Source organism: Brachyistius frenatus, unplaced genomic scaffold (assembly GCF_029030835.1).
Source record: "Brachyistius frenatus isolate BFR_SWC_R1_liver_20210118 unplaced genomic scaffold, ASM2903083v1 Contig_52, whole genome shotgun sequence".
NCBI lineage: Eukaryota > Metazoa > Chordata > Actinopteri > Embiotocidae > Brachyistius > Brachyistius frenatus.
Genome location: NW_027210651.1, coordinates 553,865 through 693,945, shown reverse-complemented (window position 1 = coordinate 693,945; position 140,081 = coordinate 553,865). Strand labels below are relative to the sequence as shown.

At 41.8% G+C, this 140,081-nt stretch overlaps 11 protein-coding genes and 1 pseudogene across 17 annotated transcripts in view; 3 read left to right on the top strand and 9 right to left on the bottom strand.

Annotated features, from left to right (window-relative positions):
* Positions 1-24,712: 24,712 nt before the first annotated feature.
* On the bottom strand, positions 24,713-25,760 carry LOC138624551 (uncharacterized; annotated as a pseudogene).
* Positions 25,761-44,124: 18,364 nt separating this feature from the next.
* On the bottom strand, positions 44,125-53,294 carry cp (ceruloplasmin). Of its 2 annotated transcripts, XM_069704724.1 has the most exons (24): positions 53,006-53,294; positions 52,340-52,584; positions 52,042-52,254; positions 51,783-51,956; positions 51,528-51,619; positions 50,852-51,014; positions 50,624-50,762; positions 50,383-50,522; positions 49,757-49,897; positions 49,596-49,640; positions 49,149-49,363; positions 48,509-48,659; positions 48,066-48,278; positions 47,051-47,255; positions 46,701-46,840; positions 46,475-46,603; positions 45,999-46,105; positions 45,856-45,911; positions 45,636-45,707; positions 45,287-45,378; positions 45,048-45,187; positions 44,875-44,931; positions 44,408-44,513; positions 44,125-44,319 (listed from the first exon to the last, which is right to left on the bottom strand). In XM_069704724.1, exons 1-24 carry the CDS (start codon positions 53,164-53,166, stop codon positions 44,294-44,296), a joined length of 3,222 nt encoding a protein of 1,073 aa, XP_069560825.1. In that variant the 5' UTR covers positions 53,167-53,294; the 3' UTR covers positions 44,125-44,293. The 2 variants fall into 2 exon arrangements, with proteins under 2 accessions (XP_069560825.1, XP_069560824.1); XM_069704723.1 differs by lacking the exon at positions 49,596-49,640.
* Positions 53,295-54,602: 1,308 nt separating this feature from the next.
* tm4sf18 (transmembrane 4 L six family member 18) lies at positions 54,603-65,083 on the bottom strand. Of its 2 annotated transcripts, XM_069704725.1 has the most exons (6): positions 64,989-65,083; positions 64,375-64,476; positions 62,620-62,839; positions 57,933-58,001; positions 57,179-57,321; positions 54,603-55,983 (listed from the first exon to the last, which is right to left on the bottom strand). In XM_069704725.1, the coding sequence occupies exons 3-6, from the start codon at positions 62,797-62,799 to the stop codon at positions 55,785-55,787; spliced, it is 591 nt and encodes a 196-aa protein (XP_069560826.1). In that variant the 5' UTR covers positions 62,800-62,839; positions 64,375-64,476; positions 64,989-65,083; the 3' UTR covers positions 54,603-55,784. The 2 variants fall into 2 exon arrangements, with proteins under 2 accessions (XP_069560826.1, XP_069560827.1); XM_069704726.1 differs by lacking the exon at positions 64,375-64,476 and having other exon boundaries at positions 64,989-65,069.
* A 114-nt stretch (positions 65,084-65,197) lies between these two features.
* LOC138624550 (glutathione hydrolase-like YwrD proenzyme) lies at positions 65,198-75,401 on the bottom strand. Of its 2 annotated transcripts, none has more exons than XM_069704854.1 (12): positions 75,234-75,401; positions 74,198-74,351; positions 73,962-74,115; positions 72,836-73,042; positions 71,136-71,288; positions 70,949-71,039; positions 70,229-70,400; positions 69,137-69,293; positions 68,049-68,231; positions 67,333-67,417; positions 66,888-66,983; positions 65,198-66,415 (listed from the first exon to the last, which is right to left on the bottom strand). In XM_069704854.1, the coding sequence occupies exons 1-12, from the start codon at positions 75,331-75,333 to the stop codon at positions 66,270-66,272; spliced, it is 1,698 nt and encodes a 565-aa protein (XP_069560955.1). In that variant the 5' UTR covers positions 75,334-75,401; the 3' UTR covers positions 65,198-66,269. The 2 variants fall into 2 exon arrangements, with proteins under 2 accessions (XP_069560955.1, XP_069560957.1); XM_069704856.1 differs by having other exon boundaries at positions 69,137-69,224.
* A 1,719-nt stretch (positions 75,402-77,120) lies between these two features.
* On the top strand, positions 77,121-82,151 carry tm4sf4 (transmembrane 4 L six family member 4). The gene is made up of 5 exons (XM_069704853.1): positions 77,121-77,543; positions 78,262-78,351; positions 80,129-80,277; positions 80,489-80,675; positions 81,338-82,151. The coding sequence occupies exons 1-5, from the start codon at positions 77,373-77,375 to the stop codon at positions 81,353-81,355; spliced, it is 615 nt and encodes a 204-aa protein (XP_069560954.1). The 5' UTR covers positions 77,121-77,372; the 3' UTR covers positions 81,356-82,151.
* Positions 82,152-83,132: 981 nt separating this feature from the next.
* Positions 83,133-85,164, top strand: LOC138624547 (transmembrane protein 69-like). 2 transcript variants are annotated; one of them, XM_069704851.1, is made up of 3 exons: positions 83,133-83,265; positions 83,948-83,992; positions 84,089-85,164. In XM_069704851.1, exons 2-3 carry the CDS (start codon positions 83,948-83,950, stop codon positions 84,863-84,865), a joined length of 822 nt encoding a protein of 273 aa, XP_069560952.1. In that variant the 5' UTR covers positions 83,133-83,265; the 3' UTR covers positions 84,866-85,164. The 2 variants fall into 2 exon arrangements, with proteins under 2 accessions (XP_069560952.1, XP_069560953.1); XM_069704852.1 differs by lacking the exon at positions 83,133-83,265 and adding an exon at positions 83,625-83,645.
* A 655-nt stretch (positions 85,165-85,819) lies between these two features.
* Positions 85,820-96,823, bottom strand: slc25a24 (solute carrier family 25 member 24). The gene is made up of 10 exons (XM_069704758.1): positions 96,350-96,823; positions 93,658-93,784; positions 93,439-93,526; positions 91,635-91,746; positions 89,169-89,327; positions 88,823-88,975; positions 88,507-88,614; positions 87,540-87,707; positions 87,222-87,372; positions 85,820-86,981 (listed from the first exon to the last, which is right to left on the bottom strand). The coding sequence occupies exons 1-10, from the start codon at positions 96,527-96,529 to the stop codon at positions 86,800-86,802; spliced, it is 1,428 nt and encodes a 475-aa protein (XP_069560859.1). The 5' UTR covers positions 96,530-96,823; the 3' UTR covers positions 85,820-86,799.
* A 1,951-nt stretch (positions 96,824-98,774) lies between these two features.
* fam102bb (family with sequence similarity 102 member Bb) lies at positions 98,775-113,718 on the top strand. Of its 3 annotated transcripts, none has more exons than XM_069704721.1 (11): positions 98,776-99,021; positions 102,352-102,472; positions 103,217-103,246; positions 103,670-103,786; positions 104,185-104,231; positions 105,128-105,222; positions 108,326-108,427; positions 109,418-109,652; positions 110,584-110,720; positions 111,625-111,694; positions 112,148-113,718. In XM_069704721.1, exons 1-11 carry the CDS (start codon positions 98,876-98,878, stop codon positions 112,188-112,190), a joined length of 1,143 nt encoding a protein of 380 aa, XP_069560822.1. In that variant the 5' UTR covers positions 98,776-98,875; the 3' UTR covers positions 112,191-113,718. The 3 variants fall into 3 exon arrangements, with proteins under 3 accessions (XP_069560821.1, XP_069560822.1, XP_069560820.1); XM_069704719.1 differs by having other exon boundaries at positions 108,275-108,427; XM_069704720.1 differs by lacking the exon at positions 103,217-103,246 and having other exon boundaries at positions 98,775-99,021; positions 108,275-108,427.
* Positions 113,719-115,406: 1,688 nt separating this feature from the next.
* Positions 115,407-119,471, bottom strand: henmt1 (HEN methyltransferase 1). Its single transcript, XM_069704848.1, has 9 exons — positions 119,388-119,471; positions 119,009-119,121; positions 118,416-118,550; positions 118,101-118,283; positions 117,665-117,839; positions 117,289-117,535; positions 117,022-117,157; positions 116,257-116,414; positions 115,407-115,522 (listed from the first exon to the last, which is right to left on the bottom strand). Exons 1-9 carry the CDS (start codon positions 119,469-119,471, stop codon positions 115,407-115,409), a joined length of 1,347 nt encoding a protein of 448 aa, XP_069560949.1.
* A 1,804-nt stretch (positions 119,472-121,275) lies between these two features.
* LOC138624546 (fibronectin type III domain-containing protein 7-like) lies at positions 121,276-127,722 on the bottom strand. The gene is made up of 13 exons (XM_069704850.1): positions 127,626-127,722; positions 127,088-127,348; positions 126,729-126,986; positions 126,243-126,506; positions 125,881-126,141; positions 125,066-125,326; positions 124,299-124,565; positions 123,720-123,977; positions 123,337-123,597; positions 122,862-123,149; positions 122,365-122,592; positions 121,686-121,751; positions 121,276-121,595 (listed from the first exon to the last, which is right to left on the bottom strand). The coding sequence occupies exons 1-13, from the start codon at positions 127,711-127,713 to the stop codon at positions 121,333-121,335; spliced, it is 3,024 nt and encodes a 1,007-aa protein (XP_069560951.1). The 5' UTR covers positions 127,714-127,722; the 3' UTR covers positions 121,276-121,332.
* Positions 127,723-128,687: 965 nt separating this feature from the next.
* On the bottom strand, positions 128,688-134,285 carry LOC138624543 (fibronectin type III domain-containing protein 7-like). The gene is made up of 12 exons (XM_069704847.1): positions 134,144-134,285; positions 133,555-133,815; positions 132,948-133,208; positions 132,616-132,876; positions 131,768-132,025; positions 131,412-131,672; positions 130,974-131,023; positions 130,603-130,813; positions 129,845-130,105; positions 129,141-129,401; positions 128,797-129,057; positions 128,688-128,713 (listed from the first exon to the last, which is right to left on the bottom strand). Exons 1-12 carry the CDS (start codon positions 134,283-134,285, stop codon positions 128,688-128,690), a joined length of 2,514 nt encoding a protein of 837 aa, XP_069560948.1.
* A 1,375-nt stretch (positions 134,286-135,660) lies between these two features.
* LOC138624542 (fibronectin type III domain-containing protein 7-like) overlaps positions 135,661-140,081 on the bottom strand; it is a 4,434-nt gene continuing 13 nt past the window's right edge. Inside the window, exons 1-6 of the mRNA XM_069704846.1 lie at positions 139,813-140,081; positions 139,264-139,524; positions 138,269-138,538; positions 137,326-137,589; positions 136,919-137,179; positions 135,661-136,010 (exon numbers count right to left, since the gene is read on the bottom strand). The exon at positions 139,813-140,081 is cut by the window's right edge and continues 13 nt beyond it. Of these exons, the coding sequence (XP_069560947.1) occupies positions 135,661-136,010; positions 136,919-137,179; positions 137,326-137,589; positions 138,269-138,538; positions 139,264-139,524; positions 139,813-139,903 (1,497 nt within the window). The 5' untranslated portion in view covers positions 139,904-140,081. The remainder of the gene's footprint in view (positions 136,011-136,918; positions 137,180-137,325; positions 137,590-138,268; positions 138,539-139,263; positions 139,525-139,812) is intronic.

The following is a 140,081-nucleotide window of genomic DNA, read 5'->3' as shown; positions in this document are numbered from 1 at the left end:
CTTTATTATTCCCTCATCTACATTCTCACCTACCACCCACTCTGTTCTACATAAAGCTGAAATGTGGCGATATGTGCAGGTTTCGCATAAAAATGAACACAATTCAAACTGTAAGGCATGCAAGTGTCACTAATGGTGTTTCAATACCCTTTGCATTAGCCTAATATGGAAGCCCCTGACCGATGTAACTATAATTTTGCCAATTGTAAAGCAATAAAAAAAAAACAGAAGCTTTTGCTGTTTACCGATTTCTCCCACTGCTTTATAACAGCCCACTGACAAGAAGTAAAAACACATTATTAACACAATGCAATCATCCTTTTTCGTTATGTAAAACCATGTAAATTATTGGTTTTTTTTTGCGTTATTTGTTATATAGTCATTGTGCAGTAGACCAAATAACTACTCTTAATGTCTGTTGAGCATTATGGTTATTGGATGAATTATTGGCAGAACTGTCAAATGATTTCCCTGAATGCAATCTCGACTGGCAATAATGACAAGCTACCTAAACAGACAAGTCTGTTGTTGATTTGTATTTAAGTGACAATCAGTGAACTAAGTTAGTTGCAATGTCAAAAAGAACGTGCTACCAAGTAGTCTGGTAGCATTAACGATTGACCTTAAAGTTGAATTCTCCTCACTTTTTGTGTCAGGGAATGTAAACGACTGTAATACAATACATATTGTACAAACATGTTCTCTTTTTCACTGCACGAGGATTGTGAAGCTTTTTGTCATGTCCACGGAAACAACGGCTAAGGCTCAGGCCGAGCTGGAAGAACCGTTTTACAAGACAGGACCTCACTCATTCTAGTGAAAGTTGTTCAGTGGTACATATTGTAAAATATACAACTCTTCCTCCGTGAGGTCCCCGGATGTTCTGAATTCTTCCACTATCCCAACATCGAGACACAGCTCAGCGCTGTTCCTGAGAGCTTGGTGAAAATGTTGATTCAAGATGGGTTTGTATTTCCGTTTTTCTGCGAGCCCACATATCGACAGTTATGTGGTGTTAGTTTTTTTTAGACATCTGCCCCCTTTACAATATTAACATTTAGAAGGATATACTGTAAGTTTGCATTTCATCCGGAAAGTTAAAAAACCTAAAGTGAGACTGACGAGTTTCGAAACAGACTGTCTGTTATTATTTTACTTCAGGAATCGCTGGCTGCTTGTGCATTCAAACTGTGTCGTTTGGCGAGCATTAGCTTTAGCATTAACTTTGTCTCTTTAATGGGTCCAGTTGTGGTAATTTCTAGAATCATGACTCAGCAGCTGGTTGTTACTTGTCCATCTGCTGGAAGTGAAGTAACATAACAAACTACCTGCCCACAGAGACATTAAAGTACTGTACAAGAGGAATCCCCACCTCCTATTGAGAACTAATGGACTATCAATGCAGAAAAAAAATAAGACTTTCATTTCTTCTTTCTGAAAATTACAGTTTTTACCAAGTAAAAGTTTCATCATAAGATTTTAGTCTTCATCGATTGAGTGTGTGAATGTGTGCGTGATAAATGGTTCCCAATGAATCAACCTCCAGAGACTTACTGACATACAGCGATGCTGCTCGCCAACCTTTAATGATTTTACTCCAGACTCAGCGGGGTGATGGTGGATGAGGAATGTGAATGACGGCACTCGTTTAAACTTCATTATGCAGATTACTTCAATTTTGTGAGGCAGAGCGCGACCTCTGACCCTGTCTTACCTGTGGGATACAGGGGGAAAGGTGCCAGCGATGAGCAGCAGTTAAAGACATGCTTCCTGCAGGCTCCCTTGAGGGCTTCTCTGATCTCGTTTCCTCGTTCTCATGTGGCCGCAATGGTATAAAAAAAAAAGGATGTAAGAAGTGGTATTAATGGTTGCATGAATCATTATGTTAGTGGGGAAGTTACTGTTGGCAAGATATCACAATATTGACTAACATCATAGCAAGAGTGAGTTTAGAAGTGAGTTTTGAGAGTGGAACAGTGGCCTATGGTGTTTTGCATTTTCAAGAACGAAACACAGTCACTACAAAGCATACAAACCACAATACACACATGCAGTAAATATCTAATCTACTGAATTCTTCACGAAAGAGAAATTTTCTTTTAAACTATATGTAAATGCTCTCTAAAGCCCAACCCGTTCTATAACAGGAAGAGTGGTTTACATCCATCCTAGCTGCTCTGTAAAACTGTACTTAAACACAGCAGGTAATCAAATGAATTCATATTCTGTCTCACAATATGCATGACTTAAGTTAGTTAATAATAGAGAGCAATCACAGTGTAAATACACATAAAATCTTAACACATACATACATACATTAATGCATGCAAGCATCCAAACAGTTTTTAGGGCAAAATATGGATGAAAATGTTGTTTCCCAAAATTCCTCTGCAGAATAATCCACGTCTCCACTGTCTATGCGTTTGATCAATGTGCCTTATGCTTTCGTCCAGTTGTCAATACATGACCAAACACACTGGCTCTCTACACATTACCCCCTTTGACGAATTCATAGTTATCCTTGCAAAACAATTTGGGACTCTAACACTAGATACGTGGATGGATAGAGAAAGTTCACTTTGTTATTTTCAAATGGATCGCTGAGATTTTATATTAAAAAATATAACGTGATCACCACATCAAGCCACCACAGGTGTTGCAGTGTGAAAACAGAAAAGTCTCACGTGGATAATTATTTTGTTTTTGTTTTTTCCTCCAGAAGGCTCGACTTGCCTGACGAAGACAACACAGAACTGATTCACCGTTGCTTTGGGGAGGGAACTGTAGCTTTTGGTGGACGTATGAGAGACAGGGAGGATGAAATGAATGTGCACCATGTAAATCCATCACAATGACAGGCTTGAAATAGACTTCCTGTCCAATAAGTCAGGAGAAATTAGAAACTCAGAATTGGTAAAAAAAAATTTAAAAAAAAAAAAAAAGATATCATTGTGCACATTACTTAATCATGTGATTTATTTGTCATGTTTCTGTTTGAAATAAATATTGAAGGAGATTTCCCTTTTTTTCCACTAGATATGCTAAATATTAAGAAGTAGCCTCTAACAGCTTAGCAGAACAGGACTACTTGGTATAATTGGGTTGAGCATTCAGACCTGTGAGGTTTTCTCAGGGTACACTGCCTTTTGCTCTTGTAGACTCAAACATGGTGAAGAACAATGTTTTTTCATATGAGAGGTTAGTGTACTGCAGTGCTCCCATCTCTGTCATGGTACACTTGTTCCTTCTCTTATATTTTCATTGATGTTTACAGATCTTGTCATTCACCAATTTCCCACCTTTGCCTGTCACCTGACCCTGCTCACCTGTCTTTCAGTACTCTAGTTGTCCCACGGTGTACTGCATATACGTCGGGTTGCATCATTCACCAGCCACATTGTCTTTGTTTGCCCCTTTACGAACTTTAACTCTGCTTATTTCTTGGCATCTGTTTTATCCCTGCTCAGGCTTGTTTGGACCGGTGGTGACAAGGGTCAATGGAAAAATGTTTTGTGGCTACAGAAAGAGGAAAATAAAAACAGAGGGTGAGCAGGGCAGAGTGTAGTGATGAGTCCCTGCAGAGAGGTCGAATTGTAAGGCTCAAGGGGAGAACTGTGGCTCAAGATGAAATAGGGACTTGGGGAGAAACCTGTGAAAGTGCAGAGGTTGTGTGAGTAAAGAAAAGGCTCTTCAGGAGCCTCAGGCTGAGCAGCAAAGGTGCACAAGAGTGCAAAAGTTAACGTGCGAGTTTGGGCTGGGAGAGAAGAGATGCTGGATTCAGGCCAGGAGTTGGAGATAGTGTGTGGTGTGGGACAAGACTCAAAATGAGCTGTCAGGACCTGTCTCCTGCTGTAACAGTTCCATCTTTTGTTTGGTTCTCTGGACTTTTGCAAATATCATCAAACAAAGTCGAGTTTCGAGATTTATACAGAGCACAACTTTGTGGACATGTTGAGTTTTATCTTTTAAGACATCAGGAATAACTTAATTTGTGATTTCTATACAAAAGGAATGCAACAACAGATCTCAGTATATTTTATGGCCTTTTGACACTTCATTTTATTTACTTCGCTTCATTTCTGTCCATCTCTACAAGCTTAGATATTGGTTCACCAACTTTTAAAGGCAGTGTGAGAAAGCTACATTTCAATAAATTAAGTATGGGTTACATTTAACTGGAAAAAAAAAAAAAAAAAAAACTGTTAATGAGGAGTTGGTCCACCACAAGCCTCCAGAACAAAATCATGTTCCTCCTCCCTTTATTATGAAAATACAAAATAGATATCCCACACAAATTTCCACATCCTTCCTTGATGCTCAGATATTTGTAGAGGTTTTCCACAGACATCTGCCATCATAATAGATCTACCTAAAAACTCTTACATAAAATAATTTAATTAATTTATACAGTCATGGATTTAAGACTCCATTAAATGTTCATTAAATCAACAGTAGATGATAGGGTACATGCCAATTTTGGTACTAACAGCACTAACAAAACCAATCATCATAATTCAGGCATTGTTAATTCTTGAAACAAGAGGTGTTTGTACTCATCGCTATTAACAGGTACCACCTGCCTCAGTCAACTCCTGCAGAGCACCTGTGGGCGTCCTCAGAGGGGACGGCTGGTGTTTTTCTTAAAAAACAAAAACACAAAACACAAAGGGATCATTTTCATCGGTTTTGAGTGTTTCAATTCCGGCGTCAGAAGGGAAAATCTACAATAATGGGCTTCATACTCATAATGTTAGCAGTTTGATATCTGTAATAATACAAAAACTTTTAATTGTGAACACAATTGAGTTTCAGAAAAAGTATCTTAACAGGATTTATAATGACTGCAGCGTCTCCCTCATCAAGATCAATTAAGTCAATTGCAATTGTTTTTCACATTTGGTATATTTGCTTGTAATTTTTTTTCAAAATCAGTCATTTAGAAAAAACTGTTTTGCACGTGTTGTAGGGGGAACTGCTCCGCCTGAAGGTAGTTTTTACCTTAAGTGAGCCTGATTAGATCTTAATGAGCACCAGGTGTAACTCATTCAGGCTTCTCTCTATATACGCCTGGCAAAACTGCAGACGAGTTGGACAATGCTCATCCTGAGTTATAGCAGCCCTTGTGTGTGTGTGTGTGTGTGTGTGTGTGTGTGTGTGTGTGTGTGTGTGTGTGTGTGTGTGTGTGTGTGTGTGTGTGTGTGTGTGTGTGTGTGTGTGTGTGTGTGTGTGTGTGTGTGTGTGTGTGTGTGTGTGTGTGTGTGTGAGAGAGAGAGACTTTGGGGTCCTTCAGGGGTTGCACTACCACCACCACACCATCTGGGTTGTTTTCACTGTTTGCGATGACTGCCTCTTCCTACTCTATGTGAGAGCTGGTTTAGTGTGCCTGTTCACAAGCTGGGACCTTGTATGCAGAGTGACCACCTTTTCTGTACTGGGTGGCTGAGTGTCCCACCCCACCCCCACAGGGTATATTCACACAAGAATGAGAATATCTGCAAAACTTGTGTTTTTATCAAATAGAAAAAAAAAACTTGATTCAGAACAAATGTTGAGGATTATCCTCTCGAGCAGATTCATTTTAAAGGGTGATACGACAGCTTCAAAATGGCCTGAAGGTGTGCAACTACCAGCATTTTCATGAATCAAAGTGGGCAGCTGACACCATAAAGAAGATCTGAAGGAAAGATGCAAAACAGATGAAAAATATTACCATCAAACATTTTATCAAAACCTACACTTTAAATAAATTAAGTGAGTTGACAAAGTGCTTCTAGAATTTGAAGCCTGTGGTTCCAACTAAGTGCACTGCTTCGCACAAATTTGCAAAGTCTGTAGCCACTTTGTGCCTTGCAACCAGTTGCTATAGCCTGAGCCCAGCAGACGTGTTCCAGGTGCTCATCATCTGCATTAGCAGAATGAAGCATAACATTTGAAATCTATAATGCACAGCATACGACACAGCAGTTCTCAGAGTTGACAAACTGGAGAATACGGCTGCATCCTGAGAATTACTCACAGAGACAGATGAAAACACAAAAGCCAGTTGGAATAGATGTATTATAAATTGTGCTGTCAAACACTGAGCCACATATATAAATGAGATACCTTTGATTGATTGCAATCACACAAAAGGAGGCACGTACAAAAATAAAATGTGCGCGCATACACACAGGGAGTCATACATACATATATGTGTATATACACACTCATTTTTCTCAAAAGATATACAGACCTGTCAAAGTTGTTGATATGGCTTTTCTACCCACTGCCTGTAAGAGTAATGACTGGGCTGAAACACTTTTCCTGGAATCCACAGATACCTATACACACACTGCTCATCCTCTTGCCTTCATATGCTGTTCATCCTTTTTCTTCCCTGCTGAAGATTTCTGGATTATTTCCTCCACAGAGTCTAATAATGTCTGCCTGCAGAAGAAAGAAAAGTTGGCTCATCTGTTTGTGTGATTTGATACTCTTTTTTTTTTTTTTTATATGTAAGTGAACTGAAGAAAACAATCAAATGAAAGCAAAGTACAGTTTCAGTGCTGGCCTGATGAACCAAATCTCAACCAACAGATTTCATTTGCCTCTGATATTCAGACTGAATCCCCATTATTTTAGATCTAAAAAAAAAATCACCGACTGGTTTATCATATTTAGGAGATACAGAAACTGCAAATGTTGATTCTATGAACATTTTGGTCAACTTTTATTAAGGTAATTACAGTAACATATCGTTAAAAAAATGCTGATCTTCATTTCACTATTTATTATTTTATTGTCGGTGTGCACTCAAAGCTGCATGGCCATCGAGCCTCTCAATTCCTTATGCCAAATCAAGATGTATTCCCATCTTAATTGGGAATTTAAATAAGATAAACTAACGCACAATTTTTGCACTGATTGAAAATGGACCCATGGGAGACTTACCTGAACCCTAATGTACAACATTTTAGGGGAAATAATCCAACGGGGACCCGACAGATAACTCACACTCTACTGCAAAAACAAAAAAATGTCTAAAGATGAGGCATACTTTGACGTACCATGTGATTAAAGTTGATATCATATGTGGTCCCCATAAATTTAATTGAAAACAGTTTAATTTAAGTCTGGGTTAATACTGCTTTTTTTTTTTTTTTTTTTTTTTTTTTTTTTTTTTTAAAGATATCCCTGCAGAAAGAGCTAAGTCTGAATGAGCTCGGGTCAAAAGAGAAAAAAAAAAAGAGAAACACACTAAAACGACAAAGTTAAATGATGTTAGTCAAGACAGAGGTACCTTGTCCCATAAACTGGAGTAAGCCTGCAGGCAGCCGATTATACCTGTGCATCTTAACGAAAGCAACTGCTGACTGTGTATTTCACAAACAGAAAACTTTTAGAGCCATTTATTGTTCAACCCCTTTCTGTCTGAACCAGCTACAGGGAAACCTTAACTCTCAGATTTACAAGGGAATAAAGCTAAAAAAAAAAAATCTTTGCCCGACCATGATCCCAGAAATGCTTCTTCTTGTCAGTATTTATTGTGTAAAATACACCTACAGTGTATTGGTTCAAATAAAATATGACATCCAACACAACTCCTGCTCTGTGCGCTGAGATGGTCAAGATCGTGCTTGCACTGAGACATGCAACTCAAGTGTGACCATTGCAAGATTGATACATGGGAGCAAGAAGAGTTAGAGATTACCTTTTAAAGTGGAAATTTAACAGCACTGCGGCATTGAGGAGGAAGACTCAGTTTCTCCCTCAATGCCTGCTTTAATGACGGCAAGGAACTCAGTCTGGGGCGCAAAATAAAACACTGGGATTGACTCAGGAGTACTCCCTGTTGAGATATAAGTCAACTCTTCAGTTGTAAAATATACTTAAATCCACAGGTAAAGCAAGATCAAAACCATCTTCCTGGTGTGAAGCACAGCATAGTATTCCTGTGTGCCGTCTTTTAAAATGCTGTTGAAATGGTGTAAAGAAAATGAGTATTTCTAAAGTTATACACCAGGAACTTGTATTGGTCTCAGTGTTGGAATAGTAAAAAAAAAAAAAACTTGTGTTTGAGCTATAAAAAACAATGAACAATATAGGTGTTTCTTGATTACTTTTTAATCCAGGAATTCAAAGTTTATTGAATATCACAGATGCTGGCTCTGAGCGGAGGAGGATAAAGGTTAGAAAAACTAAATTCAATTTAATCGGCGGCGATGAAGAAGGAACACATTTTGTTGCAATTATGCTTATATTTTGAATTATATATAGATTTCTCAGAAGAGATTTTTCTGAGAGAAAAGCCTCAATAATACAATAAACTTGTATAAAGTATGTCACAATATTTGATGGGTGGGATTGGGATTGAATGCGATCGGGAGTGGTGGGATCGGGAGTGGGTGGGAATGGGAGGGAGTGGGATCAGGGCTGGGAATGGGCGATCGTGGGACAGCAATGGCCAAAATACCCAACAGTAATTTTCCTACTGCTAATTTGACTGTAATGTCACATGTAGCGTCATGCTAACTCTTCTTAGCTGTCCCCTGTCTCCTTAGATTTACAGAGCATGAATGTGTTTTGAGTATTATATTAAGCACTGATTGATGTCTTGTCAGCCAGACTATCTTGATAGCCTATTAGCAATATTAGTTTCTGAGAGTTTTAATTTATGGATTCTATGACGAATGAATTATAGATACAGTTAAAATATGTGAGTAAATATTCAGTGACAAAAGCAACATCAATAAACACACTTCCTGTTGCCCAGGTTTTAATTTCCTTGTTCTTCCCTCTACAGTCACTTCTCGTGAGGAGGAATTGTACAGTTTTGTGAATATTTAGTAGAGTAAGTAATGTTTAGAAAAGGGATAATAATTTATGAAGGCAACAAGGCTAACTGGCAGGATTGCTGACTGAATTCTGTGACATCCAGGTGTCAGTTAGGGGGCAGCTTTTGGCAAGAAACTTCTGAGAGAGCAGGTGGACTCGGTCTGTCTGGACGGTTCCTGTCTCCCCGAGGAGGGCTTTTCGAACAGGTGGTTGCCTGGGTGGAAAAGGTTGGTGACAGCCCTTGCCGCCCTTTTCTTCCCCACCAATGGCATTAAACCCGCCAGTGAGTGGCTGCTGACAGCTTATGACCTGCTCAGCAGTGCAGACAACACTCTGCAGCTCGCCATCGGGCCAGAGGTGGCCTGCTGATTGATAGGTCTGGAGGGCATCTGAACATCTCAACTAATTATGATTAATGCCTCCGTGTCTGGTGGATCACAAACTGCAGATGCGTGAAATTAACTTTAATTACTCGGTTTGTACAGTTCAGTTGTTTTTGTTTTGTTTTGCTCTGATAGAACACCGACTGAGCTACTCTGTGGATGAGCTAAATACATCAACCGTTTCAAAATGGCTCATGGTGTGCATTTAAATGCACTATGTAAATGATATATAGATGCATGGTTCTGTATTTGTGTTTATTTATTTATTTGACAGGGACAGTGCATATTAATGAACATTGCTGTAAATATATTGGGCCAAAAAGGCTCATTTTCATCAGGTGTCCCTGGCCTAAACATAAAAGCATAAAACAAACAAAAAACAGTGAAGATTAAAAACACCATTATTGAAATCTGGTGCAAGCAACGATTCATGAAAGGACATTAATAAAATTGAAATGTTGCATGAGAGAATAATATCATTAATATTGATACAGCTAAAATGACATGACTACATTAAGCAAATACAGCTAAAGCATGCTTATAAAAGCAAATAGTTAATAGGGCAAGAGTCTACGTTCAGCAGTAACAACCTAAAGTTGGTAGAAGTGAGCAGGCGGTAGTATGCAAAAACATAGCATGCAACAGGACAACATGAAGCAGCATTAAGCAAATATACAGTGCAGTAAAAAGGCATTTGGAAAAATAAGGAAGCAATGCACACATAGGTACATAAGAAACAACACATGAATCACACACAGAGCTATACAAGCAAGTACAGTAGTTTCAGAGACAGATTCCCAGACAGACTGACATAAACAAGGTGGGTGCAGTGGAGAGGAAGATATTTTTTTAGTACTGACAGATTTGACCATCAATGAGCCACTGTTTTAAAATGAAAACTACATGACTGATAGGTGTTGATTTCATGTGTTTGAATAGTTTCACTCTGGTAGCTTATGACAGAAAAGAACGACTGACTCAAGTTTTAATTTCATGCATGTTTTCAGTTGTTATAAACGATGGCAAATGAACACCACAAATAAAAGTGTATTTCATATATTTTTCAACGTTAAATATTTTGTCACCTTTCTTGAGATTGCTGTAAAAACGTGAGCAGAGAAGACTATATCTGTCTGTTGGATGTAGATGTTGAACGCTGCTCACAAATCCTCACCACTATTTTTTACCAAGAGGATTCCTGTTGTGTTTCCAGAAACGTTCTGTCCTCAGCTGGCTCATCTGTGTGTAAAAAGCCCTCACTTGTGGTTGTCTATAACTACTAACAGCCCTATCTTATAGACGTGCTCCCCGATGTGAACATGATAAATACTCTTTTAAAGCCGCATTAAACTGCATCATTTCATGCTGGCTAGCTCAAAGTTGCATATATCACACTTAATGGAGTCATAAGATTCTATGCAATATTCATGAGCTCCTCTCACATTCAGGCACCGTTACCAAGATACACTGAACAACTTTTCAAATATCTGCTTTCTCACTCTCTCTCACTCTCTCTCTCTCTCTCTTTTATTTTGGGTGATCAGAAAATCATCATGCGTGGATGATGACCAATCACTGATCCTTCATCGTAGATTTACATTCATAATGAAAGCTCAGGAAGATACAGAGTGATTAGGTAAATTAGGTAAATATATTTATACAAACAGGTCTTTCAGATTCTTTGTTTCTATTGCAGGGATTTTTTTTGTGTGCTATTTTTCCTTTGTTTATTGATATTGATTCTGCAATAGAAATTATTAAACACAGCTTGGATTTGCATTTTGTAATCAAATTCATGTCACTCATGAAGCCGTTCAGCGAGGAGACCCATTATGTTTCAGTTTTTATCCGGAGTTAATCCCCGTGGGAGGTACATTTTCTAGATCATGTCAGGTCCCTGGTTAATTCTGGCCCATTGCGAATAGTGAATTTTCCATGAAGCCAAACACGAATGCCTCTGTGTGAATGCACCACCACTTCCTGTAAGAGATGAAAATCCAAAAATAAGGCAATGCATATATTTCTGCTGGAGCATAATTAGGTCTGTTAATACTTTTACCCCTGATTTAAATCAAATGGATAATACTGCATATAAATCCAATTCAAATAACTAAGAAGCATGTTAATGTCAGGCATAAAATAGTTTATTTCCTATCTACTATGACTGACTGTAAAACTGACTACGGCCACTATTTATGGCCATTCTCTATTATATTCCACCTGGGTTTTACATAGCTCTGCATACACCCAACTATGCTCACCATAATACATTTCAGCCTCCGGAATTTATGTTCTCCTCTGCTTGACTTTATATAAACATATTTCAGGGAGTTATGGGGCCCCACCTTATGAGAGGAGAGGTGCATTGTGGGGAAGTGTGAGCATTGTTTACTATTGTGCTTGATGTGCTCAAAGCCCAAAGTCCCATGGAAAAGTCGCAGTAGTAACAAAAGTAATTTACAGTGATGAAGAACACTCTCTTGGTTAATGTTTTGGAATAAATGCTTCAAGGCAACGGTGTGGACCATTTGTGAAGGTAATCTGTAGATTTATGGACTGTTACTGAAGTTGAAGGCCTTCTCTTTAAGGGTTATTGTAGTGCTACATCAGGTGAAGTTAGTGTCAGCCATCTGGACCTTGGAGCTTATTCAAATAGATTCTTGTTTTTATGAACTTTAGTTAGGAGACTATGCTTTCCACTATGCTTTGCCTGTTTCAATTTTACTACATGCACTATGTCAGGGAGGACTCTGTAGTCTACTGTGAGATTTGTCAGCACGTTTTCAATGTCTATCAATTGGCTTTGCTCACGTATCCCTTTTTACATTAAACTGAAAAACAATTTAGCTTATACCTGATTAAAAGTGTTCCTTTTCAGTAGCTAAACAAGATCAACAAAAGTTTATTAAGACAGTTAACTAAGGCAAAATGTTATCCTCAAAACTAAGTGAAAAGTTGAAAGTACATTGGGCTGTTGTAAGTTCACTGGGTTGACCAAACTTGGTTTTCATATAACCCTATCACCAGAAAAGAACGTGAACTCATGAGGGTTCTGCAAAAACCCTGGAGAACTGTATTATGTTACATACCAAACTTGGGAAAATTCTTGGTTTCCACAAGAAAAGTTGTGCATGGCAACGATGGTAAAGTTAACTTAAGGAAGGTCATGGCTGTGCTAATAAATTCTGGCCAATGTATGGTGAAAATCAGGCCAAAAAACACCAGGTAAATTTAAGAAAAAAATGGCGGTTATAGTTCATAAAAAAAGATAAGGTTAACCACAGGTTTGTGTCAAGACACAAATTCTGGACTCTAATATCAAAGTCAGCTGTGTGCTCCATGCCCATCCACCATCATGTCAAAAAAAAAAGGACACACTACTTTCTGAATTGGCATTACAGGACAATACTCCTAACTATACTGAGCGGTTTTTTTTTTTATAGGATTTGAACAAAGCACTTCAGTCTTCGCTGTGATTTTAGTCTGGAAACCCTGTTCACATGAAGGTTTGTTCAGTCGCTTTAAAAGGTGGACCAATCAGTCAGGGTGCCAAGTGACAGTGAAGTAGTTCTAACTAGTAGCAATGGTAAAACCTCAGCACACAACGTAGGGTGTGTGGTGGTCAATGCCGATGAGTAAATTTTAAAACTCTTGGAGCAGCCTTTAACCTGAGGTCTACGACCATTAGGATGCAATGACTGGAAACAATCCTCAATCAAGTGTATTCAGACCCATATATTATCATGGTAAATTACAATCTGGCATTACAATGCATAGTTCCTGATTATCTTTAGAAAACTGAACAGAATTAAATATTCCTCCCATTTCTGCAGAAAATTAAAAAAATTAAACATATTCATATATATGTAAAATAAATTTGGTGAAAATATGAATCCCATTCAAGAGCCCTCTTCATTTTCCACTCAGCATCAGGGAATGCTTGATAAGCATATATAATTTTGGATTATGCTTCTTGCTCAGTGCTTCTATTGACATCCTGATTCAGTTAAATTGTTAATAGGATGCACGTTATTTCTTTCCACTGAGTGTTCATTTTTGTTCAAAACATGTGTTTAACATCTCTCAATAGATTTTCCCTGTAACTAAATAGATTGAATTTGAATTTGATCTTCGATACAAACAAGTTGAAGTCATCGAAAAGAATGGCATTCAGTTTATTGCATGGATTTATTTTCTAACAGAGAATAAGTGTGCTTCCTGTTAACCTGATATAGATTTAAATTAAAACTTCATTGCAGTTTTAATCTCGAAGATCGAAGTAGATATACGCACAAAATCAATCATGCAGTAGTGCAGGTCAACCACATTACATGCAGAAAACAATGTAATTATAGGATGTAAAGATCCAGGTATATAGTTTTATATTTTCAAGTATGGTACAGACAAAACAACTAGAAAATATGCAGGTCAGGGTGTCAATATTAAATATTTTTTTCCACATTTATCAACCCGGTGCTTGTGTTCAACTGGACATGACTTATTGTTGTGTCCACGAGTCCTCAGTATGCCCTTGTAATTCAGAGCACCATCATACAAGATAAGAAATGACCCTCAAAAGCACAGATAAACTCACTGTGGTCAGGCAGATTAATCAGCGGCTTCTCCAGAAAGCTCTGATAAAAGTGAAAACACCAGAGCTCAGGAACAGTTGTCTGAACAGACAGACTGGCGGCATGAAGGAGCTCACATATTATATTATCATAATTGGGCAACAAATCCTTTGACTTCCCAGCATGGATTTATCTGACTTCTTTGCTGTTTTACTAGCTTTTCATCTCCAATTAGGCTTTTATTTAATTTAAATTAGTCCCAGGGAGATCAAAAAAGCTGAAGCAAGGAATACCTGGCATAGACTGCAGTAGAAGCGAGGTTAAGCATGCCTGTGATTAAGTGCGATTACAGACTTTTTGGCGCTTATTCTCTCCAAAGTAAAGCTTCATATCCTGAGAAGGACCTATATCTGACAGAACACCAGAAATGTATGAGGGAAACGGCTTTTGTTCTGCGTTACAGCCCTTAATTTGTTTTTATCTAAACTGAAACACATAAACCATATTTCCCCCAACAGCAGTACAGGTCAGGGTCAGATATTGATCAGCTTCCCAAGAACTGGTGAGGATCCAGTATTTGTTTGCAAACCTTCAGTCGAGCCAATATGAAAGGGGAAAATATTAATGCACACTAATGATTGACTCATACATAAATTATTAGTTTGTACCCTGAAATTAGTCACAGTTCATTTACAGATGAACAGTAGCTGTTCATCGAGCACTTCTGTAGCCTGGTAATACCAACAGTGACGTCACCCAATGGTTTGTGAGCTGCCGTTATGAAGCCTCGAGTTCGGATTTTGGCCGTCGCCATCTTGCTAGTTCAGAGAGGTTTGGAGCCAGAAGTGACCATATTTGGACAATCTGATGGGGAGCGAGCGGTGGATCTGACTCGACCTGATTGGAAACCCAAGGACACAATGCTGCGCTCACCTATAGTGGAAACCTGACTGCACCACAGGCCTGTAAATTTAATAAATGCACCTCCAAAAACATGGTTTATTGAGGCTTAATTCTAATTAACGATGGGATTATTTTCAGATGGACCGCCAGAAAACGAATAAGGAGTGACTTTAGCTAGCAACACCATGATAGATTGTGGAATAAATCGATTGACTTTGTATTTCATGGCTAGCACTTCTGTCACCACAAATGACGGTTAGAAAGTGGAGAATGGGCTTTCTCATTGCGATGATCCCACAGAGAATAATTATCCAAATCTGCAGCTTCCCCATTTTCATTCACCGTCACAACTCTCACCATGTAAATGCAGCAAACAGCGAAAAGAAAACAAAGGTAGTAACAGACTGATTAGGTGTTAAGCAGGTGGAATAAAAAGTGGAGGATCTAGCAGCTAAAGAGACAAGATCAACTCAACAGATGATGATGGTATGCTACAGTTCACAGCTTGTTTCTGCTGATTTGTTTGCTCAACTCTCAAATTATAAAACTATGGTCAAAAATACCACATTTCCGCGTGAATGAGGGAACAAGGAGAAACGGAAAAACTGCTTTCTTTATCTTCTTTTTGTTATTGTTTCAGCACTTCTTTGTTTGTGATGCATCTTCGGAAGCAGGAAATTATTAAAATGATCAACATCAGTGATACCTGCGAAGCTCCCAGAGTATGTTGCATCATTTTCATATTTATGCTCAGCTGAAACTATCCAGGAGAGAACGATCTGTATATGGTGGGACTTTAGGCTCCTTTGAAAAGTGAAAATATCTGACAGTGTTTAGGGAGAAAGACTACATCTGGCTCACTTCTCCCCAGACTCTCATTTAGTGCAGCATGCACACACACGCACACACACACACGCACGCACACACACATATACACAAAGGAGTTTGGTTTTATCCCTCCTAGGGAGTAATTAGAGGTTGGCTTGGCCCATGCTGGAGCCCCCTCTCCACTCCCCATCACACACACCTACACAGCAGCAGCAGACTGCACAGCACTCGATTGTTGCTGAACAAATCACTGCAGTATTTAAAGGGGAACTTGGCAGTATAAGATCCTAACAGGAGAGCTCAGGATAAAAGATCAGCTACCCAACGGGCAGTCCCATATTGCCAGTCATCTCTTTTGGTCCCTTCAGTAATACAGAGCCGGGAGAGAGAGAAGCAAGGCATTGTGGACAGAGAAGAATATCCCTTAATATACTCTTTTTAATGGTCAATTCGGATGCACATTGTTCTGGTAAAGCGTTCTGATTTGGTTAAGAACATTCCCCGGAGAAACTACGGATCATTAATGCTCCTTTACGGGGACACATCTGTCTTAATTTACCTCCTGGTTCCTCATAATATTGACAAATTTTTATTTTGGTCCTGAGGATTATAGATGTGACCTTAACCTCACGATCCAATCACAATCCCATGACCCGACGTTACCTGTCAATGACAGCTTGAATAATTACCATTACACAATATCAATGTGGCCAACAGATACTTTTATAAACATAAATAATACCGGCGTTAAGCACACTGGTCAACACCCAAGGGCGCAACAATTCTGTAGCCATATGTTTTACCGATCTAGTATAATCTATAGGAAAAGATCTCTGCATTTGAATACAGCATCTGTAGGAAATGGGAGAAGATCTTGATACCGGAGGCATTTTGATTTCCATTCGTAGACCATGTTTTGTTGACCAATCACATTTCAGCATTTTTTTTGGTACCATGCACACTGCATATAAAGTGGACGTAGCTATTGTGTCTGCAAAGTGAGGCCAATGCAGTAGCACCTTAAACTGCAATACCAGTGGTTGGTTCCAAAAATGCTCTGGCTCAATAGACTCCCATTCAGCTTCTCTCATGAAATGCAAAGTCAATAAATTGTTTTCACGATCGATAATGGTGTCATTCACTGAAGTCACACCTTCTTATTAGTTTTCTGATAATCCATCTGAAAATAATCCCACCATTATTAGATATTGGGCCTTAAAAGCGGCATTTTTGGTGGCATGTCTGTTTGATTGACAGGCCTGTGGTGCAGTCAGGTTTCCGCTGCAGGTGGGTAGGGCATAGTGTCCTTGGGTTCCCAATCAGATTGAATCAGATCCACTGCTCGCTCCTCCCCAGCTCATCCAAATTTGGTCACTTTTAGCTCCAAAATAGTAGGATAACGACGGCCAAAGTGCCGAACTCGAAGCTTCAGAATAGCAGCTCACAAACCAGCGTTTCCAAAACTTTTTTTATTCATTTATTTGCATTCATATGCAGATGTCTGTTTGTACAGATTTTTATAGTCATCTCTCAACTCCAACTCATTCTCTCCTCCCAAGTTACTAATCATACTGCACACAATGAGTACACATGGAAGTTTTGGCCAACATATCTGCTTTGTATAACATATACACATGAAACGGCTAAAAACTGACTGGAAAAGAGCTCCAGAGACCATCAAAACAATTCTCAGTTGACATATCAATACTGTCAAGAGAACCTACCCTAAATTCAGGCCTGAATGCGTTTAGCAACACCAACGTTTTAAAGAAGCTTGTACAAGCGTAATAATCATTCCAGTGAGCCAACAAGCTCAATTCATATGCATCTCAGATACAGAAATGGCAGAAAATATTCTTTTCCGCAGGAAACATGCTGGTAGTGTGGTGAGCAAGTCGCACCTGTGTAGCGAGGTAGCCGCTACACACATGCCATGCAGGCAGTGCGTCCCTGGCAGAAGGGCCAATCGGGGCCAATGTATCTCGTCATCTAGATAATGTATCCAGACACAGGTCCCGCATTCAGTCCAGGTATAAAACAGCAGACCTATAACAGTCCTTAAAGAGACTCTAGAGTCTGCAGCAGGGGATACAATTTCACAATAACGAATAATTACTTCCCATACGTCAACACTACTAAAGATGGTCCGAGAAAGTTATCTGAAGAGACTGAAATTAGATGTCTTCTCCTTCCCGTCCTGCTTCTGCAGGGTCCTGTTTGTTTCCTTTGTGGCGCAGCTGGGACCTCGAAGACTTGGAATTACAAGCTTTTTTTCTGTGTCTGTCAGCTTTTGCTCACAGCTCCAGTCAGAGCTCCCAGATCTCGCCTGCAGCCATTTCTTTTGAGCACAATGCCAGTGTCTTTTCTCTGACAGGAGCCTTCCTTACCATGTTATATGGAAACTGGTCTCTGTGCGAGGATAAAAATAGGGTTTGATAGAAGAACATGGAGACAACAAGTTCAAGCTTCAAGCAGAGGAGCCAGTTGCTACAACAGCTGAAATATAGTCTGTAAACTAAATCTGACACAGTCACACCAATTTATATTCACTTTCTAAGTGTTAACCAAAGAATTAGTCAAGTAGTAAAGATTTACATCATTTGTATTTAAGTATATATATATATATATATGAGTGAGATACAATAACCAATTAAGTTGTAGCAACCTTGTTAATTCAAAGGACCAATATTTGATGTTTGACATGATATTTCATGTAGTGGAAGCATAAAACAAATTGTGTGGCTGTTTTAACAGAGAAGAAAGAAATCATGCAGGCTTCTGCATACACCCAGTCTCTCAACTTTCACATTATCATAAAAGCTATTGATTAAAAACAAGAGGTCTATAAGAATCATGTGTGATTTAAATGAAACTATGTATTTATGAGTTAAACAAATTAATCTAATCTAACTTCAGCATTTATTTTCCTGACCACAGTTCTTTTGAACTACAAAATAAACTGTATGAAGGAATTACCCCCTACAGAAAAAGCACATAAATATCACGTGTGCACAAATAAATGTGATCACGTGACCACATACAAATGTGATTGTGAAATTTATTTTTCCAATGGGAAACGTGGTTTTGGAACATTTTCTTTTTGTAATGTGTGAAGCCCATGTAGATCCCCATGTGAAAACTTCTACACATATTTTCACTGTTATCTTATGTTGCAACATGGGGCAAACACGTGTCATGCATGTGATCACGTGTCCGATATAATCAGATATAATCCACTGCTTGAGGGACTGTTGCAAAAAATGTTAATGATGTAACTCTGCTTTGTTTATAAGTGTACAGTATTTATGATAAATGCTTTAGAGTAGGGGAATAGTCTCACAAATGGCTCGAAATATCAGGAACCAACAAGAAGAACCAGAAATATATCAAGCATGGATGAAATGCAGTGATTAAAACACCATACGCAATATTTTAGGCATGCAATAAACCAAAAATGGATTCTTTGTCATTTGTATAACTTGCCATACTGAAAAACAAATGTTTGATGAAGCCTGGTTTATTAATGATTTGAAACTGGCCCATTACAATAAACTCCCCCTATTTGTAATAAGAAATCATGGCCATTGCAAAACCCTCATGTAGCAGGGCCATAGCATACAAGGAAAAATGACAAGTAAAATATTCATAAGTTGTTTCAAAGTTGCCGGGAATCTATCCTGACAGAAAATTGCTCTGCTTTGCCTGGCGGGCAAACCTGTGGCCTCTCACATTCATCTGCACCTTCTGCTCAGCATAATTCGTGTTGCATTTTCCAGCTCCAGCCTTTTGACTTCCTTGAAAGTGCATTCACCATCTATTTCAACATACCTTAGCCAGAGGCCAGGAAAAGCATATAGATTCAGGCACCCTGGGCAATTGGGGTACTTCAGGGTGCCTCAGGGTATGTAAGTTTAATTTCAGCAGGCGCAGGAGTGTTGGTATATGGACAGAGGAGATCATAATTTGACACATGCATCTGAGTTTAAAGTAAATTGAGATGTAGTAGACAGGTTTGAGACATCAATATTCCTAGCTTAATGTCCAGTTCCTCTGAACAGGATGCCGAAGACTCTCCAGCATCTCACCGTCGAGTTGTTCTGTAAAGGCAATGCTGAATTCACAAGCTTATTTCTGTGAAACCATCGAGCAAAAATTTAGCACCTCAAACGTTTCCGATGAATGTCAATGAGAAAGTGTTATGAAGTGGCAGCTGCAAAAGCGCTCGAGGCTGCAGAGGACAGCGGCATGATGGCAGAGTGTGTGTGTTTTCCCAATGTACAGAATATCATTAAACACTACAGAATCACTGATACAGCAGGATAATTCTGCAGTCTTTTTGGGCGCCTGTTTGAGCTTTAGCCCTTCGAGCAGTGTTCATTCTCATGCGTCACTACGTCTTGCTGTGGTCAACTTCACAGTAAATGCATTCCAACCCGAACATGGGTAAAATATGGATTTAGCATGACAGCTAGTGTTGCTATTTTGTGGTATTTTGTGTTGTTCTAATGAGGAGGAGAGACAGGCGGCAAATCAGACCAGCAGACAGATTGACAGGTTTTCATTAGATTGTTTTGTGAGGGGGTTTATAATTAATCCTTAAGAGACCGCCGCTGACTATCCTCTTGACCAACGGAGAAGTAAGAAGGCATATGGACTGAATGCAGATACAACATACATTATGCTGTTCTAGAGCGTGTCCTTCTGCACAGGGTTTGGTGTGCATATTCACAGAATGGAGCTGCACTTGTGATTAAATATTTGCTGCTTATAAAAATGGATTTGCAACTTCAAAGTTCCTCCAGCTCACACAGCGTGGCACCACTAGAACGTCTCACAAAGGCAAGGCAATTGCATTTCAATGCAATAACTCTGTAAGAAATAAGTGAGCAAGAGACGGGAAGTAGCCGGTGCTCGGTTGTATAATCACCTCTGTTTATCTGACAGCGGTGGTCATTTGGTCAAAAGGTTAAAACAGCCTGTGGACTTGCATTTACAATTCCTTGACCTTATGTGGCCCTGGAAATGACAATATATAATGACTATGTAAATTGTGTGATATTATTGACTGTCAAACCCCCTCAAGGAGGAAGTGGACAGTTTGTTCACCGAAGAATGTGACCTTGAGATAGGAGACTCTGCTCCCTCTTCCTCCAACTGTCCCGTTTTGCTTTCTTTTAACCCGCCGCTGGATTGTTCGTGACTTCAGACTATATTCCAGTTTGTTTAATTCAACAATTTCATTGAATTAATCTTTCAACTCCTTGGTATTTCTTAAACTCTTTGTCCTCAACAGTGTCCTGGTGTTAAAATGTCAAAAATGCCTTTTTCAGACTGCCAACTCGGACTTTCAAAAATCAATCTGAACAGAAAAAGGAAAAAAAAAAAACAGGAAATGTGACTTTTAACGGTCAGGTCTATACCCCCTTTAGAGGTTGTTTGAAATGTGATTCCAGTCAGACTCCTACAGATGCGTCTGAGTTCGGACACTCTGCTGGCTCACATCGGATGCCACACACAATGACAACATAATTTTCAGAATGACAGAGTGAGCAGTATGTGTTTCCACGTTGGAAAGCCGCGTCACCAGCATAGCTAAGCATACGGTGTTACCATAGCAACCTACGCAGATAGGTTGGTGATGTCTGGACACACCAAATCCGATCCACTCACTTGCAAAAATAAAAGTGCAGAGTCTGCTGACAGTCCGTCTTAAAGATCTGGTTATAAAAAAACAAATCTGATTTACCTGCAGTCTGTTGTTGACGTCTGTCGATGGTACCGTCCATCAGTCATACAGTATATGTTCTTCATAACGGCCCTTAAACCTTTTAGTAAACCCCCACTTGCCAATATATTAGGGACAGAGGTGATGATAATCCCCTGTTCCATAGTAAAACCAGGGAAATCAGAAATGCTCACATCGGTTCAGTGGCAGGTTCAGTCTGTTCCTGCTTCACTCTGTCACGTTCACTTCTCGACAAAACTACTCTGTACAGTGGAAACACTGTTCACAAGGTTAATAGCTCTGCGGGCACTTATTTGCAACAGTAATCACATAGATTGTTTCTGTGATTTTTGATAAGCTTTTAATGAGGAAGTAATACTCTGCGTGGGATTACAACGGTGCTTCCAGTCAACAGTGACACGAGCAGGACCACTAAAAGCTCCTTGTATGGCCAGTGGCAATTCACGATCGTCACTTCAATCAAATGTAGAGCATGAATTACACAAAAGTATTTATAGATGTTTGCATGCTGTGACCGTCATATGGGAGTATCAGCCAGCGCTTTCCCTCCCAGCTCTGACTGACTCAGTTCAATCACAACCACCTAAATGATCATTTCTGGTTCTGCTTGCTCTGATTTAACCAACATTATTGTCAGATCCAAATGTTGCTCCGTTAAATTCAATTTGCTGATCCTTTTTCTGAGTGTTTTGTTGCAATATTTAGACAGAGCGGTAAAGTTTCCAGACACACTTGTGCCAAAGCCACCGACCAAACCTTCTCCTCGTGTCTTTAAGCTTTTGGCTTTACTTCAACTGAATATTCATTTAGTGATTGTTAGGAAGGGATTAGTCCTTTGAGGGAGGGAATTTAGCACCAATGAGGATTCTGCTCAAAGAACAGAATGTTTTCCTCCTTTCCAACTGAACTCTGAGCGTTCACAAAATTACATTTTAGATCATTCTGAATCTTCATATTTTTAACAATATGACATGTTTTGGACCTGACATGCATGTCGCCAGCAGGAATCAAACCAATGATCTTCTCACTGTGAGGCACCAGCGGTAAGTACTACACCAATTTGCCTGTGATACTGTCTTTCTTTTGGCTTTTTGAGGACATGCTTTTGTGTGACTTTTTTTTCATGTTTCGGACGACATTCAATAGTATGACTTTTTTTTTTTAAATTATGACGACATACTATGGTATGACTTTTTTCAAAATTTGACGACTTACTATAGTGTGACCTTTTTTTTCATAATTTGGATGACATACTATAGTGTGACTTTTATTTCACAATTTTCACGACATGCTATAGTATGACTTTTTTTTTTCATAAATCAGACATTACACTTTTTGGAACAGACATACCTGTCTCTGGCAGGAATTGAACCAATGACCTTCTCACTGAGAGGTACCAACTAACTACTACTACTAACTACTAAAGCACTAACTACTACACCATTGTGCCTTTGATACTGTGACTTTCTTTTTTACTTTTGAGGATATGCTATACTATGACTTTTTTTTTTTCACAATTTCTGTAATAAGATTGTATAATCAATCGTATCAAAAGCAGCACTGAGGTCCAGAAGAATAAGTACAGAGACGAGTCCATTATCTGAGGCTAATAAAAGGTCGTTAGTAACTTTCACCAGAGCTGTTTCTGTGCTTTGATGAACTCTAAAGCCTGACTGAAAATCTTCAAACAGATCATTCCTTTGTAAATGATCAAAAAGTTGATTTGCAACAACTTTTTCAAGGATTTTAGAAATAAACGTCAGGTTGGAAATTGGTCTGTAGTTTCCTAAAACAGCTGATCAAGAGTCGGCTTTTTAATTAAAGGTTTAATTACAGGCACTTTAAAAGCCTGCGGTACATAACCGGTTGCAATAGATAGGTTGATCTGATCTAATATGGAAGTATTAATTAAAGGAAAGACTTCCTTTAGTTTAGTTGGGATGGGATCTAACAGACAGCTAGAGGATCCAGATGAAGAAATAATTCTAGTTAACTCGGAGAGCTCAACAGGAGAGAAATTTTCCAAGTTTACATCTGGTCCTACAGTTGCTTCCAGGGCTGCTGTGCTTAACATCACATCAGTGACGGTGGCAGGAAGGGTCGGCCCGATTCTCTCCCTGATAGTAAGAATTTTATTAGTAAAGAAGTTAATGAAGTCATTACTGCTGAGAGCTGAAGGAATAGAGGGCTCAACAGAGCTGTGACTCTTTGTCAGTCTGGCTACAGTGCTGAAAGGAAACCTGGGGTTGTTCTTGTTGTCCTCTATTAATGATGAATAATATAAAGTCCTGGCCTTACGAAGAGCTTTCTTATATAATATTAGACTATCCTTTCAGGCAGGTGAAATTCTTCTAAATTAGTGGAACGCCATTTCCTTTCCAGCTGTCTGGTCGCTGCCTAGCAGAGCGTAGTTTTGAGTTGTACCACGGAGACAACTTCCTCTGATTCATGACTCTCTTCTTCAGAGGGGCGACATCATCTAGAGTTGTGCGCAGAGATACTGCAGTGTTTTCTACCAGATGATCCACTTGTGTGGGACTAAGATCAACGTAGATGCCTTTCGCTGCTTTAACACACGGCACCGAAGAGGATAAACATGTGACTGCTTCCTTAAACTTGGCCACGGCATCATCTGACAGACATCTTCTGTAGTGGGATTTATTCCCACATGCTGTGTAGTCCATTATTGTAACTTCAAATGTTAATAAGAAGTGGTCCGACAAAACTGGGTTTTGAGGAAATACAATTAAATTGTCAGTTTCCATCCCGTACGACAGAACCAGATGGAGGGTGTGGTTACCACGGTGACGGGGTTTATTTACATTCTGAGAAAAGCCTCCATAATCTAATAATGAACTAAAAGTAGAACTGAGGCTGTCGTTGTCAACATGAATGTTAAAGTCTCCCACTATCATCACTTTATCTGAACTCAGCACTAAATCTGATAAAAAAAAAGTCAGAGAATTCAGTTAGAAACTCTGAATAAGGACCAGGTGGGCGATAAACAACAACAAATAGAATCGGCTTCTGTGCTTTCCAGTTTGGGTGCGAGAGACAAAGAGTCAGACTCTCAAATGAATTATAACTAAGTTTCGGCTTTGGATTAATTGATAAACTTGAGTGGAAGATTGCTGCCACTCCTCCTCCTCGGCCTGAATCTCTAGGAATATGATAATTAATATGACCGGGAGGAGTTGCTTCATTAATACTAACATATTCTTCCTTTTGCAGCCAGGTCTCTGTGAGACAGAGTAAATCAATCTGATGGTCAGTTATCAAGTCATTTACTAACAGAGATTTAGACGAGAGAGATCTGATATGTAATAGTCCGCTTTTAATTGTCCGATTTTTTTGATCCATTAATTTGGTAGGATCCATTTTTATTACATTTTTATTGATACATCTTTTCTTGAGTTTTTTAAATAAAGGTGGTCTGAGTACAGACACAAGCTCTATAGGATGTTGAATGTTTTGGGTGAGTGACAGCTGTAAAGAAGCTGCAGAGGAGCGTGTAAGACTGCAGCTCTGCGTCCTGACTTCAACCCTGGATGTCAGGTTTTAGGGCTGTTAGGAGACATGGCCATATTTCTAGAAAGAAGAGCTGCACCATCCAAAGTAGGATGGATGCCGTCTCTCCGGATCAGACCAGGTTTTCTCCAGAAAGTATTCCAATTGTCAGTGAAGCCCACATTGTTAGCGGGACATCACCTCGACAACCAGCGGTGAAGTGAAGACGTACGGCTGAACATATCATCACTGGTCCGGTTAGGAAGGGGTCCAGAGAAAACTACGGAGTCCAACATTGTTTTTGCAAAGTTTCACACCGATTCAACATTAACTTTAGTGACCTGCGATTGGCGTAACCGGGTGTCATTACTGCCGACGTTAATAACAATCAGACTGTATTTACGATTAGCCTTAGTCAGCAGTTTCAGGTTTGATTCAATGTCGCCCGCTCTGGCCCCGGGAAGACATCTGACTCTGGCCCCGGGAAGACATCTGACTCTGTCCCCGGGAAGACATCTGACTCTGGCCCCGGGAAGACATCTGACTCTGTCCCCGGGAAGACATCTGACTCTGTCCCCGGGAAGACATCTGACTCTGGCCGCTGGTTTCACTAACTTCACGTTCCGCAAAATAGAGTCTCCAATAACCAGAGTTGGTTTCTCAGCGGGTGTTTCGCCCAGTGTGGAAAATCGGTTGGAGCCGTGAAGGGGTCGGTGGTGAACCGTGGGCTTCTGCTTGGGACTATGCCTCCTTCGTACTGCCACCCAGCCGCCCGGCTGTTCGGGTGCTGCGGTGGACCGGCTGACTAAGCCTGCAGCCCCGGGCAGCTGCGCACCCCCTCCCTGAGAAGCTCCTACGGCTATTTAGCATGGTGCACAGCCGCGATTCTAATTCTATGACCCTGGCCTCCAGAGCCCTAACTACACTACATTTATTACAGGTAGCATTATCATTAAGGGAGGCAGGGTCGTAACTAAACATGTCACACACTGAGCAGGAAAAACAAGAAGAGGTGGAGGGAGAGATTTAACAGTAGAATTGCTCAAGAAGAGCAAGCGTGAGTTTTAACGTGAGATTAGAAGAAGTGTGGAGAGACTTAAGATACGTAGAATTCAGGAAAAGAAGCTGAAATAGCAGAGAAGTGACACTAGTCACAATGTTTGTAGACAGGAAACGACGCAATGCGCTCGCCGTAACGTCAGACGAGATCAGCCAATCACCAGCTTCTGTTGGTTATGTGAAACGTGAGAAAAATCAATCAGATGATTATAGCTGTTATAGATGCAAAGATGGGCACAGGCAACACACTTAATGGATATCAGGTCACTTACCTCCCTCCTGTTGAGAACTATTAGTGGGACAACGCAGGATTATTGAGTTTCCCACTGAGATATTGGACACAGTGTCCAGGCTCTTGATTTCTTTCCGAGACTTTTTTCCAGCTATTCTTGTTCAACGTCAGCCCGTTACTACTGTACTCATCTTGTATGAACGATTCGTGAGGTAAAAAAAATACAGTGTATCGTATTAAGTGTGTACTTTTGAGGTGAAGAGTGAAAGTCAGTAGATCTGAGGATGTTATCTGTGTTGGACAGGTGCGACACGTCCTGTTAGAGAGATGAATGAAATAAGAAACTCGTATCAAATTAATCCGTGCAGAAAAATAGTCACACGGTGCATTGAGCTGGAACCTGTGTTGCTGTTGATACGACACCCTGATGAGTATTTGTAGGCATCCTGGCTAGTTTAGTTTGACATTCTCTGAGAGCTGTCTGTTCTCAAACAAAGATTAGCAGGAAAAAGCATGCGCATCATGCTGAATCCCCCCCCGAGGTAAGCTTTATTACGCGTCTTCGATTTTGAGGCTCGTCGTCTCCCAGTTCGGCTTCTCTTTAATCGACAGCAGCCGTGTTTGTGAAAGAGTCTTTGTCTCTTGTACGTGAGGCTTTTGTCTCTTTCCGTCATTGTGTGGTCTTTCTAATGCAAGACCAAACAAGGATGCGGGGTAAAAATGCTGCTCTGACAGAATAAGTGCTGATACTGTAGATGTGAAAGGTCAGCAGTGCGGAGGGTCGTTAGGACTTCAGCCGTCCCATGTCAAAGTGATTCCCTTTGATGGACTTCGGGGAAACCGAGAGAGGCTGGTGTGGAGGCATGCCCACGAGCAGACGGACAAACATATCGCAAAACAGGCCGGAAACCACCGTGACAGTCTGCCTGTGTTTACATAAGTGTAAACACAGGCAGACAGCAGCCAGAGAGAAAGTGGTACGCTAGCAGACCATCAAATAGGCTCATTCATCAAAAAGACTGTGAAACTCAGGTCAGGTTTTTGGATGACGTTGACAGTATTTTCTTCTTTCTGTACTTTTGTGCAGAAGGTAACAGATTATGATGAATGGGCTGTCTTTTTGTGGAAAGAGAAGTCCAAGAAGAAAAAAATGCCAGTGTGCCAACAAATGCATGCAGGTACTTTGTATTGTTTTGATCTAGTGTGAAGTCTATTTTAATAGCGAAAAATTCCAAGAGGTTGACACTGAGCAGAAATAATGAGACTGTCAAAACTCAACCAAGACCTCTATTCTTTCCATCTTCACTCTGTAGGAAATGAAGGGGGAGGGGGGCAAAAGGCAAAAATGCCTTTTTACATATGTAATATTGTCACGATATCAGACAGAGACCAAGGATTTCTGCACCTGCAATGGTGAAGTTTTCAATTAATCTCTTAACTCATGCATTTGGAATAGCAATGGTGTGCTTTGTATCTTCTGTTGGCACAAGTTGGTGATTACTGAGTGCATCTATGCATTTTTAATCTGAAATCATTTCAAATTAAAATCAGAAACTTTATGTAATTACAGTTTTTTTTAAAAGTGACCTAAAAACTGTGAAAATACCTAATTTATTTAGACATTGTTATCCAAAGTTATCCTCAAATATTTTTTTAATTTCCTACACTGCCCTCACCAATAGTTTAAGTTCATTTCACAAGGATCCCCATTAGAGATCAGACAATGCTTAGTTTTATTTGGAACTATTAGACCGGTCGTTTTGGAAGCAGACAAATGACTAGTGACCTTTAGTGATATTTAATTTAAGTATGATGACTGACTGACTGACCTTGTTGTTTATGTCAATGCTGGATTAATGCCTTCAGGTCGTGTCTTTTTTTTTTTTTTTTTTCACATCACTTGATATCCTGCATAGACAAATTTTGTTTACAGTGACCCACATCCTCAGTCAGAAGCCAAACACCTCAGAGCACCAACTTCACCGTCAGCGCCTCGTGGCAGGCTAATATCTGCTAGACCCACAAACTGCATGGGAGGTAATAATAAACACACGCTATTTTTTACCTCTGTTCTATCAGTGCATTGGAAGCTGGAATCTTGAGTGTATTGTTATTCAGAAAAAGAAACCCAGATAAGGTAATAGCAGAGTAATACTGTAGCTGTGTGATCTACGAGGTGGCTGGTGTGGAGGAGAGGCTTGAGGAATGAAAGAGAAAAATAATACACAGGACGTTGGGAGGAAATAACCTCTCTCTGATGCATCGGTTGGTCATTCCTCATACTGTAATTACACTGATCTTTGGGTTCCCATTCTGTCTGAAATTTGACCACAGCCCACAGGATAAAACATAAAAAATTGAAAATCTTAAAGGAGTCTCACTTAGGTTTTTATATTTGGGGGAAAATGCATGATTAACATCTTCATATGTCCAACGCTAAAGAGGCTTTTGGAGATCTCGGACATATTTTCTTATATTAGTATTAAGTTATTACCGCCCCTTAGGCTGCAGCAGCTCGGCCCTCAAACCATTAGGATTCACTGTCGGAGACGAAGTCAGAGAGGCATGTTATTGTAACTCCACCATATCCGTTTATGTTTCATTAAACAGCTTTATATAATAGATTCTAGGTCAGCGATGGATGGAGATATATGAGGAGCATCAATAATAAAGGCGCAGTCGTTGATAGGCAGACAAGTGTGTGTGTGTGTGTGTGTGTGTGTGTGTGTGTGTGTGTGTGTGTGTGTGTGTGTGTGTGTGTGTGTGTGTGTGTGTGTGTGTGTGTGGTCTGTAGCCACCCCAGAAAAACCTGACACACTCGCCTACTGTATCCACAGTCAGACGAGGCCTCCCCTCTGACTTTTGCATTCAGCTTTGCATGATGATTACATCCGCTCACCAGCACACTTCACTGCTCTTAAGCCAGTGGGAATGCCAATAGCCAGATGGGTTGAATGCGTTGACACGCAGTTAAGTCCACCGGAGGGTTCATTACACTGAGGAGACAAGACAGGCCTTTAGTTCATGTCAGCCACAGGTAACCTTCATATATTACCATGCCACTGCCTCAAGTCAAATGTACAAGACAGTGCCAATGGGCTGTTAATTTATCCACGACTGGTGTTGTTGTTGTTGTTACAAACAAAATTTATTTTGTTTTTTGCCGACTTGCATCTGGCTCACATCTGCCTCTAAACCATGTTTCAAGATATTGTTTGATGGTGTTTTGAAGCACTAAGTGAAACTCCAAAGTTAGGTTTGACCAAGTCAGGTACTTAAAAAATGCACATTAAAGACTAAATTAATGAGGAGAGCTTCTGAGAAACATTACAGTCACACAAAAGACCAGGTTACAGGGCGAGATTAGGTAAAACAGGCAAATTAAACATAGAAACGATGTTCGGCGCAAGCAGCAACCAACAATGATGTCACCCCCATTGGTTTGTGAACTGCGTTATGAAGCCTTAAGTTCATATGTTGGTTGTCACCATCAATAACATGCATATAATGTAATGACTTTATATTTCACGAGAGAAGGTGAATTCATTTTTCAGACCCAGAAGCTACGTCCACTTTTACATATGGTTTATGGTGGAACTCAATCTCCTCACACAACTAAAGGTCACATTGTGTCATTTTCACTTAAATCAGACTTTGAGTCAAATTATATTCAGGGCTGTGTTGCTGCATGCAGTCAGTTCAGTCCTCGTTATGCACATGCATCCACATAAAAAGCAGGTTTAAAAGCCATTTATGGTGACACCAGGTCACTGCAGAAAGCTGACTGTAACCCCATTACCGGCAGCGAGTGCGTGTAACCACACTACACCGTGTTGAATTCAAATGAACGCATTGAAAAGCCACTACCATATGTATTTATGATTCTGTAGGCAAACAGCACACACATGGAACATTTTCATCGGAAATTGTTGCTGCTGCATTTGCTTACGCATGCATGTTCACTTGTTTGTGTAACACCAGATTGAATTGATTCTTTATGTTCTACAAATCCAATTTACATTCAGGGATACCTCACAGCAAGACAGGAAAAGGATGGAGAGAAAACCTCAGTGAATGATTTGGTGTATTTATAGCTTGTCCCTCAGTCAGTTCCCACTGCAGGATTTGGTCTCAAATCCATGTCTCGCTGTGATTAAAGCTTTTTGTTTGCGAGTCATGTTGTCACAGCGCGACATTTTGTTTTAAATCACGACCATCTTTTGTTTTCATGGGGCATCACAGGGATGAAATCCAGCAGTTTATTCAGCCACAAAGAGAGATCTCTGTTAAGATATTGTAGGTTGTTGTGACTGCCCCCCCAGAGAAGTGCTCGGCTCCTCTCGCTCTCTCTCGCTCTCTCTGCTGGTTTGATGATGATCGGAGGTAATTTTAAACAGCCAGAACCAATAACGACGAGGATACAAGTTCCGCGTCTGAACAAATCCCCAAAGAGGTGAAATAGCTTTTCAGAGTGCTGCTCACAGTGTGTTACAGTATATAAACAACATTTATCTGACTGTTTCGTGTGCTGCTTTCAGATGGAGTCTTCATATCCAAAATGTAGCTCTAAATGTTTGGGGATTTTTGCTGCGCGGGACCTTTAACTCCATATCAAACCATGGATGCTCGCAACACATCAAATACCGGACTGAATTAACTAAGTTTTCAACGATAAATCTTGCTTTGAGTTTACCAAATGCAGCAAGATCAATGAAGTTTTTGACCCACTGAAATTCTGCTTCTTTTTTTCTTTTTTTTTCTTTATAAATGCATGAACATGGCAAATACCACAGCAAACTAATCAATCTGGAACAAGTGGAGATACTTTCAACTTTCCAAATTTTAAATTGGATGCAAGCGATACGCTGCAGCAGCTAAAGATCATCATAGTTTGTGCTGCATTGAGGGGTAACACAAGTCCCTTCCCTTGTCTTCTTCCCTCGTGTTTTTGGTTTGGTCTGAGTGGAATCCTAAAAAGAAGACAGGAAATTTGTCTCTCTTCTACTTTCCAGCCACAGCGGCAGTCTTTTTGCCCTTTTGTTGTCTTTTTGTTGTTTGTTATGGCAGTCTTGTTGTAGTGGCTTTATTTTTGTTCGTTTTAGTTTTTATAGAATGAAGTTAAAGGGGAGACAACAGCTCCAATGACCAGCTGTGGGTTAGTCTGAGTGGCTTTCCTTGTTTTGGTTCATTTTGGCCCTTTGGAGTTGACTGTGATTAATCTTTTTGCTGTTTTTTTGTTGTTGTTGTTTTTTACCAATAACTTTAATGTTTTTGTTGCAGCCTGGCTGTTTCAGTTATGTTGGACTAAAAAGCCTTTTTTTTGGGGGGGGGGGATCTTAACTTTAACAGCAATCTGTTAATGATTTTTACGACCCCCAAAAAGGGTCTGTCAGTCAGTTTTACAGCTTCCACTACTATTAATACACTTAGAAAACCCTAAGAAAAAACTAAGAAAACACTTTAGGTGATATTTCAGGTGAAATTTCCAAAGGTGAACAAAAAAATTCAGACTTCCCACATCAATTGGAAGGCAGTATTAAAGCTGGGTGAAGCTCTCCTGACCAATAACACTGACAACAGAATAAGTTGTTCCACCCTGAGTAGGCACAACAAGATTTAAAACAAAAAAACAAAAAAAAACAGGGGAGTAAAAGAGATGTCAATCAAGCCTAGTTCACATTTCCTTTGATTCAATCGTATTTATTCAAATCGTTAGTTTAAAGTCTAAATGTTTGTCAAAAAGTGTAAGAAGAAGAATAAATATTCTTTTAGAGTTAATAAGAAAACTAAGTCTCAAAGTTCTGACACTGGTTTATGTGAAATGTTTAAAACACAAGCACCACCTATTACCAGTGGTGTGAGACAGAGACGATAGTCTTAACCCCAGTCTGCCGTGTTTATGGTAATTATCCCCAGTAATCATTATTGGTTTTTTCAGGGATCTTTACAACAGTAAATGCTCCACGTATCTGTAACTGCAGAATATGATCGTCACGTCACATGTTTGTACATTCATAAACTAAAAGAGAGATTTACAGCCTCTAGGGTGGAGCCAGGTCGAGGCAAACATGCAGTGAATAATAAAACCCACAGCTGCACATTACAATGAACAGAAAGCGTCTGGGCTCTAAATGTTTGATCACTTCATTTTCATTCTCTCTGCATCGGGGGCAAAGGTGCCAATTTTCTCTGATACTCTGGCTTGGTGAGTGACAGCAGATGGGTGTGTTGATTAAATGAGAGCGATCAAGGAAGGACACTCTGCTTCTCAACAATGAAACAACACTCCACATTTTAACTGATCAATTCACACAATTAAGAAAGTTAGAATTATTCAAAACAAACATAAGTTGTCAAGAGATGATGCATGAATGTTGGTTTAAACTTTTATGGTCTATTTAAAGCATACTTGTAGAGGCTAAACAATTGATTTCATTTTACAAAATGTGAATAAATACTCTGGTGCATATGCAATTAACTGCAACCTTTTAAGTAACCTAGAAATACAACATTAGAGTATAATACGCCTCCTAGGAACTGTCATCGTACTTCAGATTTTCAGTGAAACAGTATTGTGGTAAACTTTGGGCACTTTGTGTTAAAAGGGCGATAGCTCTCCCACACACGTCTTTCTATACTGTTCCAAACCCACACAAATTAAAGCTGAGACCTGGCACTTTAACACAGCATTCATTATTTAATTTCAAATTGAAAGGGTCTGGAGCCGTGAGGGAGGAACAAAAACTGTCCAAATACTGACAGAGTGGATTGAACGTTGAAACACCATCACCAATCAGAGCGGAGGATTCAGTAAAGCCATGAACAAAAACCCCATCTGGAGTTGGTTTAAACAATGCACACTGCTACATTTATCCATTATGTCCTGCAAGCAGCTTGACAGGATGTAATACAAGACTGCTCAGCAGCACTTACTGTATATGTCAGCTTTAATGTCAGTTTAAGAAGAAGAATTGAGTCAGAGAAATATGCTTGATGCATCCGCTGTCGTGCTGAGTTTTACAATGAAACTAGAAGTAAAAATAGGAAATAAATACAAAGTTTTATAGATTAAAATGAACCTCTTATTCCCCAACGACAGATTTTTCTTGACTCAAGGACAACTTCCAGTAAAAAGGATGACAGCTTGTTAATGAAAGAAGAGCCTTGAGGGATAAACCAAGGACAGCAGGGAAGGTTGTAATTTCCAAATTGGGAGTTTTGTCCCACAGAACAGCCTCTTAAAAACAAATCATGAAGGAAAGGAACACATTTATAAGTAGTTTGGGGGGAATACAATTGTAGCTGGCTGTCATCTGTCAAATTAATGTTTACAGTTTCAAAATGTTTAACAGGATGGTTTTTGTATAAAGTAAAATAATGTGTCATTGTTGCATTTAGGTTGAGGATGAGTTCGGGACATTTAAACCTGAATGAAAGTAATTTCCATTTTACAGTGAAGATTTGGCTGCTGTTTGCCTGTGATAACCCTTCGGATGACACCAGCCTCCACGGGGTCCTTTCAGGAGGCACTCAACCAGAAAGCTTCAGCTGAGTGAAGCAACTTGGGAATTTTGCCAAAAAGCGGCAATGTTTCGTTTTGCCGTTTCCCACTGTAAAAAAAAAATGTTGACGAGAAAGAATTGGAATGAAAAAATAAATTAATAAAAGTCAGCATAACATAAAAAATAACCTTTTAGGAGAGACAATGGAACAATATCTCAGCTCGGCTGCTCTTGAACGAATGGGGATTATATTCAACAGTTTTCTTCCTTCTTCTGGCCACTTGTCAAAGATGTTTCCTTAAATTTTGCAGCCTGAGTGTTACAATATTAACTCAGGTGCACATTTTTATTTAGTTTTGCACCTATCTTTACCAATATATGTACATGTATTTTGGTGGTTAAATCCAAATTCGTTATGATTGTTTAAAATGAGATTATGCATTGAGGGTAAATCATAGACTCTATATAAAAAATGGATGTAGCTTTTGGGTCTGAAAAGGTCAATATGGAAGTGCCATTAACTGCAATACCACTAAGGACCACTAAGGGTTGGCTCCAAAAATGCTGTGGCTGCATAGATTCCCATTCAACTTCTGTCGTGAATTACAAAGTCAATATATTTTTTCCATAAGTTATAATGATGTCATTCACCAAATTCACTTCTACTTATTAGTTTTCTGGCGGTCAATCTGAAAATAATCTCATCGTTATTTAGATATTACTCCAGTATGTTTGGGGTAAACGTCTGTCCATTCATAGATTCCTCTTGCTGGCTTGTATTGCACTTACAGTAACATAACTCTTTGTGTGTACCATCCCCCAAGGCGATGCTAGGGAAATCATTGCAGTGATATCCATAATTTACAAAGTATTTTGTTTTGACACAGTATCTGGAGTTTGAATCAGGTGGACCAGTAATGCAGCAGGGACTTTGTCTTTTTGAAGCTGATACAATATCTGCAGCCACCTCAAATAAGATGGTTGAGGGTCAGTGTGTTACACAGAGACACACAGATGTTGATGGACATGCAATCTGTGGATGAAATCAGTTATGAGACAGTCTCTTTAACCAACAGGTCATTCTCTCAGCCACAGTTTTACCTCAGATCTGACCAAATCTGTCTTATGGACATTTCTTCAGCTCATTCCTCATTAAACCCCTTTTAATACTTCACACTCTAATCACTGGATTTAAAAAAGGAAATCCTCTGCACCAAATATGTCACATTCAGTTTGATCAAGCTTAGTGCAGAGGGCAGAAATGAGCTATGACTTTGAGACTTTAAGCTGCTCGCGACAATGAATCCATAATTACTTTAAGGTACGCTGAAAGGTTTCCAGTGACCTGAGACAGAGAGTGACCATTTCTGGACACAGTGGGTGAGATTAATGCAGTTGAATTGATACAAGGTGGTGCTTATGTCGAGTGCAATCTACATTAATGACGGCCTGTTAAATGCGTCATTAATGAGAATCAATATTCACTAGTGAAGCCTATGTATTTCAAATTGGCTGAATAATTTAGAGCATGTATTGCCTTTTAAGAGGAAAAACAAAGTACAAACAGGACTTCTGGCAGCAGTGGATGTTCACATCTCCGGGGAGTCTTAATCTGTTGTTCAATGTTGTTGCAAAATTTGAGTCTTAAGAATCAAAGTCCCCAGATTCAGCAGCACATTGTTTCAGAGTCTGACAGCAACAAACAAACCCAAGGTCATTCGATCGCAACAACACAGAGGAGGTGTTTTTCCTTTTTTTTTTTTTTTTTTTTTCGTGGCAACTTGACTACAGAGAATAGAGATGTCAGCTCACATAGATGTCCTTGGCTAAACTTTATTGGAACTGTCTTACTCTAGACAGTATGACCAGCTGGCACTAAAAATGAAAAAAATAAATAAATAAAACAAAGCTTTAAAATTCCACCTGGATTTTAAAGTTTCCTTACAGTTCCTTTGTCTTTCCTGTTCACATTGTAGCTCAACATAACAAGAACTAAATCCTGCTTTAATCGTTATTTGTGCAATTTTAAGATGTAGTCTCATGGTAACTATCTGGCTCCAAACTACTGTGACAAAAGGAATCATCTCTCCAATTTATGTTTGTTGGTACGATTACTGGCTTTGTCTTTATCTAAAATTAAATCTTTTAATTATACTGGTTTGGGTATGTGTGCACCAATCTTCTCAACAGTCACAACGCCTGGCTAACATTTCTTATGGAGAGAGAAATTAGGAAATGAACAGCCTGCAATCATATGATCTTCAATCATCTTTCAATTATCAATGCTTTCCATGTGAGCAAGGTGACACACCACAGGGATCATACACTTTCATGTACCATACATCTAGTTTCACTGTATGGCCAAAAGTATGTGGACACTTGAATAAAGTATTTTGACACCAACATATTACACCAGCCTGTGACTGCAAACCTGACTCTGAAAATGATCAATTATATCAAAGTAAGCCTTATGTTCAGTATATAGTTCAAAGACCTGCAAATATGCTTCACTTTAATATACAGTTAACAAGGAAAACCTTTTTCATGAGATTTGGCAAACCCATTTTGACAAATGAGAACCTTCACCTGACCTGAGACAGTCTCAGCTGCTGCTTTGTGGCTTTGTCACTGATGGACCTACATGTATTCAGACAAAAAACTATTTCAAAACTGCTTTGTTATGTTTAGGACAAGATCCTGCTTTTAGGCACCAAAACTACTTGGTTAGGCTACAGTACCAATTACTTAAAAAATGTTACACAAGGTAACATATAGTATATGTGTCAATGCACAGACTATACTGTATGTACTCGACAGAAAGGCTGAATCATCACCAGTTATTGCGATGGGAGCTATGGCGAGTCTGAAAGTAAGCAAATGAAGTCCCAAAAAACACATCACAGTCACAATATAACATCAGGGAAATACAGACAGAATTAATTAGATTGGCAGACCAATCAGCAACCAGTGGACTTAAAAAAGTCCTGCAATTGATCTTTTCAACCAACCACAACCTTTCTCCTCACGGGGACTTTGTCTTTCTTTATTTCTTTGTCACCAGACTTCTTTCTTTGCTCACTGAAACCTTGGTGTTACCAAATCCACACACCAGTCGTTGCATCCTAACTGGTTCATTTTGAAACTATTGGAGCTGAGTTTAACCAATCAGCACTGATCACGGCAAAACTTTACCTCTGCAACTACATGTAGAGAAAAATGCTTGACTTCAACGTCACCGCATTCCAGCTCGAAATTCCTCGCTACTTGCTTAGCGTTGCTCCAGCTGTTGGTATTGCTTCATATAGCACCACCACCTTCACCGTTGGAACTAGATTTCCAAAACAAATGCTTAACCTCAAGGTCATCACATTTAGCCTCCTCTACTGGTTGCTGATTGGTCTGCCAATCTAATTAATTCTGTCTGTATTTTCCTGATGTTATATTGTGACTGTGATATGTTTTTTGGGACTTCATTTACTTACTTTCAGACTCGCCATAGCTCCCATCGCAATAACTGGTGATGATTCGGCCTTTCTGTCGAGTACATACAGTATAGTCTGTGCATTGACACATTCTGTAAATCACCCGGGTCCCACACTAAAATGCATTGGGAAAATAAAGTTATTCCAGTTGGTCACCTACTTTAGGTAATCCAGACATTTTTCTCCATGCCATATCCTCCCGCTCCTCCGGGGTGTATTCCCAGGCCAGATGAGAGATATAATTTTTATAGTGTGTTCTGGCTCTGCAGAAGGGGTCTCCTGCCAGTTGAATATACTCAGACAACCTCTAAAGGGAGATATCCTGTAGGCATCAACTGCCTGAATCACCTCAACTGATTTATTTTTGAGGCAAACTTTCTTTGAATATATCTGAGCTCCTCAGGTGAGTTCACACGAAGAAACTAATTTCAGCCGCTTTACATCAATCTGTCACTCAGTACAAAATGTGCAAATGGGAGTGCCGGAACACAAACTGAGAGCTAAGCTTTCACCACTCTCCGGTAGACGGCTACATTACTGTTAACCTCACACAAATCTGCCTGGGGATCTCCCACTCCATCCTCTGTTTTCAACACGGAAAGAGCAGCCACTGTTAGCCAACAGAGTGCCATGGCCTCACCACTATCACTTTACAGTTTAAAGCACACTGAAGATTATTGCACGCTGCACCATTTCGATTATTCTCACCTGGAGTAAATTTTGGCCAAACAACAAAAAAGAGCCGCAGACTAAAACTATACAAACAACAAGAAGTTCTTCAATTCTTTACTCGAGTACCAACACAAACATGGAAAAATACTTGATTATTGACAGAAGCCGTGCATGCAAAATATTCTCAGTAAAATATACATACTATGTCTAAAAAATATGAATCCTGCAGTAATATTTCCCTTTAAGTTATTAGATTGTTTGTATACATAGTGATGCAACAATTTCTAATGTAATGTTGATATGGATCTAGTTTGTTTACTTTAGGTACAGTTTGTCAGTTGAGTCCTGAAGGTCAGGTCCCCTGCAAAGAGCCACAAGATAAACCTTGTTGTCAAGACATTAATGTGTGAGGAAAGAAGGAAAACAGGAACTTCTGCCACACAAATCTGTTTTCATTTATACTTTTATTTTTATTTTGCTGCTTTGTGAAATATTGGATCAGTTTTGGGTGCAAACTTTTTTACATATAATGAAGCCATTTGAGAAGTTTAGAGAGGCAATATCTCTGATGAACCAAGACATCTGAAACAAACAGTGCCAAGCAGACAATCTCAAGATAAATGGTTGTTGTGATTCACCGCTTTAATCTTGGCAATGTGCTATATTTTATACACTTATTATAAAAAATGTTCAATGCCAAATGTTAATCTGTATGTTATAGAAAAGTAGTGGAGTATAAATCATAAAGAATTGGAGAAGTATAAGATTACATCTAAATCAAGTAAAGTACCTAGAAATTAATGAATTTCTTGAATAATCCACGCAGTTACTTTGCAGTGGCATATGTCCACAATCTTTTGAACAAATAGTGTAAACGTGCTTTAAAAAGAAGTCGCTCTACATCTGTATTTAATTGTTTTCATACCCACTTGAATGACAACCCTAAAGCCAAAGGCAGAGGAGTATTTGATGTGTTTGAGCACAGCTTTAAACTGATGAAGAAGACGTCGCATGATGCCTGGCAACAGATGACTCTCACACAAACAGAGCAGAGACAAAGAGGAATGGCTAAGTAAAAGGACGAATTCAGGACGAAGTCTCCAGCCTCCAGACAGATACATGTGGGATGGAGGGTGATTATGCTTTAGAGTGGTGGAGGGATTTTATTGCTGACTCTTGGTGTGTGGTTTCACTCGTGGACTTGACAGATTTATACTTGGCCTGAAGGGAGATTTTCTTCTGCTGACACGTGGCTGTTTGGTGGATTTTTTTCTTTTTTCTTCTTACAATGGAGAAAGGAATTAATGTGGTGTGTTTCGTAAGGGTTTATATATATTCAGCAAGAGAGGCACCGCTATCACACATGTTGTCCCCCTGACATCCGACCTGCTGTTTCCATAGAAACGATATAAGTGCCAAGTATGTTTCCTTCCAATCTGCCCCCAGGAAATTGGTCCTTTTCTTCTTCTGTGGTGAAAACAGGCCAATAAAAGTTTGCTTTCTCTATGACAAGAAGGGGTTTTTTTTCAAAGTAAACTTTCATCAACATCATCATCATCAGGAGAGACTCAGTCTGAGTGAAGGAATGCAATATTTGATTGCCAAGTGCAAGAACAAGAAGAGAAGTATCAGGGATGGGAAAGAGTTTGGGGACTAGGCCCTGTTGTGATGTCATGATATTTAAGGGTGGTTAGATGGTGCGTAGAACCACCTCTATACACACACACACACACACACACACACACACACACACACACACACACACACACACACACACACACACACACACACACACACACACACACACACACACACACACACACACACACACACACACACCACCCCGGGGTCACACTGATGGTGGTAATAATTACATACAAATAAACAAATCTTTCAATTGAAATGACAAAATTTATCGTGATACATTTGTGCCTCATTCATTGACATTGTGCAGGTGAAGCCCAGAGGGACCCCCGACCCCTCGAGTCTCTGCCTGGTGAACCCATTCTGAAACCCATCTACGGTGTTTTGGACTAACAATCTCAGCCCCAACTTTCTTCATCCAAACTGTCGTGCATGTCGTACAGATGGTGACTCCAAGATTTAAGAGCAACCGGCGGCTCCCCGTAGCGCGAAGGTTCGCAGGGAGCACAGCCTTCAATAAACATCTGCTTTGTTTAGCTCCTACTTCTGCAACTTATTTTTTGCTCTCAGCATGCTGTGGAGCTCACACTGGGCCAATCAGAGAAAATGTGAGCGACACAGAGAGAGAGAAAAAGGAAAAGCATGTGGTAAAAAAAAAACCTTCACAACATATTAATAGGCAGTTTAGCACTTAGATTTGGAATTCACGCCTGTCTCCGTGCTCCTTTTAACGCTTCTGCAGTTATCAAATCATTAATTAAGCTCATGTCGAACCTACCCAGAGAGGCCGGTGAGGGGAGAGAGAGAGAGAGAGAGAGAGAGAGCCGACTGCAGGCACCGGCGGCCATCTGCTTCCAACATGCTGATGTCACAGCCGATCGGTCCTAATAGGCTCTCTGTCCAGCCAGGGCCAGACCAAGCATGTGTTTCAGCCTCCCTCTGTAAAGTACCACAGAGACGGCGCTAAGAAATGTATGAGGTTCATTTGTTCAGACTATATCATACAGACATTCCCCATGAGAGATGATTGCATACCCCTGAAGTCTGCCAGAGAAGGTGAAAACTTTCTGAGAGTTTGGGGAGCAATTTGGAGCAATTCAACCTAAACTAAAGCTTGGAGTCATACAGTTTGAAAGCTCTGGTCTCAGCGTTTACGAGAGCCCCACATACTGCTCGTCTATTAATGTCTCTCGCTTATTGTCTACAATGGACAATCACTATAACAGCAGGAAGTGGATGTTTAAACTCAAGAGGTTCATATTCACAGCAACTTAAAAGACACAGGCATACACAAAAAAAAAAAATATACGAACAAATAAATAAAACACTGAGCAATCTGACAAAACAAAAATGAAGAAAATCAGCTCTATTTCTGCTGTCAGACTACAGAAAACCATCATCATTTACATAAACCAATACAGGGATGAAATGGAGCTCAGGACGGTGGGATTTTCCCAGATCGAAAGGCGGTCAGATGTATTTTCCCACGGGGAGGTCGAAACTTTCCCATTTACCAGTTGATCATGAACGCACCATTAGGTCAAAAGATTCCTGTTGGGTGGATTACTTCTTGAGTATTGTAGTAAAACCTCTCTGCATTTGTGGAGTAGAACGTCTGCGTTTGAATTTACAAGACTTTGTATAACTAGAAAATAAAATATATATAAAATATACATTAGTTTTGACAAGGCCTCTGTGAGGCTGTCAGTTAGTTTTAGCTAAGGTTTTCTGGCTGCCAATTAATATTAACATTCAGGAATAGCTTCATATTTTGTTTATCATATCACAATGTTTGAATCTATTCTTTAACATCAAAGCAGAAATGACGCAACTAAGTGTGAGAGAGCGTCATCTCGTCATCAAACACATAAAAAGTCTGAATCGAATTAATGACACAAAACTTTAGGATTTCGTAGTAGATAAGACCATTTGGGATGACAGTATGGGTGCCCTCCTTTCATGAAGACATGCACATCAACACTTATGGCTCTGCCAGGTGTTGGCAATCTGGATTTTTACCAAGTGGGATTAGAGGAAGGGGAGAAATGCTTGTCGGGTTGTTTTTTTTGTCTTTTCCTGTCAACCCTAACAACACCAACTTCAGCTTCAAAAATATCCTTCGAGTTACTGCAGTTAAATTTAAACTTAAAGTAGTAGTCAAAGATTTTACTGTTTGTAATGTTCCAATCCTTTTGATATCCGTATTAAGTATTTAAAGCAGCTGTGTGAGTCATGTGCTTGGTTTGTCTGTAGGGCTGGCTGGCCCTCTTTTTGTTTGATTAAATGTGCAAAGAATGATTGGTTTTTATTACAAATGTGGTGAAGAGCTACAAAATGCTACCACTCTGAACCAAATGTCTGACTTTTTGTTCCTCCTTCTCACCAAACTTTCAGTCTTTCACTTCATACAAAAGTGAGGTTCAGGTTGACAATGAATCTAAAAAATTGAAAACTTACCATGAGAAACTGAGTCCACGATGTTTTAAAATGGTGCTGAAAATAATCTCTTGCTATATCATGGTCTTTTTTTTTTATCCTACCACTCTCAGGCCAAACTGAACTTTATATCCCCTTTTTTGTGCCCCAAGAATAATAAAAGCTCCTTTTTCATCCATCTAACAGTTTAGTTTGAACATCGCGGCCTTACATGCTGCTTTCATGACTTTTCCCCTTCTCATTTTGTCGGTTAAAAACCTATCCGCAGTGTTAAATTGGCTACATCAGTGAGACAGCTGTGTCTCGTTCAGCCGGCTTCGACTGCGGGAACAGAAACACAACATTTTGGTGCGGAACCACCGCAGTTTGGAGCAAGAGCGAGTGTCAGGTGAAGTTTCACTAGTTGAATGTGACAGAGCTGTTACCACGTCATTGAGATTCTGTGGAGGTTTAGATCAGAGCTGGCATTATTGGTCACATTTCATGGTCTGAATCTTTTAAATTCCATTTCCTTGCCGGCTAATGGAGGACTGCAGGTGGCTGCTTAGACACTGATCTGCACTCAGTACAGTGTGTGTCTGAGGGAGAGAGAGAGAGAGAGAGTGTGTGTGTGTGTGTGTGTGTGTGTGTGTGTGTGTGTGTGTGTGTGTGTGTGTGTGTGTGTGTGTGTGTGTGTGTGTGTGTGTGTGTGTGTGTGTGTGTGTGTGTGTGTGTGTTCAGTGATGATAGGTAATCTTCACAGTCTCAGATCCCTTGAACAATGAAAGGGCAAAAATCAAAATAAAGCAGCTCCTCACCAGCCTGTCAAACTGCATATTTACTTTTTGAAATCGATTTTTGAGGCTCTTATCTGAGTCTGGGGTGTTGTATTTTTTATTTTTTGTGGAATTGTTTACAGAATACTAAACTGCATTGTCAAGCACTTTTCACCACAGCGGTAGACGCCAGGGATCGTGGACGCGACTTACCTGGGGTGCCGCCATTGTGGACACCGACAGACAAATACTATTGAGGTGGTTGAGGAGACTTCCTGCTCCTAGTTGAACCAACCACCCTAAAGGTCCCTCGATGGGACACTGACAGTCTCAAAGGCTCGTAGTTGCTTCAGATACTCCCACTGACAGGGCTTCAACATGAGGTGACGGTGACGACTGCTTTGTCCACAGTGACATCAGCTGGAAGAACAGAGGAACTGTCGGCTCTGTGGCAGCTTCAGTCTTCAACCCTCTCGCTGTGTCTCAGTGACCTCGGCATTTAAAATAATAATCATTTTCTACATGATTCTCATTTAGACCAGTTCCATTACATCAGTGGGACTCGTGTGACTCTTGCAAACATGCATTGCATTGAAAATGTACCCTTATGGAATACAGAAAGTCAACTGGACAAAACGGTTCAACAACAGAAAGACACGACATCTGAGCTGCTTCTCTGATCTGTGACTGTAGTAAACCTTTCAGGTCAAACTCAGACTACTTCCAAATTCCTATGTTCATCAAAGTAGCAATTCTCCCACCTAGTGGCGGCACAGACTGAGACTGAGCTTGTTATGATCAGTTTTTTGTGCATTCACTTGCACCTTTTTCTTTTTTTTTGTTTTGTTTGTTAACTCCTCAGGTGACTCAGCAGTCTTGGCCAGTTTAACACCTCAACTTCTTGCTCCCTTGAAAAATTCCCTCGTGAATAATCTGGATGTTGGAAAATCAGCAGCTCTTCACTGAAGCATGTTTTCAGCAGGACGTTTACACAGAGTAAAATATTCAACCTCGACTGCAAATATTCCAGATGGTTTGAGTAAAATATCTGGGATCTTAGGGGACATTCAGCTCATATAAAGGTCTGTGAATTTGAGCAAATGTTTGGTTTTAGACTGATGGAGTACTCATTTGCTTTGATCCCCCTGGGCAAAAATGAGCTGTTAAGCATCCATTAACTCTATTTTCTCCCCCTCGCCATGATTTTTGTAGTGCATTTTTACGATGGGTTATAATATACTCAGATTTGCTATGAGACAATCTTATGAAGTACTGCCATGTCACTATAGGATCACAATTTGAAACAAGATTTTGACTTTGGATTTTGGAAAACAGACATAATCTTAAAATCTGAGAGCGTTAGTGTAAAAGGGTTTTACATGTCACAAACTATCTTAACAGCTGTGATTAATCCAGCACTGTCAGTGGCCATAACTGTACCATCAAGCTGCAGAGTCCCCTGCTGCCTGTTCACTGTCAAAATGATTCACTTAAAACTCAAAGAAACTTTCTTCTTTAAAGTTTTCTTCTTTTTTTTTTTTAAATGGTTTCACAGGTTTTTTTTTTTTAGAAAACATCAAAGCACGTGAATGATCATAAAAGCACATTTTAATAAAAAAGAAATGTTGTTGATGTTTGATTCTCTGCTCGATTTCTGCTATGCGCCAGTAGCTTCTCACATTAGGCTAATTTTACACTGAAATCAACTTCTATCTTTTTCTATGTTTTTCTTCTGCCTGGATCCATTTTCCTCAACAGTTTAGCCAAACATGCCGCCTCTGTTTGCTGTTGAAGAGAAACAAACAGGTTGTCACCTCCTCATCACCATTACTGTTTGTCTGAACGTGTTTCCCTGTCGAATTTGCTCCCTTACCTTTCTCAGTAACGGTATACATCGCCTCCATGCCACCTTTAATGTGGTCAGTGACGTGACAGTGGAGCAGCCAGGTACCAGGATACTGAGGACGCATCTTCACCGTCTGACCAGGAGGAGATTCATTGTTTGAGATGAAGATTTTACAAACTCTGGTTGAAACTGATCTCAAAAGGTTACTCTATAAAGTGGTAATTAGCAGCACCTCAATGGTGGAAAAGACTAATGCTGCGTTCCAAACGGCGTACTTGTGTGCCAACGCTCACTATTTTGAGTGCATGAGTGCGTTCACACTGTCAAGTACAGAAACATGCAGTGTACTACATGTACCGGGATGATGCACTCAAAACGGCGCAAATAACAATTGTGAAACGCTGGACACTTTTCACCCTAAACGGTCGCCATCTTGGCTTTGTAGAGGAAGACAGAGCGTCAACCTCTTAAAGAAACTAAAAGCCAAGTTTTACCTGGAAGGTGGCTGGAAGCAGTTCATACACATCAGTGCGGTGAGGACTTCCACCCAACTGCAGACAAAACAGAAGAAGTAGAAGTTCAAATGTCCATGATTTGTATACCATGTGATAGTGTGGGAGTCTCTCCTCCTGTTTATGTTCTGCATGTTGTTGTTGTTTTTTTTTACCTTATATTCCACACTATGCCCATGCCAGTGTGCAGTGTGTATGTCCACTTCATTACCCATTCCCATCAGGTACCAGTACACCTTATCACCCACAACCATGTCCAAACCATTCAGGTTAGCGTACATATAACCGTTGATAGCTGCACACAAACACAGAAAAACGTACACAATCACATATAGGAGATGTACTTTTGATGTGCAGATTTGCGGCACCAAAAATATCACTGTGCTCATCTCACCGTGCATCTTGTTGCTCTCTATGAAGGTTTCGTCATCCTTCAGGTTTGCGCGAGGGGTCCTGATGTGCGTCCGGATGTTTTCATCCAGATACCTGAAGTAATAATCAGCCATATGCTCTCTGATAAATATCCAACATTAACGTCATGCAGTACTGAAAGTGGCAACAGGAGACGGCCCTAGGTGCAACCCCTGTGAACCGTGTCTTTCACTTTACACTCAGATTATCCCCCGGTAAACAAGCAAAAGTGGATTTAAACACACCCTAAATGCACCATGCGCTAATTTAGTCGGTGTGCTTACATTGTGAAAATACAGCCCTCAATGTTTTCAGATTAGAAGGCTTCTTACCAGCTTTCATTCTCATCAAAAACCAGGAAAAGCAGCGCAAACTCTTCTACTTCCTTCTTCAGTCCAAGACTCCTGGAAGCAGCGCAGTTACATCATAGGTATTGTGTGGTGCAGTTTAAAAACACATGCCAAAATCCCCCACCGGCCTTTTCAGACCTAAAAATCATACAAGCAGACTGTATTAACTACTTCAGGTACATCAAGATCTGGAAACACTCACCTGGCCACGCTGCGACGACAGATAATCAACGGACCGATCAGCCCGCTGTAAAGGTCCTGGCAGGCCGGGACACAACATGGAAGTGTGTGAGTACTCGTCTGCACCTGTGTTGTGTGTTTCGATTTTAGCGTGTATCAGCGTACCTTGGTCACATCAGCAGCAGAGTAGTACGCTGACACGGAGCACTCCTCTTGCTCTGTGGTCGGTCCTGTGTTCTTGTTGACGAACCAGTAGTAAGTGTGAGTTTCACCTGCAGAAGACATCATCGTGTTTTTTTGAGCTTTTGGAACCCATTTAAGCGGTAGCCCACCGTGACATCACTCAATGGTATGTGAGAAGCCGTATTGACACTGCAAGTTTGGTTTTTTTGGTTTCATGAGAAGTTGATGCTTTTTGAATGGGACCCTTTTGGAGCCAGCCCCCAGTGGCCATCAGTGGAATTGCGCGTCCTCATTTGCTTCACTTTTCAGACTTGGAGACTACACCAATTACTACAACAATATAAGAACACACCGAAAGTCTTAATTTTAATTTTGTCTCCTTGCTGAAGTAACATAAATGAAAAACGAGCATTCTAGCATTTTCTATTTACTTCCATTATTTCGAGGCATTGCTGTACCTGGTTGGGTTTGGTGGACTGCAGGGGATTCTGTCTTGACTCCGTGAGCATGGATGGAATAAGGCCTTGAAGCCATATTCTTGAAAACCACCTTAATTTTGTCTCCCACATCAGCATGAATCATTGGACCTGAATGGAAAAGAAATTTTCTCATTGCATAAGTAATGGCTTTGATTGCAAAAACTGTTTTTGCGTGAGTATGTATTAATTTGAATTCACTGCTTACCCATAATGCCGAGGTGGTCCATATCAGGTGGTCTTTCCAACTCCTTGGTAAACTTGTCATTGGTGAACTGACGGTAGACAACCTTCTTGTAACGAGAGCCGATGAACCCGCCCTGCTTGTCCAGAAAGACGGTGGCAGGACTGCAGAGAGAGAGAGAGAGAGAGTCACAAATGTATTTGATTTATTTAAAAAGGCTCCCTAAAGTTCGGGTTAGTTGGTCAAGGCCTGGATGTCCAATGCAACCTTGTGTGTATCTCTGACTCTTAACAGCTTTGATAAAGCAGCAGTATCTGATGTCGTGAGACTGAGAACGGGCTGGTACAGTAACTCCGGTGTTTATGCTCGTATACCTTTCCTGACCGCGGAACATCTCCGCCTCCCAGGTGCGGTTCGGAGAGTAGTCCCAGTCGGTTTCCATGGCAGCGATGTAGTAGGTTTTCGAATGAAACATCACCTCACCCTGTCGCTGAAACAGGCTGCACTTCTCCACCGTGTAGTTGGCCCTCATCCCACCGTTATAATGACTCACTGTAGCTGACACCACTTCAAACTGACCTGAAACAAAAAACAACCAATATATGTATACAATACAAGTGCCATTTACCATTCAGACCCTCACTATGGGTCTGGGGAATTCATTGTGTCTGCGTCTGTATCTGTGTCTGTCTAAAAGGTAAAGGTTAAAGGCTAAGTCCCCCAAGGCAGTTGGTCCATTTCTAGCCTGATTTGGTTCTTATTTAATTTGATTTTGATTTTATACACTTTATTAATCCCCGAGGGGAAATTTCTTCACTACAGCAGGGGGGCTCTCAGGGGGGAGATGCTGCAGCAGGCTGCCACGACCGCGGCGCCAGGTAACCTGACCTGAAGTGCATGTTTTTGGATGATGGGAGGAAGCCGGAGAACCCGGAGAGAACCCACGCAAGCACAGGGAGAACATGCAAACTCCGCACAGAAAGGCCCAGGACCGGATTCGAACCCAGAACCTTTTTGCTGTGAGGCGACAGTGCTAACCACTGCACCACCGTGCCGCCCTTTATGCCATCTTATTTAAAATACACAGGAGTTTATTATCTCAGGAAGATAGGACTTCTTTTTTTATTATTATTATTATTTGTTCAATTAATAAAATATCTGGAAATAAGTATTACTCCTGTTTAAATTTTAACAAAGTCTGATTAAAGTCTTCATTTATATTCTATAAATATCATTATTGCTATTAAACAGGCCAAACTTAGGTGCTTTGTTTCTGTCTAACTTAGGTCTTTGTTTACCGGAATTGTTTCGCCATTTCCAGCTATTAATCATTTTGACTTTATACTTTGAGCTTTTTATTTTGTGTGTGACAGAGAGACAGATGCATACCCATGCTGTCCGGCTCCATGGCGACAGTGTGTGAGATGTGAGGGAAAACGCTGATGGTGTCTCGTCTGTTCTGGCGGTAGAGGAAGCGGTTGCCCTGGAAATAAAGGCTGTTGATGTCCGTCTCTGAACCCAGTCCTGACAGGTGCCATGTTACTTTGTCCCCCTTACACATGGTCATGCCCGGAAGGTTCTGATATACAAACCCATTGATGGCTAAAAGAGTCAGAGAAAATACAATATACAGATTATATGATAATACAAAAAAAAACAACCAAGTCATGGAAAATGTAAAAGAAAAATCCTGGGTTGTCCAGTCCAGTTTCTAGTAGAGGCGAACAGATAAAAAGTCTAAATAAAACTTTTATCCCACCATATGAACATGAATAACAACCGAACCAGATTAAACATGTTAATACGCAGTGACTGATTAAAGTGAGACACACAGTGCATTTTGTTGCTCTCTATGAAGCCTTCATCCTCTTTGTTGACCGTGGTGGGAGCAGTGGTGAAAGTCCTGATGTTGTCGTCCATATACCAGCTGAGATTCTCATCAAACACTGTAGCCATGAGGTTAAACTCTTTTTCATAGTTTCTCTGTCGGACAATAGAGACAGAAGAAAAGGCAGTGTGTCAAATTGTATTATAAACAAGCCACCTCTCCAAACTGACTATCATCTGAATGTTTATGGGCGCATTTTATTGTGACCACTTCAGGAAAGGCAGTTTTAAGGCTTTTAACTTTTGACCTCATTCAGCCATCTCCTTTAATATACTTTCAAACATGCTTCTGCTAATTTGAGTTTTATTGACAGGATCTTTCTCTGTACTCAAATGACAGCAGATATAGTTTATTAATGTTGCATTTTAGTGACAAAATGTTCAACGTTTGTGTAAAATTTGTTTTTTTTAGTTTTTTGTTAACTTGGGGTCATATTATCTCAATTTACAACACGCATAAATATCCCACAGATCTGAACTGGAAATACCAGATTAAATGGGATGTGACCTGCTTAAACACTCGTTATATTAAAAACAACAATCACAAAAGATGTTTAATTGGTGTTTAGTTTCTTCTCCTCTCACCTGGACTCCTTTCTTCAGAGATCCAGGCCGACAGACGAGGAGTGGCCCGACCAGTCCAGAGCTGGTGTCTTTAACAGGGTCCACTGCAGAGTAGTACATATAGGTCAGGCAGTCTGCCTCCCCCTCTACGGGTCCTGCACCCACAGGCAACATCCACTCGTACGTGTGCACCGTCCCAGGTCTGACCAGAGCAGCAGGAAGAGGAGTCACCACTCCTAAAATCATACATTTACACAGGGAAAGAGGATTAATAGTACTAGCAGTAGCAGTAATAATAAAATTGTCAGTTATGAATGTATTTCCAATCTCATAAGTATTTGTAAATCTGTTGTGTGCACTTTTTTTTGTCTTCTCTATGCTGCTGTGACGAGTACATTTCCCCACTGTGGGATTAATAAAGTCAAATCTATCTGTCATGTAAACTGGTGTTTTCAGATTTTGACTGACTTGGCTCTTTCTTTAGCTCCCGTAGTTTCTTTGCTGTATGTGTCTCTGAGGAGATGAAGAGAAGGAGATGGAAGAGAGATATAAAAAAAAAAAAAAAAAAAAAAAAAAAAAAATAGTAATGATGCACAGATAACAGTACTTGTGTATGTGCATGTATTAACCTTCCAGTTCATTGTGATAGAGTGTCCCATCCTGTTCTATACTGTACTGCACTCCATGCGCTTGTATAGAGTACGGCCGGCTGGCTTTGTTCTTGAACACCACATTGATGGTGTCTTTCTCTTCAGCTCGCAGCACCGGACCTGCACACACGGAGGGTAAAAAGTGTCAACATGCGGACAAGTATCACGCACGAGTATCCTAAAAAGTGTTCTGTTAATAAATTGTGTATTCTTTTTCATGGTCCAGACTGGGCTGAAACGTTTTGATCATCGTGAGACGCTGCCAACTTATTGTGAAAATCTGTGCTGCACTCTGAGCTAAACAACCAATCTGGGAGCAGCGTGCTTACCCTTGCTACCTTTCAAACCCAGGGAGAAAGGCCAAAATATGAATAATGTTTAGGAACTATAATTGCTATAATTGATCCATAACAGAACTTCAAAGGTCACCCAGATAAACCGAACTACTCATTAAGTAAGAGCCAACAGCTCGGCTGCATTTTCAGTTGGCAGCAAGAACTCGGCTGCACTTATTGTTGTCTTTGTTTCAGTCTAATAAATGTACTTTCTGCCACCCAAAAAAAACCTCATTATCATTCATCCGACCCGTGTCCAGCTTGGATTACCCAGAATTCCGAGGTGTTGCTCCTCTGGGCTGCGTAGCATCTTTGTGGTGAAGGTGTTGTCGGTGTATTCCACGTAGCGAACCTTCTTATAGCGACTTCCGATGCGGTTTGGACCTCGTTTTACAAACATTTCAGCCTCCCTACAGACGCAAAAGCGTAAATTAAAACTGGGATAGATCTCTGCAGAAACATGAGCATCATTTCTCTGTTTATTTGCGTATTAGTGCGCGCAGGAACCAACCCGCTGGTAGGTGCTGTAGGAGCATAGTCCCAGACTTCTTCTTCAGCAGCGATGAAGTACTGTCTGAGCTCACCGTGAGGCCGGGGCTTGTGGACGTTGGGGAAACACTTCTTGATCTCAAACAACGTCTGCATTCCAGCTGCACAAAACCGCAGAACCAAAACAGTATTGATTAAATTATTGACATTATTGCTTTCCTCGTGTTGAGACTGGAGCGCGCGACCTCACCCATCAGATGGTCGTTGACGGTGCAGGTCAGCAGCCAGTGTCCGGGGTTGTCAGCGACCATCATAGCGGTGGTGCTGGAGCCCGGGAAAAGACTGACCATGTCTGTATGGTGGTTCTCAGTGGTCAGGATCTGGCCGTGGAAATGAACTGAATGCATGTCCACCTGTGGATAAATAATATTTACCCTTTAGACGTCATGGAGAGTAAAGTGAATCCCGTTAGCAACTCTGAAGCTAATTAAAAAAATCAAACAATAGATTTTTTTTTTTGGACAAATTTCTCAATACTCACATCACTATCGAAGCGAAAACATAAAAAATGATTGGCGACGAAGACTGCAGCAGTTTCAACTATGCAATTAAAACTAACTTGTATCCTTAAAAACTTTTTACGTAAGAATTCACTTAATAAAAATAAACTGAGACCCATATTTACAGGTGCCGCAGGGTGTCGTCAGTGCACATTAATATAATTAAAAATGTTGAAGGATTAAATGGCTTGTCGCATATTGTGATTTTTGTTTGTCATGTCTCTTAACTAAGACTCTTATTAACTGAAGGAAAAACAATTTTTCAACGAGCAGTTTTCCACAACAAGGCACATGACAGTTAAACATTTAGAAAATCTATTTTAAATCTTCCCTGTACAGTCAGATATTCTGGTTAACAGTAGTTACCTCGTTGCCCAGGGCCATCAAATGCCAGTGGATGGTGTTGCCTTGGCACATGCTGAGTCCAGGCAGATTACCGTACAGAAAGCCATTTATACCTGCAATACACACTCAGGGTTAAATGGTGTGTGTGTGTGTGTGTGTGTGTGTGTGTGTGTGTGTGTGTGTGTGTGTGTGTGTGTGTGTGTGTGTGTGTGTGTGTGTGTGTGTGTGTGTGTGTGTGTGTGTGTGTGTGTGTGTGTGTGTGTGTGGAGTCATCACCATGCATCTTGTTGCTCTCAATGAAATCTTCGTCCTCCTTCAGGTCTCTGGCGGGAGTCGTGATGTGCGTCCGGATGTTGTCATCCAGGTACCAGCTGAAGTTCTCGTCTGACACCATGAACAGCAGGGCGTACAGGTAGTCTCCCGAACTGTCGCCGTGTAGGTCCAGAGTTCCTGGAGAGGAGAGGAGATTTAGTCGTATATATATGTAGTGAAGGCTAAACCGCTGGATAGAATAGTATTAAAAGGGTTCCTGTACCTCTCTTACAGACGATGAGGGGTCCAATCAGTCCCGTGTTGATGTCCCTTGGTGGGTTGACGTGCGAGTGGTAGAATCTGGTCACGCAGTTACTGTCCCCTGACATTGGGCTGTGGGTGTCTGGGACGGTCCACTCATAGATCACTGTTGCACTGGGACGCACCGAGTCGTCCCGCTTCAGCTCCGGACCGGTACCGTCTGGGTACAGAGCTCCTGAGGAAAGCAAACACGGAGAATCACTCATCTATCTGCCTTTTTCAATCTGCACTGATCCTTCATCGGTGGGTTCATTTCTCACCCTCGTTGCCTTTGCTGTAGTTCAGTCCGTGTGAGTGGATGCTGTAAGGTCTGGATGCTATGTTCCTTAGCTGGACGAACACTGTGTCTCCCTCCTCAGCCATCAGCATGGGCCCCAGGTAACCCAGCCACGCTGGCTTGGTTATCTCGGTCCTGTAGGAGGCGTCGGTGTACTGCTTATAAACAGCCTTTTTGTAGCTGGGGCCGATACGCTGGGGGCCTTTCTTTAGAAAGACGGAGGCCTCTCTGCACAGAGATCCGGGCAAAGAGAGAGAAAGAATTTTAATTATGGATTAAAAGTGAAGCAACTAATTGGAATTCAGCCATCATTAATTTTATTATTCACACCTGAGCTCTTCCTTGACATGTCAAAATGTTTTTAATGGTATAAACCCTTCTATTACAAAATATGTCAGTTTTCAATGAACTGTTACCATGATCTCATTTAGTTGCGTTGTAGTGTATTACATGTTGTAGATGCTTCCTCCTGTAGTCCTATTGGCGTCAATTGTGTTGTATAGATGCTAAAATATGCAAAAACATGTCCTCTCATCTAAACGCGTTTACCTTTTTGCATGTGTAAACTCCTGTTGAGCTTCAGGGAGGGCAGGGCTGACTGCCTTCATCATTAATTATAATCAAGACGATGCACCGTGTGTGTACTTACTCGTCCTCCTGCAGCGTGCGGTTTTGAATAATGTTCATCCCACTTGGAGCATAGTTCCAAGACACCTCCTCGATCCTGAGGAAGTACTCTCTTGTCATCCCGGAGACGCATATTACTGTACAGCACAGCAGCAGCACAGCCCTCAACCCCAACCTTCGCATGTTCACAGTATACTGCAGATTAAAAAAAAAAAGTAAAAAGTCCAGAGAAAGGCCGACAGAGAGGACGGTGAGTCTTCGTTTCTGTCCAGTAGTCCAGCAGATGGTGGAGATGAAGACAGACTGACAAGGCGTGACTTTGTCAGTCGGTCTGTCTCTAAAACCTTCGACCCGCTGTGTCTTTATACCACCTGAGCTGGGATAGAGCCAAGCAGGGCGAAGAGGTCACTGACCATCAGACAGTGTTTGAATTAAAACTAACAGACGTAAAACAGCCAGATGTTTGATCAGCAGGTCAGAGATGGTTTTACTCTGAAACATCCAAACATTAACCCCTTCACAGCCAGCCCTCCTTTTTTTTTTTTTTTTTTTTTTACTAAAACATGCTAAAATATTGGAAGTTTGACTCTCAGCACTGAGTGATTTAACAACCATGTGCCCCCATAGATGACAATGTAAGAAATTGTTTGGTCGTGTCTCCACTACTTTACAAAGTACAAGAAATGTTGTTGGTGCAGCGTTGACATCTTAAAGGGTTTACAGCATTTAAATTGTGAGGCTTTGATATTTAATATAATATACTTGAATAATTCTGATGCTGTATTTGAAGGACATTAATCCATTTCAAATCAAATTTGACACACGGCTCTTACTCAAGCTGGTGAGTGTTAAAGTGATCAGATTCAAGCTACATTTTTCTTGTGTAGATTTAAGCTGCAGAACGTTAAAAATCTAATTTTTCTGATCTCTTTTTGGTCAAGAAAACCTGATCAGAATCAGTTAAATGTTTTTCTGTGCTTGCAGGAATGCGGCCAAAAATCTGGTGTTGTCAGTTTAGTCTGTTATGAAAATACTCTGACTTTTGATCCCGTCAGTAGTGCAGTTACATGTTAACTGAGCTGCTGACATGTTTAAATGTGTAATGAATTCATTCAACTTTCTGAAAACCCAGTAAAGATATTTTTTTTTCGTTTTAATCATTAATCATTAATCAGTCCCTGCACTAAAGTCAGTTTGGACTGATTCATTTAACTTTGAAGGATTTTATTGAAATGTTTATAAAACTATTTTAACCTCAATGTGATGAGCATGAAATGAGGAAAGCGCCTCATTGCAGCCACATTATGGTTGCAGCTTGTAAGATTTGCTTTCCTGTGCTGAAAAAATGTCTAATACTGGGCTTATCTCTCAGGTTAGGAAGGCTACATTTAGTGAACTTGTGTCCCGATAAACAGATCAATAAAAAGCAACTCTGGAAACTCCAGCACACAAACTCTTGTCCCAGAATTGATTACAACACAGGGATCAGGCTGCAAGCACAAACCTACAGTTTGACCAATCAGATGTGAGCCAGAATCGCATTTGTGTCAACTGCCACTCTCTTCTGTAAAATTAAGTGTGTTCAAAAGTAATCGGGTTGCACGAAAAATGTGATCAGATAAGACACAATTCATTTACTGTAACAGTTAGTAGGTGATTTGAGGTTCCAGGTTAACGAACATGTCTTACATAAAGGTTTTCAGATAGCGGGATGACGGCTCCATCAAACATCAGATATATAAAATGGAAATAGATTTTTTTTTTATTTAAGGCAGCAAAAAGAAACCATACATTATAAAAAATATGTCACTAAAATATATATAAAATGTCCATTAACAGTGAACTAGCATCCGAAAGACAATTTACAACAAAATGAAAACAAATGTACAAACACACACCAAAAAAAAAAAATCTGCTTGTGTTGCATTTGTGATGCAACATAGTGTGAATAAGTTGGAACCACAAAAATAAGACAAAAAGGACACTTCAGTGTGCTTATTGGTAGACAAGGCGGCACATTTAACTACTAAAATCAGGAAAATGTGCATTGCAGCTTGCAAGAACACCATTACCTCAGTCAGGAAATACCCATAAGAGAAATTACCAAACAATATTTGGCTGGCATCTTAAGTATACTGGTGTAACGATATGGAAGTGATTCCGATTTTTCCATCATGTTTCCGAAGCGGATCTGTTCAAAGGTAGTCTAGCTGTTGAATTGGTGTGAAGTATACAGAGAAAAAAAAATGATAATAAAGAGGGTAAGCAAACCCAATGCACTATATTTAACAGACTCTACTGCATAATCAATTCAGTAAAACCTATTGTCCAGCATCCACTTTAAACCATTGTTATGATTAAGAATGCTCCTTTTCTTTTTGATTATCTGCACATGTTGGCCTGCTGAGGCTCCTTTCATCACCTTCACCGCCCTGGCAAATAAAGTACATCATCCTCGTCGTATGGAATATAAAGGACACATGAATATGTTGTTCTGGACAAAATGTTCTGGTGTCAGCAGTGACTGTGACTTTGCCACTTTTACCCTGGAAACCTCAGAGCTGGAAAATACAATGATTAGCTGCTGATGACGAGTTTATTTTTGCAGAAAGGATGTGTTGTACTCGCACACATACACATGGTGGTGTAATGAGCTACGTGTGCAGACCTCTACATATGCACGTGGCCATTAATGTTGCAAACATAATGTGTGTGTGTTTGTGTCTGATTTTTATTTTTTATTTTTTTTATTTTTTTTTATGATTCCACATGCACAAACACACGCGTGTGTGTGTGTTTCTCTAAGCATTCAGACTATACTCCTGCTTGTAGCAGCAGGGTCGACACACAGCGTTCACCAAACCGTTTCCCAGCTGCAAGAGACAGATAATGAACTCCAGAACTGCCAGGCCCAGCAGCACGCACAGCAGAGTGACGTTCCACTCGACGATATGAACCGGCTGGCGGCACTGTGACCACAACTCTGGCTGTAACAGATACCTGGAGCACAAGGGGAGAGCGAGACAGAGCGTCATCAATAGAGATCGAATCACTTATAGTGGCTGCATTTTTACTAGTAAAGTCAGAAATATATTTATGGAGCTCATTTAAACACAACGATTAAAAAAAAAAAAACAGAATTAAACGTCAAATACACTTAATCATGAGAATAAATAAGCAATAAAAACAAAATCAAAAGCAGGAGAAAGTGAGTCATGTGGAAATGTTTATATAAAAAAAAAAATATCGATTTTTAAGCAGCTTTTGAACACTGGGATGGAGGTTGATGAAGTCTGGCCCTTTTCAACATATAATGTATTACAATAATCCAACCCTGAAGTAAGAAATGCATTAGTGACCCTGTCAAGGTCTTTAAAGGAGAGAAAGGGCTTGACCTTATCTAAAGCTCTTAGCTGAAAGAAGCTGGCCTTACATTTAATTCGAAGATCGAACATTAAAGAGGAATAAAAAATAGCACCGAGGTTCTTTACATGAGGTTTTACAGTCGGTTGCCAAAGAGCCAAGACAAGATAAAAGATTGCCAAGTGTCACTGCTGGAAGGTGAAAGGGATTGAGCAGCAAAATCTCAGTTTTACCTTCATTGAGATTGAGGGAAATTTTGCTTTGCCCAGGCAGGTTATTAAAGAATTTATGAAGCTGTGTCAGGTTTCAGTGGTCAGTATATCTTGAGTGTCGTCAGCATAAACATGAAGATATATCCAAAAGGTAGCATATAAGGTGAAAACAGAGTTGGACCCAGGATGAGCCCCTGTGGTACGCCACACATCAGGGGGGGGCGGGTTGAGAGGAGCTGTTACCCATGTTAGGAGAAAAGGATCAGGGAGGACTTAAACCAATATAAAGCAGTGCCCGGATGCCGACACATTGCACAAGATGAGAGATGTGAATTTTAATGATCAACAGTGTCAAACGAAGCCAGGTCAGCGGGATCACGGATGGTTTTCTATTCACAGTATTAATAATCTTTAAGAAAACACAAGCGCTGAAACATCGATTTGGATAATCAGCTACTGGTTGATCGGCAGCAGAAAAGTGACAACACTGGCTATTTCAAAATGTCACCCGAGCTCCTATTTTCTGACATTTTATAGACAAGGATTTATTGATAATAAAAAATTATAATATGAGACAAAGCCCCCCCCCCCCCATGCCAGAGTACAGCATATCTCCTTACCTGCCCCTCTGGTCTGCAAAGGGGTACGACCATCCGTATGAGGTGAAGCACTGGGGACCCTGCAGCAAGGCGAACCCTGAAATGATGAAACAGTAGGCAGACCCCACCAGGCCGACCACAGCTGTCAACACTGACCCCCACATCTGTGGAGACACAGCAGCAAACGAAGGAATATGTTTTTAGAAAGAGCCCGCACATGTTTGGATGTGTTTGTGTGACTCTTTGTCTGTAAGAGAGAACGTAAGCTGCTTCACTTTTCTGTTTCGCACATGAGATCCAGGGGCAGCTGCTACAGACAGACAGACACACACACACACACACACACACACACACACACACACACACACACACACACACACACACACACACACACACACACACACACACACACACACAAAACTGCAGCTGTGTGTGAGGATTGAGTGGTGTGAGCCAATCTTACTTTGTCGAGTCTTTCCTGACAACGGGACCATTGTTGAATTATCATAGCAGGATCAGCATTAGCGTCCTACCTCGTAAGGACACACTGTTGGCTAGCTTAATGTCAATTTAAGAGTATTATTCTTCGAGTACTGAGAGAAAAAAAAAAAATCAAATCGAATTGAAACAATATTAAGAGTTAAAACTTGTATAGTTAATGGCCTCTGTGCGGTTAACAGAATCTTCTGGATGTTTATCAGACGGTAAAATCTATTTTTGGTGCAGACTTGGTGTGGCATAATGTTCAAGATTCCTGACTCCACGTGTTTCTTACCATGAAGCTCTCCTTCCAGCAGCAGCTACATTTCCCCAGAGAGAGGAAGGATAAAGCTGGAATCAGCATCTGCAAGTACAGGAAAGATTCACTACAATTTTTGAACAAAAGCAGTTTTTTTATTGCGTTTTTTTTTTTTTTTTTTGTCCATCAATTAAAACAATTGAAGAGAAAAATGACAAACGTTCGAGTTGTGACTGCAAATCTCTAATCCTGCTTCTGTTTGCTCTCAGTTACTTGGAGCTGCCACAGTAATTCATGATTTACTACTCTGGGTACTGCCACCCACTTTATACAACCACCTGTAATCCAACAATTCAAATCCGGTCAATTCTATTTATACTACGTAGCCTAAAATCTCTAATGTGCTTTACAATCCATACAACATACAGCGCTCTCTGTTATTGAGCTGAGACACTCATTCCCATGTTAAATTTTATTCATACATCAAAAAATATCTATCACCTTGGAAAGCAAACAATGAAAAACGTCTACAGCAACATGAGGCTGTAATGTTCATTACACACGAGAATCAAATGCCGGACGGATGAAAAATAAACAACTAAGGGGGCACAAAAGTTCAACGTTTGGCTGGAAGTGGTGCCAGATTTTTGGTCAAGTGCAGCAATATATTAGTCAGTGTCAACTGCACTGAACAGATAGCTAAAGTCTGGTTTTGTTTGCAAAAGCCGAGTCTGAATAGCCAGCCTTACCAGACCCACGCTCACAGCATGAATATATGGGTCTGCCGACTCTCCGTCGGGGTTTGTTTCCAGCTGTATATCATGCTCATGGGCGTAGACCTCTGGTTAATTTTGAAACTGATGGAGCAGGCTTTAACCAATCGACATTGACCTCCACTGGACCCATGTTGTTTACCAAAACGACAGAGACTCTTCCCCAATGTGTGCAGAATGTAACGCCCTGTCGGTAAATGACCATCGCTCACTTTAAAATGTGTCTTTCTCATTTTTCTTGCTGCGGCTTAAATTCCTCATAATTTGCCAGCATTGCTACAACTGTTTGGCTTCTGGCTTTACACCCGCCGCCACTGCTGGAAATGCAATATGACAGGACTGATTCATACAAGCACCCTGAACTAAAATGAACTGGCACATGGACAGACTCTCTGAAAACAACGTTCAGCTGACACGTGTCTTAGTAGTTCGTGATATCTGGACGTAATTAACAGCGCAGACTAAACATGGTTCGCGATGGATCGTTCTAATATTTACAACGTCCTGTAAGTAGAAGCCGTTAGAAAGCGGCAAACATGAGCACAGGCCACAAACAGAGCGGTCTGTACTGTATACCAGCAGCATGTGTTCACGGCAGGAGAAATCCAACATCCTTTAGTTTCAGAGATCTGCTTTTTTTTTTTTTTTTTGTCTCTCCCTCCCTTTTCCCTCCAGTCCTTTTTCCTGTGTTGTTGTGTGCCTCTGTCAAAGATGTTAAACCACATCCTAACGGAGGGAGGGAAGTTCCCAAGGTTTTACGTGCTCCAAAACACAAGCAGCGCTCACACACAGATAAGAGCACAGTTACACATCCTGGATGCCCCCCTGAAGCACAATCCTTCAGTAGAGGAAGAAAAAGACACTGACGACGCGGAGGGAAGCGCTCAGTGAGAAAGGAAGAGAAAAAGGAGGGAGGACGAGTGAGGCAGCGGATGGGAGCAAGCTAAAGATAGATTTCTCTATTTGCTCTTTTGACTCTTCAGCATTCTGTCATTTCCACCAAGAAAGAAAAGGTCCGAACAGGAATAAATAAGGACAGCACGTAATCCCAGACAACGAGAAGAAAAAAACCTAAATGAAGATAAATTCATGTATGAGAGCCTCAGGTAGCTCCATGTGCTGGTGGTAAGACTCCTTTTTTTTTTTTTATAAACAGATGCAACAAGAATGCATGAGAACTTCTGATCACTCGTCAAATACACAGCAAAGTCTCATTTACCTCAAGATACACTCGTTTGTTTGACACTGTCTTTTATTAGAGGCCTTTATTTCTAAATATTCCTGCTTTGAAAGATTAATTTTCACTCAGCAAGTAGTACAAACCTTCCAGCAGTTGAAGGGCAATAATCCCTTCACTTCCGCTGTGAGTCGTCTGCAACACGTCACTTAGAGCTGCTACATACAGAGAAAGAGCAGCTGCATGTCAACAAACTACAATTTATTCAACCCTGAACCTTAACCATTTAGCAGCATCTCGTGTGTGTGAAAGGGACTTTTTTTAAGGTCCAGAAATCTTTCGCTGTCACCTTGACAGACCTGAATACCATCAGCTGATAACTGTCCTGCTTTCTGTTCAGGTTTTGAAATGCTTGGTTTCCCAGTCCTGTGCCGATTCATCTCTGCTACATATGAACAAAGCTTTCTAAAACGGAAGAAGTGTTAAGACCTGACAGCTTCACACTAAACTTCTGCAGAAATCAACAAATAAATGATGCCAAAACGTGTAATACACCTGGCAGTCCACTAGGGGATACCGTGTCAGTGTCACATTTCGCCTCTCCGAGGTGTGAAAAAGTAGGGTGCTTAGGTTTAGGCACCAACAAAATACAAATTTAGACTTAAGATCATGCTTTGACTTAAAATATGTAACATTACATACATCACATGAGTTACATGAGACATATGTTACGTAAAATCAGTAAGTTACGCTATATAAGTAACTTACTAACATCACTTGAAATAAATTCACCTTGACTTTTTGCTTTCTGCAGTCTATTCATAGTTTATCAGTCTTTTTACTTCGCCACATGACGTCCTTATGTGACTCTGGTCATAAATGCGTGAACTTTTCACATCCAGGCGAGGCAAACCGTGACAGACATCCTCTAGTGGACCGGCGGGTTTATCACAGCTATGAAATGTTTCCAACAAAAAGCTAAATTTACACAACTTTATTATTTTATTTTTTTTACATTTTTATTCATTTTTTTGTATTTATCTTTTTTAAGCTGCTGTGATCACTGAATTTCTCCACTGTAGGATTAGCAGTCGTATTCTATATTATATTAATCTCATCTCATCATATTCTATAATATTGACTTTTTGTTGTTTAATTTTCCTCACAGAGTCTGAAGTTATGTACTGTAGTGATACCACATGCTGAAAAGTATGATTTATGCTGAATTGTTCTGAGCATTTTTTTTTTTCCTGCAAAGACTGCAAACAAACTTCAAAAATCTAAATATTTTAGAGCATAAAGTTTCAGACTGAGCTCAAGAGCTCTGCTGGTCAACAAGGCAAATCTTGTTAGGAAAATATAATCTCTCCTCTGTTCTTCCATAACAAACTAAAAGAACAGGTCCTTTCTGCTCAGTCAGAGCATAAACCCATTAGATCAGCAGCATGCAGAGCAGACAGATTAACTGTGTATTCACACAACAAGCTATTGTTCTCAAAGAATAACTGCAAAAACACTCCGACATAATGATGGTGAAGGAGAAACCATTAACATTTAGTCATAGTGTGGTGTAAAGTCGTGTTTTAATGAGTCATTAATTATCCTGCGCGACAAGTAAACCAACAAGTTAAAGTCATGATTGGGTGCTGATCAGCGCTGTCAGTAGATAATCAACACAAACAGGAAAATGAAGAGGGGTCAGTCTGCAAACTGTAACACTGCCGCCACTGTATCTACATCTCCACGCTCTGAATAAGGGAGGGAGGGAGGTGACACTTGGTAATGCTCTTTTATGGGATTTCACCCGCAGTGCTGATCGAGCGGAGAGTCTCGGAGTCACATGGCTCAAATGTAATCAAAGAATGTCATTCACTTCGTTTCAAATGAGAAAAGCTGCGTTAAATGCGGCAGCCGCAAACGTGGCTTCAGGGGAAAAAAAAAAAAAAGTCCCTTATTTTGGATTCAGATGAGAAGCGAATCTCATTAGAATTAGTTTCCACAAATTTCTCCACTGGACTTCATAGTGATGAATTCCAGCACGTGGCTTCAGTTACCTCAGTTCATCTTATTCCCACTAAACCTTTCTCGCCTCTGCCAGGTGAAATAATCTGCTCTTTTTTTTTTTTTTACCAATACCTCTCTTCGTTCATTAAACTGAATCACAGTTTTTGTTGAAAGTTTTACACTCTCCGTACAATAAGACATCCTATAAAGAAAATGACGGTGGTTCCCAGAGTTTTTAAATGAGAATGGGAGGCAGAGCTTGAGCGATCAGGCTCCTCTCCTACGCCTTCCTTTTTGATAAAGATCACATTTTAGGGCTGGCTCTTGACATTGAGCTTTCTTCTGGTTATGCAGTCATGTTCTGTATGTTCCTTGTAACTGCAAAGTGTTTTAGGGACGATGTAACCCTCTAAAATAAATGAAACTGAATTGAAATTGAGATGCAAAGTTAAAGTTCTGCCAAACCGACGTGTAAATCGGGGCCCCTCTGAAGTCAAAAGTTTTAAAAAACAGCTTATAATTTTATGAAAGAGAGATACTACATTTTGTTTTGGCAAAATGTTGTATAAAAGTTGGTGATAACATAAACTTAAGAGACCTTGTTGTGCAGTTTTCTTCAGCGTCATGACCAGGATCTAACATTTACTGTACGTTCACTGCGGTTGAGATGCCGCCACCTCTAAAAGTCCTATGATCAAACCAAAGCTGTAAAATCTAAATATGGTCTTAACCCTATAAATACAATATAATTTTAGAAATGATTACTCACCATCAGCCCCCCACCTCCTAGTCCACCAAAGAACCAAATGTAGCTGGCCAGGCGGTCCTGCTGGATGTAGCTGCTTTGTCCCATCGGAAACAGCAGCAACAGGTTGGCCAGCATACAGCAGAGGGCCAGAGGCAACAGAGCCAGGCCCAGGGACCGGGCAAAACCCACCGAACAGCACATCGCAACGACCGCAGGGACGGGAGGAGAGAACTGGAGTGGGCTGAAGAGGGCAGAGAAAGAGAGGAAGAGAGGAGGGAAGGCTCAGAGCAGCTGGGGAGCCAGGAAACAAAAACAAGTGACGAGAGCCTGCTCTGTGTGTGTGTGTGTGTGTGTGTGTGTGTGTGTGTGTGTGTGTGTGTGTGTGTGTGTGTGTGTGTGTGTGTGTGTGTGTGTTTCCTACAGCCTCTTAGACATGCAGGGCCTCACATAGCCCTCAAAAGAATGTATTTCCCCACAGGAGGACTCAAGTCATAACAGCAGGTCGACATGTTTAAATACTTAATCAGTGCATTTTTTTTTTTTTTTTCTTCCTCTTCCTATAATCCCCTCGGGTCACATTGTCCAGTAAACTAATCAAAATAATGTGTAAATACAAAAAGGACTGCAACTAATAATTATTTGTATTAGTAATTCAATTATATTTAGCGTTGAAAATGAAATTGAACAGTAAAAAAATATCATCACATCATGATGCAACAGCTCAGCAGGTCTACGTAGGCCAATGGACCACAACATGACTTCCAACATGTCAGAAAACTAGAAACACTGCTCATGTGTGTGTTTCGGGGGCCCGACACGCTGCGAGCTCTTTTATAATCCAGCTGGAATGCAGCACATCCAGATAAATTGAGATGTAAACTAGAACCGACCACAAACGACCTGCACTAACGAGCTGCCTTCATTAAAGCAGATTACGCAAAACGAAGTGTGTGCTTGGGTGACAGGATACAAGGCTCTTTATGGGAGCGACATTTTGTACCAGGGTGGGTTTGGAGCTGTAAGGAGATCAACTCAAAGTCCAACACCTTGCAGAGATTTGTGTTGGAGCGGAGACGCCAGCAAACGAGTATTTACAGGTTGTTTACCAACTCACTCCTATTGAAGAGTTGAACCAGTGCAGACATTGAAATATAAATTATGCTGTCTGTGCGTGCCTCTGTATTTATATCTATCTGTGTTGTGCACTGAGGAGCAGCAGGGTGTTTCCTGACAGCTAAACATCCACTAAAACACAAAACTCATACACACACTTCTCCGCATCTGCTCGAAAACCTGACGTACATACGCCCCCACTAAGACCCCGCTGTGATTATATATACAGATATACACATACATACACTATATATTGTACAGTGTCCTGTTCAAAAAGTCATTAAAACATCACAATGTCGTATGTCATCCAAAATGTAAAAACAAATATTATAGTATTGTAGTCTTTGTAACACACTAGATGTCCTGTGTTAAGTTTAGTCCTGTCTTTAGGTCGCTCTGGGAGTGAATGAAACGCGGCAAATGCAATTTATTATAGTTATTAACATGCACAGAAAAATCAAGGGAACAGCATAATAACAAATTCAAGTAATAACCTCAATACCGGTATTTCTCCCACAGTCAGTCAGTTTCAGTCTCTTGTCTTTCAGTCTACTACCCGGTAGTTTATGTCTGGAGGCTCTCAGACTAACTCTGATCTCAATCATTTTGCTCGTCGGTTCCTCGGCAGGAGAATCCAAGAAGCCCAAATGCAGCTTCACTCACGGCAAAGATGATCGGGGATGGCAGGGTCACTCAGCTCCAGCGCTCTGCGGAGGTTTCTGGGGATCGCTGTCTCCACCACAGATCCATACAAACAAAAACAATCTGTATACAGCAGAATTTAATATGATGTCAGTACTGTAATTTATAAACTCTATCGTTGGTGTAACAGTAAATGACCAGTAATATAGTATTACACACACATATATATATATATATATATATATATATATTCACTATGGTCAATATTAACATATTTCACACACACATGTACTCATGTCTCAGTGACATCTGTCACTTATACCTAACAGACATTATTTAAACGTCCACGGTTACTAAGCAACACACTCAACAGCTGTTCTCAATCTGACCGTTTACTTTTGGCGCTAAAAACAAGAAAATGACGTCATCGTTCCCGCTCGGTTCACGTGTAGCTCCACAATCACAGATATCAACCCCGTAAAATAATATTCATCAACAAATTAATATTTATCTCCGACTGGTTGTTGTTCTCTTCTCTCCTGATAGATATCTTTAGCCCAAACTAAACAACTGCGTTACAACTGTCCTCCTTTGTAGCTACGGCTAACTGTTAGCAACGTGCATCCGTCACTCACCGGAGATTCTTCTCAGACTTAAAAGAAACTTCTTCCTCCGGAGTCGGTCTGGTTAACGATCAAATAAATAAACATCCTCAAAAGTAGTGAGAAAAAAAAAATCAACCAAATGAGATTCCTCATGGTGTAGATCATGGAGACATAAAGGGTCGTCTCCCGGGAGACGGCTTTGATCTCCCGACGTGCACGACAGCGCCTCTCTGGTAAACGTCGGTACTGCATGTGTGAGTTAACTCTTTAGTTGCTGGTAAAACTAATGTGGGTTATAGTATGTTATCCAAAATGTAATTGAAATGTTATACTATTGTCTGCTGTCCAAAATGTCAAAGAAATGCCATACCATAGTTTTGTTGCTGCGAAGGCCTTTGAGCTGCATTTCTTGTGTATATATTTTATTAGTCATTACAGCCTTTTTATGGACTATATTATTACAGTATATTAAAGTATTGCAAGAAAAATTATAAGGACTCACCAGATCCTGAATATCCACACATACAAGCCCTTTCTGAGACACCTTTCTCTGCATAGACTAACTGAGTTTATGACCGACCAGCTTTATGTACGATGTCGTTGTGAAGAGATGAAGCAGATTTCAGTCATACATCATTTGAAATACTGATCATTAAATTGGTTCGTTTCAAACAATAACAGGAACAAATATGTTTTAAAATGTAGGAAAATTACACATGAATTTTATGGAGATACAACTTCATATTATTACATCATTTACACTCTTATTAGTTCTGCAAAATGTCTCGCAGAGTAAAAGTGGACTGAGGAAGGAGGGTTATATATGTATTAAAAGTGCTTCCCTACGAAACTACATCAGCAGCAACTAATTACTAAGACTGAAACAAATAATCATCGCCACCAGAACACAGAGCTGAGGAAGCAAGAGCATCTTTGGTATGTAACACTCAGATTTATCTTCCTCCTTGTCGCTTCAGATTTGTGCGTCAGCGTCAACAGACTCTGGTGCTAATCCTTCTATTACAAGCAGAGGGATTTTCGGTAGAGTTTACATTTTGATTGGTAGGAATCATTTTGACTTCGCACGATGCACAGAGCTCATGACGTGATTGTGAACGGACTGCGAACAATAACACACAACAATGAACACCGATATAAGAACATGATGAAATAAGGCACGTAGCTCTTCAGGCCTTCGCTTTGATTGTGTCGTAAACCTGACTTCTCGTCATTAACTGACATGCGTGTCAGACCTGTGAAGGAATTTCTCTTCAAATACTTCTCTGATGAATTTCTCAGATCATTACACCACTAGTATCCCTGAGCACATCCGTCTCCTCTGGGGTCTGATCCCGCCCACAACACCCTGTGTGGACTATCAGCTTGAGTGACAGATGAATTCCACCAGTCCCCCACTGTGATGATCTGTCCCCGCCCAAACTGAGACCTCCTGTGGCCTGTTTTAATGAATGAAAAAGGCAAATGGAGAAAAAAAAAAAAAATCAAGTTATCCTGTCAAACTGATTTATCAAATATTTATTATGTCACTATTATCCACTGCAATATCCGTCTCATGAGCAAGCAAACTACATGAGATGAAGGCTTCTGGTTTGATTTTGCAAACAGAATATCCAGTGTCTAAAAATAGTTACAACATACAGTACAGATCAGAGGATATGAAGGTGGCAGCAGTAAAGAAACACACACTTCTTCTTTCCATTGATAAGAACAAGAATCAGCAATTACTTTTTTACTTCTTTGATTTCTTAGCTCAATCATTTTCAAAACTTAAAAGTTGTAGCAACAATAGCAATTATTGAAGAATTTAAGCCAGAGCAAGAACTTTTTTTTTTTTTTTAAATAAACATTCTTCAAACATGAAAAACACTAAATATCCATCACAAACGGCTAATTGTTTACATATTGTACCTGTGACTGGCCAGTTAACTTTGTGGCCCCGTCTTCTCAGTTCTTCGGCAACCTCCTGGTCGACTCCCTCCTCCAAATTAACCAACCACTGATCAGCTGGAAAGACATATGACCAATCAGAGTCTGTAATGCTTGTAATACATCATGTCTGTACCAACCTGACATTTTCACAGTGGACATAAATCCAAACTATAACAAAAGAAGTGATCTCTTATTAACATTTATATTTGAGGCAGCGTTGATACAACCAAAAAGTATCATATCATATACAGTGCATTATGATTAAATAAAATGAAAGTCAGATTAATTTATCTAATCAGTATTTTGACTAAACACACATTATCATTAATAATTAATCAGGGTGTGATGTTTTACTGCAGGTGAATCATTCAAATGATGCAAAAAAATTGTTTGAGCTGTGTAGGCGTGTGTTTATCAGACGTACTTTTGTGGTCATACTGTACGTAGACTCTCGGTGCGTCCAGAGCTTGTTGAGGATTCATCCCAAACTCCATCATGTTCAACAACACCTGAACACAAGAACAGAAACAGTTACCAGTTAAGTTACAGGGTTCAGTCGTGTAGTCATGATTGATTTACAGCTTCTTGCTTATGTTTCCTTTATTGTGTTATATTTCGGTGCCAAGTGCCTCGTATTGTTCTGTCTGTATTTTCCTGATAAGTTCTGACTTTAATGGTTTTTATTGGATGTGTTGTTAAGTTCCACGTATTTTACAACCCCATCAGGTGACGGGGAATTGCAAATTATCTAGGGCCGTAAATGCTGCAGTGCCCGTGGCGCTGGCTCGCGTTAGATAAATGTAACTCGACAAATAAATATCAAATAAATATCCCTTTTTAGCACGTTATAAAATGACATACGCACGTGAGGAACCAGAACCACCGAGGTACATTCAAGTCAATCTGGTAAGTTATATGTTACTGAAAACCAACGTAAAGACCACTTAAATTATGAACAGAAAAAAGAAAATCATAAATGGCAGATCGAGTTGGACGTTGATATAATAACCAATAACAAATTTATTTACAAACTGACAAATCCGTAAATATTTAGAAACGAGGACAAATTAAATTAAGAAATGAACCGTGTCTTTACTATATTCGCTCCACCTCGGTCTGTCGGTCTTGATGACTTTATACCTGGATGTGTCCCTGCGGCTGCATAAAAGCCCCCATCACCCCGAGAGCAGCGAGGAGTTGTGGTTTTGGGGATTTGGCTGCAGAGTCAGTGAGGAGTGCAGGAATTATGGTGTGATACGGCCGCTTCCCTCCAGCGACACAGTTGATGTGGTTACGACACAGAGAAAAGCTGGCGCCACGATTCTGAGAGAAAACAGAGCCTTCATTATGATATTATAAAGATTCAAACCAGGAATCAAACCTTTCAGCATTTACTCCCCTTCTTTTCTGTCTTTAAAGACTTTTTAAAGCAGTCTGGAAATTCTACTTTTTGTGATATATTCATCACGTATCATCATGGAACTACGGCGACATGGGGGAAATGCAGAAGTGCCTGAAACTGCAATACCACCGAGGGCCACTAGTGGTTGGCTCCAACAAGGCTCTGGCTCCATAGACTCACATTCAAATTCTTTCATGAAATACAAAATCCAAACATTTTTCCCACGAGTCAATTTGGTGTCATTCACTAAAGTCGCTTCTTATAATTAGTTTTCTGGCGGTCCATCTGAAAATAATCCTGTCATTAATTAGAAATTAAGCCTCAAAAAGTGGCATTTTTGGGTGGGGTTTGTTTGATTGGCAGGCCTGTGCTGCTGTCAGGTTTCCACTATAGGTGGGCGGGGCATAATGTCCTTAGGTTCAAAATCACATGGAGTCAGATTCACCGTTCCCTCCACCAGCTTGTCCAAATATGGTCACTTCTGGCTCCAAAATAGCAAAACGGCTATGTTCAAAATCCAAATTTGAAGTGTGATTAAAGCAGTTCACATATCAGTGGGTGATGTCACTGCTGGTTGCTGCTTGTAACTCATATATTTTTTAATAAGACTGTATATAACTTAGAGACAAGCCAGCTGAAAGTGCTATAGTGGTGCTTTCACGAATTCCATTTATGTCTTCTGACTGTAACAAATCATATTTAGAAGATATTTTTAAAACTGAATTATACATGTGTTCTATGATTTACGAGCACACTGAGACTTTTAATGAAGTTATTATTACCTCACATGCACACAAACAAACACATTCTTTCTGATCCTTCAGACCTGTAGTGAGAATCCACAGTCCTTCGGGACCAGCCCGCTCCCAAAGCCCATGTAGTTGCTGTTGACAAATGAACATGCGTTCCCCTGACTGTCAATCACACAGAAATAGACGGTGTCACTTCCTGTCATCAGGCCAGGCTCCACTCGCTCCATGGCCCTAAAGATTCACACACACAAACAATCCAAAACAGATCATTAAAGATGAAATAACCCATGATTGTTGGTGATGTTTTTACTTTGTGTATCGGAAAGGTCTGCAAAGTCAGAGAAAGGGGGAGGGGGGGCACAAATAGTCTGAGAGGAAAAGTTGTGTTGGTCAAAGAATATGTGAAAAGAAAATAAAGAGTAATATGATCCAAAACTCCCATATCACTAGATATGTTGGACTAATGTGGGTTGTTCCTGTCTCTAATTTTCCATTTCATTTACAGCAACCAGATTATTGCAGTGCAGTAAAAATAATCTGTAATTCCCAGCATTGACCTCTCGGTTTATTATGATCATGTAAACATAGCAACTGTGACGAGGATCTAATACCAGGATCCAACTCACAGCTTTTTTAAGTTTGGTCAAATCATTAATATATGCATTTGTGTGCGATGCCCACTGCAGTGACACACAATTCATCGATCTAAAGTTATGAATGCAGTATTTAAAATAACAATAACAACGGCAGGATTTATTATCAGAGAATACGTCTGTGTGTGTGTGTGTGTGTGTGTGTGTGTGTGTGTGTGTGTGTGTGTGTGTGTGTGTGTGTGTGTGTGTGTGTGTGTGTGTGTGTGTGTGTGTGTGTGTGTGTGTGTGTGTGTGTGTGTGTGTGTGTGTGTACATGAATGCGTACAAAAGATTATCAATAGACTTTTATAGTCTGTTTGACCGACTGTTAAAGACATAAAGTTCAAAGTCTACGGTGCGGACCAGTAAATACGCATCGTTGTCAAAATATACAACCACACACCCTGTGTAAGTGAGCGACAGGACACGAAGGGATGGACGCTAAGGCCAGGGGAAGTAAAAGTCTACAGTCCAACCTAAAGTCAACAGAGAACGACTGGTACACACTGGTAACCAGCCAACAGGAACACACACCTGTCCATGCTGATGCGCTGCGCTCGCTCCTGACTGTAGCTTTTGTCCAGTAAGGTTTCCAGAGGGATGGTCACATGGTCTGGGTCGCCCAGGCAACGCAGAGCATCTGAGAATGTCAAACGCACAGCCTCCACCAATACGTGAATATAGTCAGAGCTGTTATGGCCCGCAGCTACACAAATAAACACAGAAAAACACACACACACACACACACGCACACAAATAGATTACTGCAACCCAAATGTCATAATCCCTCCACAAACATTTCAGGTTTTTACTTTTTTTTTTAATTTTTGTTTACCTTATTAAAGAAGTCGAGGAAGAAACAAGAACAATTTCAGACTTGTGTAGACACTTGTATGTAAAGTATAAGCATTTAGATCACGTAATAAATACTGCCAAACAAACACTCTTTGTAAAATGACCTTTACATGTGTGCCACAGTAAATGCATTATGCAACATAATTACAGGATGAACATTTTGTCCACTGGACGCGGGGGCGGAGGAAGGGAGGGTGGGGGACATTTCAGGGTCAGGAAGCTAAAAGATTTCAGTACATCGCACTGGAACTATCTGGGCTGTGTTATAAAATAGGCATTCCTGGGAAATTAGGTGAGCTACCACTTTTATTTTCTGCGGAGTAAAAGTTGACTCGTTCAGTTCAGACCTGCTGGACATTTGAGAAACACCTCTCGCTGGTATTTCTGCTCTGTGGTTACCTTTGAGTTGAGGAAAGTTCTCCAGGATGTTGAGCAGCAGCAGGGCAGCCAGGCCTTGACTGTTAGGAGGAAGTTCCCAAAGACGCACACCCTAAAAAAAAAAAATTAAAAAAAACACCACAACCTCGTTCACTCTGCTGACCACGTTATTAAAATACAGCTGGAACAAGCGCCTCTGGTTGCTGACCTTGTAGTCTGTGCTTATGGGGGTGACGACCTCGCTGGCGTGGCTGCCGAGGTCGTCCAAGGTCATGACCCCTCCGTTTTGGTTGATGACGTCAACGATGGCTTGGGCCGCTCGGCCCTGGTAGAAAGCTGGTTTGCCACGCTCACCGAGCTCCTGCGGACAACATCAGTCCACGTTACAGACCGGGAAGTGGTACAATCAACTTGTTAGAAAGTTCATCTCTTTGCATCTACATCTATCCGTCAACAGGTTTTAACAGCCCGGTAGAAAACCTTTGAAAATACGATGGTGAGTATGATGTAATGCCACAGGAGTCCAGTGTTTGAAAGGGTATCAGTGTGTGTACCAGTTATCGAATGAACTGGTGGGTGCGTGTGTGTGAATGGGGGAAGTGACACACCGTCATCGTCGAGGAATGACCGTTGTGATGCCATGGAGCCCACCCATCAATGAGGCTGAAGTCACTGCCATTGTTTCATCTGACTCAGGAACGTGAGTGTACAGTGTGTGTGTGTGTGTGTGTGTGTGTGTGTGTGTGTGTGTGTCGAGGGCTGTTAAGGGCGTACTTGGCTCTTTTCCTGCATTATTGAATTACAAATGGCCGTGTGTTTGATGTAGTAACACAGTGGAGCATCAGTCAGTGCATACTTCATAGGTGACACACAAGCAGACACAAACACACGCTCACCCACGGTGACGTCAGCCGTAGCGCTATTGAATTCCCACCGGCAGGAAACAACTGAATGAGTGTAGTTTTATAAATATCACATTATCCTCAATGAAATACACAATCATGGTCGCACAGTCAGGAAAGGAACATGAAAGGGTTAGGGTTAACTTTCACTTGGACACTTTTTGGTGGTCAAAAGTCAAGGGTCAACATCATTGGGACCTTATGTCTGTCCCATTATTGTGAATGTGATATCTCGGGAACTTCTTCGAATTTGGCACAAACGTTCACTTGGACTCTGGAATGAACTTAAAAGATTTCGCCGGTCGAAGGTCACGGTGAACTCACGTCCGTCCCATTCTCGTGAACTTCATGTCTTAATTTAGGAACATAAGGGGAGATTGTGACCACATTTCCCCTTTAAACAAAGTACAAGATTACAACAGTGAAGTGCCTACAACTGAGCTCTGTTTGACCTCTGATGCACACGGTACTACGCTGCCGTCTCGCCACCCGCCGCTTGTGGTTGGTTGCAGCGTAGTAGGAGGGTTAAGATCAGGGTCAGGGTTAGGAAACAGTTGAGTGACGGTGAGTTTAGGGCGTGCACCCCCCCCCCCCCACCCCACCCAACTGATCTAATCAAGCACTAACTTTCTGGTTCTGCTTTCATTTCAGGCCCTAAATCCTTCCCTTATTACTCTGCTTACCCATGCACAATCAATATTCCTCCGCCCCGCTATCTTCTTTGTTTTCCTTCCATATCAAGTCCAACACACTGATGGGTTCAGGGTTAACTGCCGAGTATGCCCCTGGGTTCATCCAGGGTCTTTACACAGAGGAGGCTGAGTCAAGTTCAGCAAAACCAAATAAGGAAATGGAACAAACACAGCGGTTTCTTTGAGCTCCGACATTGTTCTGTTTCGTTCTTTGTCTGAATAACAGGAGTTCAGAAAAAGAAAAAAAAAAGAGGCCCAATGCTTCCCACATGACCGACGAAGCTGTGTTTGTTGTTTTAGTTTCAAGGATTTACCTTCAGGGTTCGAGCCAGGGCGGTGTTTTTGAACACTTGTCCACACCTGGGCGCTTGACCATCAATCAGCAAGTCCCCACCTAATTCCTTCCCAGCATCCCTCAAAGCAGCCACCCAGTTCGCCCAGTGGTGGGCTGTCACCTCGGCAACAGGAAACCCCGCCTCTGCTAGCTCCGCAGCCCCACTCAGCACCTCCTGCAAGGACAGCTAGGGAAACAGGAAGAGGAAACACATGCCCATTACAGGAAACTTCCCCGAGCAGGAAGGATGAGTTATTGTTTTTGGAAGAAATGTGTGGAGACTAAAAACTGATTTGCAATTTCCTATGAGGGTTTCCCAGAGAGAGAAAAATTAAATCCATTATTAGTTATCAGTCTGAGAGTGAGAGTACACCTCACTAAATAATTCATAACCTTCTTATACTTCAATCATTACATTTTCCAAAGTACCTTTTGACAATATAAAAAAAAAAAAAGTAGTTTTTTTTTTTTTTTTTACTTTTGAGTTTGTTAATAATACCTGGTTTCAAATCCAAACCAAAACACCACAATAAAGGAGCTGGTCATAGTATGTATATTTTTAGCTGTACATAACTAAAGAAGGTTATGCTATTGTCGATGGGAAGTATTACAGGAAAATGTTAACATTTTAGGTGTCTTTGACAATTACGTTCTCACAGTAAAAGTTTGATTGGACAATTTTAACAGTGTTTTGGTTCGAGTCTTTTAATCTTGAACAAATATCTTTCACTTTTCAACTGAGACCATAAAAACAGCTTGGTTTAACAAGCTGCACTGGACTGCGACCAACAGCGCTCTTTGCTCTTGAAGCTTCTGGACTAAAAGTTGCTTCCTTCTTGAGTGTTCAAGCAACTTCTTTCCTCAAATAGGAGAGAAGAACTTGGCCAGTGGCACCAAGTACCTGCAGAAACTCAACCTCAGATGGCCAAGTTACTGCAGCTTTGACCAAATAAAGAAATTATTCAGTTTGTCTACTGCTTTGATTCAGAGTCAAGAGTCCTACTTCCAGGCATGTTTGGTTACTTCAGCATGTTTCAATGATTATGCTAGATGGGCTTTTGGCTCCCTGAGTTTTGCACAAAACACACAAAGACACACAGACAAACCTTGTGACTTCCAAACAGCTGTACAGTATCACACCAGCATGCAGGGGCTCCTGGTACCGTTACATTCAAAGCATCAAACACCGAAGGAGGGGCGTCTGCAGTGTAACCACGTCCTTCCAGGAAGTCCAGGGTCTGAGCTCGGGCTGAACGACCACTGAGGAAACACAGAGAGAGGCTCAAGCTAATTGTCTCTGCGTGAGGACCGGCAAGAACAAAAGAAACAAAGGGGCGTCCACCTGCCGTTAATCCCTCTGATCTCTCCAGCGTTCCCGTCGTAGAACAAGCAGAAGGCGTCCCCGCCAGGGCCGGTGCTGCACGGCTCTGTTACCGCCAGAGCTGCTGCCACGGCAACCGCAGCATCCGCCGCATTGCCCCCACGCTTCAGGACATCTGGACAAATAAAAACAAATACCCATGACTGATTTATTACATCACAATCACACCCCGGCCGTGGAGGGGCGTTACCCGGGTAAAGGTCAGATGAATTTGGGTACAAATTTGAAAACCTTTTTCCACCACATATTTTAATTCCTTAGACGTGCAAGTACCTTTTAATAGCCGTTAATTCTCATCACGCAAATCAACAGCAAAACATATTCTGTCGCTTTGCCATACAGGGAGAATATTTTAACAACTTCCTAAACCGAGCTTTGTTGTGTAATGCACTGACATATGATGACTGCACTCATATTTGCATTGCAGTGTGCCACAGATGTTTAATCACTGTAAAAAAAAAAATTCTCACATTAAAGTATGTACAATCTTTTTTTTTTTTTTTTGGTGTTGGTTAGATTTATCAGATGTAATCAGATGTGAAAAGGGACTTTAGGAGGTTTTCAGCCACTTGGCACACCTGTTTTCTAATAAATTGATTGACACCCACTGTTGGTGAAAAGTTACACAGGACCCCAACCACGTGGTGCATTTCTGCAGAGAGCGATGGGACCCAAACAGACAACACAGGAGGCAAAAGGCTCAAGCAATCAAAAACTTTACTTTGCAAACGGGTAATTAAAACATTAGGAGCTGTCATTTGAGGAGTATCCAAAAAGGCAAAGTCACAAAACACAAAAAGGATTTAGAGGCATGGTGCAAAACTGGAAGTCGACATCTAACTAGGACAGAAACAATTAACTGGCATATTTTCTGTCGAAGTGAAAAGAAAAAAAAAAAAAAAACATTTCTTCATTTTCAGGAAAGAAATCCAGAAACCTGTCAGTCATCCTGCCGCATGTCTGTCAAAGATCTCCATGGCAACAGTTTTGCACTCACCCAGTCCAATGTTGGAAGCCAGCGGTTGGCTGGACGCCACGCAGCCGTGTAAACACACCACAGGGGACCGACGGGAGGAGAACGTGAAGCCTGGATCCATCCCGCAGGAACTGCAAGCGAATGCGGGCAAGATCGGGACAAAATACCGCGGCAAAAAGAAATGTTTGTATCTTGGACTTTCAGCTTCTCATCGATTACTCGGTTATCGGTAGAGTATGGCTAAACCAGCACGGCAGAGAAGAGAAGCAGATCGCAGATCGCGTCGATCATACTAGACTAGAATTAATTTATGGGGTTTATAGGAGGAATGAAATAACCACATAATAACCAGTACAAAAATGCAAACACAGTTTTCCCTTTTTTTTTTATATATATATATATGGTAGGTTAACTCATATGTTTGGAAACAGTTTCAAAAGTACCACACACTAATTTATAAACTGTTCTGTTGTCTCATCAGCAGACAGAGATGTTTTGAAATTGTAGAGTCGTTTTTCTTGCATCTTTAAGGACTTTTGATCCATATAATTCAAGTGGAGGTTATCTGAAACAACAAATCCCAATGCTTTCAGGCTACACTTTCAGATTACAAATTGAAAACTGAAATAATCTCAATCCTGCAGCCTGTGTTGTCTTTATTTTTGGCAAATTGTTATTGATATTTATTTTCTTTAAACCAGAGGTAAGAGGGATTACGATTGGACGAGGTACTTCTCATGTGAACTGTTGTGCCTTTGAAGTGCTGACAGCCGCTCTACCGGGAAAACATAACCATAAGAGATGTGGATCGGTTCATGGGCAATAATAAGGGATTATTCAAGGTATATTGGTAGAAAATAAAGCATAAATAACCACATGCTGTTGCAATTAGGTGGAATAAAAAATGTTGGTGAAACCAACCTTAAATGCATGGTTACAGTCCAGAAGGTTGTACAGCAGAAAAGTTTGTCAATTTAGAGCAACATTTGAAAACCTTTAAGTTTATCTAAATTGTTATTTTATCTATCAAAAATCTGTTAAAAATAAATAAATAGTATAAAGTAGTGTAAAAAAGGTGTCTGCTGTTGTTTATTCTTTAATACGACAATTTCTCCTGCCAGACAAATTCAATTGTGAATTTAGGTAACCGAGTTTGTCAATTTTACTGTAGAAAAAAACATTTATTTTTTATTTTTTTTTTTTTTTTAAAGATAGAATTATTATTTCAAGATACAGAATGCAAATATTATAACTTAACAACTTGACACGTGTCATTAAATACACCTGAGGCAGGGTTGTGGTCCGATAATCTACAATTTGTCCTTCTACTGGGCAATTTTTTTAACACTTTTATGGTGAAAAAAAACAACAACTATGATTCAAAATCACGTTCCCGTCCTAGATACCACGTGTCATCCTTAGCTCAACAATATTTATGAGGAACAGGAAACTAATGAAGAAGTCTTTGCAGATGAGCCGCGAGGGCCCGGATGTATCGACCAAACTGTCTGTCACTTCCTCTCCCGTCTCCATGAACAACAAAACACATGGTTGAACATTAACCACTGTGTCTCTTCACTTGTGTATCTGTGTGCACACACAGGTCTGCCGTCCTCCATTAACGGGCCCTCGGTGTGTTTGCATGAGCATGCAAACGCCTGCGTGTGTGTGTGTGCGTGCGTGTGTGTGTGTGTGTGTGTGTGTGTGTGTGTGTGTGTGTGTGTGTGTGTGTGTGTGTGTGTGTGTGTGTGTGTGTGTGTGTGAGAGAGATATCCTGCCATATTGCAGCTGACTGGTGTAAAAGTGAAGCAGTGAGATAGGTGAGGGGGGTGGGGGGGGGAGGAGGAGGAGGGAGAGGGGGCTATAAAGGCTCAAAGCATCAACCATCCTCAGACGGGTCAGGTGAAGCATTCAGAGATTTTCAAAGCGACCACGACGCTTCATTTGGTCGAAGCAAACCAGGCGGAGGGTTATTACTATTATCTTTGTTTTGTTTTTAAATCTCAACTTCTATCCCCTGAACCGCTTGGAGTGGACGAAAACTAAATCTATATTTAAATATACCTTTTAGATAATAAGTGGAGAGTTTCGAGGCCCAGAAAATAACCTCTATTACGTCGAGTTGTTTCTGTCACAGGCGGTTGAAGCATCAGCGTCAGAATGTGTTCAGGCGGCTTTGCCAAATGTCTGGGGATCACTCTGATGCCTGTGGCGATTGTCTGCGTGCTGTGCAACATCCTCCTCTTCTTCCCCGGTGGAAACTTTGTGGAAAAGGACCACATCACAGAGCAAGTCTGGTACTTTGGAGGCATTCTGGGATCTGGAGTGCTGGTGAGTGCTTCAGGGCGGTGCAAAATTAGGTTTTTAAAACATAAATTATAAAAACATCTGATCGCCTGCGAGATACGATGAGAGTGGCTGTGTAGACTTGTATATTAACTGAAGACGATCTGACAGTTATTTTCTTTATGAAATGATTGTTTGTTTTATAAAATGTGAAAAACTTGCCTGTAATAATCACCCAGATTCTTTTGCTTGTTGAGCAAACCAAAATCGTAATATACGAAATTATATTTACACATAATTTTTTTTTTTTTTTTTAAAGAGCCGAGAAAATTCAGCTAACTATCTGGGGATTTCTTCAAAGATTTAATATAATTTTGTATTTACAGTTACTTTGGTATTGCATGATATGTACCTGTGAAGAACATAAATCAGTTTAAAGCAACTTTTATGTTTCTATAACATATTTCAAATAATTATGACATGTTTGCAGAAAAACTTAACAAACCTGCTGCAGCTTTAAATAATTGCCTGAGAAGGCGCTTGTTCTGTACATCTTAATGACTTGGTGGGACATTAGTTCAGTTTCCTTCTGCACACAGTAAAGGAACAAATAATTCATTATCTACTGTGTGTGTGTGTGTGTGTGTGTGTGTGTGTGTGTGTGTGTGTGTGTGTGTGTGTGTGTGTGTGTGTGTGTGTGTGTGTGTGTGTGTGTGTGTGTGTGTGTGTGTGTGTGTGAACTTGGGGTGTGTCCGGGCGCCAGATGATCTTCCCGGCTCTGGTCTTCATGGGTCTGAAGAACAATGACTGCTGCGGTTGCTGTGGCAACGAAAGCTGTGGGCGGAGATTCGCGGTGAGGAGATGTTGCACACTGTTTCACTTCTCACCATCGCGAAGTGATTATTTACACCAGTGGTTTTGAAAAAGTTGGGCGAAGGTCCCGATTAGACTCTCAGGAAGCGAGAAGACTGGAAAGAGTCCCGAAATAAGTCTGTTTTGTTCTGTTTTTGTTGGGAAAAGCTCGTTTTAAACACTCTGGCTGCAGTTTTAGTAGCCAACATTGTAGATTAAATGGGTTTTTGTGTGTTTTTTTTTTTACCAGCTTAACAAGTGAGACTTCAGCAGGCCTTTTAATAGATGTTTTGATTCAGGAGGTAAACCACAAGTGTCACTAATAACGTTACCAGCAGGTACAGCTGGATGGCAGTGCTGTTTCCAGGGCTACAAACAGGAGCAAATAAAGTTTTTGGTTTTTATTTCTTCATATAAAATGTGTGAAAGAACATTCATTTTGTCAGCGTAGTGTTGAATAACCTACATTTTTAAATGAATTGTTATTTTATGTATTAAACTCTCTGGTTAACTTTGTGTCTTCAAGAACACCGAGATCATCTGCTGCTGGTTTATTGGAGGTTGCCAGCAAACATCCGAAAGAAAATTGGGGATTGAGCTTTTTTTTTTTTTATCAGTTCTGCTCCAAAGATGTGGAACAAACTACCCGTTAGATATCGGGGAAGCTAACTCAGTTAATACTTTTAAAAGAAAGCTAAAAACTTGTCTATTTGAGTCTTTAACTAGTTACCCCTGAAGCTCTCTCCCTTGATATCCGTTTTTAATGTGAAACACTTTGAGCTGAATTTCTTGGATGAAAGGTGCTATACAAATAAAGTTTATTATTATTAATAATAATAATAAGAACTGAACTGGTGTTCAATTAGAATACATTAAAAAAAAAAGTGAAAATGTAATTTTTCTGTGGGAAAATCGGACTATGAAATCTCATTTGCAGCAGTAATTGAGGACCTTAATTAGTAATTTCTTATTGCTGCAGAAAATACTTTTATTTTCTATTATATTCCCTTGAATGAAAATAGTTTAAAAAAAAAAAGTACAACATCAACTTTTCTGATAGCCTAAATATTAAAGGAGTTAGAATAAAGCGTGAAGGCTTTGCAGCTGCTGCGTACTGATTACCGCTGCCAGGTGTCACCTGGTACCTGCAGAGTCAAATCACCCTGAGCACATCATGAAAAACAAACACTGAGGCACTGCACACACACACACACCCTCCATGATTTACACAGCAATAAATGTAAAGAACACACACACACACACACACACCCTCCATGATTCACACAGCAATAAATGTAAAGAACACACACACACACACACACACACACCCTCCATGATTCACACAGCAATAAATGTAAAGAACACACACACACACACCCTCCATGATTCACACAGCAATAAATGTCAAGGAAACACACACACACATTAAATACAAATCCAATGACTGTAACAAGACATTCCCTTGATGACTTTCTAACACAGAGCTGGTATTGTGCTGCCAGTGACACACACACACACACACACATACTGATCAATAACATATAGGTGGGAATCGGCAAACAAAAGTGTGTCAGATTACACACACACACACACACACACACATTCACACCATCTCAGTCGCCTTTGCGTCGGCCGTGACCGTGACCTCAGCACGCCGAGAGAGCGACTCCACTGTCGTCCGTGTTTGGGAAGTTGAAAGTGAGAATGTTGAACGTATTGATTCCCAATATGAGCGGCTCTTCTTTCCTCCCCCCTCCTCTCTTACTCTCCCTCCGCAGATGCTGAGTTCTATTCTGTTTGCAGCTGTTGGTGTTTTAGGTGCCGGTTACTCAGTGACAGCTTCAGCTCTGGCCATCAACCAAGGACCAAAATGTCTCACGGATTTTAACAAAACCACAACCATCTGGGACTACCCCTTCTCAAAAGGGTGAGAGACAAGTTAATAATATGTGAAGTTTCCATTACATTCTCAGTAAATTGCGGATGTTTACGTGAAAGCATTTTACCGTCCTTAAATTTCAAAAAGTTTGGAAGTTGTTTCGGGTCAACTAATCCATTAAAACGAACTCTTTCAACAAGTTTCTTGTCTTTTTTTTTTTTTTACCCCGCTCCTCTCTTTTCTCACCTTCCTCTCCCAGAAACTATCTGTCCGACAAATCTATGTGGTCCCTGTGCAAAGAGCCGTCCGGCGTGGTGTCCTGGCATCTGTCTCTGTTCTCCGTGCTGCTGGTCATGGGTCTGATTCAGGTGGCGCTGTGTGCCGTGCAGGTGGTGAACGGCCTGCTGGGAGCTCTGTGTGGGGACTGCTGCGGCTGCTGCGGAGAGGTCGGTGTCTCGTCCCATACGATGCTGTAGTCACTTCAGTTCACTGTATGTCTGAGATGAATTGGCTCCAATTCTGTTGGTGAAGCTGAAGTCTGAAATTATCATCATTACTACTATAGGTAGCGTCTTTTTTTTTTTTTTTCTTCATATTTCTTATTGTTTCCGTAAGGCTGAAGTCTACTTAGTTAGAGAGAAAGGTTGTGAGATAATATGTATTTATTGTTCTACCACGATTTCTCTCGTTAAATCTGTGCACAAAAAAAAAAAAAAAAAAAAAAAGATTTAGTTTCAATTATATTCTAACTGATTTAAATAAAAGACTCATAATAAAGCAAAAGAAATTATGGAGACATATTGAAGATTAAACGGTAGATTGAGGCTTTTTTTTTTTTTTTTTTTTCCAAGTGTTTACACCTACAGGAAGTTAAAAAAAAAAAACAACAACTGCTTAACCAGTGAAATCCTCAGACTCCGGTCTATAATTACAATTAATCAGGATGCTGTATATTTACCTTTTAATTGCAGATTTGGCTGAATGAAATTGGGATCCAGGAAATTATGTGGGCCAGCAGTGTAAAGCGTTCAGATTAGTGTTAGCAAACAAAGTGGATTAGATGTTAAGACTAAAACACATGAAAACGTTAATAATGTTTGTCTTTCAGAGCGATGGGGCCGTCTGAGCGCCGTCTGAGCGCCGGCTGTGGCTGCGAGAGTCTGAAGGCGGCTTTGTATTTATTCTTTTTTTTTTTTTTTGGCTGGGTTTCATGCTTCAAACTAATGTAGAAATAAGTTTCTGGATAGGAGCTCATTGATTACAGTGTATGACTGATCTAAAAACACCGTGGAAATGACGGAGCTCCATAAAAGTTTTCTTTAACCCTCTAAAACACTAATCCATCTTTTTATTATTAAAACTGAATGTGCATCTGCTGCATTTTTTTCTCTCTCCAACATTAACCACTGTAGTTAATAGTTTCCCATATACAGTATATTTGTGCCCATTAAGAGTCTGTAGAGTTCAACTTGCATTAAATTAGTATGGGGGGGAAAAATAATCACATTTTTAATGTGTGTGAAAAGCAAATACGACAATGAGATTGGATAGGATTATTCATTTGAATATATATATATATATATATTTTCTTTTTTCTTGAAGTCAAACTCTTCAGGGTAAGAAATGTTCCCTGCTGGGCTGGGAGTCGGATGTGAAACAGACCAAACTCTTATCTACAACTCTTCTCTCTTCTTAGTCTGCGGTGTTGGTGTGAGTCTGAGGTGTTTTTTTTTTATTAAATCTAATATGTCACAACAATACATTTTTACATCTGATCACTACATTTGTTGTTTTTTTGATTTTTGTGTTTCTCTTCGACGTGACTTCACGTGAGACTCTTAACTTGTCTTGATATGTTAATAAAATGCATCTTTATGTAAAACCTACTATTCAATGGCCAATTTTTGGGGGAATTATTGAAATTTAAAAAAAAGAAAAGAATTTGGAGCACACAAGTGAAGAAATACACACAAGAACTCACCCGAGGAGGAAAGAAATGAGAAACTTCTTACACTTAAGAGAAAGTAAAATAAAGCTGTTTATTACAGTTTCTGTCTCGCTCCAATCTCCCTCTCTCTCTCTCTCTCCGGGGAACTGCTTGTTGTTTTTCTGTCGGCATCCTCGCCACCGCCCCCTGCTGGACTAAACCTGCTACAGCGACTGGGGAAATGACTGGAGATTAACCCACAGGGACCTCGGTTTGATTTGAGTGGGTTACAAATTGAATGGACCTGTCCTTTCATTGCACACTGAAACTTTGTGACTTTGTTATCTACACACAGACCTCTGGTTGTATTGCGAAAGACCAACAAGGTGGGTAGACAAAAAAATAAACAGGCAGGCAAAAACTCAGACATTTGTATAAACAAGGAGTGATAAGACAGGACATGACCTCAACTCTTGACCAGGTGATTAACTTGTTTTTTTTTCCCAATAATTAGTCATTTGTTATATGGTTGTCAATTGTTTGTACTAATTATCTAAATAACTTTCTTCGTGTAAAATTTGTATTTTGAATTTTAGCCAACTCAACTTTATGTTCGTGATGTTTGCCCCTTTTAGATAACAATATATTAGACAAGTGACCTCACAAATGTCGTATGAAAGCTTAATTTCATGAATAGAATAAATACGTTATTTGTTCATCTATCTTTGATTAATTGATAAATCCTGTACTGAACGATGCACTCATTCATCCGCCAGAGCGTCTCCGGAGACGTTAACAAAAAAACAACAAAAAAAATAGAAAAGCAAAATATAACTTGTTCCAAACAATCCGCACATCTACTTTTAAACACAGTTTCTCCTTTTTCATGCAGTTCATACTTATTTCCAGCCTAATTTCTATGAAGACTCGCTCTATTCTGGTGGAACTGAACGGACGCGGCGCGTCTATTTCAGCACGGAAGGATTAAACTGCGCACCAACGTGGAACCAGCTCAAGTAGGTTGAGTCCCTGTTGACTGACCGAGGACATATATATATATATAATATATAATATATATTAAATTATGACGTTTTCAACCTGAACCAGAGGTAATTATTGTGTCTGCATTGGAGAAATGTGGTTTTGTGAAAGGATGCGTTTCAGTGATGTTGTTTTTGTTGTTGTTTTGGTTCGTTTCGCCAGTCTGCAGAACCAAACAGCCAAAAGTGAACTATTTATTTTTTATATTGCCGTTTAGGCCTGGTGCATTTTATTTAGTTTGAAAGCTAAAGTGTAAAATATATCTGTGTATTTTTGTGTGTCTTAATGTATGATCATTTATTGGTCACCATTTACATTAAGGGTTTAGTTCTAATCTGATTAATTCATTTAATTGTTTGTTTTTTTCTGTTTTTATTTTGTTGGCGGTTTTAGGAAATAATGCCAACGTGTCACTGGATTCATCTTCTAAATGTTTTGATATTTTCTGGTTTGCTTTGCCTCTAAACCAAACATGTCTGGACTTTTCACAGTTTTTCTTCTCAAATTTCTGACCATTTCTAGATGAAAATTTACATACAAGATGGCAATGTTTATAAAAGATTATACAAGAAAGTAATGAAAGGATGTATCAATATTGAAAATTATCATTAATTGCATTAGTTTTACATTTTATTTCTACATTTTCCCCCCCCCCCTTTTTGTTTAATTCAAACCTTCGGTGAAATCACCTTAATAGCGTATTTTTTTTTTGCTCTCTTTAATCTGACCTACGTTTCATTTTGTCATCAGATGCTCTCGGTTGTATTTAGAAGAAGCACCTTTGCAACCCAGAAGGTAACATATGTGACACCACGGCTACAAAAGCTCCCAAGGTTTGAACGATTATAAAATAAACGTGAATTACAAACTCTATTATGGGTGTCTTTTTAGGTGTTGCATTGGGCAGGTGTTCCACACAGGTGCTGGACGTCAGCCCCGGCCCGAGCTGCCGACGGTGGATCCGTCTCCTCCTGCTGGGCCTCATCGAGCATCCCCCCGTCCACGGAGAGGGACGCCGGACGAGTTAAATCCTCTGCTGTCTGTGGGTTCAGGGGGAGCGTCCTCTCCCAGAGGACTCATGATGCTTCGCTTTTCGTGAGGAACCAACACTTCCACTCCTCTGCTGTGCGGTGGAAGAAGCGAGCCCAGCCCGAACCTCCTCCCAGAGAGCTGGACCTGCTGCGCTATGACATGAAGCACTTGTGGAAAGGTCCCAAACCTGCTCTGTACCTGGGCTTCGCGGGGCTGATCCCCTTCGTCTCCCCGACTCTGCTCATGGCCGTGACCGAGAGCTACTACCCGGAGCTGGCTTACGCCCAGTTGGCCTACGCCGCCTCCATCGTTTCTTTCCTGGGAGGAGCTCGATGGGGTTTCGCGCTTCCCGACAGCAGCCCCGCCAGACCCGACTGGATAAACCTGGCCAACAGCGTGGTTCCCTCCCTGCTAGCCTGCGTGACCATGCTGATGAGCGACAGCCTTGTTCCCGCAGCCACCATGGTCATCATGGGACTTGGGATCTCGCTGCATTACGACCTGGCTCTGCTTCCCACTTACCCCGGCTGGTTCAAAGCCCTGCGTGCTGTCCTGACCGTCGTGGCATTTTTTTCTCTGGTTGGCACTCTCATGATGAACGGTTTTTACCCAGAGAAGAAACTTTTCCAAGATTAACTTTACTTAGATGGATAAAAGATCGCCATGTTTCTCCACAATTTCATTTGGATGATCCAACTTCAAGGTTTTTCTTGATACCAGAGTTTTCTTCTCCTGTTAATTGTCTAAATCGGAGGTCTGTCGGGTTAAGTGCTCATTTTATGAGTTGTTTGTTTCATACAGTCGATCAAGCTACAAACTGACATCTGTTAAAGCAAAGAATAATTTAATATGCACTCAAAATAAACGAGCTGCAATGCTATTATGTTCCCGTTTCTCCCAAAAATATTCGGAAAATAAATGTATTTTATAATTTATCTAAGTTTGTCTCAGTTTTGTCCTCCACATCAACTTCATATAATAAAGCTGCTATGTGTAGAAAATATGATGATTATACAATCTTTCACATTATACAGAAGAAATTTCAGTGATTTTTTTTTTCAATACCTCCACTAGGTGTCGCCAAAATTGAGGATTTTCATTTCCCACAGTTAAAGAAAAAAATGGATAATACAAGTTCCTTGATGAATTTTTTTTTTTTCAAAAGTACGACATTGTATAGTTTTTCACAAGTTCACATTAAACATTAACATTAAACTTGTCTATTGTGTGAAGACACCCTGAAGTATTTATTCTGGGAAAAAGGATAAAATTTAATCAACTATATCCAAGAATTTTTTTTTTAAACTTGATTATTAACATTTAACAATTATTAAGTTGTCCGAACTATTGAGCTGTTAAAAGGAATTGCACGGCAGTTGTTTTACCTGGTTGGGATCAGACGGCTAACGCCTGTGACATCATAGCATTACAGACGATCGAAACTGGAGTAATCTATACTTAAAGCCTGAAGGATCAAATGACACCCAAGACTCCAGTTTAGAAAACACCGAGAAGACAAAACATCAAATCCATTCATTTCAAATGTCATTCCATTTTGAGAATAAATACACACAACTCCTCACGTTTGTATTCAAATATTTTTATTAATGTAAACACCAGCATCTATCACCCAAATATTGAAAAGAAAGGCAAGAGAAAAGGGAGGGTGCAGAAGTCCACATATATGAGAGGAAACACCTAAGGCACGTTTCTCCTCCGTTCGCCGACGTCACAGAGGAGGTGCAATAATGTCCGTTATAAAGCTCTGTGGACCACTCGGGTGAAATCCGTCCCCACAAGGACACATCTGTCTCAAACACAACAGGACATGATCGACCACTGTACAGTATTGCACTTGGAAAGTTTCCTCCGATTTTTTTTGGTGAACCGGCTCCCCATTCACAAGGAACATCTCGCACAATATTTGGGCAGCTTTTATAAAGCCGTCAGGAAAAACGGGACTTCTCAACTGACTATTTTTGATATTAACGAAAAAAAAAAGAAGAAAACTAAAGCAGGTGATATCTTGGACTTCCTATCAGGATCAGACTCGGTGCAGTAAGGTGCTTTTTGGTCAAATATTAGAGGAACTTCACACATTTCTGGTGAAGCGATGGCATCTCTACTCAAAACAACTAAACCGAACAAAAATGAACCTCTCGAAGTGTTTCTGTTTTTAAAACTGAAAGTGAGGTGACTTCAAAGTGTGTCCTGAGATTGAGTGCAGTGCACTTAAAGCTGTCGGTGAATCGCGAACGCAGCCCGGACGAAAACATACCTTTGGAAAGTGTACAGTCGTGCTGCAGGATTTTCTAAACACTCTTTGGTGGCTCAGTAGTTCAGCCAAGTCCTGCAATCACTTCAAAACATCTACAATGGCTTCATCTCCAGCGGTTGGAGTTCAGACTTCTGGTGGCCAACAAGTAAACATCTTCTTTAAATGCCAGATGAAAGAAGAGGAGACTTGTGAAATTTTAAAATAAAACAAAAAAAACCCCCAATCTTTTTCGTTGTTGTTGTTGCTAGTCTTCTTGTCGTCTCACGGACACGAAGACAGACGACTCTGCTGCCTACTTCTGGATACCCAGGCCGGACCGCATGTACTCGTACACCACGTAGCTGATGCTCACAGCCGGTATGACCTTCATGAAATTGGGCAGGATGCCTCGGTAAAGTCCGAAGAAGCCCTCCTTTTCCAGGATCTTCTTCACCATGTGGTTCATCGGCAGCTGCTCTGATCCTTCCACAGAAGCTGAGGACGGAGAAAGTTTCAAAGTTTATGTGTATGGACAGTAAAATATTTGGTTTTTTTGCCTTATACTGGAAGCGTAATGGATATAATGCATGCAAAGTTGTCACGAGAGGGTTTACATTCACTCTGGGTGAACAGTATGGGATTTGTTTTTAACACTTAGATTCCATGTAAAGCATGTAAAGTAATCTCTGGATAAGAAGGTGCAAATTAATGTTGTTTTTTTTTTGTTCCCCGTACCTTGTGCCTGCATGCGGGTGCGGATCAGAGCCAGGGGATAGCTGGTCAGCTGGCCGCAGGTGCTGGAGATGGTACCGCAGCCGAGCAGCACCAGAATACCTGGGTTGGCCGTGTCTGTGGCGTACTGGGACAACCAGAAGTTCTTCAAGCTCTGGGGAGGAAGAGACAGGTGTTGAGTGTGTATATGGGAGGAGCATCGTGTTTGACAAACTCTACGTACAGGTGACGTTTATAGACGAAGACGGCGCAGAATATTATTTGATCTAAATCTGAATCCATCTTAATTTTTCCAGACGCGAATGATTTGTGGCGACGTACCTCGTACACTGCCAGATCGATCCCGGCGTAGGGGATGATGCCCAGGATGTTGGGGAGGTAGCCCTTGTAAAACGCCTTCACCCCCTCCTTCTTCAGGATTTTCTTGGCACAGTCGAACATTCCCGAGTACTGTCCAGTTTTCCGCAGGGTCAGACGGGTTTTCATCACCTGAACGGACGCAGACGGTCAGCGAGGCTCGTCCGCACCAGGCGGCACGGCGAGGAACAGCCAGAAGTAGAGGTTTAACAATAAGGACTGAAATAAGAGCAGCAGTCTGACCCCCATTCAAAGATTACTGATCATTGTTTTGTTTTTTGTGATTTGTCTCTCCACAAAAGGAGGTAAACATTCACTTTAAATGAAGAACTTCCTCTACTTCATAGTCCACTTCTCTGCTGTGTTCTTGTGCGTATGAATGTGGTGATATTTTGGCAAAAAAAAAAAAAAAAAAAATGACAGTATGGTTTCCATTTGAAAAGCACATATGTCTCCAAAATATGAATTAGGCTGCAGGACTGGTAGGAAATAACGTTGGCCTCTTCGTCAACGACAAACTTTTTACAGGCTCCTGTTTCACGCTCAGTGGATTATCTGCATTCATTCATTCATATGAGATTATAAACAAAAACTCAAATGTTCTGCTGGGCTCCGTCCCTGTGGCACGTCATGCCGTTATCACGTCAACGGTTTTAATTCCAATCTTCTTTACATCTCCTTCATATTGATCACTATACTAATGACCAGATGGCTGCTTCAGCCTCATGGCGGGCATCCATCCCACTCCGCTACTTTTCACATTAGGACACAAGCTCAAAACTTATTGTGGCTGAAAATATCAGAAAAAAATATTTGTGAAATATATTTCCTTTTTAAAATAATTGCCCTTTTAGTACTCAGAAATGCAACAAACCAAACACACACACACACACATACTTCCTGTGTTCACCAAAGCTTTACTTCCACTCACCTCCATGGGGTAGATGGCGGTTTGTGCTGTGGCTCCGGCCAGCGATCCCGCCATGAACCTCTCGTGGGTCCGGACCTTTCCCGGATCACTGGCCAGCAGCTTCTTATACTGATGAAACAACGACGGAGGAGCATGAAAACTCTACAACTAACGGTCTTTTTTATCACCATTAGATGATCCTGAATACCGTCGGTGTCGTCATCTTCACACTAAACAGCATCTTGTGGCTGTAGATTTCACTTTACGTCAATGTTTCGAGCACCGAGTTTGTATGTTGTATGTTGGAATCTACTCGGTGTGGCTGAACTGCTTCTACCTGTTCGTAAGCCATGAATTTAATGGCCGTCTCGGGGGCGATCTTCAGGACGTTGATGCCATTTCCTCTCCACAAAGACGTCGGCCCTCCTTCTTTTAACATTTGTTTAAAACCGCTGACCAGGTTGATTTTGTTGCTCTTGGACGAATGCACCTGTAAATAAAAAAGATTTACAGTTGTCAGTCGTGACTTTCAAAATAAAATATATTCATGATGAATTAGAGGCCGTAAGTAAAAATACAGAAAATATAGTTAAAGACGGGTTAACCAAAACTGTCATGAGAGGATCTGATTCATGGGACCAATAAACAGCGGCAACACAACAGACACTTAAATCCTGACCCACCTGCATGAAGACCTTCATTCGGTCCAGCGGGGCGGTTCCTGTACGGGACACGGCGCCGGCCATGGCCCCCGCCGTCAGCTGCTTCCACCACACACCGGTCGTCTTCTCCTCCTCTGTGAACTCATCTGGGATGGCGAGGCTGTCACCTATGTCCAAAACCTAGACACGACGCAGTCCAACCAACTCGCAGTCAGAGAGATTTATGAAGCGCTGTGTGACGGTTTCTTAACATCAACAAAATAAATGTTAAATTGAAAGACAAACTTGCGAGGGCTCTGAAATAAACTGATTTAAACAGCTACGGTTCAAAGGACGCAACTTCAAAGACCACACATCGTCCGTGCTTCACCTTGAACTTAATGCCGGGCAGGATGGGACACGGGCCAGTTCCTTATCCAAAATCTTGCATAACTACAGGCCCACGCTGTGAGATCAGTTACATCACTGCACGACACCGACGTAAAACCGTTGTTTCAGTTGACAAAAAAAACAAAACAAAAAACAGAAATGTAGTTGTATCTCGCTTGCAGCAATGTCACTCTCACTGGTTCGGTCGTTTCCTGTCAAACAAGGGTACCTTTCATTTGGTTGTTAAGGAATCGTGAATTCTTTACTTCAATTACCTCAAACTCCATCTTCTTTAGTTGTCAGCCAATACATGCACTGATTCCTTCATAGATGATTGGTGATGAGCTAAAATAAAGACTCTTTCATTCATGACCACTCAAACTAAAAGTCTGGACTGCAAGAACCTACCACATCCACCTCCAGCTCATAGATCCCCCCAACGTCTTCAAAGTCCAGGAAAAACCGCCTATGCTGCTGGTGCTGGTGCTGCTGCTGCTGCTGCAGAGCCATGACCATCTCGAGCCTTTAAAAAGCTGCTGATTCAGAGTCAGTATCCCTCCTAAACACCAGTTCACTGACTGATCCGGATCCTTCACGCAATCCTGTTGAAGCGCCCGGGCAGTTGTCGAGGGTCTGCAGAGCCAAACGCTGAACCCAGAGAGACCAGTAACCATCGGCTTGAATGCTGGAGGTGATGGGAAGTTCTCACGGCCATAAATGTCCCCAGAAACTGTTCGGGTCTCACCGACGCCTCTGCTCGGCTCACCTTGCTCTCGTCCTGTCCTGTTCCGTTCCAGACTACTTTCCTCTCGCCTCATCCTATCATAATCCCATTGACGAGCTAATCCGCCCGCAGGACACACTGAAATTAGATTATCTCTGATTTTAGAAACCAGAGGTTAAGTTAGCCTGTCAGTGGACAAAGTGCCAGAGATTAGCCATTGACTGGAACTGGCTGTGTTTCTTCCATTCAACTGTACTTCTATATATACAGCCAAAAGGGTGCAAGTGAGGATTTAAATACTCTTTGTTTACGGTTGTTTGACACTGATCTTCATCAACAATTTCAAGAACCGGGCAAACAAATATCACTGATCGACATATTTTCCTTAACAAAAAAGATCACCAGAAATATGTCACGTGAAGATTATTTTCCAATACTTTTAATTCGAATAATTTTCCAATAAAACTGTTCAATCTCCTTGCAAGAAGTGGCTCAAACATAACAGTCTGGTAATTCGGCTCGTATTACGCGCAGCCGACCAATCAGAGAACAGTGTCGGTCGTTCACCACGTTCGTCCCGCCCCTCCTTCACTGTAATTGGACAGCTGGTGACAGTGACGCACGCAACATTAATATTTATCTACTCTCGTTGATTGAAAAAAAAAAAAAAAAAAAAATCGCCGAAACATTCAGCGCTGAATAAACAGTCGGTACGTCGTCAAGCTGCTCGCGTTTATTTAAACAATTAAGAAAAAAAAAAAAATGCTGAACTCAGGAAAAAACGCTTTGTTGGACACAAAGCTGCAGCGGGAGCATCGGCCAGTTTCGCAGCATGCTAATTGGTTCAAATGAACCGCAGGCCAACGTCCAGCAGGATGGAACAACTGCAAATTATTATTATTATTATTATTATTATTATTATTATTTTATGGAGGATGTTCAGACCCATATTCACAGTGATGTTGGGTTCCGGTTCTCCACCTCTCAACACGCTTCTCCCTCCACTCTCCTTTTCTCACCTGTGCTGGAGACATGAATGAATCTAATCTGTTGAGCTCCTGGTCTGACGCCAAAGCTCTCGTCCAAATCCAGTATCAGCCTTACATAACTTTCCCCTTCTGAGCTGCGGTTCTTAATTAGAGGTCTGGGAATACGTGATTATAAAATAACTTTGGTGGCAAATATTACTCGATAGCTTATTGTCTCTTACCCAGAAAAAAACAAAAACAACTATAGAGACGTTTAAAAATACTCAAGCTTTGAAGTTCGGTCACCACCATGAAAACAGAACTTTACTCAGCAGTTTTCTTTCAACATTAAACTCTCTGTGATACTGACTGAATTGAGCTTTACATTATACAGAAGCAGTGAATACAGAAGTGCCCTCCTCTTACCGTGGAGTGCTTCCAGTAGCGGATTATCTGCTGCAGGTTGGTGGCTGGGTTAAACAGGAAATGCTCCCTCCATTCATTCCAGTCCACAGTCATGGTGCCGTCCACATCTATACTGTTGGATTTATAGACACATTTTTAAAAAAAATTTTTTTTATTCAAACCTGAACCTAAGGTCCAATTAAAGTTCAAGTAAGGAGGGAATGAAAAATGAGTGAAAGTAAAGGGTTTATATTAAATGGATGTTGTTTTGTTTTCAAAGCAAACACTTCATACTAAGACTGGAAATAAATCGACTTTATCCAATAAAGGAAATTATGGATTTTTACTAAGCCAAGTTTACTTTTTTAATTTTTTTAAAAATTATTATTATTATTACAAAACACTTTTAGCGATTGTTGCCTTTTTTTTTTTATCAGATAAAGGGGGACAGAGGAAGAAGGGAGTGTGAAATGGTAAATGTGAAGTTAATGTGTTGCAATTGTGGTCGGTGCCTCTGACCGTAAGCTATTGAGGCAACCGGGATGTATTTGGCAATTCTCATTTATAAGATTGCCCGAATCATGAATTAGCCACAACAACCAGTGATATCTAATTGTGGGTTAAACCATCATTCATTCATTCATTTTGAGAAAGAGGAGTGGGAGAGGAGGGTTGTGGGAGAGACGGAAAGAAATGAAAAAGAAAAAGAGAAAGAAAGAACGATTTTCCCGATGCCAACAGAGAGTGTTGTCGGAAAACGCAATCAAGAATCAGCTCCCAAGTCATAAAGACTGCAGTTATCCAAACAACCAATGAAAACAGTCAATGACCAACATGCAAAAACAGCACAACTAACATATTTCTGAGCAGATTTTTTTTTTTTTAATGTTTTAAAACTTGGTCTTTCCTGTCCTCATCTGCCCTCACTGCTCATCTTTTATTTCCTTTCTCGGTGTCCCTCCGGGTGACAGTCTCACTCATCAGTTCCTCTGCGGTTTTCTCACAAACGTTCCAGTCTGGTATTTCCTGCTTTAATTTCCTTCCTGGGTCTCACTGCCACACGTGCTCCGTCCATTTTTACGTCTGCAAATACAGTGCAGACTGATACAGTGCAGACTGATACAGCTGAACAGCTTCCAAAAAAGCTCTTTACTCCTGAAGAGTTTCTTGAACACTTAAAAAATAAAGTTCCACCAACTAACATTCAATGTGTAAATTGTCTTTGTGCCTCCAGGTTTGACTGGATTTCTGTCCAAAAACACTGATGTGTGCGATACAATAATATACAGATATAATCCAACAAATTTATTACCTCTCGGGACATTAAAATTCTGCAAGTTATTTCTAAAATAGTTGTTCTTTAATTAGATAATGCAAAAACAGTATTCTTTTAGTTGGTGCAGGCAAAATAATCAGGGAACAAAATTTAAATTGTATAAAGTATAAATACCTGCAGAAAATCATAATGAAGAACACTTATATAAATGATTCCTAATCATCAATATTTTATATGGTTTGGTGAACAGCGCAGCGCTTATAATGAGACCTAATAGAAAACCTTTACGAGTGCTGTCATTCATTCATTCATTCATTCATATTAGTGAACTGCCTCCATCTCTGTCCGACATCCGGCAACCTCTTTATCATTTCACCGCCGGCCCTCTTCATAGGCAAACTGCACACTGAGCCGGTTATCAGCCCCTGGCACTGGTCCACACCTTCTTCTGCTGCATCGACCTGCTGCTTTTCAAGGTTTTTTTGTGTGTTTTTTTTCTTAAATCCACGAGTGCTTGCAGAGTAACATCTATAAAACAAGCTGACGTACCTCTGAAGGATTTTCTCTGCGTTCGCTTTGCTGATGTCGACTCCCAGATCAGAAAGGGACTGCTTTATCTCCATGAAGTCTATTCGACCTGTTGGAAGTAAAAATTTTTAAAAAAAAAAGTCCTGACATGATAGATTCTGAAATTCACAGGATATTTTTTTGTTGTTGTTGTAACTTTTCAGTTCCTGATGTCTTCTGGATGTCATAATGACGCCATACCGTCGTTGTTTTTGTCCAAACTCTTGAAGGTCAGTTGTAACTTCTTCTCGTGTTCCTTTAAGTACTTGGAGAACTCGTTGAAGTCGAGCCCGTCATCTTTGTCTTGGTCTCCAGAGGAAACGATTTTCTAAAAAAAAAAAAAAAAACACTCCAAGCATTAGCAATCCAGCAATTAAGTTTCAGCTCTGCTGTGACATGAGATGAATCTGTTTTCTCCTCCTCAAACAGCAGCTGCTTGATTCTACCAGCTGGTGGGAGAGTAACGCAGAAAAAAAGCTTCACTTTGTCTGAACTCACTTCTTGTATACAGCCCTTTGTTCGGCCTAATTATGCATCGTTATCTTTCCCTGACAAACTTGAACCCGTTGTCTTTCATTTTAGATGTCGTGCTGTGCTTTCATTGAGTATTTTCCACTTTGTATTTCATTTGTAAATGCAGATTTTCTTTGTTTGTGGAGGGATTGTCTGAGATCGGGAGAGACGTTCATGCAGTTGTCTTGACGAGGCTGCAGGAACATAATGGTGCAGAAACGTCACATGAATGTGCCGATTCAGAATCTAGACATAAATCAAATGTGTTATTATTGACCATTTTAAAAAGTCAAGAGGTGATCCAAGTCCCGTGTATACATGTAAACACATGGAAATAAATACATGCAAAGAAAAATAAGATGTCAATAGCAACATTTATAGATAAAATCAAGCTTTAATAAATGATTAATTGTACTGAATGAGAACAAAACAAACCAACCAAGGTCCAAACGAGGTTGTCTTGAACGCACCCATTTGGCATATTTACGACCTGTTTATCATATTATTACCACATAATTGCACGAATAGGGAAAGCTCTTGTTTCGTAGCACCTGGTCACACACAGCAGTGACCTCCTTATCCTGACTCACAGATGAGCTTGAGGAATGCGAGACTATTTGATCAGCGTAGGTGGGACTTTCCTCTTAAGAGTCACGGCCCACAATAAATGTTCGATTACCGTTTGAACTTTGAGACAGTTTCAGAAATTCTGGAGCGCCGTTTCTTCCCCCAGCCCGAATGTGCTGCTGTTTTTACAGAAAAATAAGATTTTATGGATAATCCCAAAAAATGTGTGCTCAATTTTACTTTTAGGGGAAAATGTGTGTGAAAATACAGAGGAAATGAGACTGAAATCAAGGCTCTAAAGCATTTTTTTCTTTACCGTAGACTTGAATTTAAAAATGAACTTGCAAGAGACTGAACTTAAGGCTTGTCCAACACTCAGTCATTCATGGATTTAGTTAACAAAAGGGACTTTTTAATTGTACCGTATCCACATCTACTCATTTTTTTTTACTTTGTTGTGTACTATATTGTAATGAAATTGAGGAAAATTAAACCATAATGACAAAAGATGCACATGAAAGTAGTGAAGTCCCCGTTCTTCAAATTGGTCTTTTCATAGTTAGGAGCATTTTAATGGAGATCACCGTCTACTAACTAGGATTGTTTTAGATTCTGGACGACAGTTTGGGTTTCAGTTTAAATTGAAGCCTGTAATTGTGGACGAAAAAACTCCAGACAAGAAGAACCACAGTGAGATCTCAGGGCACCTCAATATTGAGACTGAAACTCACAGCGAACATCATGTGATGTAATCAAAACCTCCAGAACCGTTTCTGAATGGAACGTGAGGGGAGACTTTTTCTTTTTTTTTCTAGCTTTCATGTTAGAGACTTAAACTACAGATGGGTAAACTTGACAAATCACGTTTTTAAAGTGCTCTGAAAGGTGAAATTTTTTAACAACTACTATTCCAAGACAACTGGGCCAACTTCCTCTGTTGATGAGGATCATGTGATTTGACTGAAAGCACAACAACAGCTACTAAATGGACCTCATAGAGAGATGGCACTTTCTGAGGAAGTGACATCACAGGATATAAAGCTGCAAAATATTTTGTATTTTCTTGATCTATTAATCGTGTTTATTTTTTCTTGATTAATCAAATAACTCTTGGATTTAAAAATTTCAGAAAAAGGTGATAAATGTCGACCAGTGGTTCCCAAAACTGAATGTGCAACCGAAAATGTTTTGTTTTGTCTCGACCGACAGTCATCAACCAAAAGATATTCAGTTTATTGCCGTTGAGGACTAAAAAGAACCAGAAAATATTCACATTTAAATGCTGGAATCAAAGAGGTATTTTTTTTTCATTAAAACAATCAATAAATTACCAAAAGAGATGGTAATTAAATGGCTGTTGATCAACAAATTGATTAATCAAATAATAGTTGCAGCTCTGGACACAGATCAGTTTCAGCTCTGGTTGAATTGATCATCAGGATCTTCAGTGGTTGGAAATATTAATAATTTTATAATATTATATGACTGATAATGAGGACTTTGCCTCAGCCTCTAAACGGTGATGTGCATAGAGCATGGTCACTATTCTGATTTTATTGATCAAACTAGGAATTTATAGAAAAAAAACAAATCAACAGAAAAGATCAATGAGGAAAACCACTGTTGGCTGCAGCTTTGTAGTCAAATAAATGTACCGAGTTACTTCCTCAGGCCTGTATTCCCAAAAAGAGTTCATGGTTTATACTGAGGAAATGTTCCTTTAGGAGTTTGATACTATAACTAGTAGGTGATTCGTTAGGACTGACTCTCCGTAGAAGGTATTTTTGTGTGTGCTATTCACTGTTTTCTCTACCTGAGCTGCCCCTTTTCCGGTTTGGATGCCCATCGCAGCAAGGCCTGCCTTCAGCTCGGACACATCCACTTTTCCATCCTTGTTGGCGTCCAGCCTGGCGAACAGCTCCTCGTACGTTTTTGACGCATCTTCTGCGCAACGACAATCCGTAAAAAACAGCTTCCTGACGCCTTGAAACATGGTTAAACTCACACACACACACACACACACACACACACTAATTCCTCTGGCTGGCACTGCACTTATGGTTTCAGGATCGAAGGGATTTCCGCAGTGCAGCTTGAAGCAGCAGTGGAAGAAAAGTCCTCATGAGTCGTTGAAGTGAAAAATCCAGATAGTAAAAGACAAATGTCGATTCCCAGAAAGCTGTTTTGGTGAAGTAGTCTGGCAGCGTTCAGCAGAAGGGTGGAGAGACTGAGACTCGGTTCAGTTCGCCTGGGAAGACCTCCTCTTTTACTGCGCGCACACACACACACACACACACACACTAGAGACACACCCTTCTACAACAACACACGCAACACGCACTGCTCTTGCCACTCAGTGTGTTTTCACGGCGTACATTTGCACATGCGCCTTGACATTAATAGAGACAGCTGCTTTACTTGCAGAATTCTTTCAAATAGCGTCTCTTTCAATCGTGCATTAGTCAAGATTTTCTTTTTCAAGCTTTGTCGTTTGTTGTGGTTTATGGTGTTAACAGTTGCCACGCGAGCGCACGCACGCGTACGCACCATGTACACAGTCATATGTGCAAGCACCCTGCCCCCAGAGTTATCACTAGACAGTGTGAGTCATCTATTTCAGTTTAGTGAGTCATGCCCACAGGAATCCGACAGCCGGTCCAGATCAAATTTATCCCCCAAACGTTTTTTTTTTTCATTATAATTGGGTCCATTTCTTTGAAGTCTACAGAGGCACAGAAGTGGGTGGAGATTGAGGGAGAGATGGAGGATGTCCTGAAAGCGACTTTATAAAGACTGTAAATATGCATGGAGCCTCTTGGTGACTCATTTTGTTTGAAAATAACTTTTACAAATTCCAGTGGAGATCTCAAAGTTTCCAAAAAAAAAAAGCCAAATATGACCTATGCAACTGTGCAGCTGTTTGAATATCACTGATATGAAATTGTGCAACCATGTGACTATTTCAATCACATTAGCCTGGTGTTAAATAAAGTTGCAAACTGATTGTTTTTTTTTAAATACGGGATTGATATTTTTCATTATTATTTAAACCAGTATGAGAGAGCTGTACAGTTCAAAAACAGTGTACTGCAGTGTTTCCGTGGCACCATGAGATGGCGACAAATATTTACACATCAGCAGCTGGTTTCACTTTGTTGTTTAAAATCTGTCCAATCAGTGCTGCTGTTTTCCTGACTGACCGACAGGAGGCGATGGAGAGAGGAGGCGGGCTTTCAGCTGACGTCAAGCTTGAAGCTGACGTCAGTATACATCCGTTTAGTCGATACTTACTTCAAAGTAAAAGCAGAAATCTAGCTACCTAGTCAACTAGGTAACAACTGCTAAAAAAAAAAAGAAGAAAGGATATGTAGGTTGGCACATGCATTTTTACTGGACAAGCACTTTATTTTGTTTCTATTTGACTAAAAGTAAAACTGTAATTATCTTTTATGATAGTTGATGGGAGGGCCACTAACACAATTATCTGACTTTAGCAGATCCAGTCAAAAAAATGACTATAATAAAAAAAAATTGAAGGACTAATTTATTACAGCAAGCAGTGTTTCAGTGTGTTGGTTGTTTTAAATCTGAACTTCAAACCTGATTTAGCGTTTTCCCAAAAGCCAAGCATTGTTTATAAATGTACGACAGAGTTAGTAAATTAAGCAAAATTGATCGAGGAAAAAAAAATAAATAAGAGGAGAAAGACTTTTTTAAATTTTTATTACTATTATTCTTTTTTTTGTTGTTGAATAAAGTAGAAATGGCAAAAAATAATTTCAAAATACCACGGCCACCTCTTCCGTGTTAGTGTGTGTGCTAAAAGAAAAATAATGTCCTCGTTACGACAACTGATTCTGAAGTAAAGCTCATGTAGGCTACAGAAGCATTTTGTTTAAGTATATGCACCAATGCTACTACGACAGTTTGATTTATTCTCAAAAATTCAACTTGAATCTTAAAATTTTGACTTTATCCTTAAAAAAAATTTCAAAATAAAAATAATTTAAAAAAAAACTGCTCCTACTCTTATTTTGTCTTCCTCCCCCCCCCTCCCTCCCCTCACATAACAGAGACCATATAAATGTAAATTACAATTTCTATCCTCTATTGTACAGCTCAAATGCTTATCTTATTTTGAAAATTCCGGACCGGAAGTGGCTGTGTTTTCCGCTCCGTTCGCTTTCAGTGATTGATGGACTGTTGTGAGCAGCAGCAGCTTCACCATCCTCCTCCTCCTCCTCCTCCAACCACCACCACCACCACCACAACAACACACGGCTGTAATGTCCGCGACGGGCGGCATCGGAGCATCTCGTCCGGAGTACTGAGGCTGTGCATGGATTTAATGATGATGAAGAAGAAGAAATTCAAGTTCAAGGTGGATTTTGAGCTGGACGAGCTGTCGTCGGTCCCCTTTGTCAACGGTGTCCTCTTCTGTAAAGTCAGGCTGCTGGACGGCGGGTTCTCGGAGGAGTCTTCTCGGTGAGGATTTGTTGTGTGGCTTTACACAAAAAAAAAAAAAAAAAAAACACACACAAAAAAAAAACGCGGACCGGATCGGGCGCTTGCAGGGACCGCAGGTTCAACTCGCGCCGGAGCTTTAACAGCTAACTTTAGCAAGCGGGCTACAGCTGACGTCAGATTCAGAGCTCACGGCTCAAATGTGCTAAAAAAAAAACAAATAACCAGCGTTATTACCGTTCATTCATGATCTGTCAGTCTTCCCATTCACCCTCTGGTTACTGTTGAACCTTTGAGAAGTCAGATCACTCCTCGCATTTAGTGCCGTGAAAGCTAAAAAACAACAAAAAACTAAAAACTCCTTCAGCTTTCTGCTGCTAAATCGACGGTGTCCGTTTACGTGCTCGGGTCGAGTCCCGGTTCGGTCCTTGAACTCATCACTGGAGCAGCTCGGAGGGGCTTCCGCTCTGTTGCGTAATCAGCTCGTCATCGATTAAGTGTATCAGCTAATCAGCTTTGAAGTCCAAAAGAAAAGGGCCAGTGAATATTAACAATATATATATATATATATATTTTATGTTAAATGTATTTTCTGTCACGTGTGCAGTGGAGGTATATTTACTCAAGTACACATTTAAGGTTCAGGTACTTTTCTGTGGTATTTCCATTAACTTCTACTCCTTGACATGTCAAGAGGGAAATCCTGGAGCTATTTTGTTTTAATTTTTTTTCCAGAGGTCCAGTATGCACAAGAGGCGAAAACCACATATTCCCTTGAATGTTTCTGATCAACTGAACGGTTAAATGTTGAGAAAAAAATAAATAAAAAATAAAACCTTCTACATCTTAAGCTCAACAAATTTAAAAATGAACAGGACAGTTTCTCCAAGCTTGTTCACAAATATGTCCCGGGACGCGACAAACTCAGGATACGTAACGCGTCGCTTCAGATTAAACTATCTTAACAGTACATAAAGGACAACCTTAAATAACCGCAGCAGTAATGTGCACATGAATGCATCACTAATATTAATCCTAAAAACAAGTAGAGTACTTCTTCCACCGCTGGTTGAGTAGATGAATGGGACGAGTGGCGATATAAACCAAATACTCTTCAAAGTACTCGGTAGTTTGTCAGTACAGGAAGTTTACTCGTACCGAGTATTCAGCCCGTGTCCTCGTGACAGTTGAGATAAGAAAAACCTCTCCAGTCAGACGTTGACTCATAAGATGCCGTCTGCCACTCACCACCTCACAGACTACGAAAGGAAAAGCATATATATATATATATATATATATATATATATATATATATATATATATACACAATGGTGTTATTGCTGTCCAGAAAACTAGACAGCTTTTTGGGGCTCGAACTCATAAATGACACAGATTTCTTATCTCTGCATGAAAAGAGGAGCATTGTTTCGGAGGGAAGCCGGAGGGATTACACGGCTTCACCCTGATTATATAATAAGCTTTCTGTTTACTCTTCAGTAAGAAGCTCATGTAAAATGTCTAAATAAAAAGGCTGGGATGTTTTCTGAGGTCACGGCAGTAGAGTCATTTTAAAAACTTTTTTTTTTTTTTTTTTTTTTTTTTAATAACTCGGCGGATTTTCTTCAACAAGTGAGCAGCCGGTTCAGTTCAATGAAGTTTTCTTTTCAACACCAGAGACTGTGAAGCTCTGGTGTTAAAACCCTGCTGTGTTTTATACTCCCAAATCCTGAGAGTTGTTAAATTAAGATTTCCTCTCAGCAGTTCAACCCCCCCCAACCACCACCACCCCCCTACAAACTAGATTTCCTCACACTCTTTTGAGTCATCCCGACTGTGAGTGTTAAAGGAAGCGCGGGTGGTTGTTTGGTGAAGCCTTTCCTTTTCCTTTCGGTGTGGAACCAGCGTCAGTCATTAAATTCGTTTAATCATTTAAAACCAGCGCGTTAAATGATCTCATCTGCATGTTTAATCCAGTTTTGCATCAAATTCACGTGGATTTGACCGTTCCTTGTCTGAAGTCTGACTTTCAGCCGCCTTTTAAAGGGAGAGCGGCTTAAGGTCACCAAAGATATCTGAGAGAGAGAGAGAGAGAGGGACGAGGGGAGGCGACCCTCTTGCTCGCGCTTTAAAACCAGATTTACTCGCATTTGTTAATCGGATCGTCGCGGCGCAGAGAAGCGCCCGTGAGCGCACACAAACTCCAGCCAGAAGTCCAGCCGGTTGGGAGTTCCCGTCTCTCCGACTCCGGGAGTTCACGCCTCCCAAAAACCATCAAACCTCGGGATGAAGTCAACGCTTCGTGAAGCATTAGTCACGCGTCTGCCTGCTTTTCTTTTTTTTTTTTTTCCTACCCTTCTTCTTCTTCTTCTTCTTTCTGAAAGCGCCGCATATTCAGTCAGTCGGTCTCAAATGAATGGCGTTGTGTGAGGCTGTGCTTAACAGATGGGAGTCGGTGAGGTGAGTGGGAGAGGGGAGAGGACGCCAGTGATGGAGAGGCCATCTGGGGTATCGTAATTCTGCCCACGCGCTCCCGTCTCGTCCTTTTCACCAACTACAACTTACAATCGTCTCAGCGCCGACGCTGGTGGAGGGATCCGTCAGCCTCGATGAATTAATAGGTGAAGAGGCGAATTAGGAAGCTCGTTTATTAGATTGGAAAGTCTGAGGGCAACATACGCGAGCTTGAATCGCTGCCCTGAAGCAGGGAGGCCCCGGGGGGGGAGAAGGAGGAGGAGGAGGAGGAGGAGGAGGAGGAGGGGGGTGTTTATCCCGTAGCCAGTCAAGCTCAGTTGTGTTATGTGTTATGTAATAGCGATATTAAAATTCATGAGATGACATTGTTCTCCCGGAGTCTGGATGACGTGCAAAACATCTGTCGTGGAAAAAAAAAAAAAAAAAAAAAGTCCTTGTTTTCTGAACACATTCTGTATTTATGCACAACAACATTGCCGACGCAATACCCGTGTTTCGGCGCTGAATCAAAACTTTACAAAAAACGAGATCTATTTTTTTTTTTCATTATTATTGTTTTGCTTTTTTTTTTTAATATCAACATTTCCTTCCCAAATCTTTTTTTTTTTTTTGCATCCTACAAAAGCAACAAAATGTGTCTGATCAAAGAGCTCAGGTGTTTGTTTTTGTTGTTGTTTTTTTTGTGGATGATTGCGTCACCAATGAAAAGAGTTAATTATGCGAGCTGGAGGATTATGCCAGCGTTTGCGTCTTTAACGTACGAAACCCATCGTGTGAAGCTGGTCAGGTAGTGAAAACAAAAACAAAAACAAACGCGTGATATGTGAGCTGAGAGAGAGCTGGACAGGCGGACTAAATCTGGGTGGTTTGGCCTTTCAGGGAGCCGGTGCAGGCCAACTGTGTACGATGGAGGAAGCGCTTCTCTTTCCCCTGCAAGATGAGCGCCAACGCGGGGACCGGCGTCCTGGACCCCTGCGTGTGTCGAGTGTCTGTCAGAAAGGTACGGAAACACGCTCGTGCTTGTCTTTTCTGTTAAAACAACAAAAAAGTTGTTTTTTTAAAGTGTCTCATTGGCTCATCGTGGTGTTTACCTGGGTTAAGTTCAGATACTGGTTACCTACGTTTTTCATTTCTACGAAATGAGTAAATATTAGGGAATCCTGATATAAAGGATGTAGGCAGGAGTTTAAAAAAAAAAAAAAAAAAAGGAAACTTGTGAAATTTGTTTTGTTTATCTTCACTTTGTATCTGCAAACTATTCTCAATATGCTCTGCCCTTTGTTTCAGGACACCAAGTGTGTCTAGTAACCAGGAAAACCTTGACTTATTTTGCTTTTACTGGTGTCCTTTACCACTATTTTGTGATATTTACATATAGCAATTTAAGCAGCTGTCTTTTTCATAACTGGTGTTAAAAATATTACTTTTATGTTTGTTCGGCTGATGCAGAGTAGAATATTTATGATGTTTTACCCTCCAGTATTAAGTCATGAAGATATTAAGCAGGTTTTGAGTTGAATAATATTTTACAGTGACAGTACCAAGACTGAAGATTACAAATTGACCTGTTCCAAACACACTTGGTTGAAATTTCTTTTCCCATCCAAGTGTTGGCTGACTATAACCAGCCGCCCTCCAAATGTCTTTCATAACTAATGCAACTCTTTGTAATTCAATTGTGCTTCATGACTGGCTGATTTCCGAGTGCTGCTATCATTTAAACGGTTATGCCTCTCTTCCTCAGGAGCTGAAGGGAGGAAAGGCGTACGCGAAGGTAATTTGTCACGTGCTCCCATCGTCCCACCTCCTAACCCGACCTCCGGGTCGCCCGGGGTTACAGGAATCAGCCACATCGATGGAGATACTGTAGCTCTGTGAGCCCGCAGCGAACAGATGGTCTTTCGCCGCCCGCAGCCTTCGTCGTGTCATGCGCTCTCCGCTTTCATTGCTTGATAAGTAATTATTTGCTCTAAACCCGTTCAAGTATTTGTTCCCGAACAATAACATGACGGCCGATTTACCAGCTCGTCCTTAAAGAACGCGGCGAGCCGTAAGACGTGTTTACGTCGTTCCCTTTCCGCGGAGTTTGTCTCGCTTGTCGTTGTCCATCCGGAGAGCGTCTCCGTCGCTGACCGTGAAAAAGATCCGTCTCCCGAGAGTAAACAAAGTTCACCCTCTGTCATTCTTTCTCCTTCAGCTCGGTTTTGCGGATCTGAATTTAGCAGAGTTTGCCGGCTCAGGGAATACAACCCGCAGATGTCTGCTGGAGGGCTACGATACCAAAAATACTCGCCAGGATAACTCCATTCTCAAGGTGAACGGGATACTTCGGTGTTTTGAATACAAGCCTGCCATTTCCTCCACGAGGAAGGTTTTCACATCAACGTTTAGCCTCGCTGACAACAAAGGCAGCCGGGTGGTTTGTTCAGGTGTAGCCGGAAATAAACGAAATAAGAACAGCGTCACCTGTGTGGGGAAAGAAAGAAAGAAAGAAAGAAAGAAAGAAAGAAAGAAAGAAAGAAAGAAAGAAAGAAGGGAAATGGAGATTTTAAACTTGCCATTAACTACTGGGTTTCATTAGAATACATTGATTCATTATGAATTATGAATGATTAATTAGTATAACTGTCACTACAAGCTAATGGGAAAACTGAACGCAAATAGAACTGGAATCCACTAACAAGCCTTTTTTGTTGTTGTTTGTTTTCATAGGTTATCATCAGTACGCAGCTCATGTCAGGGGATCCCTGTTTTAAAACGTAAGTTAAAGCAACATTTGTCTACTTTTCTACAGTGTTTAACCCGGTTTAGTCAGTCAGGGTTGGCGTCAGCTGACTTTTCTGCCATTTGAGGATTCTGACGTAAACGATTTGAATCCCCGGACTAAAAATTCAACAGCGAACCGTCCTTACGTGAATATTTACAGTAACCCTAGAAACCAAAACCAACTCGCTGACCTTCACCGGACTGTAATTTGAAGCCTCTTTGTTCCCTCGAGCCTCAGTTCAACCCGTGTCTGGATTTCTCGGTCGTGCTTTTGTCTTTGAAGGGATTATTACAGTATTTTCTCAATTATTCTGCATTACGTGTCAAAACTATCAACGCAAATCTGTCGCTGCAATCTGCTTTTGTTCGAGAGCTGCTGTCGGTGTGGCACTTCCAGCTTTTAACCGCGCTTTGTCTGACACGGGAAGATTTCATGGGAATCGATGACGCAAGATTGTGCAAACCCGAGTGCCCGCTATGAGTTTTTATTGCCGAGGAACGCGGAGCGATGACGTCTCGCTCGTGAACACAGTGTGTGTTGTCGTATTTGTCCGTCTAGTAGAACTACAGTATGATTGTCACTAAAAATATTTGTCAATACAGCGAGAGTCGTGCTCATTTACCCCAGGGGTAAAATCTGACCTAAAAATTATTCACTACGCTGTATGTTTATTCCCAAAGCCGGATCATCTTTTGCCTCAGCACGTATATGAATACGGTGCATCTATAATATATTCACCTTTAGCTTTGGCTGAAAGATATTCCAGCCTTTCCTCTGATTGATCTCTAATCCGTCTTCGACATCGGGCCGGCCCCCGTCTTTCTCGCTTTCGCTTAAAATGATTGACGAGAGAAAATAAAGCCGCATTTGTCTTTCCCCCGCGATCAGGCCTCCGTCCACCGCCACAGTGATCGGGATCCAGGGGGATGGAGAGAGCCTGCTGGAGGAGAGGAGGGGCGGGGACTCGCAGAAAGGCTGTTCTGGTGAGAGCGATCACGCCACATCAAACCCCCGCGGCTCTGCTTCGTCGTGCTTCCTCCGGACACCGACGGGCACCCGACGGCTCACGCTTAAGTTTTGTTCCACTCCTATGTTTGTGTTGTCATATTTACCTCAACAGATACAATCTAACTTCCTGTTTTCTGATGCACCATCCTACGGTGTACTAAACGCCTGCTAATCAGTGGTGTTGGTTTACAGAAGAACTTCTGCATTTTTTTTTTTAGCTGGTCGTTACAAGCTGTTAAAAAAAAAAAAAAAAAAAATCAAGGCAATTTTATTTATACAGCGCCAAATCACAACACGGGTTATTTCACGGAGAGCAAAGTCCTTAAAACAGAACTTTACAACATCACGCGGAGGAATTCAACGATTCACACGAGAAAAACCTCCAACGGAGGGAAAGAAAAATGTTCTTTTAACGGGAAGAAACGTTGAAGAAACCTCCGACAGAACCAGGCGAAAAACACAAAGTGTGTGTGGACTCGCTCGACATCACTTATTATTACAACATCAGTTTCTATGCTACGTAGCTATCTAGGTGGCAGATCTAAAAAAAAAAAAAAAAAGAAATAACATACAAAACTGATTAAGCGCAAGTCACTTATAATCCAAGTTTGCTGTCTAAATTCACAGCAGGGGAGGATGCGACTCATTTTAAGCGGCACCGTGTGATATTGTTCAGTGTTGTCTTTGGTAAACTATTTTTAGCACCCTCGATACCTAAATAAATACCATAACCTCGTCAGCTGCCTCCTTTATATATTCTACCCACACACATCTCCCCACCGACCTCTGACACCACGCTCAGCCCTGCCTGCTGCTGCTTTACATTACTCAACGTTTCCCACTGGCAAATAACGAGAAGGCTTTCTATGCGTCTGACGTAGATCAATTTCGTCGCGTATTTTGCATATTTTTTGCATGTCGGGATTTGTTTTGTTGGCGTATCAGGTGCGTGTTGCTGATTGGTGTTTAAACCCGAACCTCCAACACGGCAAGACAACTTACCGCCTACCCGGCCGTACGGCTGGAGTGCCGTGATTGCATTGCCGTTATCCTCGTGTCGTTTACCACTCGTTTGTTTCAGATGTTCATTTGATTCCCGTCAGATCTGTCTGGCGTGTGCCGTCACGTCTCTGCAGCAGCATGCACCCGTACTTCACATTATCCACTGACAAAAATAAATATTCTTCCTCCAGCCGACCCTCCCGTTTCATCCTCCTCCTCCTCCTCCTCCTCCTCTCTCGTTCAGTGTGTGTGTGTGTGTTCATGTGTGAACACGTCGTAGTGTTGAATGCTTCTTCCTGCTGGAAGCTTCAGAGACTAGCAGAGCTCTTTCATGTATAATTTAAACTAGCTCTCTTAGATTAACTACAATCTGCTCCGACCCTGTAGGCTCTTACACGGTTAAAAATAGGACTGTGTGTGTGTGTGTGTGTGTGTGTGTGTGTGTGTGTGTGTGTGTGTGTGTGTGTGTGTGTGTGTGTGTGTGTGTGTGTGTGTTGTGTTTGCAGCGGAGCGGCTGGTGTGTTTCACGTTGGAGGTTTATATCATTTATGAGCAGTGATGGTTTTATTGTGTAGATGAAGGTTTGATTGTCTTCCAAAACAACAGGGACAAATAATCTGTTGGGATATTTCATCTTTGAATCTACATCCTTCAATAAGTGGGTTGAAAAGGGACATGTGTTATTATCAGCAGTTTGTTTTTTTCTATTTTAAATTTTTTTTCACAAAACCTTTATTTATAATTCTACAGTATTACAGACTTGTATTGTTGATTTATCATTTTAAACTAATCCTGTTGTGATCGTTTGAGGCCGCCGTGGCGTTCTTTCTTTTAAATTTTGAGAATAGCAAATACAAGATTTGAGGAATACCTGAAATACCATGAAATGGTTTAATCATCCAAAAGTAAAAACTCAAAACTGAGTAGCGGGGTCTTTTTTTTTTTTTTTTTTTTTTCCTGTTTCATGTATCTGCGGGTTCAAATCTCCTGCTGTGGTGTCTGTTTTCTGTCGTGCTGCTGAGGCAGACTACTTTCCCCGCAGGCATCTGAACTCTGAAATGTTTTGCTGTTTTTTTTTTTTTTTTTTTTTTTTGCAGCTCAGCCTTTTTGCCATTTTGGCTGTTTGACATTAAGATAGTGGCACACGTGTTCATAATGTTGTTTAAAAAAAAAAAAAAAAAAAGGCTTTAGACTGTTGTTGTGCACAATGTTCCATCTCCGCTGTTCAAAACTGTCACACAGCTTCTTCTTCTTCTTTTTTTTCATGATATATTCTCCATTTCAGTCGCACAGATACTGTGTATTGCCAATTTCTTTTTTCTTTTTTTTTAATTGCAGAGCTGCCATGAGTTGCTGTCAGGGGTCGCACTGTCATTCCCGGACATTTTTGCTAAATATGTTTCTACTCTGGGACTTTTCGTGTCCACGCATTTGCCACCTGCGGCCTCTCTGCTTGTTAAACTCAGAGATGCTGAAAGTGAGGGACGGTGTGTGGGAGGCAGAGAGAGAGAGGGTGTGTGGGGAGAGGGGGGGAGGGCGAGGGGAGAGGGCTTTTATGTTGCTGTTACTGTTGCCAGTTGACAGCAATAAACTGCAAATCAACAGCCAGCAACAGCACAGACTTGCATGCAATGTACTGCAATGCGCATGTAACAAAACAGAAACGGGGTTTACGCGTGTGCGTGCGTGTGCCAACTTGTCACTTCTTGCATTAACTGGGGCCGCAGGTTTCAATTCATGTCAGTCTACTCTGCAAAAGGCAGAACAGCGCAGTGACATATAGGACTGACATTTCGCAGCAGGAACCCGGTGCAGCAGCGGCCGTTCCTGCTTTTGTTCCCAATATCACTTTCTATTCAAAACTCAAATCTGCTGCTCATGAGTGACAGAATGAAATCAGTGCATAAGTGCAGAATTTCTTTTGACTGTTCGACTAATATAAGCTGCACATGTTGGCTTTTTTTTTTTTTTTCAAATGTTGGCAGTTTTATTTTTGCACTACGAGAGATTTGTTTGTTTTTGTAGAGCTTTCAGACTGTCGTCACACCCCGTCTGTCTCTGTCCCCTCGAACCCAGCGGAGAGTCGAGAAGGGAAGTGTGCGGTTGCGTCGGACGAGCTGGGGGGCTGCGGCCACTCCCGGACCTCCAGCTACGCCAGCCAGCAGTCCAAACTCTCAGGTAGGAGCTCGCGCTTTTCAAAAAGACACGTTTTTTTGTTTGTTTGTTTGTTTTTTCCTGTTGTTCATACAGATTCATTTTTGCACATTTGTCCAAGCTGACCCGGAGTAGAATAAAATTTTTATAAAAAAAAACCCAGCTTCAACTACACGATGCTCATCTTTTGGTCTCCTGAAAATCACTTGCACTGGAGGAAAGGTCTGTGAAGTCAAACTGAAAGAAAGAGGAGGGAAGTGATCGCATTATTTTGTTTCCAGCGGTGCTCCTTCTGCACAGGTCAGACCCGGGCCTCGTGTTTCCATTACAGGCGGATCAGATGACGGTAATAAAAGATCAGAGGAAGTGGACGGATGCACTGAGAACAGCACTAATGGCCAGCTCGTATAGAATCGAGAGAGAGAAAAAAAAAAAAAAAAAACGCATTTCCTGCCGCATGAATCTCTCTAAGAGTTGTTCAGACCTCTCGTCAGGCAGCGGGAAGTTCGCTCTTCCTCGGCAGCGGTGAACCCTGACGTGTTTTAACCGGCTTCCTGCAGCGAGTCGGCGGACGCCGCTCAGCCGTTCGATCGTTAAAACACACCCGGAGCTGCAAACTCTGCTGCACAGCACATCTAAATACGTTTCAGCACTAAGAACTGAAACTGGACAACAAGTCTTGTTTGTTAGACAATTGTTGCACTTGTTGTATTGATCGACTTTTTAATGTTTAAATGCAGATTAGACCTTTGTGCGACATCATGACTCTTATCCATCGAGTGCTGGCGCAGGATTACGCAAGAGTATACAGTGAACACTGCATTAGCGTGGCGGTGAGAGAGATGGCAGAACATATAAAGAGCTGTTGTTGGTTGGTTGGTTGTTTTTTTGTTTTTTTTACAGATCTTTAGAGAGGAAGGGTATGACGCATTAAATCTGATAAATGTGGAGTTCACCGCCGAGGGTGATAACGGTATGAACGGCTCCCTGAAATCAGCGCTCTCCGTCTCTCAGGCTACAGCACAGGTCACTCCCGCTCCTCCAGCATGTCGGAGTTCAGTCACCGGAGGAACCACTCGGTGGGCAGCGCTTCGACGGGCATCGGCAGCATCCCGGAGCCCAACGAGGACCGAGAGTCCAGGCCCTGTCCGGCTCTGCCCGAGCACCCCGTCCCAGCCGCCGCCGCCGCCGCCGGCAACCCGCCGGGCACGCCGGTGCGCAGCGCCTCGTCCTGCGAGCGACTCAACAGGTGAGCGCTGAGCATCGAGACATGTTTCTCCTAAAAAAATGTAAAAAACTGCACACACACTGTTAAAAGTCTTTGTAAGAAAAAAAAGGAGCAGAAGAGAGCGACAGGAAGTTATTTTTAGGGGGACTTAACAAACTTCAGACGTCATCACACCTGAGACCTGTTGCTCATTTCAGGAAGCAGCTGCCGTGCCGAGCAGCAGGAAACGTGTTTGTGGTTTCATTTATGTAGTTTCATTATGTGGTGTCTGTAGAGACTCCTATTCTTTATAAAAAAATTTTTTTTAAAAAGTTTAAGTTATTGTGTTTGTGGGATGAACTACCAAATGTCGAACTACGAGTCAAGCAGAGGAACTTAAGTACTGATATGGCTTCAGGTGCACTTAATATTCAGCCCACTGCTTTGAAGACCAGTCAAACGTTTTGTCACGACTCAGCATATTTGACTTTATCCCAATACAAAGTCAAGTTTTTGGAAAGAATAATTCAGCATTATTCAACCGTGTTCTTGCTGAGACTTGCACGAGAAAATGGAAACGTCTCGTGTACATGTTTATATAATATATAGATATATAAATATATAAGCAGCAGCAGCAGTTTGAGTCTACACTTGTTACTGGGAAAAAAAAAAAAACTAGACAGGAAGTACTGCGACGCCCAAGACACCATCAGGCTTCTAAACCCTGTAAAACTTTGGTTTGTGTACACGGTAAACAAATGATATTTGGGGATGCTGGCAGTTGGATTATTTTCCGTTCAGACAGAGACCAGCCGGCCGTTTCCATGCTAAGCTAAAGCGAAGCACATATTTATCTACTGAGGCGCAAGTGTTGGCAACCTTCTCATCAAAGTCTCAACAGGAAGTGACATTTATAAACTGCCAAACAGTTTCTTTATGAATCCCGGGTTTGGTCCTGTAATCTCCCCCTCAGACACCCGATGAAGCAGGACTCCATGGAGTCTCAGCTGAAGAGGATGGACGACACGCGGGTGGACGCCGACGACGTCGTGGAAAAGATCCTCCAGAGTCAGGACTTCACGCCGAGCCTGCTGGACTCCAGCGCCGAAGGTACGGGAACCCAAACGTCCCGCCGAGGGTCGTCCTTCCTGCAGGTTTGAGTCTGTGTCATCGACTTTTTAAAATGTGAGGATTTCCTGCTTTTTGTCGGTTCGATGCGATCGCGGATGGAATATCGAGGATGTTTTGGGGGGGAAAAAAAGCTGACGGAAATTTCGAGGGGCGTTCGTATCTTTTACGTTTAAATCAGCTGGAGGGCTCAGTATGCGACTAACGAGCATTTTCATTATTGATTCATTTTATTTTCACTGGTGGATGAATTGTTTTTATCTTTCAAATATCCAACTAAAGAGAAAAAAAAAACTCCCATCGCAATATAAAATATTCAATTAACAATGATGTTTTGAAATGTTCTTTAAAAGTGACTTATTATTATTATCAAAATAGTTTAATGGCCAATTCATTTTAATTATCTAATTTATTATTCTACAATCATTATAATTACACAATTAACCAGAGAAAATAAACGAGTTATTTTTCTTAGCTGCAGCTGGAGTACTACTGTATGTACTACTGTATGTCCTACTGTATGTACTACTGTATGTACTGCTGTATGTACTGCTGTATGTACTAAATGCACAGCTACTTTGGATAATAATTAAGATGACATGATTCGTCCGTCAGTCCGTGTGTTCACTTTGAGGAGTCGGGCGTTGTTGTTGTTTTTCTTCTTTTCTTTTCAAGGTCTCATCCAGCTCAGAGTTTATGAAAAAGAAAGCTGCTGTCAATACATGATTATTTTTAGATTGCCTAGCAACTGGCTTCTTCTCATGACAAGAACTAAACAGCAGGATGTGGGAGCGCTGCGTGCTGTATGACTTACCACCAGTGTGTGTGTGTGTGTGTGTGTGTGTGTGTGTGTGTGTGTGTGTGTGTGTGTGTGTGTGTGTTACAGAGGAAGGCCTGCGCCTGTTCGTCGGGCCCGGGGGAAGCACGGCCCTCGGAAGCCACCACCTTCCCACCAGGTGAGCATCACATGACCTCAGATAGCCAGTAATGCGAGGTCGTGTTACAGCCCCCCCCTCCAAAAAAAACCTCACTTGTTCCTACTGAAAATGTTCTTTTTTTTTTTTTTTTTTTTAAGTCAATTGGTCTCAAATGTGTAGATTGATTTTTTTTTAATTTTTTTTTCAATGTTGAGTCGAAGTTTTTCCTCTTAAAAGAAAACAAAAACCATTTTTGACAGGATTGCAAGCAGCTCGAGGTACCTACAAATAAAAACAAATAATATTGCAGCGCTGTTATAGGGGTGACTTTGAAATATCGATTTTCAATTAGTAATAATTAATATTGCGGACATGACGATTAAACGAGCGCAGGCAGATCAGGGGAAAGCTAGAACAGCCTGGTTTAAATTACAAAACTTGAAATCAGGAAACAACAGAAATACATGTATGCTTGTTGTCGCGTCCTCTCAGGGTCGGCGCCGGAGCGTACGAGCAGGTGGTGATCAAGCGCTAGACCTGCAGCCTTCGCGGCGATCGACTGACACGCACACGACAAAGACAAACAAAACAAAACAAAACAAAACAAAACAGAAACCTGGGAAATGAGGGCGTTTTCATTTCAAGCTTCTCGACGTCAGAACGGACATCGTCTCCGGAGCGAACTCAAGAGGAAGGAGACGCGCTGATCTGAGTACGTGGAATTGGTTTTTTTTGTTTTTGTTGTTGTTGTTGTTGTTTTTTTTAACTCCGCCCCTCTGCGGAGACTTGACCGCTCCGTCCGGGTGCACAAAACCTCAAAACGTCACCCGAACTTAAGGAGACGGCGGGGGAGGACGATCTCGTCGAAACGAACTGAAATCCACGCCGAAAGCCTCTCGTGTGTTTTCAATACATTCCTTTCGGTTCGTTTTGGACTTCCTCCTCAAATGGGATGTTCTATTTAATATCTGCCTATAAGCTGCTATAAAAAGAAAAAAAAATTAAATAAAAAAAAAAGCTGTAGTTGTTGGCTCTCTAACAGCCGTTGGTGTTTTTACGGTGATTATATTTTACTACAAAATAAAAAAAACACATCAGACTTGAGCTACTTGACGCGTGAAGGTGGGCTGTGTGCGAACAGCTGGGTGTTTGTGGTGTGGTGGTACCACTCCTATTTAGTCCTGACGGTGATCCTGTTATCTTGAGTGAATGGAGGGACGCGTTATACGAAGCTCTCGTTCAGGATTTTGGTACTTGCAAAGAGACAAAACGGGAGATAATGTCCTCGCATGTAATCATGTTGTTTGGCAAACTGCTGAGCATTGGTTTTTTTGTGTGTGTTTTTTTTTTTTTTTTAAATCTCGGGAGTCAAATCGAGCTGACTTTTTTTTTCTTTTTTTACATTTGCCTCAAGCCATGTAAACAAGTATGATCCTGTAGAGTTCCTGTTTAAAACAGCGTATACTGTACCCCGTGTTATACCCGAGGCTACTTACTTCATCCGCCCTGCAGTTTTTCCTCAGCCACTTATTGTCTGTCGTTTCTACTCTTTGCATTTACAGGGCAAGTGAATCCTAAATACAACGGGGGGTGGGGTGGGGTGGGGGGGCCTCTGTGATCAATATCGCCACGAAGGGATATGTATCTTTATTTCCTGTTCCCGTTTCCAGTGTGTACACTTTGCCACATCCCCCCCCCCCCCCCCGAGTTCTGCGTTTGGCCGATGCGTAGCCGAGGTTCGTTTTACGTCACGCGTCGGGGACGGTGAAGGACGAGTCAACTAATCCACTGCCATGAAGACAAATACCCAAACAGCACCTGTATTTAAAAAGAAAGAAAAGACCCATAGTAGCGCAGTGGTTCTGTGTATCAACGGTTAGACCCCGAGGACACGGAGACTCCCTTCGGACCTTCACTGGTCTCGCATGTGGACCATTTGCATTTACGGCCTCTTAGGAGTTTTAAGTGCACAATTTACTCGAGCCAACTATCCAAAGTACACAGCACACCGTTATTACCCTGGGAGCCCGTCGGGCCTATGCACACTGAGAATATATATATATATATTAAAACAAAACAAAACAAAAAAAAGACGCGTTGGCAAGTAGCGAAAACAGACCGCAAAACATCCGTCTCCTGTCGTAAGCCATAGCGGAGTTGGATAAAAGCCTCTTCTAGATTAACCGTACACATCGTATGAATATCTGCACTAGATCGTCCGTGTGGTGTTTTAACTGTACGTCGGTGTTTTTATGTTCTGCGCATGATTACCGCGTTCCTTTCTTCATGTTTTTCCTGATTTGATATCGTGCCATCTTTTTAATCTCCGTCCCTCACTGAAGGAAGAGTTTTGCTTGCCTCTCGTGTGTGTGTGTGTGTGTGTGTGTGTGTGTGTGTGAATCCATTTTGTTCTCATGTTAAAAGCGGATATCTGCACAAGCAGCATCAGTGGACATCAGAAGTGACTGTAAATCAGTGTTCTCATTTTTTTTTTTTTTTTTTTTTTTTATGTTCATCGTAGTTTAAAAATCCTGTTTAAAAATAAATAAATGAAAAAAAAATCACATTTATAGGATATCATAGTCTGTTTTTGCTGATATTGTGCCATATTTTTGCCAATTATTGTATTGTTTATGAAAAAAAAAAAGAAGTCTTTCACGACATAATTAAGACCATGTTAAGTGTATGATTTATGGCTAGCAAATGATCTAATCAGAGTATTTTGGGTTTGTTTGGGGATTTCTTTTTTTTTGTGTGTGTGTCTTTTTGAATAAGAATCAGTTGTTTCACCTGTGTGACGCAGGTATGTTCATCTTGGTACCTAACATGTTGTTCCAAACATGGTTGCTTCTTCTCTTCTGTGAAGCTGTTGTCTATATTAAACCGTATTCTCCTGTAAAGTGACGTTCTGCGCTGTTCTGACACTGTTCAGTGTTTCCTCCTACAGACTTGTACTTTCGACCAACGTTTGCTTCCTTAACAACTGTACTGGACGCTTCAAATGTCTACCTTGCACTGTTGAATAAAACAGTCCAAAATGCTCAGTATGGATCCATTTTTTGTTTTGCTCTGTAAATTACAATTTGTTTATCGTTTAAGGCCTAATATCGAATTAATGATGGGATTATATTTTCAGATGGACCGCCAAAAAATGAACAACAAGGAGTGATTTTAACCAAAGGGACCATAAAAAAAAAAAAAAAATGTTTTGCCTTTTGTATTTCATAAATTGAATGAGAGTCTATGGAGCCAGAGGCTTTTTTTGGAGCCGACCCCTAGTGGCCCTCCGGGGGTATTACACTTTAGGACACTTCTGCATTGGCCTCACTCTTTTCAGACCTGGAAGCTGCATCCACTTTCAAATCCAGTCAATGATCAGGACACTCGTGGTTTAGAAGTCAAGTGTTTTTTTGTTTTTTTTATTATTATTTTTAACAAATTCAAAGTTTCCATAAACATTTCGTGATTTACTGGTACAACAGAAGGAAACAAAATCCCCGATCGGGATTTCCTTTTGGTTCGTTTAAAGGAATGATTTGGTGGCACCTGGTGGTGAGATTGCAGACAACAACCAAACAAATTCTAAAGAGGCCCTCTTTGTGGGCCACTATACATATGATGTAGATATTAAAAGGCTCATTCTACAGTAACAAAGAAAACACTCCATTTCTGACAAAAGGTCCCTTTAAATCACACAAACTGATCCTTTAAATAAATCACCCACTTGTCCCAACATCAAAGCTTCTCCAGATCACACATTTGTCTCCCACTCGTCCCCTTGCTCGACCTGGTGGGAGCCCTGGCTGCCCTCCGCATAGTCCTTCGACTTGTCAGCCTTTTCTTCTTCTTCTTCTTCTTCTTCTTGGTCTGAGAACACAAATAGCGGACTTATGTCACAAAACCAGAACCGTTCAGTTATTTAAAAAAAAAAAAAAAAAATGACATGATAAGGAGAAGAGCAGGAAGTTCGGTTAAGTTGAGGACAACTATGAGAGTTGTGGGGAGCGGTGAACCACTGCAACAGCAATGTGCCCAAAGTGGTTCGTTGTTACAGAGCAGCAGCGACACCTGCTGGCCAACAATTAATAATGCGTTTGATTGGAAGGATTAATAAATATGACGGTGATTAATAGTGTCCGTGCTGTCACTACTCAGGTTTTTAGTCAGTAAAGATCACACTGGGTACACCGGGATAATACCAAGCAGTAAAACCAAATCAAATACACCAATAAAAAAGACAAATAAATAGAGAAATCATATTTGATTAAAGACCATGTTTTTGAGTTTGTTTTAAAAGATAAACAGATTCTGCTGCCCTCAGCTCGTCAGGAGGTCTGCTCATGGACTAAAGCAATTAAAGGATGCCTCATTGTGGGTTTTTGTTCTGACTTTTGGCATAATTCGAATTAAAAACCTGAGGGTTCGTACAATAAAAGCCAATTTGATAAAAGGGTTGTCGGATGTCAAATTCACAGACTCCCACGGACTAAAAAGATGAAATTCCAACACCTATAATGAACAGATAAAAAGGCTGCCGTTGTGCCGAGCGGACGAGAAACCGGCGACATTTCTGTTAAAAAAAAAACAAGATCAAACCGTACCTCGTTGTCGGGAATGTACCAGAACGCAAGAGCAGTTCTGGCTCAGTTCCACTTTTGGATTGTCCGTCAGCAAGTGTCTGAGGTTACCGACACTTCCACTCAGCGCAGCGACTCTGGGGCAGCGGGACCACAGCAAGGCCAGCGGTACAGACACACACCTGTTGGTACGTACACACACACACACACACCTGTTGGTACAGAGACACACACACCTGTTGGTACGTACACACACACCTGTTGGTACAGAGACACACACACACCTTGGTACGTACACACACACACACACCTGTTGGTACAGAGACACACACACCTGTTGGTACAGAGACACACACCTGTTGGTACAGAGACACACCTGTTGGTACAGAGACACACACCTGTTGGTACAGAGACACACACACGCGCGAAATAACATTTGAAACAATTTGTAATTAGGTTTAAAAAATGAAAAGTAAATTTAAAATGTTCATACAAGAGATTGATGATCAGTTTTTCGCTTGAATTATCTGGATATTTGTTGACATCGTTTGTTTTAAACAGGTGACTTTTAATGAGTACGGGTGGAGCCGAAGTTATAAAGTTTACAGATCTGTAAGACCATCTTTTTGTCATCTCCTCTATCTATCCATCTATCTATTAATGTCTATTTATGTCCGTCTGTTTTTGCACACTAAGAGAACAAGTTACAACCCGAGTCAAATTCCTCGTACGCCTCAACATACCCGGCCACCAAAGCCGATTCAGATTTGAACAGATTTAAAAACACACCCGTGCAGAGTGGAAGTCTCCTGATGTCGCTGGCCGCTCGTCCAGCGCACCTCGCCGGGCGCCTCGTCTCCCTGGTGGGACACGCCTTCCCCGCACGGATCCACCGGCGTCTTCATCTCTGCTCCGCACGCCGAGGCTGTAAAGTTCAACACGTTTCAAACAAACACGTATTCTACCCGAGTTTAAATCAAGCGTGTCGATAACAGGCGGGCAGAAATAAAAAAAAAAAAATAAATCACTGTTTTCCAAAATGATATATTTATCTACCCGTGTACTCCTCCTCGTCCTCCTCGTCCTCCTCGTCGTCGTCCTCCTTCTCTTCCTCCTTCTCTTTCTCCTTCTCCTTCTCCCCTCCCTCAGTCTGACACGGTGTCAAAGCATCATCCGTTTTTCCATGCTTCTCCTCCTCCAGCCATTTGTCCTTCATTTTTTCCATCCAGTAAACCACTTCGTTCACGAGGACGCGCTGCAGGACTTTGTTGTCATGCAGGCTGGGGTAGTCGATACTGTACAGCTGGACGAGAAACCAGACATCAACATATCATACGTGACAAGATAGATAGATAGATAAATGCATCTCCGAGTATTGGACCACCGGGCGGGGGCCCTGAAACGTTTCAGAACTACGGAGAAATATACTCGCCAACGTGTAGGACAGCACGTCCCCCGAGTCGCCAGGCAACACGTTGCTCTTGCTGATCCGGTGAAAGACGCCGACGTGGGAGCAGAAGCCGACACTCTCCTGCCGGCCCTGCGGCGCTTCTCCGAGGCCGGTTAACTCCACCTCGTAACCGTACTGCGAACACACCGTCTGAGCCCTGAACCAGAAGCACAAAACTGGAATCGGGTTTTCAAATTTCCCACGGTCTCTGAACTGATCATGTGCACCGAAAAACAACCACGTTTAAACTACGACCTTAAAAACTGGAGATATTTAATTAAAATCACTTTTTTTATTATTTTTTTTTTTAAATGTTTGGATGGATTTATTAAATTATCATTACTTGTTCTGACCATTATGACCATTAAACTGTGTGATCTCCACTGCAAAGCGAAACGCTTCAAACGCGGTGCCGTACCAGGTTTTGAACTCCGCTCTGGTCCACTCAAACTTGTGGTCGGTGTGCCGGAAACCCGTCAGTCCGGGCAGGAGGTGGTTGAACTCCGAGTTCGGGGTGCTGACGATGACGTCCTGCGGGGCCATGTAACCGAACACCACGGCGCCGAAGCGCTCCAGGTCATCCGGAACCAGGTGCTCAATGCTGCGCGCCGGACAGGAAAACCGTGGAGACGAATAACGGCACGGAGACAAGAAAGATTAAGGAAACGTGAAAATTAACACAGAGAGAGAGATCAATTAAATTATGAAGACAACTTTAAGAGACATCGCTCACAGCTCGATGATGGTCATCAGATCAAATCCTCTGAGGCGCGAGTCTTTTTCCGTCACCGAGCCCTGGTACATCTCGATGCGCAGCTTCTCGTAAGTCGGCTGCAGATAGTCAGTTGATACGGGAGATAATCCTTTCCTGAAATGACATAGAAAGCGGAGCGTTACAGGTTACGATGAAAATAAATACAATAAATAAATAAACTGCGATTGAGGACTCAAAGATGAAGTGATGCTTTAAAAAAAACAACAACAAAAAAACATCATTGAATGGGCGCAAGTTGTTCAGGGTCGCTGTCTTTTACCGTTTTCCCGACTGCATGTGGAGAAAGTGAGGCTTGATGATTTACACACGCACAAACAAAAAAAAAACCCCATCTTTATTTATTTATTTATCCATATTTGTCTGGATACGTTGTTAAATGCAGGGCGGCGGTCCACTTCACTAAACAATACTTTGAACCCTTTAGGTGACAATTTAAAAGTTTGTTTTGAATTGATGAATGTTTCGGGGTTTTTTTTTTTGGTCAAAGAAGAGCCGCGTACACGGTGATACGACCTCAGTACGGGGAGACAACATTTCCCCAACACGCGTACATCTTTTTCTTGAGTTTGGCTGCGTTCAGGTCCATCCCAACCAGAAGTTCAATTTCCCGTTGAAACTTGAGCTTTTTGAGAAGTCTGCACTTGCTGCACCCCAAATCCGCCACCTGCAGAAAAGGACAAAACAAGACTTCGCTAAACAGGAAAAAAAAAAAAAAAAATAAATGTAATCTAAAAGTTATCGCGCGCGTAAACTTAAATGATTAGTTTAGAAAGTCAAGCGAGCTCGATGACGTTGATTGGGTCGTTGGAAACAAAAAAAAAACTACAAAGTTTGCGAGGTAGTTGGCAAACGTTGCTCGAACCGACGTCGGCTTTGAAGATAACGTGTTCAAAAGCAAATATATTTCTCTTTCGGACTTTTAAAATGTACTTTTTTGGGTTTCTTCCGTTTGACAAAGTCGATGACAAATTGATGCCTCTGCTTGTGGAGGGCCGGAGTGAACATGGGCTCCATGGTTCGCCGAGGCTGGTGTGCCAGAGGGCGCTCAGGTGCAGTTAAATAATATCACCGGGTGAAACCAATCAAACGAATACTTGACCATACAACTCGTGCATTATAAACCTTTAAAGATATGCGAGTATTATAATATAATATATGATATATGTGATTATTATTATTATTGGTTTTTTTTTCCAGAATTTTATCAGCAGCATTTTGACTTTTAGAAGCATTTTGAGTGTGGACAATTAAAACTACTCCGATAACAATCATCCGCTCGTTCCTTATCTGTGGAGGAGTTGGAGTTCAATTCAAATAGTTTAAATCCTAACAAAGTCCATGGAGGTCTTCGGACTCTGGCTCAGATGGTAGAGTGGGTTGCCCCCCCCCCTCTCAGAGGGTTGGTGGTTCGATCCCTGGCTCCCCCGTCCACGTTTTTAAGTGTCCTTGGGCAAGACACTTAACCCCTAATTGCTCCTGATGGCGTGCCATCAGTGCGTGAATGTACTCCTGGAGGTGGGCACCTTGCATGCCAGCTCAAACTCATTAGTGTGTGAATGGAAAACTGTAAAAGCGCTTTAACAATGATTTATTAAAAGTGGCACAAAAAAAAGCATCCGAATCTTTCCAGTGGAAAAAACAACAACCCGGTTTCCATTTATTTATTTCTTTGTCTGGTCGATTATTAATTATCACAATCAACGAGGTGAGATTTTAATTTTCAATCCCGACCATGATGAAGTGGCGTCTTCACCTGCACCTGCAGTCAGGTTTGATCCACCTTTTCCAGCAGACAACAAACTGTTTGACTCTTTTCTACCCGCGACTGAAGGTGAAGCGAATCCTCGTCAGAACAAACCTCCATCCGCCTCCGCCTCTAACTTCGTCTACTTCCAGTAGATTACCAACGATGCTTCAGTGCAGGAAAAGTCTACATGAGGATGCGAGTTCGAGACCCGCTGAAGGCAGAAGGTGTGGCTTCAAATTCAAAATATACTAACCCCCCCCCCCCAAAAAAAAAAAAAACAGTCCAACTAAATTTAAATTCAATAACAAGCGACGTGCAAATACTTAAAATTACTCAAGTTTTTTTTTTTTTGCAGCTTTCAGACCTAAAGTTGCAGCAAAGCGGTGCAAAAAAACAATAGTAGAAAAAAGTAGACGTCAGACTCAATGTGGTGATTTGTGAAGTGTAAAAAGTACGATATAAAAAAAAGGACATTTTTCAACACTGGTGTTTGTACAGAGATGTGTTTTAATGTTTCACAGATTTTTCTTGTTGTTTCTTCATTTCTGGGATTGTTAAAAAACAAGATCTGTCAAAAGTGTTCACAAAGTGAACCATCACAAAGAAAATATACTGCGTAGTTTGAAAAACATTTGCTTCATAAATTACCAGTTTATGTGTTTACGCTACATCTACAACAAATATTTTTGGTTGAACAATTATCCAGCGAATTTAATAACCTATCTTAAAAATATACTCATTTTTGAAAAATATAATTTCAGCAATACTTTCTCAGATATCTCTAATGCCACATGCTGCTATGATACCAGCCACAATTATGAAAACGTATTCAACCTATCGCTAGCAAGGATTCATAAGCGTTCAAATCTAAAAAGTTCTCATCATGTTTGATCATAATTTCTTTGAGACGTAAGCTGTAACCCAGACAGAAGAATTTTCTTATGCTTTCGTAGTTGTGATTAATTATCCTCCTAAAAGTTCTTCAAACCAATTGTGTTACGGACACAGTGGAGAACATATAACCCATATTAATGCTCTTCAGTCCAGTGTCTATGTAAGTGAATGCGTGTGTGTGTGTGTGTGTGTGTGTGTGTGTGTGTGTGTGTGTGTGTGTGTGTGTGTGTTTCATTAAGAGGCCCCGGAGTTTAAGCACTTCGGCCTGGAGCTTTGGTTCGTGCCGTTTTTGGCCACCACCGTGACGCAGTAGGTGGTCCGGGGTTTGAGGTCCGTCTCCACGTACGAGTCGCCCGCCACGTCCCTCTCAACCGCCGGCCGGCCGGACAGCTCCTCCTCGATGACGAGCCTGTACTCGCTCGCGTCCTTCGCCGTCGTCCACTTCACGTACAGGGTGCGTCCCACCACCGTTAACGTCACTTCCGGGATTTCGGGATCTGACGGACGAGAGCGAGTCGCGTGAGACGTGAGCGGTTTGGACCGAAGACGTCCCGGGTTGTGCGGCGCGTCGATGACGCTCCACTTACCGTCTTCTGAAAGGACGAGCAACCAAGGCTCCTGCAGATCCCTCTTCCTGCGAGCTTCCACGGGACCTGGCGAAGAGGAGAGGGATACTTGTGAGACGACGTTTGAAACCAGATTTTAAAAATGGCAAAACAGAGAAAAAAGGTGGTGGCTGGAGTGCAGCTGTTTAAAATTCCTCCCCGCGTCCACGACCATTTTGTTTCCCAGCTCCTCGACGGCCGAGGCGTTGTTGCGATTTTTACGGTCGTGTGCACGGTTGTGGTTAAGTCGCAAAAAAAAAAAAACAACAACAACAACAAAAACACTGTTGCTAGGCAACGGCAACATGGGCAGCGTCTGGAAGCCACAGAGGCTCACAATTTAGCGAGCTAACAGCTGGGTAACGTGAAGCAGGAAATTAAAAAAAAAAAAAGGAAAAAGATGAGGCCGTCGGGAAGGTCAACATAAAGATGTATGGAGACAAACTCTACATGACTAAAGTTACAATAAATCAGCTTAACATCCAAGGAAAAATGAATTTCCACGACCTCTGACCTTTCTGTGAACGTCAGCAAACGCGTCACGACTCGTTAACTCGGGGCTTACAGGAATTTGGAGAACGCCCCGAAGGATTGAGGTCGCAGCGCCTCGGCCGACGGGTACCTTTGCGTGTGAACAGTGGCGGCCGAAGCCGCGTCTGACCTTCGTTAGCGCCGCTCTCCCCTTCGGCGTTTGACGCCGTCACTTCAGTGGCGCTGGGAACGAAGTTGCGGATCGAGCAGGAGAGCCCGGTGGTGCTGCAGAGCCGCTCGCGGCTCTCGCCCGACACGCCGTAGACGGTGTACGACGTGGCGAACAACGACGCGTCCCACGAGAGCACGGCGGACCGGCCGTCACGGGAGTATTGCAGATTCTGTGGAGGGCACGGCACTGGGAAAGACGCGGGAGGAGAAACTCGGTTAACAAACCATCTGGGGAAGGGTATGTTGGAGACATGCGGGTGATAAAGTTACTAAGCTGATTATGTAGCCGTGAGCAGATATAAGGACGTTTTAGTATATTTGAACAGAGATTTTCTATTATTTCGACTCTCTCGTCTCAGGCTGAACAGATCAAGGTCGAAGTGTTAAACACAATAAATGGAACGCAAAAATGAGACGAAAGAAAGAAAGTTTGTCAGTCCTGCTGTTTAAAGTTACCTGTGACTCTACTGTGGACGCCGGATGGCTCGCTGACCCCCCCTGAGTTTCGGGCTCGTAAAGTGATGTTGTACGACGTGCTACACGGCATCGGCATCTCAAAGTACGGCCGGGGCAGCCAGTAAGAGAAGAAGTTCAACAAGGCCTGCGGGTTGTTTTCGATTCGACCGATTACAGTCGCCTGGTACTCGACGTCCGAACAGTTGACTCGGTCCCATGACATCATGGTCCAGTGCCTCTCGTCTATCGGCAGCATCCGGACTTTCAAAACATCTGGAGCGCACGGAGCTGAGGAGGAAGGCGACAGTGTTTTACCAGGGAGTTGGCAACTTAACCCAAAGTATTGAGGACCAGGAACAACACCTTAACCACCTAACCGCAAATTCTGTTCGAGTATATATCTTGTGCTGATCTGAGTAATGTTATCCAGCAATTGACTGCTGCTCGAATTCATTTTTGTTTTGCTCATAATTACCTACGCCCGCCTGCACGGGTGCGCTGGACGAGCTCATGCAGACACCGTCCAACGCTTTGACGGAGAAATTGTAAAGGCCACCGCACTCCAGGTGTTCGATGGTGCAAGAGAGACTCGTGCTTTCACAGTACATGGGGTCTCGCTCCGGAGCTTCAGCCCGGCCGACGTACCCCACCGCGCCCTCGCTGGCCATCCAAGACAGGACGGCGGATTTCGTCTGGCAGTCGGTGACCACGGAGAGGCCGCTGAGTGTGCAGGGCACTGACGGGAAACACAGAGGGAGGACGTTTGTCAGGGAATCCCTCCCCTTAACCCCCTCCCCCCTCCCAAAAAAAAAGAAAGAAAAGAGCATCAGAAGCAGAAGTGATCATCGTCGCGTGTACCTGTTCTGAAGGTCGAGGTGCTGGGAGGGCCGACGCAGTTGTCTCCGACGGCGGTGATGATCAAGCGGTACGTCTCGCCACAGTGAAGGTCAGGCAGAGAGCAGTTGTTCGTCGTCGCGTTGTAGAAATGCACGTGTCCGTCCCGTCCCGTCGCCGTCAGCTGGTACCGCGTGGCCACGAGGGAGTTCTCCCACGCCACCTCCACGTCGTTCGTCCCACACAACTGGGTCACCGTCACGTTGCCGGGGACGCAGGGTGCTGAAGAAAAGCAGAATAACGTGTTGGTCAGGGCGTTGGTGTAACATTTTAGTTTGTTCTTTCTCTCCCTATTTCTTTCAGCCATTCTTTATCCTTAATCTCTCTCTTGCACTTTATTTCCTGTGTTGTAATTTTGGCTCGTTTGTATGTTTGTTATCTTCTGGAATTTTTACTATTTTCTTGATTATCTCTCTTATTTCTCTACCATTTTCTGTACGTTTGAAAATAACAAAAAGACTTTTAAAAAGCAAAAAAAAAGAATAATCGACTGTAGTTTACCCTCTCAAAACTTCAGAGCGATTCGGTGAGTTTTAAAATGACCTGTTTTAATCTTCTTCGGGGGGCTCCTGAGGCTGTTGCACTTGTCGTCGGAGGAGGACACGATGATGCTGTAGTGCGTGGCGCAGCGGATGTCCTTGAGCACGCACGAGTCGGAGGAGCTGTTGCAGGAAAGGAGGGTTCGGTCGTCGTCGTCGGCCTCGGCGGTCACCAGGTAGAGGGGCGTGTCCACCGTCGTCTCCCATTCAACCAGGATGGTGTCGTTGTTACACTCCGTCACTGCGCTGATGGATTTTAGACCACAAGGTCCTAAAGAACAGGACGAATACAACATTTTGGGGTTTTTTTTTTTATAAATGGCTTCAGAAAAAAAAAAAAAAAGTCAAATAGCTGTAAAATGCTGCCAGTGAAAATAAATGTGCAAATGAAGCATTTCATCCTGCTGACTAATTGTTCACAAACGCTGCCCTGTTAAAAGGTTCCCCGGGTGCTTTATAGCATTTGTTCTTCATGAAGAAGATGGTATGCTACGATGTCCTTCATGCTCTTTCCTCTTTAAGTCCTCCAGTCAGCTAACGCAAGCACAGATTTGCGTCTGAAAACATGTCCTCCCTTAAAATATGTGATTTATTTTTTCTGCTAAATCCCCAAAAGGCTTCACCTAAATGTTAACAACCTAAGGGTCAGGACCAGTCCAGAGGTCCACAGGATGAATTTTAAGTGTCACACGTAAATTATTGGGACAGAAAAGAAGAAACATTTCCTTTTCAAACACACGATCACACAGTGGAGGGATTCCCGTTGAATACCTGTCTCCAGGTTGAACGCGTTTCTGTGATTGCTGCGGCAGTCCGTGTTGGCGGCCGTGACGTGGAAGGTGTAATTTGACCCACACTTCAGGTCCGGGACGCTGCAGGGGGAAGAGCCGCTGGTGCAGTTGGAGCTGTGACCGCCGGCCTCTCGGGCCACCACGGAGTAGCCGGTCGCTCCCCGCGACTCGCTCCAAATCACCCAGGCGGAGTTCGACACACAGTCCAGACGAGCCTCGGGGTTCATGGGCGTGCAGGGAGCTGTTGGAGGCGAGAGGGGAGACAACGAGCATGCGGTTTGAAAGGAAAACGACATTTCAGTTACGAATACATCAGGGAGGCTGATTTATTGAAAGAAATGGATATCAAATTCAAAAAAAGAATTCCAGTGGAAATATCGCGGCCTGAACTACACTTTGTAATTATATCCTCCTGCATTATGGACCCTTTGTTTTCACGACCCTTTTCAGCGTAAAGTTCCAATTTGTATTTCTGCGCCTCAACTACAGGTCAGGGAAGGAATCGACACCCCTCGAAATACACAAAAAAAATGTAATTTCAAACTAAAAATACTGTAATTTATGAAGCTAACTAACTCCAACAGCTAAAGCCTCATTTTGTTTTTAGATTAACCTTTTTTTTTTTTTTTTTTTGCTTTCTCATAAGGTCATTGCTGGGTTTTCTCTCTATAACACTGTAAGCTTGTGAGTTCTATTTTTAACATAAACTTGAGCAGAGTGAACGTACTAAGAACTGATTTCATTAAATCCTTTATAACTACAAACACGTGAATATTTTTTTCAGATTCAGTTTACCTGAAGAAGTCTCCACCGCGGCGCCGGGTTCGCTCTCGCAGCCGTCTCTCTCGGACCGCACGGTGACGTTGTAGCTCTGTCCGCATGGGAGATTGCGCAAAGTGCAGCTGGTGCCGGTGGAGTTACAGTAGAGTCTCGCCCGGGTGTCGCTCACTGCCGTCACGTGGAAGCTCTGGGCGTCGGGGTTGGGCGACCAGGACACAACCATGGCCTTGTCAGCGCACCGTTGGTGAACCGTCACGTTCTGGGGCACGCAGGGAGCTGCGGGATGAACGAAAGTAGCAGTAGAGTTTTCGAAACCAGCAGCTTCCGCCCGCCACGCTATTATCGGCACTATCGGCGCGTGTATCGTAGAAAAGTACCTGTCCGCACGCGAGCCGTGTCGCTCTCCGCGCCGGAGCAGGACTCGTCCTGGCCGAACACGCTCACGTCGTAGGTCCGTCCGCACCGCAGCTCGCTCAGGTCGCAGTGCGTGGCGGTGTTGTTGCACTCGGCCCGGAGACTCCCGTCCGCCGTCGCACCCGCTGCCAGGTAGGACAGCGCTCCGCTGGCCCGCTCCCACGTCACCGCCACGGAGTTGGAGCGGCACCGGAGAGAAGCCTTGACGCTGGTCGGCTTACACGGAGCTGGGAGACGGAAAGAGAGAGGAAAGACAAAAAGCAAAGTGCTTGTTTGGGTGCGTAATATTTTACGTATATCAGAGGTAAGACGATTCACATGTCAGCAACGCGTGATTCTGCAAAATAGGATCGATACAAAAACTCTAAGAGCTCTAAACAGCTGCGAGCTAAAACAAACTGTCCTTATAAAAAGACAAAAAACAAAACAAAACGATTGTTAATGTTTACCTGACTGTAGGTTGAGGTAGGCGTTGCTGTTATCGCAGCGTCCATCCTGAGCTGTGACTGTCAGGTTGTAGAGCTGGCCACAATGCATGCTGGGTAGCTCGCAACTGGTTTCCGTGCTGGTACACTCAGTCTTGTGACCATCGGGTCCAAAAGCCCACACCTTGAAGGAGGACACGCCCTCCCCTTCTTCCCAGGACACCACAGCGGTGTCGTTGCTGCACACCATCTCTGCTCTTACTTTCTGTGGTGCACACGGCACTACGGACAGAATAAAGGAAGGTATTAATAGAGCTCGGATATACAGTAAATGTTTATGAAAGGTCCCCCGATTGTTACGACAAATGACATTTTGATTCTACCTGTGTCGATCTCCACAGCGGAGCTTTGCGCGCTGACACAATTGTCATCTGAAGCGCTAACGGTGATGGAGTAGTTGAGGCCGCACAGCATGTCGACCAGCAGGCAGGTCGTCTCGATGCTCTTGCAGGTTGAAATGTAGCCGTTGTTGCCCTGGGCGACTGTCTGGTAGAATAACGCCCCTTTGCTCGGCTCCCAGGAGACCGCCACTGCATCCGACTCGCAAACCACTCTGGCCTCCACCTGCTGGGGCACACAGGGCACTGCAAGAACAAAGGGGGGGGGGGGGGGGGGTCAGGATTGTAGAAAGTTTTAAGGACAATGCGGATCCAGAAATCATCCAGTACGAGGAAACCGCTGATAATTGTTCGCAGTAGCAGCGCTACCAGAGAAAAAAACATGACTTTTCCCAACACTTTTTGGAAATTGTTAGTAGTTATTGATTCATGAAAAACACAACATATACTTCCCAAACTGCCACGAACAAAGCCTACTTTTTAAATGAGCTTCATCTATCTCCTACATGTTGCTCATCCTTACCCGCTTGCAGCTGTTTCATGACACTCTGCGACACATTGCATACGCTGTTAACGGCGATCACGCTGATGTTGTACGTGAAGCCACACATGAGGTCTGAGAGGAAGCAGGACGACCCGGTGGTCTCGCAGCCAGTTGCGTGTTCTTCCACGCCGAGGGCTTGGACGATGTAGGAGTCGGCGCCCTGGCTGGTCTGCCATCCCACCAACGCCGTGTTAGTGGAGCACTCCAGTGCTGACATGACATCCTCGGGAGGACAAGGCACTGGTGGAAGGAAGAGGAAGTGAGAGTATGAATGGGATCACAGAGGAGGCTTCTGAATAAAGTGAGAACCTTGTTGTGTATTTGACCAGGTACAAACATTTCAGACTGATTTACCTGACTTTCCAAAGCACAGGGCTGAAAAGGATTCCTGATTGACCTCTACCGGCTGAGAGTGTAATGTGTCTCTGACAACAAGCAGTTTGTGTGAGACTTTTAGTTTTTTTGTTAATAGCCATCATAAAATACTTAAATCTTTGTAAAAGGATCAGTTTAACTGATATTTACCCAGCTTTTATTTTATGTCTTCAAACCGGTTTGTTTTGTGTGACAAAAAGACACAGATTACAGATATACAGTTATAGTAAATAACATAATTTCAGAAAAGTCCTCCACCAACTTCGGGTAAAGGACATGAACTGTGTCACAGTTTCTGAACTGATAGTTTGCACTGAAAATTAAACATGCTGTCTGACCAGAAGTGTTTCTGATCTCAACACTGAAAATGGAGAGGGACAATGAGATGCCATATTGTTTAAGTAAGGGGATTAGGGCCACATTTTCAAACAGTCTCTCCAGTCATGTTGTTGGCTGTTTAATTGAAAAGTGACAGAAATCACTGTGTAAAAATGAAAAAAGAAGGAGAGAGAGAGAGAGAACTTTAATCGCTGGTTCCCTTCTCACCTCCGCACAGCTGACGGTGTTGTGAACTGTGAATCGTCGGTTTTAGAAAGTCATAAATGTTCGAAAACAGACCCCTAAATCCAGTGTGGGAAAGTATACTGGCCCCTTAACAGTGATACCTCACTTAAACGCTTTAACTACACATCCTGCAGCGAGATTAAAACATCACACACTAAAGGTGGTGATAAATCACTTTCTTTTTTGCTTAAGGTTGCGTTTTGGTTTTTACCTGATTCCACCTGCAAGCTGCTGCTGGGGGGGCTGCTGCACTGATCGTTTGAGGCCACGGTGACCACGTCGTAGGTCTGGCCACACCGCAGGTCCGACAGCTCACAGTTGGTGAAGTTGGAGTTGCAGGTGGAAACGTTGCCGCTGGAGGACCGGGCTGTAGCGATGTAGTACAACGCGCCCTCAGCGTAGGTCCAGTCCAAGAGGGCCGAGTTGGTGACGCAGTCCAACACCACCGAGCCAATGTTGGGCGTGCAGGGAACTGAGAGAAGGAGGCAAGGAGGAGGACTGTAGAAACACTCGGACATGTCGTGAACATTCAACCTCTAAATCCAGCTGTCCTACCTGATCTGAGCTCCACGGCCGGGCTGGGCAGGCTGGAGCAGATGTCGTCCACGGCCACCACCTGGACGGCGTAACGCTGTCCGCAGGTCAGGTTGGTCAGAGTGCACGCGAGGTCTCTGGTCTCGCAGGAGGACACGGCTCCCTGCGTGCCCCGAGCCGCCACTTTGTACAACAGAGCGCCGTCGCTCGCGCTCCAGGACACGACGGCCTCATTCGTGGAGCAGTCAACCTCCACATGCACGTCAGCAGGAACACAAGGCACTGGATTAAAGAAAAGGGGAGTCCAAATGATCCGAGTACGTAGTGACAACAAGCCTCAAACCTCGATTTTATTTGTGTCAATCTATCTAGTGGACACATGAATCAAAGTTAAGGTAACAATAAAAAAAATAAAAAATCATATTCTGTAAGCGTAAATAACTCATTTCACATGAATTCCTTCCTATCGATTTCTGCGTAAAATAAAACACCATCGTGTGTCACCGTTAAATAACCAGATTGGAAATGGAGAAATGAGATGTTTTATTCATGTTTTTAAAAATGAAAAACAACAACACACAAATATAAGGTGTAACATACGAGTGGATGATGGTGTGCAGGAGGAGAAAAAAGTCAACCCAAGAAGTGCTTACCTATAAATCATCGACCCACCTTTTGTTTAGAGAATAAAAATAAATAAGACAAAAACAATAACAAACTCTCACCTGACTGCAGCGTGTCGGCCTCACTGGGGTCGGAGTCGCACTTGCTGTTCGAGGCTACGACAGTCACTGAGTAGTTCTGTCCACAGGGGACGTTGGGCATGCCACAGTGCTCGTTGTCGGACCAGCAGCTTTTCGATTGGCCGTCCTCCGGCATTAGCGTGGCGGTGTAGAACACCGTCCCGGCCGAGCCCGTCCACGTCACCACGGCGATGTTGGAAACGCAGTTCATGGAGCTGGAGATGCCGGTGGGAGGACAGGGCTCTGAGGGACGCAAAGAGAAGAGGCTGAATGGATGAGGAGGGCATCACAAGGAGCATGTGACCTGTTTGAAAAAGGACGACTGTGGAATAAGAAAAAGAAAAATAAGCACGATGCAGCACTTTGTGGACGTGCGTCCGTCGGTTCAGGACTGCTGCTGCGTTGTTTTCTCTAAGATAGAGAGGTTGTAGGTTGTACAGACTTTAAATCCTTCTGATTTGATTATGAGTATTTAATGGTGTTGAATTGATCCCCAGTAAAAAAACAACAACAACAACAACAAAAAACTAAGTGCTGTCTACTATTGTTTCTCAGAAAACAATGAATAATTAAAATAGACAATTGCATTCAAATTGTCAATATTTTATTTGACAAACTTTAAACAAGTGTAGGATGCTCCCATTTTTGACACTGATGCTGCATCCGAGCACAGAAATATGAGAGTTTTGGAGACAAATAGGTTGAAAATCAGTGTTTAGCGGTATGAAATAGGAATCTACCTGACAAGAGCTTTGAAGGCGGACTGGGGCGACTCGTGCACTCAGAGTCTGCCGCCTGGACGGAGAGGAAGTACTCCTCGCTGCACTTCAACTCAGAAATAAAAGTCCAGGTGTCGTTGGTGCTGAGATGCACTTCGTGGCCACCGTTGTTCTCCGCGGTCACGATGTAAAACTCTGCGGTTTCACTGGCGTTCCAGGACAGCGAAGCCACCTTAGAAAAAAGACGATGTACAGTAACTCTGTTGCTTATTTTGTGAAGCCCTTTTCAAATTTACTAAGAATTTCACAGAGCACAAATTATAAGTGATTACATCTTTTAATATTTACTGAGTAGGAACCTCTTGAGAAACAATCAAATGCAAAATATTTACCTTTGTAGTGCAGTTAAGAGATGATACCAAGTTCTGCGGTATGCACGGTGCTAAAAAGAGAAGACCAAAGTTTAGATCACATTTTTTATTCTTTTGGCATAAACAATTTAAATAAGATGGAAAATAATATAAAATGTCAACAATTTAAAACCAACAGATCATTTTACAATCATATAAAAAAGAACAACAGCACATCGGTACTTTGGAGATGTCGGACTGACGATTGACTGCTTGTTTAACAGTCACAGCTTTAACCAAGTTTGATGTATTTGTTCAATTCTTAAATCGACCTCTTTCTGACCTTGTAACTTTCTATGATCGTGGAAAATGTCCTACGGCGGTGGATTTATTCATTTTCACATGTGGCCTTCCAGGTTTTCAAGGAAAGCGCGACGGTCGTTGGATTTCTCCAGGCGCGCAGTTAAAAAGCCGACTTACCCATCCGTATCGAGGTGGTGTTGCTCGGCGTGCTGGTGCACAAGTTGTCCATGGCGACGACGTAAACGGTGTACTCTTCGCCGCAGTGCAGGTCGTCCCAGGTGCAGCCGGTGGTGGTCGTGGGACACGTGTGATTGTGGCCGTCCTGTCCCGTCGCGACGGCCAAGTACGACTCGGAGCCGTCGCTCGCCGCCCAGCTGACCGCGCCCAGACTGTCCTCGCATCGGGTGTAGCTCTGCACGTGCTGAGGGACGCAGACGCCTGAGGAGAAGGTGACCCGTCTGAGTCGGCGTCCACTACACACCGCAAGACGTGCGAATCACACACACAAAAAAAATCACAAACGAGACACCGACCTGTCTTGTGTTGTGCAGGCAGGCTGGCGGCGCTGTGGCATCGCTCGTCGTATGCCGTCACGGTGAACGTGAACAGCTGTCCGCACGGCAGATCAACTTCTGACCACGTCGTATTGCTTCGAAAAGATTCAATGTATCCCAGGTCTCCGGTGGCCGTCGCCTCGTAGAACAGAGCCCCTCGAGCCTCAGACCAGACCATCGTCACTGTCTCACTGTCGCATAACCCGAAGGCTACCAGGTCAGTCGGCTGGCAGGGTTCTGGTGAAGGAAGAGTTACAGACACAAACGTCACATTCAAATCCTCAGAAAACATGTCACAGTACGAAATCTAAAATGATGAATGTTTTTTTGTTCATAAAATGCTTTGACACTGTAGAAAAAAGAATCAAAGTTGAAAGGTGATAAATCAATTAATTAAAAAAAAAAATAATGCAGATTTAATAAGAATAAAAATAGTAATGAATAAGTATTTTCTCAATTGTGTAATCATTAAATCATTTACAGATTGATCAATGTATTACTTCTTTAGGATATAAAAAAAAATGGTGTAAAGTGCCCATCACAATTGTGTAAAGTCCAGGCTGACATACATTTGTATGCAATTATACTTAATTGCCAATAAAACAAAGGATATACAAAAATCATTTGGAGCGTGAAATCCTTGAATAGGTCGTTCATAATTCCTAGAGTTTCATTTTAAATGAATAAAAACCAACGAAGCAAATCCAGACACGAACATTGACAATTTCACCTCTGTCTTCGTGTGCCGGGTAACTAACGAACGGGCCAATTGATAACGCTAAGAAAGGAGGCCCGTCATTCATAATGTCAACGATAACGTTCCCTACCCGTCTGAACCACCACGGTGCTGCTGGTTTCACTGCAGCACGTGTTCGTGTACGCGGTGACAGAGAATTCAACGCTCATCCCGCAGTACAAGTTGGAGAACTGGCAGGTGGAGTTGGTGGAGTTGCAGCGCAGTGTCGTTCCCATGCCGAAAGTGGCGGTAGCCACGTACAGCTCCACTTCATCCCTTTCCTCCCAGTACATGACGGCCGTGCTCGTCCCGCACTGCCGGTCCACTCCAACACGCTCGGGCTTGCAGGGGCCTGGACGACGTGTTCAGATTAGTACAGAAACAACGGAGACATATTCTGAGACTCGGCGCTGCTCGACTCACGCGTGCTGAAGGTGACGACGGCGTGCGTCTCGGTCTGGCACCGGTCGCTGACGGACTCGACGGTGACGTTGTACACCTGACCGCACTCCAGCTCGGTCAGATTGCACTGGTGCCCGTCGGTCTGGCAGAAGGCCAGGTAGGCGTTTCGTGACATGGCGGTCACCTTGTAGAAGTTGGCTCCGTTCGCCGGGCTCCAGGAGACCTCCGCCGTGTTGTTGTAGCAGTCCAGGTGAGCCGCCACGTCCTTGGCTGTGCAGGGAGCTGCAGACAAAAAGGGGCGCGCTTTTATTAAACACACACAATCAACACTGACCTTCACACGTACGTGGCTCAAAATCATAGTTCCTGTTCAAGTTTAGGCTTCAGGAGAAGTTGTACTACAGACTTGCTTTTAAGATATGTGCCTCGCATTTTTTTTAGCCAGTGTGGGGAAACCTTAAGACATATCTTTTTGTTTAGCTTGGCTTTAATTCAGGTGACTTTTTGTAATCTTTGTTTTAATATTGCATTGTATTTTCTTGATTGTTTTTATTGTATTTTCCAGTTTCTCTTTTGCTCTGTGAAGCCTCAGGATGTTTTATCTACCCTGCGTGTGAGTGCACAGTACCTGAAATCAGCAGGACGCTGGTGGAGCTGCTGCTGTCCAGCGTCTCCCCGACAGCAATGACGTTGGTGTGGTAGGTGACTCCGCAGTGGAGGCCTGTCACGTTACAGAGAGTGTCGCTGGTGGAGCAGGACAGCGAGTGGCCGTCGCGCCCGGCGAGATGAGCCACGTAGCTCACCGCGCCCACGCTGATCTCCCATGACACGGTTCCCCGGTTGTCCTGGCAGTTCACATTGGCCTGCACGTTGTTGGGTGGACACGGCTCTGAGTGCAGAGAAAGAGACCCGACGGGTTAAATAATACGCAGCCGATGCCGGCATTATGTTTCATGTACGAGTACGATGCATGATAAAAACACAAATACGCAATGTTATCTATGAGTGATGCTCTCGCATGGCTTGTTAGGACACCCCCAAAACTTAAAGATATGTAGTTTCCTCTCATGAAGGACAAAAGGAAAGCAGCACACGATAATCAACATTTTTAGATTCTGTTGACCAACTGATCAATTAATCAATTTTAGAGTTTTCAACCTGTGAACACTGTAAAACAAGTGTAACAAAAAAAAAAAAAAAGGTCCTCAGTGTCTCACCGGTCGTAATCGTGATGTTTTTGGTCGAGATGGACACGTCTTTGCACACGTGGTTGTTTGCTGTGACCTTGATGCCGTATATCTTGCCGCAGTTCATGTTATACAGAGGACAGTAGGTGTCGATGGTTTTACAGGAGGTCATGAGGCCCTGATCTGTTTCCCCGGTGACTGTGTAGTAATCGGCGCCGGCGGTCTTGTCCCACTGCACCTGTCCGATCGTCACGCTGTACTCAGTGGTGATTTGTTCAGGGAAGCACGGCGCTGAGAGAGGGTGGAGGAAAAATGGAAATGAGGCGTATTTTTGAAGATGTAGATCAAAAACAAGTAAAAGGGAAATTCAATTCATCGTCAAATAATGAAATTTCCTTTTGATGACAACTTCAAACATTTTGAAGTCAGTGAGGATGTGACACAAGTCAGAAAAAACAGTTTTTGTTTTTTTTATCGACTTACTGGAAGGAGAGGGTGGACAAATATTAATAATACGATTAATAAAAACTGTCCTGTACTTGTGTGTTGATGATGAAAGTAAAGTAATGCCAATTACCTGATCATTTTTACAAATATTCATGATAAAAGCTGATTAAAAACATTCTTATGATGCATATATTTTTGCATACACAAAAAGTGTAATTTGTTTTTATTTCCAACAAAAACTATTTCAAGTCAAGAATTTGATCAAATTAAGTGTAATGTTTCTTGATTCTGGTGGAGCGGTGTCAAATACTATAAAATATTGACATTTATTTTGAGAAAATTCTTTCAAAAAGTTTATTTTCAGCTGCAAGAGTTGTGAAAATAATTCAATAATCTTTTTTTCAATTGGAATTGAATTTTTAAATGACTTTGCAAAACAGGACGTCACACAGTATTACACGTGCGGCTTTGTTATGCTCGTGTTGCGCTGCTCACCAGTGACCAGCGGTTCTGTCGTGTGACCGATGCTGCGGCACGTCTCTCCCACAGCTTTGACGGACACGGAGTAGCTCTGCCCGCACATTATCCCCTTCAGCTCGCAGTGCGCCATCTTGGTCTCACAGGTGACGTTGGGGATTGACGCCGCCGAGGCCCAAACAACGTACCGCTCAGCTCCGTCGCTCGGGTACCACGACACCACCGCCGTCTTCGTGTAGCAGTCCATCACTGCCTTGATATTTCTCGGCTTGCAGGGGACTGAGGGAGGGACAGGTAAGATGGTTAGATTTAGGTAAACCAGCACAAGTGAGAGAGAGAGAGAGAGAGAGACATAGAGATGCAGCGCATTTTACTCAAATATAGCATCATTAACCACAATATTTACCTTTTTTTTTTTTTTTTTTTTTTACCAGTTTTCATTCATAAAATTTGTTTTTTAGCAAGAAATCTTATTTTTCAGAAAGTTAAAAATGCACTTTAACATAATAATCTGCTGATATTATGAAAAGGTTTCACAACGCTTATCAACTCCAGGAGAAAAAAAATGAAACTCTATAATTTTGCTAATAAAAAATACGAATACTAATATGAATACTATACTTTTAACGTTCAGTTTTGCCCAGTTCGAGTTGCATTTCTGTTTGTCGCTCCTTCAAACACCCGTCGGTGACTTCCCTCTCCGTCCTACCTGAAGGCGTGTCCACCGAAGGCGAAGGCGGGCTGTCGCAGAACCCATCAGAGGAAACCACGGCGACGTGGAGGATCTGCCCGCAGCCGAGTCCCGTCATGTTGCAGGAGCCCTCCGTCATGGCCTGACAACTCGTTCTCTGACCGTCGCTGTCTTGCATCGTGGCGATGTAGGAATCTGCTCCCGAGCTCTCGGACCAGGAAACGACCAGAGCGTTGGCGTCGCAGGCCATCACGGACGAGACATTTTCCGGCGTGCACGGCACTGTTGAGAAGAGACGGTGCGAAGGTTCAGCGTCGGGCCGAGAGTCTTTTTCTCACATGAAAGAGTTTATATTTATCGAGTATATAAAAAAAAAATATTCTGAAACTGAAACTCTACTTTGGAGATTATATTTGTTGGGACAATTCGTAGCACATGAAATAAAAAGAATAACGATAGATTAAATATATGAATATAATAAAATATACATATTTGTGTACAAAAAAAACCATAAACACTGTAAACATAGAGACATACAGCACGGCGGCAGCTAACCTGACTCGGCCACCAAAATCTCACCATCAAACACTGTAGTATAAAAACTACGAGTATTTGGTTTTACCAGGATTTTAAATCCGACTCAGCTTTAGATTTTCTGGAGTCTTCGATTTTTGATTACTTCCTGCAATTTGTTGTTTTTGCAACGTAGTTTTAGAACAGATTTAAGAAGCTATACAACAGCTTTATATGGACGATAAACACGTGAGAGTGAAAGCCATCTTCTCATCTCGTCCAACTTTTAGCGACAAATTTGTGTTTGTTTGCCAAATGTCAGACGACTACTTTTAAGACAAAAAAACAAATATTTGTGAAAACTTTTACTTTATATTTGCTGTTTCAAACACATCAAGTCATTTCTTTCTTGAAAGAAAATCTGCATGGATTTTAACCGCTACTTTAAATAAATGTAGAAGTATAAATCTGGAGTTTTTGATCTATGGGACCTTTTACATAGACGTTAGGGAATCATTTGGGTTATGCAGCTCCGCAGAACTTAAAAGCTTTTTCTTTGTGAAAACGTATAAATGTATATATAAATATATATATATATATATATAATCTAAACTTGTAAATGACCGTATTTCAGATTTCTTGAGCATGCGTGTAGTCCAGCGGTCAAAACTCCTCACCTGTCTTGATCGTCACGCTGTCGCCCGGTTCGCTCCTGCAAACTACGTCCTCTGCGGTCACGGTGGCTGTGTAGTACTGTCCACAGCGGAGACTTGTGAGGTCACACCGGTTGTTGGGCGAACTGCACCCGTCTTCGTGGCCGTCGGTACTCACTGCCTTGACCTTGTAAAACTGGCCTCCCTTGCTGTAGTTCCACGTCATGGAGGCCACGTTGGTCCTGCAGCTCAAACCGGCTTCCAGGTTCTCAGGAACGCACGGCACTGACGGGGGGCGGGAGGGACGCTCATTTCAGCTTTTATTTTTTCATTTCAATTACATTTAGCTCTAAAATTCAGGGCGCTGTATCTATAATGTATTCTCTGTTTATGAGTGTATGGACACGTGTCATGTACAGGATGCGGCGCACCTGTCCTGGTGAGCTGCTCTTGGCTCTCCGAGCTGTTGCAGGTTCGTCCCTGGGCCGTGACGTACAGGACGTACATTTCGCCACATGGCAGATCTGCGACATCGCAGCTAGTGTCTGACGTGGTGCAGCAGGCGGTGGCGCCTCCGGATATCTCGTCCAGCGTGGCCGTGTACGACACCGCACCGGCAACAGCTGACCAGGTGACGGTGATCGTGCCGCTGTCGCAGTCCACCGATTCCATTACGTTCTCCGGAGGACAGGGAGCTGTGGAGGGAGACACGCTTCGAGGTGATCTCACTTATCCTGAGCTTTTTCAGCGACAAGTAAAAACTTAATACAGCAAAGGTGCATGAGTAAGAAAGAGGCACGCGGATGACAAAGGAAGCTTCAATAAGAAGCATTTTCACATGAAAACCTTTTTGCCGGCAACATGACCAAGAAAACTAATTTTTACTTGACTTCCAAACCAAAATGTTTGAGAAGTTAAAAAGGAGCCACAAAACTGTTCTTTCCTCTATTTAATCATTAAAACATGACATTTTGCATTAATCACAATATGGCATTCAAAACAAATTGTAAACATCATGATTTAGTGAATAAATAAATCAAACCGAGAATGTAATACGGATCAGATCGTGTTTCTCCAGTTTCCCTCCTGATGATCAGCTTTTGCTGTCAGCATCCTGTCTTCTGCTATTCAGGAACAGCTTTTGAATCTTTTATTGATATAACTTCAACGAATCAAAAGCCATTCGTAATGCTTGGAGGAAAGTGTTGATATAAATTCAAGTCACTTTACATCCACAATGTCGTCGTACGTTGACATAATCGAAGCTTCCAAGAAAATACGTCTCTGCCTCACAATAACTGTTTAAAGTGACTTCCTGTTTCCTGTTTAGAATATCTGTATGTACATTCACAGTTCATTTCATTTTTCATTTACCCGTCTCGGCTGCGATGCCGTTGCTGGCTGCGCTGGTGCACTGCTCGTCCTGGGCCTTCAGGGTGAAGGTGAGATTCTGGCTGCACGTCAGCGGCGGCAGAGCGCACGTCCCATCTGACGTGGAGTTGCACTCGAACGTCCGGACGTTACCCTGGCTGTCTGTTGCCATGACGACGTAGTCCTCGGCCCCGGCGGACTGGTTGTACATCACCCAGGCCGAGTTGGTCAAGCAGTCCATCTCCACCTCCGACAGGTGAGGTACGCAGGGAACTGCGGGTAACCAGGGACACATCAGATTTTAGTGAGGAGTAATACGGGGCTAAAAGTGTTTTTGTCATTTGAAAAAGGTTTTAATTACAAACTACTGAATTGATGATGTAATCTAAATTATATTATGCAGATGATACCAAGAGTAAGAGCTGTAGGAACTGTAGATGGAGAAAAACATAAATGTGACATTACAGGTATAAGTTTGTAGTTTTTCAATTCGTTAAACTTTGCTTCATTTATTCACTTGAATGTCCTCAAGAACCTACGAGTAAATTACTGCTCCAGAAATTCTTTGTTAAGTTTCTTTTTTTTTTTTAGCTGTTGGAGCTCCAAGAAAAGATTTTGCATCTTTGTGTTTCAGAGACGTGATGAATGTCAAAATAATTACCGTACATTTAAATTGCTGCCTAATAAGAACGTGGGTTGTATGAAGAGTTACTTCGAGAAAACTGTCACTGCCATTATTTATGAATAAGGACCATACAGTGCAATCATGCCAGGTTTTATTCTAAAAATATTCATTAAATGATCAGAAAGTGAAAGCCAGCCTCTATAATAAAACTAAAAAAATATCCACAAGGTATTTAAAATGACATGTAAATAGAGTTTAAACAGTAAAATAAAGGAAGATTGAATAAATAAATCGAATTGAAAAAACAGGAGACTAAAGGAACATTTCATCTTCCTCTTCATTTTCATAAAATATAAATATTGTTGATGCTTACCCGTCATGATCATCTTTGTGGGGCTGTTTCTGCCCACACATCCGTTCCTGGACGGCGTGATGGTGACGTTGTACTCCGTCCCGCACTCCAGTGTGCTAAAAGAACAGCTGCTGTACGTGCCGTTGCAGTCATATCTGCGACCGAAGGCGTCCACGGCAGACACCGCGTACACGACCGCCTCCACGCTGTGGTTCCAGGTGACAGAAACAACTCCCGTGCCACAGTCCAAAGCAGGCAGGAAGGACGGGGGAGGGCACGGAGCTGAGAGGAAGAAAGAAGAAGAACAACAACAAGAAGAACAAGAGGTGAAAGAAAGCCTTATTTCTTACTGCATAAAAGCCTCTGTAATACAAAAAAATGACATAACATTTTATTGACAAACAAGAAAAAAAGTAAACACAGACCACTTTTTAAAAGAAAACTAAAATATGATTGTTTCTTCTGTCATTTCTTCGCCATGTCAAACTCTTGTGCGCAAACTTCAGATGCGATTGGTTGACGTTTTCACGCGGCACTAACATTCGAACAGGACAAAAACAAACGACCTACCCGTGGAGAGCTGCTCTACGGGGCTGCGGGAGCTGTTGCAGGCCTCGTCCCGGGCCACCACGGTGACGTTGTAGGTCAGCCCGCACTTCATGTTGCGCACCACGCAGTGATGCTTCTTCGTCGTGCAGACGCTGACGTGACCTTCGCTGCTCACCACGGAGGCGCGGAAGTCCACCAAGTAACCCGTCGACCGCCAGGTAACGTTGAGGACACCGGAGAGACAGTCGAGGTCGTTCTGGACGCTCTGCGGCACACACGGCGCTGCGGAG

What these genes read in the sequence shown, in the direction of transcription:
- LOC138624550 (XM_069704854.1), bottom strand. Translation starts at nt 75,333, where the DNA reads ATGGATCCAGGCTTCACGTTCTCCTCCCGTCGGTCCCCTGTGGTGTGT. An exon ending in AGCTGTTTGGAAGTCACAAG is followed by an intron (nt 73,043 to 73,961) that starts GTTTGTCTGTGT and finishes CTGTTTCCCTAG; the next exon opens with CTGTCCTTGCAGGAGGTGCT. An exon ending in CAGCGCATCAGCATGGACAG is followed by an intron (nt 69,294 to 70,228) that starts GTGTGTGTTCCT and finishes GTGAATCTTTAG; the next exon opens with GGCCATGGAGCGAGTGGAGC.
- slc25a24 (XM_069704758.1), bottom strand. Translation starts at nt 96,529, where the DNA reads ATGTTTCAAGGCGTCAGGAAGCTGTTTTTTACGGATTGTCGTTGCGCA. An exon ending in AATTCATGGCTTACGAACAG is followed by an intron (nt 88,615 to 88,822) that starts GTAGAAGCAGTT and finishes TTGTTTCATCAG; the next exon opens with TATAAGAAGCTGCTGGCCAG. An exon ending in CACCCGCATGCAGGCACAAG is followed by an intron (nt 86,982 to 87,221) that starts GTACGGGGAACA and finishes CTCCGTCCTCAG; the next exon opens with CTTCTGTGGAAGGATCAGAG.
- LOC138624543 (XM_069704847.1), bottom strand. Translation starts at nt 134,285, where the DNA reads ATGACCTCCTGTAAAACCATCGACACCTACTGTCCTCTGTATAACATG. An exon ending in CGTCGTCACCTTCAGCACGC is followed by an intron (nt 132,877 to 132,947) that starts GTGAGTCGAGCA and finishes CACGTCGTCCAG; the next exon opens with GCCCCTGCAAGCCCGAGCGT. An exon ending in GGCCGTGGAGCTCAGATCAG is followed by an intron (nt 129,058 to 129,140) that starts GTAGGACAGCTG and finishes TCCTTCTCTCAG; the next exon opens with TTCCCTGCACGCCCAACATT.
- tm4sf18 (XM_069704725.1), bottom strand. Translation starts at nt 62,799, where the DNA reads ATGTGCTGTTCGGTGGGTTTTGCCCGGTCCCTGGGCCTGGCTCTGTTG. An exon ending in TAGGAGGTGGGGGGCTGATG is followed by an intron (nt 58,002 to 62,619) that starts GTGAGTAATCAT and finishes CTGTACTTGCAG; the next exon opens with ATGCTGATTCCAGCTTTATC. An exon ending in TTTGCAGACCAGAGGGGCAG is followed by an intron (nt 55,984 to 57,178) that starts GTAAGGAGATAT and finishes CTTGTGCTCCAG; the next exon opens with GTATCTGTTACAGCCAGAGT.
- cp (XM_069704724.1), bottom strand. Translation starts at nt 53,166, where the DNA reads ATGCGAAGGTTGGGGTTGAGGGCTGTGCTGCTGCTGTGCTGTACAGTA. An exon ending in CTGCTGCTGATGTGACCAAG is followed by an intron (nt 45,912 to 45,998) that starts GTACGCTGATAC and finishes CCGGCCTGCCAG; the next exon opens with GACCTTTACAGCGGGCTGAT. An exon ending in TGCTTCCAGCCACCTTCCAG is followed by an intron (nt 44,514 to 44,874) that starts GTAAAACTTGGC and finishes CCTCCTGGTCAG; the next exon opens with ACGGTGAAGATGCGTCCTCA.
- LOC138624546 (XM_069704850.1), bottom strand. Translation starts at nt 127,713, where the DNA reads ATGTGTGGCTTCACGTACAACATCAGCGTGATCGCCGTTAACAGCGTA. An exon ending in CACGGCTCGCGTGCGGACAG is followed by an intron (nt 126,142 to 126,242) that starts GTACTTTTCTAC and finishes TTCATCCCGCAG; the next exon opens with CTCCCTGCGTGCCCCAGAAC. An exon ending in CCCGAAGAAGATTAAAACAG is followed by an intron (nt 123,978 to 124,298) that starts GTCATTTTAAAA and finishes GCTTTTCTTCAG; the next exon opens with CACCCTGCGTCCCCGGCAAC.
- fam102bb (XM_069704719.1), top strand. Translation starts at nt 98,876, where the DNA reads ATGGATTTAATGATGATGAAGAAGAAGAAATTCAAGTTCAAGGTGGAT. An exon ending in TTCTCGGAGGAGTCTTCTCG is followed by an intron (nt 99,022 to 102,351) that starts GTGAGGATTTGT and finishes TTGGCCTTTCAG; the next exon opens with GGAGCCGGTGCAGGCCAACT. An exon ending in GAGGAAAGGCGTACGCGAAG is followed by an intron (nt 103,247 to 103,669) that starts GTAATTTGTCAC and finishes TTTCTCCTTCAG; the next exon opens with CTCGGTTTTGCGGATCTGAA.
- LOC138624547 (XM_069704851.1), top strand. Translation starts at nt 83,948, where the DNA reads ATGCTCTCGGTTGTATTTAGAAGAAGCACCTTTGCAACCCAGAAG. An exon ending in GCACCTTTGCAACCCAGAAG is followed by an intron (nt 83,993 to 84,088) that starts GTAACATATGTG and finishes GTGTCTTTTTAG; the next exon opens with GTGTTGCATTGGGCAGGTGT.
- tm4sf4 (XM_069704853.1), top strand. Translation starts at nt 77,373, where the DNA reads ATGTGTTCAGGCGGCTTTGCCAAATGTCTGGGGATCACTCTGATGCCT. An exon ending in GCTGTGGGCGGAGATTCGCG is followed by an intron (nt 78,352 to 80,128) that starts GTGAGGAGATGT and finishes CTCCCTCCGCAG; the next exon opens with ATGCTGAGTTCTATTCTGTT. An exon ending in GACTACCCCTTCTCAAAAGG is followed by an intron (nt 80,278 to 80,488) that starts GTGAGAGACAAG and finishes TTCCTCTCCCAG; the next exon opens with AAACTATCTGTCCGACAAAT.
- henmt1 (XM_069704848.1), bottom strand. Translation starts at nt 119,471, where the DNA reads ATGGAGCCCATGTTCACTCCGGCCCTCCACAAGCAGAGGCATCAATTT. An exon ending in GCCAAACTCAAGAAAAAGAT is followed by an intron (nt 118,551 to 119,008) that starts GTACGCGTGTTG and finishes ATGTCATTTCAG; the next exon opens with GAAAGGATTATCTCCCGTAT. An exon ending in CTGATGACCATCATCGAGCT is followed by an intron (nt 118,284 to 118,415) that starts GTGAGCGATGTC and finishes TCCGGCGCGCAG; the next exon opens with CATTGAGCACCTGGTTCCGG.